The sequence below is a fragment of the Sciurus carolinensis genome, chromosome 3 (assembly GCF_902686445.1).
Source record: "Sciurus carolinensis chromosome 3, mSciCar1.2, whole genome shotgun sequence".
NCBI lineage: Eukaryota > Metazoa > Chordata > Mammalia > Rodentia > Sciuridae > Sciurus > Sciurus carolinensis.
This window is the reverse complement of record NC_062215.1, coordinates 18,063,560-18,185,455: the sequence shown is the minus strand read 5'-3', so window position 1 is coordinate 18,185,455 and position 121,896 is coordinate 18,063,560. Positions and strand designations below refer to the sequence as shown.

Below are 121,896 nucleotides of genomic sequence, written 5' to 3'. Positions count from 1 at the left end.
ATTCTCCTTCCTCAGGCTAGTGTTTGAGCAAAATTTTACTCCAGGGGGTCTGAGAAGGGAGATTGGCAGAAAAGTAGTTTTCTAAGTGGTTGAGGGCCACTTTGGGCAGAAAACAAGGACATTAGAATCCTGTCCCCTTCCAAACCCCTTCCAATTCACTTACTTGAAAAGTCCCCCGACATACATACTAATGTCCTCTTTCCTGCTGAAGTTCACCCTGGATCCAGGGTTGGAGAGGCAGTTTGGAGGGAAGGGGCCTGGGAAGCAGTGCTATCCACTGCCCTTCGAGGCTCTTGGGCTGGCGGGCTCCTGCCTGAAATTCCCAAGCCACTCCCGTCCTCGCGTGGACCCTCTGCTGCACAAATCGCCTTTTCCCAGATCCAATTAAAGCAGTGTTTGGAGCAAGGTTGAAATAATCACATAATCATTTTCTCCAGTAAAGTTACTGGCTGGAGCCCGATTTGAAAGCTGAGCTGGTAATTGAATCTGAGGGGCAGCGACAGCAGAGGGGCAGGGAGGGGAGGGGGTCTTCATGGGGATCAGAGGCTCCAGGCTGTGATCACCCCTCCCATGGCTTACAGTGTGTGTGTGTCCATTACTGTATCACATCCTATGGTCTCAGATGCCTCTAGGGGTTGTAGAACTCCCAGACCATGCAAGGACCACAGGCACAGAGCCCATGCCATCAGACTTATTCCACTGGGAAGGCCACATGCTCATAGTCATCCACCCAGAGGGGTCACACAGAGATACGACTCCAACCCAGGTTCCTTACTCTCTAGCCAGTGCCCCTGTCCCCACTCCAGTTTCTTTGGTCTCATCTAAAATAATCCTTATGACCTAGAGCCCCACTCTCCCAACCCTGTCCTGCCCTACCCATCTCCCCCTCCATTACCCATGATTCCCTGGGCTAGTCCCCCACCCCTCCACCTGCAACCTCTCTCCGGAGGGAAGGGGAGGGGATTAACTGCCTCCCCTCTGGACCACTGGGCCATGCATACAGCGAATCCCTGTCCATCAACAACCAACATGCCCACACTGGATAACCCTGCCTGATCTAGTCCTTCACAGTGTCCTTCCTCCCAATACTACACTGGGCTCAAAATATCTGCCATGGGCTGGGGAGATAGCTCAGTTGGTAGGGTGCTCACCTCACAAGCACTAAAGTCCTGGGTTCAATCCCCAGCACCACAAAAAAAAAAAAAAAAAAAAAAATCTGCCACTTGTGGTGACTCATTCATTTCTTCCCTTCTTCCTTTGTTTCCTGTATTCCATAAGTATTCATCATGTCCTTTTAGCATGTGAAGCCCTGAGCAGGGTGCTGGGGAAGAACAGGGATAGACAGAATGACAGTTGCCCTCAGGGTGACAGATACTATAACACAATAGGGGACTCTTACCGGCAACTGGGGAGACTAGGGCTTTCTGATTGAAGTGAGCTGGGGCCTCAAAGCTGCGGAGTGTTCTGGAGACAAACATGAAGGCTTGGAAGCAAGAAAGAATAAGAATCAGGGGTGATCTTGAGCAAGTTGTGACCTCAGTTTCCTCATCTCTAGAGTGGGCGCCATGTTCTGTTTGCCTCGCAGGATTCTTGGGAAGAATGAGGATAGATGTACTTTGTGAGGTGGAAAATTCCACTTGACTACTTATTGTTGTAAATGAAGGGCATTTGCCCCCACATCCAGATAAGTGTAGAGAGTCTGAGGGAAGGGTGAGTTCATGCCAGAGTCGGCTGGGGAGGCTGGAGGCAGGACTCCAATTTGAAACTTGCTTGACAGAAACTTGCTTCCCAGTCTTTGGGGTTGGGAGCATCAGCCAGGAAGGGAATTGGCTGGGAGTCCTGGGGGTAGAATAAACCATAGAATTGGAGGCTGCTGCGAGGCTAAGTCTGACCCCTATGGCCAGTGTGGCTAGTACTCTCAGGTCTCGGGTGCTCTGGGTCCCAGGAGTCAAGGTGGGGATGTACTGCCCAGGCAATCAGTCTCTCCCATGCCCTCCCTGTCTTTGGCAGGGTTGTGTACTGGGACTGATCAGCTGGCTGAGGGGGCAACCCTTTTGCCAACTCCCCAAAGCCCTCTCCCCTCTGGAAGCTCTGGAGGAGACCTCGCCTTGGGCAAGTTCTGTGCCTCCTTTACCAGCTAGTGGCACCAGTCACCGAGCTTCCTGCCCCTGGGCTGTCCTAAGACCACGCCTGTGGCCCTCAGTGCCCTTTCTGGCAGAGCCGGCCTCCTGGTCAGAAGCTGCAGTGGTGAGTCACGGCTCTCATTAGAGCTTAATTAATCAATTGAGTTAATCAGACAGCTGGGATGTGCTGTGGTTGCAGATGGGGGTGGGAGAGAGAAAGCCAGAGCAGGAGGGGCTGGGTTGGGGGGGCCCAGGGTTGGCAGGGCCCGGGTTGGAGTGAGCCTGGCAGGTTGGTGAGGGAGGAGGGTGCTGGCCAAGTCTGCACCTGAGGTTGCTGGAAAGAGGATGAATGGGCTCAGCAAGGGCTCATGGTGGTGGCTCAGAGAGGTGCCCTTTGCAGGGTGCCAGAGACAGAGCCTGGGGGGTAGGGTGGGGGTGGAAGCAGGACTTCTCCCCTCTCTGGCTTCCTCTCTCTCATTTTTTATTCTTTGTCACGTGGGTCTCCGAAAGCTGTCTGAAATCCTTATTTTAATGGAATGGAAAAGAAAAAAAGACAATATAAGGTAGGTCCTCACATTCCCAGTTATCCCAGAGGTCTAGGGGCAGCATAGACAGGGACCCAGGCTCAGAAAGGAGAGTCGTGGCATCTGACTGCTGCTTGGGCTCTGGACATCTGGACTGGATGGGCGGGGAGGGGCTGGAGGGAGCAGAGTCAAGGGCAGGCGGGCATCCAGTAGGAACCCTGGGAGGAGGGCAGCACCTGAGTGGAGTTTGCATTGTGCTTTGCGAAATGTCGATTCATCTATTTTTCCTCACATCTGACCTTGGTGTTACCTTGGGGTGGGGTTGAGCAGGACAGGAAGTGCTGGGGGGGGTGATTGGATTCTGAGGAGACTAGTGGACACCACTGATAATGCTGCCCTCCAGGGGCTTACCCTTTCCATAGCGACCCAGGGTGACAGATAGGGGTTGAAGGCTGGGGACACGGGAGGGGTGATGGGAAATGGATCAGAGAGAAAGACAGGTATTTCTCTCTCTCTCTCTCTCTCTCTCTCTCTCTCTCTCTCTCTCTCTCTCTCTGTCTCTCTCTCTCTCTTTCTCGATACTGGGAGTCAAACACTCAGGGCCTCACATAAACTAGGCAAGCATTCAACCACTGAGCTATATTCCCAGCCCAAAATTTTATTTTGGGATAGGGTCCAAGTTGCCCCAAGCAGGTCTTGAACTTTCAGTCCTCTTGCCTCAGGCTCCCAAGTAGCTGAGGTCCATCATCCCCAGCTGAGGGTAGGCATATCTGATTAGGTTCCCAGAAAAGAGTTCATGGAACCCTTTTTTTTTTTTTTTTTAAAGAAAGGGTGTAAATAGAAGTGGGTACAGAGAGGAAGAAGGGTGTTGCTGGAGGAGCAAACCACCCAGGCAAAGGCAGGGAGGCTGGGCACACCAGGCAGGGCTAGTTAGTGCGGCTAGTTAGTCATGTCAGGGAAAGGGGGTTTTATGGGACAGGGCTCCTTGGATGCCAAACAAAGGAGTTTGAAACTGAACTTGGGCCAGGTGCAATGGCACGGGACCGCAGTCCCAGCTACTTGAGAGATGGAGGCAGGAGAATCTCTAGTTCCAGGCCATCCTGGGCAACTCAGAGAACCCTGTCTCAATATGTAAAAATAAATAAATAAATAAAGGACTAGAGATGTGGCTCAGTGGTAGAGTGCCCCTGAATTCGATCCCCAGTACTGCAAAACCAAACAACAACAAAAAAACCAATTAGGTAGACACTGGGAATGACCCCGTCTCTAGCTGGGAAGATTAGGCATAAAGCAGTCGGGGAGGGAGAATGTCAGTGGGAGCAACTCTGTCTAGGATGGTTCCACAGACAGAAAGTACAACCAGGGAGTGTGTTTGTGTACGTGCGTGGATGGGTACATGAACTTGGGCGTTCATGTTGTGTATACGTGAGCGGCTTGGTCTATGTGTTTGTGCATGTGTATTTGTGAGTGCGTGCCTAGAGCAGTTGTTCTCCTTGTAGGGGTCACTGATCCCTCCAAGCCTTGACAAGAGCTTAGATCCTTGGCTTGGAAAAATGCACACACTCACCAGGCAGATTTTGCCTTTGGTGACGGGGCTAAGTGGGACGTTCCCAAGATCTCCTGAAGCCCATTCGCTCAACTCCCGGGGGTGTAGATCTAAAATCTCAGATCTCAGTTTCAGACTCTGCAAAAGAGAAAACTGAAGGCTCAGCAGGTGTGCTGGGGTCACTTGGTCTTAGGGGTAGCCCAGTGCCTGTCTCCTTTCCCTTTCCCTGGCAGGACAATTTTGCAGCCAGGACTGAGAGGCCTGTTGGGACACTTGGACACAGGATCAGCTGTCCGGGTCATGAGAACTCCAGGCCTGGCTCCCAGCATCAGCGGAAAATGTCAGGCTGACCCCGCAAGGGCTGCCTCCCTGTCAGCACCAAGCGCCCTTCACATGGCCCTGAAATAGCCCTGTACACTCTTTCCCACAAACCCTAGTGTTGACAGCAGCTAAGAAGGGGTACCCCCCATATCCTGGATCCCAACCAAGTCCTCCAACTCATCTGCTTCAGGGTTTGCCAGGTCACGTCCTTTCTGAGCCCCCTTCCCCATCTTTTTCCTGCTGGCGTCTGCCCCCTGGGAGTTGTCCCTGAAGACCCTGGGTTATGCCAACGGTAGGAAGGGCAGCCTCGGAAGAGGCTCCCTCGCTGTCCCTCTGTCCCCCCTCACTTTCTCTTTTCCTCACACATGTTCATAGCTTCCAAACACACACATGTTGTGTAAGAAACCTTTCTTCCACTGTAGAAGTAGGGTCAGTGGTGACCACTCCTGTTTCAGAGATGCTGTGCTTAGCCCTCAGCCAGAAGCAGTGGCACCAAGATGGAAAATGTTTCAAGTTCAGCTGCCAGGCTCTTCCCTCCACACCAGGCTGCTCTAAGTGCCAGGGTACGGCAGAAGGGGGAGCTAGGGGTCTGAGGTGGGTCTACCTACCAGTGGAAGACCACTGCTGTCAGTGTGCGCCTCCCCCAGAGAGCCCCTGCTGGGCTACTGCGACTGCTTAAATTGTCCCCTCTCCAGTAAAAGGGATGCTCTGCCTTGCATTTCTTGGGGGCAGAGTTTGCCCTACTTGTCTTCCAGAAGTCCCTCCCCACTAGCCTGGGGCAGGAACCCCTATTCTGTGGGCTTCTTTTAGAAAAATATGTTTAGTTGTAGACGGACACAATACCTTTATTTTATTTATTCATTTTATGTGGAGCTGAGGATGGAACCCACTGCCTCACACATGCAAGGCAAGTGCTTTTCCGCTGAGCTACATCCCCAGACCCTCTGTGAGCTTCTTATTCTTGATCTGCACTGGATATGGTAGCTACTCAGCCCATGAGGCTCTTGAGAACTTGGAATGTAGTTAGTGCTGTGAGCTGAATGCTGGATACTAGCTATACTGGTTAAATTGAAAAGTACTACTTGAATTAATTTCTTCTTTCTTTCATTCATTTTTGGCAGATATTGGGGGCTGAACCCAGGGCCTCGCACATACTAAGGCAAATGCTCCAGTACTGAGCTACAATCCCAGTCCTTAGTATTTTTTATTTTGAGACAAAGTCTCACTAAATTGTCCAGGTTGACCTTGAACTTGCAGTCCTCCCGCCTCAGCCTCCTGAGTTGCTGGAATTGCAGGTGTGCTTCTTTTTACTCTTTAAATGTGACTACAAGAATATCATTTAAGAGTATGTATCTTTTGAAAGAATTTAACCTTTATTTTATTTATTTGTTTTTATGTGGTGCTGAGAATCAAACCCAGGGCCTCACCCATGCTAGGCAAGTGCTTTACCACTGAGCTACAACCTCAGTCCGTATCATGTGTGTGTGTGTGTGTGTGTGTGTGTGTGTGTGTGTGTGTTTTACTGGGGATCAAACCCAGGGCCTCACACATGCCAGGCAAATGCTCCACTACAGAGCCATGTCCCCAGCCCTCTCATTACATTTCTGTGGGACAGAGCTACTCTATGTAGCAGTTTTGCATTTCTGGGGATTGAACCCAGGGCCTTCTACATGTTACACAAGTGCTCTGCCACGGAGTACAATATTGTACAATTTTCTCTAAAACTGTGAGATGAGGGAGTGGGGGTTGCTTGTCATCATCCTACAGAAAAGGAAGGTGAAACTCTGTAAGTTCAAATGACTGGGTCAAGGTCATGCAGCCACAAAGAAGAGAAAGCCTAGGCTTCTCTGACTGTAGATCTGAGACAGCCCCGAGAGCTGCCCCTCCCTCCACATGGGCATTGGCCCACCCTGGACCCCTCCCTGCCCCTGTAGAAGCTGCTCTCCTGTCCCAATGCTCTGGGAACCTCCTACTAAAACAGTCTGTTTTGAGACCAGTGCCTCTTGAACCTCCATAGAAGCCAGAGTCTGATCTCCCATTAGAAGCTGCAGCCTGTGATTTCCCCATCAAAGCTGGTGCCTTTGCCCTGCCATTAAAGGCCTGGCTCCTTTGTACCTGCTGCCACTCACACCAGTGCCCCAGGGCAAAACAAGCCAAGGTACTGCTCCCTGGCACATACCCACTTCCTCTACTGCCCTTGGTCCTGCCCGGCCCCGTCTGCCTGGGCTCCGCCTCATCTGCCTCCTCCTTGGAGATGAGCATATTCAATGAAGCCATAGGACTGTTTCTTTAATTTCTCCCCCTGTCCGTCCCTGGAACGTGATAAAAATACCCAGCATTGATCTTTTTTTCTTCCCCTTCTGCCGGGATAATGTTTACCCAGGTGTCAATCAGGAGAAGAATTTGGCTTCCTAATTTCTCTTCTCCTCCCTGGGGGCCACACGTCTCCCCGCCTCACATGGACACTGAGCTGGAATCAAGGTTACTAATAATCCCCCAGCACACACAGCCACCGAGAGCACATATATTAAAGTCACATATTGATTTATATTTTCGGGTCCCTCTGCCTTTCTGCCCAGCCTCAGCCTTTCTCTCTGCCAAGGAGAAAAAAGAATTACACAGCTATATTTATCGCCAAGATGTTTAGTGTAAAGAGCATTGTGTCCAGAGGTAATTCCCAGCCCCCCCCCACCTCCGGCCGTCTTTGGGGGTATTTTTTAAAAATATTATGGCATCACCAACCCATAAGCATTTATCTTTTTGCTGTTTGTTCTTTAAATTTTCCCTGAAGGAAGCAGTAAGAGATTTAAGGAAGACTGTCAGAAGGACTTCCTGAGTTGATTAATGGTGAGTTGCCATGCCCAAAGTCATTTTGCCAGCAGAGATAATCCAGTTGTAGATGTGCATAAGGGTGGGTTAAAAGTGTGTGTGGAAGGCAGGACAACGGATTCAATAACCTCTAGAAGTCACCCACCTGTCCAAATAGCACTTCATGCTTAGTGGCTCATGCCCTGTGTTCCCATTTCACAGTTAGGAAAATTGAGGCTGGGAAGTGAGTTTGCTTCTCAGGAGGGCTCTGGATTCTATCTTGGCCTTGCCTATCCACCCAAACTCCAGATTTGATGGGAAAAGAACTTTCCTCCAGGTGTGGCTGACTTGGTCATTTGGCTGGCTTCTGACTGAGGGGCGGGTGCAGGGAGGCAAGGATCCTGACTAGGGTAATGCTGGTGGGAGCTTGGGAGGAGGAGGCTGGAGAGCCCCATCCCAAAAAGAAGGGCTCTCCAAGCACTAAGCTTGAGGCTCCCAGCCTTCCCCCACACCTCTCCTCCCACCCAGAGCCCCTGTCACTCTGTCTGCCTAGATGGCTTTTAAAAATGCCAAACTATTTGACTCCAGTTCAGGCAGCGGGTGGCTCTTGGAGCGGCCCTACGAACGTACAAACCTGGTACCATCTCCCTCCCGCCTACTGGTGAGTTCCTTTGCTTCTTGCACATGCTCTCCTTTCCTTCTCATATATGATCTAAGAGACTAAGGATGTTGGCCCCATTTCACACACAGGGAAACTGAGGTTAAAGGACTTGACCAGGTTCTTGTAGCAGGAAAAAAGGCAAAGCCTTCCTACAGTCCAGCTGTCCTGACTCCTGGGCGGTTGGTAGGTGTGGCCTTGGGGTGCTCTGCACAGGGTGGGTCAGGAGCCTCTGTCCACTGTCCTCAGATGACTTGGGCTCCCTTCCTGAATGCAGTCTTGGGCTCACCTTCAAGCCCAGCTTCTTCCAGGAACAGAAGTAGCTTCTCTTTGGGTTGTACCCAGAATGCAACTGGGCCGGGTTAGAACTATCCCAGAAGAAACCCAATTGGCCTCTGCCAGAGACTCCAGGGGACTGCCTGCCTCCTGCTTCCTCTCATATTTCAGTAGCTTGACTGGATTGCCTCCCACTCAGTGTCCCTCACTTCATCCTAGAATCCAGCTTGCCCCTCTCCATTCCCCTGCCATGGTTGAGAACTAATAGCCATGGAAAGCCACTCTATGCCAGTCCCCGTGCTGTCCCTCCAGGTCGTTGACCCTACAAGGTTGGGCCCCAAATTACAGATGAGGAAACCCAGGCTGACGGAGCATGAATGACTTTCCCAAGGTCGCCCAGTGGGTAAGAGGAGTTACTAAGATTGGGGCCTGGTCCGTATGACCCAAAGTCCTTTCTTTGGAACTCACTGCTACTCTCGGGTTGTCCCCATCAGTCAGGCCCGGTGGAGGAGGGGGCCAGGCAGCGCAGGGCGCGGTGGGAATTAGAAACAAGGACCCTCCCGGGGAACTTTTCCCATTGAAAATCTGTTCCCTCGCGGCCACGGGTGATGTATGGCTGGAGCTGATGAGAAACGTGCGCTGGAATGGAGGCGGGCGGCGCGGGCTGCCCGGGCGCGGGCAGCGCGGCATTGAGATTCTGCAGGGCGCGGGGGGCGGCGCAGGCCCTGACACGGGCCGGGTAATTGATCTGGAGGTGCCAATTTGCAGCAACTAAATATTTGGTTTCTGCTTCTGCCTGCTCCACGCTCTGCTCAAACAAACTTCAATTAAAAGCGAAAAGCGAGGGGTGGGTAGGCGGCGTGCCCGGGTCCCTGCGGCCCGATCGATGGCACCGAGCCTGCGGGCTGCAGAGCGCCGCGAGCCGGGCGGGGGACACCGCGGACGAGGGCAGGGCGGGCGCCCTCTTCCGGATCGCCGAGCACCGGGCTCCCAGCCCACGAGAGGCAGCGGCCGAGGGAGGGACAGCGGAGGCGGCATTAGAGCCCAAGAGCAGCGGCTTGATCTCAGCTCTGCGGTGCCAAGCGGTGGACACAAACAGGGCCAGTTCGGACACTTCCTCCCCGGCTGTCTGAACCCGTGAACTGGGGCAGAGACCCCGGTGAGAGCTCTCCCGATTCACCACAACAAAGGAACTTTGAACAATCCTTCAGCTTCTCTGAGTGTGCTGACAGGGAGGTCCATCTCCTCTTCCACGTCTGTCCATGTGTCCACCACTGGCTTGACCGAGGAGCTAGAGTGAATTCCACCCAGCCCCGCGACCCCCCACCCCACCCCTGCCTACCCCGGGATCCGAAGGAGAGGGTTTGGAATTGGAAGGAGCAGTGAGACCCTGGGCAACTGGGGCAGGGACCTGGGTTGGTGGCTGTACAGACTGGAGCAGAGGAAATCACTGGGTCGCAGGCGTCTCCTTTTGGGGTTGTAAACAGCAACAATAATCAACCACTGGGTGGAATTAATTCTAGGGAAGTTTCCGTTCTTCAAAGATCTTCCAGTACTTTGGGGGAAAGACTCAGGGGCAGGGAAGATAGCTCCTCACTGGGGAGCTGGTCTGCTGGGTGGGCAGTCTGGAGGAGGGCCCAAGACAGCTGCAGGAGACATGAGGGGTGGGGGTGGGGTGGGCAAACGATTATCCAGGTGGGCATAGAAGGCAGGGGCAGATAGAGAGTGGAGGGGACCTGGTGTTCTTTCACCTGAGTCAACATTTCTTGAGAGCCACAGGTAGACATTAAGGAAGGGCTGGGAAGATAAGTGAGGAGCACTGCTCCCCCCTTCTATAGCCCACCTTCTGTAGTGAAAGGGAAGTTGGGGTGGAAAACTCACCCCTTCCTCAAGCCAGGCTGCTTCTAGTCCCCTTAGCTGCAGGCTGGGCCCCTTTTCTCCCCAATCCCCTTTCCCCTGGGCTCTCCTTGGGCAGGGCTGGCTGTGGAAGCACAGGTCTTGCCTGTGTGGCTCCAGCTTACAGGCTCCAGGATGGCCCTACAGGGCTCCCCTGGGTGAGAGGCCTGGGTACCATCTCCATTTCCACACCCACTCCTTGGGGCTCTGGAGAAGGTTGGTCTCACCATCCCCCTTCCTATCTTCTTCAGCCCCAAGCAAATGCCTTCCCCCCAGGACCCTCCTCATCCACCCTCAGCCCCAGCTCTCTCTTTGTGGCTTGGGGCACCAATCTCCCCATCACCGGGAAGCTGGATCCAGAGCTCTGGTGAGGCTGAGGAAGAGCCCCAGGCTGGACTGTCCCTAGAAGCCTCCCCCTCCATCCCCTCCTGCCTCGGGGCTGCAGCACTCCCTGCCTTCTGCCTGGAGCCCCTTCCCAGCCTGCAAGCTAGGCGACTGCTCCTTCAGTCCCTCCCTCCCTCTCCCGGAGCGCTGAGCTGTGGAGCAGAATGATTTCCTGTAATTGGCCAGCAATCCGGCCGCCCGACTTGTTCTATCGACATGCTGGTTAGCTGGAAATTGTATTGGAATCTGAGCGATGGGGAGGGGAGGGAAGAGGGGGGAGAGAAGCAGCTTTGGGACCCAACTGGGTGCAGCCTCAGCTCTACAGGGAGGATGGAGTCACCAGCCACGTCTCCTCTTTCCTGGAACAAGCAGGAAAGCAACCTATGGCACCTCATCACCTGTCATTTCTCACCTTCTCTCCAGCCATCTCCAGGGCCCTCCCCTGCCTGCTCCCATGTGCTCCCATGGCCTGGGGTCATCACTGCCACCCTCTCCTGCCCGAGACTGTTTTTCGCTGACCTCAAGTGCCTTTGTGAAGACAAGGGGGTGCTCAGCAGAGACGACTCCTCTCCCATCCAATTTCTAGCCAAGAAAGCTTGTCATGGAGAGTCCCAGATCTTTTCTTGCCCCTCCTCCTGTCCCCCGAAGGAGAGACAGAACATTCGAAGAACAACTGTCAATAACCATTAAAGATCAAGGAGTCCAGCACAGAGGCTCAGGTCTAATCCCACCAACTTTGGGAGGCTGGGCAGGAGGATAGCAAGTGGAAAGCCAACTTGCACAATTTAGCAAGCCCCTGTCTCAAAATAATACATAAATAAAGGGCTGGGAGGAACAGCTCAGTAGTGGAGCTCTCCTAGTACCACGCAAAATAGAAATAAATAATAAATGATAATAATTTTAAAAGGGTAAACAAAAATTGCCACCACCAAGGTATAATTGACCAGGACAGTGCATGTAGCCTGGGGGGTGGGATGAGGGGACACCATGCCGGTAGTTCAGAAGCTTGGAGGTTACTCCTGTGGGTTACATCCACCGGGTGGCCCAAGTTCTGGACCTCTGTAAAATTCTGGCCCTGCCTTCCTCACTCCCTTGCAGAATTCAGACTTGAGATAACCGCGTGAAGATGCTTTGAAAACTCTAAAACTGCAAATTATCCTCGGGCCAGCCGGGGCCTGGGGACGCGAGTGGTTTTTAGGGCCTGCCCTTCATCCCTCCAAGAGGCGGGTGAGCCTGCAGCCCTCGCAGGCGTCCTTGTTGCTTCGCCCCGGGTAGTAAATGAAGCAGGGGAATGGGGAAAAGGCCTTGGGCACACGCTGCGGGTAGGGGTTGGGCAACGTTCCTTCATCCCCGACGCGTCAGGAGAGCACGCAGGGCACTGGGGTCCGTAGTCCCGGGGCTCAGGGGCAGGCAGTTCTCCAGCGTCTCGATGTCCACGCGCAGCGTGGTGCCCGCCACGGTCCCAAGGGAGAAAGTTAGGAAGCGCTCCGTGAGCGCGCCGCCTGGGCCGGGTTCCAACCCGGGAGGGTGCTGCCACCTGCCGGTCGCAGGGAAGGTCGCTCGCTCTGGCGCGGGGCTGGGTTTCTGCTGTTGGCACAAGAAGCCTTAGCTGAATTCTGGCTCCCCGAAGGCAAGACCTCTAAGGCTGACTTGAACCACAAAGGCTGGGAGATGGAGCCCAGGCCGAGGGAGAGGTGAGCAGCAGCAGGGGAGCAATGGTACGACCAGGGCCAGAACAGGAGCAGCTTCTCCACTCTTCCAGCTTGACCCACCTCTGATGTTCTGCATCGAACTCAGCAGGCGACCAAGGAAGTGAATTATTTGGAACTTTACAGTGAGTAAAGGGTTTTTCATTGTCATTCTTTTTTTAGGCCATATAAAAGCCTTTTATAAATCTAAGGCAGGAGGTCACATAGCAAGGAGAGCTAGGCCTCAATCCCAGGTCTCCTGATCCTTCTGAGAAAGGGACAGAGCAAGGAGCCTTTCCACCTGTGGGTCTGGAATAAGTACAAATGAATGTTGTCATCTACAGGCTGGACACATGCAGTAGTGTCCACAGACATTCACGAAGTAATTTCCTTTTTTTGGTACCAGAGATTGAACCTGGGGGTATTTAACCACTGGGCCACATCCCCTGCCCTTTTTGTTTTGAGACAGGGTCTTGCTAAGTTGCTGAGGCTGGCTTTGAACTCCAGATCCTCCTGCCTCAGCCTCCTGAGTTGCTGGGATTACAAGCACTTGTGCCACCACATCCAGCCATGAAGTCGTTTTCTTAATTACTGGGATAACAGCATTATTGGGAGTCCATGCCCCTGTCCCCCCACGTCCTGCCAGGTCCCATCAAACTGGGGAAGCAGCAGGCTTTGCCTAGCCCAGTCCTTCTTTACTCCTTGAGACTTTGCAGTGAGTTAATGAGCTGGTCTCTGAGGTTTGAGCAGGTCTAGGAAAGAGGCATTAACTATGGTCACGACTGTACCATATTAGTCACATATTTCTGGCCTTAATAGGCTGCTGGGTGCTGGATTCATTTATCAGCAGGTCTGTGGGTGCTGGTAAGGAAGGCTAGTGTCTTTTTTTCTTTTGGCAACACTGGGGATTGAACCCAGGACCTCACATATGCTAGGCAAGTGCTCTACCAATTTTTATTTTGAGAAAGGGTCTCGCTGCGCTGGGGAGATAGCTTGGTTGGTAGAGTGCTTGCCTCGCAAGCACAAGGCCTGGGTTCAATCCCCAGCACCGCCAAAAAAAGAAAAAAAAAAAGGGTCTCGCTAAGTTGTCCAGGCTGGTCTTAAACTTGTAATTCTCTTGCCTTAGCCTCCTAAATCACTGGGATTACAGATGGATCAAAGAGGTGGCTATGGGTCAGTGGGTGTGAGGCTGCCCAGGCGCCTCCACCCACCTTTCACAAAGGTACAGTGGGTTTGGCATAAGTCCTCCTGGTGCCCAGGCTTCCATGTGGGAAGAAGCTGAGTGGAACCTCAAATTGTATCCATCAGGTTTGGAAACCTTAGTTTGGTCCAAGGCATTTCAGATCAACACACTTTATTGAGCACCAATGGCGAGCCAGCTCTGCACTAGGAATAGAGATACGAATGAGACGGACCCTGCCCTCAAGAGGCGTACAGTCTAGTAGAAGAAACCAGCTTTTGGCTGATTACTATGCCAATGATTAAGGGAAAAACACAGGAGGGTGGTATCCCAGAACACCTAGCCCAGCCTGGGGCTTGGTGCCTGAGCTGTTAGCCAGTTGCAGTGGGGAGAAAAAATATTCCAAGAGACAGAGCACCTGGAGAAAGGCACAGAGGTGAGAAACGGCATAGTGGCCGTGGGGTACCAAGAGTTCAGGGCTAGGAGGTTGAATGGTAGGAGGTGCTGGGCAGTGGGTGGTGAGTACTGGAGACCCCATTAAGTGGAGGTCTCCCACAAGAACCCCTGCCTCTGCCTGGCTACAGCCTTACCCATGAGTGAATCCTTACTTTCACCTAGGGGAGAACCCTATTTGAAGGCGGAAGGCATTCCCATGGTCTACTAATGAGGTGTTGGCTTTGATGGGGCAGATGTTCAGAGAAGGTCCAAGCCCAGGGAATCCTTGGCCTCTCAGTTGTAAACACTAGTGAGGGCCACAAGAGACTACTCCCACCCCTGCCCACAGGAGTCTATGTAACTGCTGCTTTTGCCATCACGGACAGCGTTCTGTAGTGTTCTATAGGTGGTGCCAGAAGAGGGAGGGGATCGGGGAGGGTGGGAAGGCGTACCTATTGATAATAGATTGCTTCTCAGCCTCAGAGAGAACACACTATAAAGGTTGGCCCAGAGCAATGGTTCAGCCAAGATTCATAGTGTGTGTGTGTGTGTGTATGTGTGTGTGTGATGTGAGTGTATTTTGAAGAAGTTGGAGGAAGACAGGAGGTGGTACCTAGCTTTGGCCTCCAAGGAGACAAAGGCCTGAGGCTTCCTGCTTTGCTGTGCCCACCTAAGGAGAAGGCAGAAGGTAGCGGGTAAACAGGTAGAGGAGGCTGGCAATGCCGGCCAGACCTGTGAGGACCCCAAGCCTTAGCGGCAGGTATTCCAGGGAGCGCTCCAGTTGAGCATGCAAGAGGATGACCTGGCGTTTGGTGATGCTCCACTCGCCCGAGTTGTCTAGAACATGGTCAGCCATGCGGGCCTTGTCCTTCAGGGGCAGCTGGGCCTTGATGCGAGCCTCTGCATCCTCCCGGTTCAGGCTGTTTCGCTTCATCAGTCGCGCCAGCTGTGTGTCTCGATCACTAAGGACAGGGCAAAAGGGCACTATAGGCCCCAGCCTCCCTCTTGCCAGCAAGGTAGAGGGGTGGGCGGGGGCTGGGGCTGGGATCTTTCCTTGAATCCTATACTGCTCTGGGCTATTAAGGGTCCCATAACCAGAGAGAGAGGCCTGGAAGCTCACTGGCTCCTTCCCACCTCACCCCACTCTTGGTAAGGGCCATATAGCTCTGCAGGCCACCTAAGCCCCTTAATATCAACAAGGAGGGGCAGCTGTTTTCTGCCATCTGGAGTCTCTCTGTTTTGTCACTAGGCCTAAGAGTCCCCAGATGTAAGATAGGAGAATTTAATCACCTGGGATCAGCTATCTCCTGGATCTCTGGATGGATGACCTTTGCTGAAAGGCCTATGTTCACAAGCCAAACACTTCCTGCAAGTCCTTGGGGACCCTGGCCCGCATTATTAAAACTTGCTCCTGAGGCCACTGAAAAAGCCCTCTCCTTGCCTCTACACTCCCATCCCTGTGCATTTAAAAGAAAAAGACTGTGCTGAGATGGTGGCTGCTATGCTTGATGCCACTGATGAAGTAGGACAGACGAGTCCCTAGTGCTTCAAAGAGTACACAGGACTCAAAACTTGGAGCCCCTCAGTCTTACACAGGCTAAGCACTGTGGATCATCAAGCTAAACAATACCCAACCTCTCAATCCCAAGAAAATTCTAAGAATACTTTTTTTTTTTTTTTTTTTTAAATAGGGACTGAACCCAGGATTGCTCTAACAATGAGCTACACTCCCAGTCATTTTTATTTTGAAGTGGGGTTTTGCCAAGTTGCCCATACTGGCCTCCTGCCTCAGCCTCCCATGTCACTGGGATCACAGGCATGTGCGACTGGGCCTGGTTGAAGAATTCCTCTTACCTACCCTGATATGGCCATCAGGTCCTTCCTCAGTATACTTTCTCTCCTTTCTTCTGCTACACAGGATCCATGCCACTTGGCTGGTTGTGGTTGGTCCTCTAGAACAGGGTTCCCTGTAATACCTCTTAGATCTATGAGCTACCCCAGCCCCTCGATGAGAACAAGACGGGAAAAGGCTGCAGCACCTGTTTGCTACCATCTTCTCTCTGACTCTAACAGGCATGAATTTCCCAGCTGTGAAATGAGATCTCACCACTCCAATTCAGTCCCTTCTCTGGGACCCTAGGAAGAAGACTAAACAAGGCCACCCACCATGAAAATGAACTTCCTTCCTCATGGAATATAGTGTACTGCTGAGGTCTCGGGGCTGCTTCCTGTCTGGCTGAGAACAGGACTATATGCACCCTTAGTCAGGAGTACACATGTCTGTGACTAGAGACCCAAGTGAAGGTGGCTTGAGGCTACCTAAGTGGACATCCTTCAGAAGGTGTGGCACAGACCAAAGGACCTCCCAGGATGTGAAGGCAACACCCTCTCACTGTACTTCCTGGGACTGAGAAATAGGACCATTATAGTTAGTTTAAGGCTCAATGGTATTTGTGACTGTTATTCTTACCCAAACACTTATTCCACAATTGTCAAATTCCTCAAATACATGAATAATCATGTTTGGGAAATGTGCCACATTATTTCAAATTTACCAGGCATAGTTCGCCAAGTAAAGTGTAGATCATTTTGGTGAAAAACAATCACTAATCTCTCTGGCTTCTCTTGAGAGTTGTATACCCTCATGTGCTGCAGTTGTGGCATAAAGAGTACCAGAATTCTACCTGCAAGTAGGGCTGAAGGTTCCCCTGGAGAGCAGGCAGAATCAACATAATCCCACTCATCCACCAGAAGCTGCAGCTACCATTGCTCTTAGCAAATGGGCCAACCTCATAGGTGCTTGTCTTTGAGAGAAGGTGGCAAGGGCAGTATGGAGTCATCTGGAGGCTGCAGAAACAACTGACTGCTGTTCTATTTTCTCACCTATACTCTACGATCTAAGTTTTATTTATTTATTTTTTATTTTTTTATCCCTAGGTACAAAGTTCCAACTGCATTAAGGCAAAGAAAATCCCAGGACTTCAAGGGGCCCATCTTGCCTCAGTTGAGTCTTTCACAAACAGGAAACAAAGAACAGAGAAGGTTCCAGGGTCACATGGGGAGGCCTAACCCACTGGGAGAGTTCAGAGGATGCCTTAGTCCCCACAAGAGGCTCAAGGAATTCAGATTGAGCTTTAAATGACAGCTCACAAGGGAGGTGCCAGAGAGGGCAGGTGGGGCCCAGGGCACTGAGCATTCCAGGCCCCACCTCCAGTGTGCTAGGAGCCTCCCACACATTTGTCTCCTGAGAGTCACCCTGTGCCCCAGATACTTGCAGAGCCTAGTACCCACCTATATGTCTGCTGTATTTGTGAGTGGCACCCAAAAAGTTTCTGGGAAGCAAATACCCCACAGCCTCATCTACTCTCTCACCCCTCAGGGACTGTGACTCATTCTCCCTGACAGTTTGATTTTTCTGTTTGCTAAACCTGGATTCTGGTTTGCTTCATGTCCTGGAGGATTCTGAGAACAAAGCTCCTTCCTCGGCTGGGCTCTGACAGCTCTCTCCAGTTTTCTGTTCATAGTGTTACCAATGAGCAACCCCTGGAAAAGTTCTGTAACTGCTCCCTTCAGTTTCTTTTCTAATAATTCAGAAGTATCCACTCCTGTCCTAACCATCTCATGCTGAAAGATAATCTGAATGAAAGGGTAAATGTGGGAGTTGTTTGGAAAGTTGAGAAGTGCTCCAGGAAGAAGGGAGTCAATGAGTTAACAACATGGCAGCCTAGGACAAGGCCAGGCACCTGGACTGAAGTGCCTCCAGTGGCCAGCAGGGGGAGTCCTTCCCAAGCACTAGTGATAGGGGCCTATCACTTAACCTGCTCCAGGTATATCTGGGTCAGGCACAGAAGTTGGTTTCTGTAGGCTCAGAGCACTGCTGCCCAAAAACCCTGTGTGTCCTGGCTACCCCACAGGGAGAAGACAAGTGATGTGGGCTATCTTCCAGATACACACCTTAATCCATGGGCCTTCCTTTCCCACCTCAGTCAGGCCGGGCCAGGTAACACCATGTCACATACTCACCAGTACACTACCACTGTGTGCTTCATATACTTGAGAAGCTTCTTGGTCTCAAACAGCAGGGGGATATCCAGAATCACATAGCGGTACCCTGGGGAGAGGTGGGAAGACCTACAAGTTCAATTCTGCAAGTACACACAGAGGGCTGCTTACATGACTGGCCCCATAATCTACAGCGCCCCAGCAGAGAGGAGGCCTTCCAAGGACAGACATACCCTGAACACCAGCCAGTTCAATGCCATGCAGAGCGGAGTGCTACAAAAAATCATTTCGAGCCGGTTGATAAGGAAAGACCTTGTGGAAGGGCTGGCATTTGTACTGGCCTTGCAAAGCAGGGATGACTTCTGATACTTGAAATAAGAAGGCAGAGGTGGGGAGTCCAGGAATGAGAACCAGCAAAGCACACAGAGCTGGGAGGTTCTCCTGTGTGGCCAAAGTGGAAGCTTCGAGCAGAGCAGAGAGAGGCTGACCAGGTAGTCAGCACAGGCACAGAGGGTTTAGTTCACCTTGATCTTGAACCCCAAGAGTTGTTATTTTTGAATAGGGACAGGACACAGCCAGAGTTGCAGGAGGCTGGGGAGAGTTTCCAGGAGCATCTGGACTCTTTCTGCCTTACTTCATCTTATCTTTGCTCAAATAAAAAAAACAAAAACAAAAAATAAACAAACAAAAAACTCCCAAAGGTTAGGTTCTCCCCAAGGAGCCAGGTCCAGGCCTGGCCCTCTGCTGCTGAGGGTCCTGAGTCTAGCTCTATGAAAGATCCACTGAGGGGTGGCAGCACAGCCCAAAAGGAAAAGGCACTGCTGGCTTTCCCATCACAAGTCAATGCCAGGCAGGGTGCTCCTCAACCACTGTGAGTGGTATCTGCCCAGAGAAGGTGGTGACATGTTTTTTTTTTTTTTTTTTTTTTAATATTTTTTAGTTGTCAATGGATCTTTTATTTTATTTATTTATTTATTTATATGCAGTGCTGAGGCTCAAACCCAGGGCCTCACACATGCCAGGCAAGTGCTCTACCACTAAGACACACCCCAGCCCCACACTTACTTCTTTATACCAGTCATCCCTGTGTGGGTGTACAGAGCTGAGAGGGGTGGGGTGCAGTCAGGGTAAGGGACAGGAAGCTGTTCTGCCCAGAGACTCCTGGTCAAGATGGTGTTTCACAGAACCAGACACCATCACACCAATGTCAGGGCTGTCATGGGAAATGAGCCCTCAATATGATGCAGGGGGTGGGGTGACAGCCCCAGCTGTTGGGATCCCCACTCCCCAGGAAACTTAAGAGAAACCTGAAGGTGAGATGAGGTGGTTGGAGCAAGGGCTCTGCTGACACACTCTGGTTTGAAGTCCCCCACGTCCCCATCACGTGACCCTGGCCCTTAACAAACCTCATCTGTGTAATGACTATAAGGAATACCTGCTTTTCAGGTGATGGTAAAGATTGAAAAAGAGTTTTGAATGCATGTAAACCACCCAGCCCCTCCCCAGCCCCCTCACTAAGTACCCCATAAAATGGTTATTATTGCTATTGTTCCCCAGAGGAGGGAGGCCAGTAGTGCAGTTTCCCCACCCTGCCCCCCAACTCACTTTCCCCAACTTAGAGCAAGCGAAAAGACCAGATCCTCTCTGGGCTGCTTATCTCCTTTTCCTGCTCTGCTCCCACTGCTTCCTCTCTCCACACTATCCTTTCTCCTGAGTCCCTCTCGGGAGCTGGTGGCCAGCTCTTTGGTTCACCGGCAAAGGGCTATTCAGCTGTCACATCCCTCCTGCTTGATAAGCCCTGCAAACTATCCTGACTCTATTAAGACATCCGTCTGCCTACACAGAGACCTCCCAACAGCTGGTGATCTTATCTGACGTTTGATTATACCAACTCTGACAGTTGTATTTGTTCTACTCATCAGGGAAAAACTGGGACTGTGGAAGCCACAGCTGTCGTCCCCATTTTTCACCTTATCGAGCTGAAAAGAGCTTTCTGGCTTTTATTAAAGCGGTGGTGGTTGGGGAGGTGGGGAGGCTGGGTGGATGACACAGTGGGAGAGCTTTGAAGCGGGTGACATTATCCGTTGCTTAATTTCAGAAGGGGAGAGCCACTGGCGCCTCACAGCCCTGCAGATGTACTTGTAACTGGCCTGGGAGCAAATGCAAAGGGCAGGAATGAAAGGCAGAAGGCTTGCTCCTGGGTGGGGTTGGGAGGGGACCAGCAGACACAGAGACAGAATTCAGAGACTTCTTGAGTCAGGAGGAAGGGAGGAGGCCTGTAGCAAGGGGCTAGTTGGATGGACAGCATGAGGTAGGCAGAAGCTCAGAGCCAGCTCAATCCCTGGTGGAAGCTGCAGGGAGTGGCAGGGTGGGTCGGCAGCATGTGTGTATGTCTCCCCTCTCTCTCTGGAGGAAGGTATGGTTGGCAGAGGATGGGGCAGGGGGAAGTTTCCTACTCTGTACGTAAGAACTTGAGGCATGACAGTATAAAAGCCTTCCCTGTACTCCCTAGGAAGTAAAGTCTTCTCATCATCACTTCAGTGGGAGGCCAGTCTCTCTGTCCTTGTACCTGTCCTGGGCTCCACCCTGGACAATAAGAGCCAGGTTGCCCAACATTGTCCTGAAAAACAGGTCTTAAGCTAGGGAACAGGCCTTGGGATGTTCTTATCAACTGACCATAGACCCCTGCTTTTCAAATCCTCACTTCCTTCCAGTCATGACATATTCCTGGTTGTCCCTGCTCCTGCCAGCCTAACTCACTGAGAGGCCCTATCCCTGGAGGATGATCCTCTACTTGGAACCCTCCTGCCCTCACCCTGGTCATCTTAGGCTCTCCTGTTTCCAGTCCATAAATTTATTTTCCAAGGAGCTCAACCAGCACCAAAATCAACTCTTACTGCAGTTTATGTTGTGTAATGATCATGTCACTAACATGGATACTCAGTCTTCCTATGTTTTCAAGGCTGGCATGATCTGTACCGTGCAGATGAGAAAACAGGGTGAGGAACTACACCACTTAACAAAGGCACACAGCTAGAAACTGTCAGGGTCAGAACTTTGACTTCAGGACTATGACTCCATTATTCATTAACTATCATTACTTCTGTCCCTACTAGAAAAATCAACTTACTTCCTGGAAATCATGGCTCAAAAGCCTCATGAGTCTCTTCTCATTAAACTGTCAACTTCCTTAAGAGTTGAGGGACATGTGCTTCTTTCCTCTGGGGCTGGTACAGGTCTCTGCACGGAGGGGGAGTGCCAATAAGCAATGTGAACTCATCAGCCTGGCTAAACAGCTCCCCCTTCCCACCTCAGACCCAGGGTCTCACCACGAAGGAAGTACTTGAAGGTCTCCTTCATCATTTCCTTGCGGATCTCAGGGTGGGTGATGGTGTTGAGTAAATGTCGCCGGTCAGGCTGGTTGAAAATAAGGTCCCCCAGGACCTTGCGATTGATATCCCCATTCTCCAGCAAGACCTCAGTGCCAAACGCCTCCACAATGCGCCGGTGCGCAGGATATCCTGGCTGGACGACTGTGGTATAAAGAGGAGACTGGGTCAACTCTCTGGAACCTCCAGTCAGCCAGAGGACTCAAGTGACTAGAGGAAAAATGATGGAGGAGTCCAAGGGTACTTCTTTTAGTTGAAGCAAAAACAAAATAAGGGAAGGGAAAGCAGTTAAAGAGAAGAGAACACAGGATCACTCGTGCTGGTGAAGGAACCAGGTGAAGAGCAGGGAGGGAAACTCCTAAGGGAAAGGAGAGTAAACAGAAGAACTAGGAGCACTAGTAGGGGCTGAGACAGAAACCAGGCCACAGCAACTGGAAAGCCTCCCTCACCTCTGAGGCCTCTAAGAGACTCACACAAGAGAAGGTTGACAGAAGAGGAAGCGCAGTGGAATTGCTATGCATGATCCCCCCAACCCACACACTCCAACTCACCGTGCCGGGCAATGACATCCACGTCAATCACTGCACAGCCCAGCTGCTGGAACACCTGGATCACAGAACTCTTGCCTGAGGCAATACCCCCCGTCAGGCCCACCAGGAACATCTTCTCCGGAAAGAGGGAGGTCAGCCAGACTAGAAGCCAGGAGCCAGGGAGTCAACGGAGTGTAGGGCAAGCTGGGACGATCAGCGGTTCACCAAACCAATGCCAGAAGGACCTGTTGTCAGAAGTGGGCAGCCTGGTCAGTGTTGGTTCACAAGAGCTGGGGTGGGGGGAAGGCAGGGAAGGGAAGGGAGACTCAGCTGGCCCAGCAGAGTTCAGCCCTGGGCTTGGGGAGCAGGGGCCACTTTTAGGAGGAAACCCTACAGGAAAGTCTCTGGTGTTCTTCAAAAAGCACCAATAAAGCAGGTAGACTAAGGAAGACAGTGGAAGCAATCAGGATGACCTCAAGGTCCTTTTCAGATGCCCTATGATCCCCCTGGATCCTTTCTGATCTAAGACACTGTGGCTCAAGGGCAAGAAAAGGCCTGCTTGCAGCCACCCAAGTGAAGGGGCAAATGGAATCCAGGTGCGTAGGCCCTACTTTTGCCCAAATGTCCCTTCTCCACAGAAGCTCCTACTGTTCACCCCACCTTGAGCACCAGCACTAGGACCACCTGAGTGGGATAAACAGTCTCCTCCTCCTCCTCAGCTAAGAAGTGGCCCAGATGGGAGCTCAGAGGCCATAAGCCTGTTGTGTGGAGAAGTACAGATCTTGCTGAGGAACATGAGGGAGAGGAGGAGAGGCTGGGATGGGTGAAGGGAATGTAACCTGGAGCTCAGCATTATGGTCTCTGGCCTCCTTAGATTAAGCAGCAGCAACACAGCACAAAAGTTAGGAGAACGGATGGCTTCTGATCCAGCTCCTCTGCTTACATAGTGCACAACCCTGGGAAATCACTTGCCTCTTTGAACCTCAGTTTTATCAACCATAAAATGGGATTAACAGAACCTGCCTCATAGGGCTGTTACGTGCTGAAGAGAAAATGCATATGAAAGCTGTGGTTCTCCACCTGATTAAGTGGTAAATGTCCAATAAGTGGAAATGAGGATGATGATGTAGGGTGGAAGGTAGGAGTTATACTGCCAGGCACAGAAAGAAGAAGAAGAAGAAAAAAAGACTTTCATGATGTCTCCATTCCTGCCACCTCAAACTGTCTCACAGTAGGCATGCTGCATTTTCTGCAGCAAACAGGTTATCTCGTCTCAACTTTGTTCCCAGGCTAGAAGCAATTACATCAAAGGCCCAGTCTCTCCCACCCTTCCTTCAGCATCAAATCACTTCTCTGGGACTTTGAAATCTGTTGTAGGACCTCTTTTTGTTAAACAGCAGATTTACTGTCCTAATTAGATTTTGCTATGGCTTATACTGAAATGAATTTGCTTCTGCTGAGGACGCCAAAGGACAGGGGAGGCAGCCACCCAGATGGGGGCTGTGTGGGTGCATGACTTGAGGTGGCACAGAACCAACTTGAATGTTTAAATCTGCCTATGCCTGTTCTTAGTCAGGATAGCCATGGCAGAGAGAATATCCATCAGACTCCTCATCCAGAGACCTAAATAAAGTATTCAACCATTTGAAAATCACATCTCCTCGATGTCTCTGAGGCAGGACCTCCCAGTGGTCTCCCTCTGGGTTACAAAAAGAGGGGTAAAGACTGGGTTCAGTAAAAAATAAACTTGGGTCACTAGCTGAAGTTCTGCAATACAGAATCCAGTGGCATCTGCTGCTGTTCCTTAAGCAATGAGAGTCTATTTCTCTTCTACTTAAGACCAGACTAGAGGGGTGGGAGTGGGACTTGAGGACAGGACAGGCCTAGCGACGGGGCAAGGGTATTTCTCATAGCTCACTGTGAAAGGAAAGCTGCTGTCACCCAGTCACTCAATTTTGCCAGGCTTAGTTGAAGGGACCTGGAAGACCTTCTGCCTTAGCGAACTTCAACCTGCCAGTATACAGTTGGCTAGACCCCCTCTGAGACCTAGGGAATCAGAACCTTCAGGGATGGAGCTACCCAAGCAGATCTGATATGTAGTAGGGCTTGGGATAGATCCCAACTCTTCATTTACAGCAGTGGAGACTGAGGATCAGAGAGGGCAAGGGATTTGATTAGGTCACAGCTATTAGCAGATGCTAGATGGAATTCAGAGTTGCTAACCCTTAGTCCTGAAAAATTAATTTACTTTTAAAGTAATAAGAAAGGTAAATCTATCTGTAGATAAACGAATTCAGAACCAAAGAGAAATGCTTTCTTATTACCATATGGCTTTCTTCTGCAGAAAAGGGAAAGGGGCCCTGAGGAGAGTGACCAGGGCACAGATGTAGACTGTAGGCTCCCAGGGTACTCCAATGAATAGCTTCTCTTCTTGGTGCCTTGGATGGCCATCTGCAGAAACAGACCAGCAGCTGCCTGAGCTCTGTAAGGAAGACCAAGGCAGGCAGAGAAGCACAGGCCCAGGGAGGCTCTGGGTTCTTGGCTTGAAGAGGCTGGACAAATAACAACTGTTCCTGTCCAGCCAGCCCTCTGTGACTCGTTCCTTCACTAACTGCTGACTGTCTTGAAGCAGTGGTGATGGGGACCTTTCACACAACCCAAGGAAAACACAGGTCCTCCCCCAACCCCCAAGGGGAAAATTGGAGAGACAGACAGTAACAAATGAAAACAGCTGGGAGGAACAGAGAGCTGACAAAGGAGCAGAGGCACTAAGATGGTCCTTGGCCTGGTGTGCAAATGCCTTCCCACTTGCAGCTGCTCCCATATCTGCCAGGTGGATCTTCTGGGGTAGGAAGCCACAGCAAGTGAGAATCCAACACCTTCTCAAGGCTTGGCCAGGAGGAAAGGAGGCTTAGATTCAAAGTTGCTTCCAAGTCCCACCCAAACCTGTTGGTAACTCCCCAGGCACAGGTGGACAAGGGGTCACCTTTGATAATCTCTGTTCATGACGTTTTCCTGCTCTGGTTCAAGTCATCATTCTTCAGACTCTTTAATTTTCCTCAGTCCACTTTCACAAAGGCAGTGGGACACTACAGCCACTCCTAAGCCTAGCTGACCTGAATCCTCTACAAAACTTTAAAAAGGTACAGAAACCAGGCTCCATCCCAGTCCACTGGATCTGAATCAACTATGCTTGGAAGCACTGGCTAAAAGGGAAGGTGGTGGACTGAAGCTGATAGGCATGATCCCAGTCTCCCAACACTGCCATAGAACCACCCATGTGACTATAAGGAGGTGTCTCACCAATCTGGCCCATGGTGGTAAGTGTTCCATAAATGAGAAATGGCTGAGCTTCAAAGGTCTTCCCTTCTCTGAACTCAGTCTCCACACCCATAAACAAGAGTCAATGACAGTGTCAATGACAGCGCCCAATTCCCAGGGGAGGCTGTCTCAGGTGTGCTTCCTTCCTCTCCTTTCAGGAGCTGTCAATAAATGTTCACCAGCAAACCAAGGAATGACATCACCAGTGGTAGTCTGGAATCTTCCTCAACATTGAAAGCCATTTGCAGAGCTGGCTTGGCTAGAAAGCCAATGCCCAGTGCTGAAGACAAGGGAGCTGGAACCTGGACCTAAGCCCAAGCATGGGATTCATCAGCTAAGGTGGGACTGAGAGAAAAAACAAGACATTGATGCCAGGAGAGCCACATCCAAAGCTGGCTTTCTCCTCATTCTCCACATCAGTGGAAAGGAACAGGGTGCAAAGAAAAGGGCAAGGACTTTGGAGAGGTGGAATCTGGTGTGAGTTCAGAAGCCTGTGAGAGGAAGATCAGATTCTATTGTGCTCCATAAATGGTGGTCTATTCTCACTGAAGTTCTCCAAACTGCCTTTCAGTTTTTCCCTCTTGGGCCCCAGTAGCCCAGAGAAGATAAAGAAAGGACATTTGGGATGAGTCATCTCCCTTTGAGCCTCCTCTGGCAGTGTTTCTTTTAGAGAAAAAAGCATGTGGGCTCTCCTACACCGAAGCTCCCCTGCTCAACTAAGGCCCCAGAATCTTGTGCCCAGACCACTGCAGTAGTCTTGTGGCTGATGATCCCTCAGTCCCTCATGCATATTCCCAATGTAAGCCAGGGTCATGGCTTAAAGGGTCATCTAATCATGTCACTCCCTTGCTTGAAACCTTCACTACATTCTTCCTTCCCTCCTGGCCTCTCACAGAGCTCTCCAGGCCCTATGAACCCCGGTCACTATCCATGCCCAGTGCTTGCTACACTGGCGTTCCTTCTATCCCTGTACATGGAGGCTCTTTCCTAGCTCAAGGACTTCCAAGTATTCTGTTTCCTCTACCAAAACACTCACTTTCTGGCTGACTCCTTCCTTCCCACCGCCATATTTTTTTGTGATACTAGGGATGAAACCCAGGGCCTTGCACAAGCTAGGCAAACATTCTACTACTGAGCTATATGCCTAGTCATTTTTAAATGAGACAGGATTTAAGTTGCTGAGGTTGGTCTGAAACTTGTGATCTTCCTACCTCAGCCTCCTGAGTAGATGGGAATATAGGTGTGTACCACAGTGCCCACTATTCTTCTTTCTTTATCCTGTACCCTTTTTGTCAACCAAACAGACCCACAGAACTGGACAGAACAACAGTTCCTGCCCTCATGAAGTTCACAACATGTGATGGTGGTAAGTGGGAAGGGTATCAATAGTGATGGAGGGTCAGGTGTGGTTATGTACACCTATAATCCCAGTGACCTGAGAGGCTGAGGCAAGAGGATTCCAAGTTCAAGGCCAGCCTCGGCAACTTTGTGAAGCCCTAAGCAACTTAGCAAGACCCTGTCTCAAAATAAAAAATAAAGAGAGATGTCCCTGGATTCAATCCCCAGTACCAAAAAAAAAAAAGGAGAAAGTCACAGTAGCAGCCTTGTCTGACTCCCCCAACCAAAATCAGACCTCTGACAATGCTCTCTACTCCTTTGTACTCATCATGTTTTGTACCTTTGTTTGTATGACTCCCCCCACACCATGCTGGGCAAATGCTCTACCTCTGAACCACACCCCTAGCCCCTATATAACTATTTTTAAGTGTTCAATAAAACATGTTTCATGAGACCAGAATATCTAATTTATACCTGTCTCCAGAATCTTGCATGGTGTCCAATGTCTGTCACTTACTAGATGAGTGACATGGATCAAGTCAGTTCGACTCATCTTCATCTATAAAATAGAGTTAATGGCACCTACTTCTCTGAGTCACTGTGAAGAGTAAATGAATTGATACATGTGAAGTGTTTAGAATTATACTTGGCACACATTAAGCATTGAATCCATGTTCCCTACCAGTTACCAGAGAGAATGTTTGATAATCACAGAGTAAATGACAAATGACTCCCTAACCCAGCCTGGAACAGTCCAGAAAGGGGAAACATATTTCCTGTTAGTGGTAAAGCAGAAGCTGGAATCAGCCTTCCAGCCTTCCCTTTTTGCCATTAAAACATGCTGTCTGCTGTTAATAAAACTCTCCTGGAAAAAAACTGGAAACAAACAAAACATCCGATGGGTTAAACAGAACAAGGAACTGGTATTTGAATGGTCACTTTCTTTCTTCCCTTGGGAGAGCTCAGGACCTAAGTGGGACGCAAGTTCTATTGCTTCATATCTCCCAATCAACAGCCCCAAACCTACTTGCACAGGGCCAGGACCTGGCTGCTCATTAGGCTGCAACTGGCTTCTTCCTCCTCCGCAGCCTCTCAGGATTGCACACTGGGCATGCCTGGCTAGCCAGCCACTTCTTTGAATTGCTTTCCAAAGGGGACATATCTATTTTCCTCCAATGATCAATATAATCATTCATGAAAACGAGTCATTCCTGCCTTGGGACCCAATTATTTTCTTGTGGAACCAACGGTTGCAAAAATATATTGTTTTCCAGTTAACTAGTAAGTGCTATTTTTATATCATTTCCCCACCCTTAATCTTTCATTATTGGTGAAAAGTCCTCTTGTCTGCTAGGCCTATTAAGTCACCACCTCTTCCAAGCTGCCAATTATCTGGAGGGAACCGCAAGAGAGGGTGCTGGGGTCAGTTCCTTCTTCCCCCACCCCTGCTCAACACCAAGAGAAGGGAAGAGGAGGAGGACAAGTCTCAGCTTACTGGAGCACCATCCAAGCCTAAACCACCGCTCCAGGGAGTGTCTTCTGGTAGGGAAGGGAGGTGTTGGGCTAGATTACTATGTTGCCATTTATGCAGATAAGGGGTTACAGAGAAGGCCTCTCTCAGAGTTTTGCTGGCAGAAGGATGTTGACTAGGATTTCAACTCTGTCTCTTTTAACTAGCTATGTGGCCTTGGGCAATTTCCTTCTGCATTCTGAGCTTCTCTTTCCTTAAGTAAAAAATGGGAATAAAGATGACTGTTTGAGCTGGGGAGATAGCTCAGTTGGTAGAGTGCTTGCCTCGCAAGCACAAGGCCCTGGGTTCAGTCCCCAGCACTGAAAAAAAAAAAAAAAAAAAAAAAAAAAAAAAGATGCTAATAGGAGTCTTGTCAGGATTAAATGAGGTGACAGAGGTCACTATCACCTCATCTTCCCAATTCAGTGTGTGACATGTCAGTCACTGCAGTCTACTTCATTTTCCTAAATGGTACCTCCATCCTTCCACTTGCTTAGGCCACAAGCCTTGTGCAGTGGCATGCACCTATAGCTGAAGCTACTCTGGAGGCTGAGGCAGAAGACTGAGTCCAAGAGTTTGAGGTCAGTCTGAGCAACATAATAAGACCCTGTCTCATAACGAAATAAAATAAAATAAAGAAAAAAATCACTTGCTTTACCAAAAACGTTGGCATTCTCCTGTTTTCTGACATCCTTCATCCAATTCACTACTGCCCCTGTCAGCTCTACCTCCCATATTCATGTTCTAGCCAGACACTCCCTGTTGCAGACACTACCGTCTTCTGGCTCCTGGATCAGTACAGTAGGTTCTCTGTGGTTTCCTTACTGCCACCATTGCTGCCCAACAAAGCAGCTAATGTGGCCTTTCAGAATAGTCAGTCAGTTCAGGTCAGCCCTCTGCTCAAAACCCTCCAAGAGTTCCCACCTCACTCTAAATACATGCCAAGTCCCCACCAAGCATTTTCAACCACTTCCCCTCCTAGATCATTCTCCTCCCTGCTCCTTGACCAAGCTGAGCACAGGCCCACGTATGCTGTTCCCCCAGCATAGAAATACTTCCCCCAGAGGACTGAGAAGCTCAACACCTTTCTCTGCCCAACTGTCCTCCATCAAAGACACTGACTCCAAATATATAAAATACCACCTGTTTGCCCAAGTCCTACTGCTTCACTTTTCTTCGCAGTTCTTATCGACTTATCACTATGCAGCATATGATACAGCTATGTGTTTATTCTCTGTAATTTGCCTCTCCCCAACAAAAGTTGGGGACTGATATATCTTAGATGCCTAAAAAGGGCCTCAAAAAACATTTATTAGAGGCCTTCAAAAAATATTTGTTAGAGCTGTGGTGGCACCTGCCTGTAACCCCAGCAACTCAGGAAATAGAGGCAGGAGGATGGCAAGTTCAAAGTCAGTCTCAGCAACTTAGCAAGACTCTGTCTCAAAATATAAATAAATAAATAAATAGGCTGGGGATGTGGATCAAAAATATTTGTTGGATGAATATATAAAAGCATGCAGTAAAATGTCCAGCTCATGTATAAGGAGATAGTCAACATTAACTATTTTATTGAACCCAGGGGTGCTCTACCACTGAACCACATCCCCAGCCCTTTTAAAAATTTTTTTATTTTGAGACAGGGTCTCACTAAATTGCCTAGACTGTCCTCTTGTCTCAGCCTTCCAGTTTCTGGGATTATAGGCATGCACCATCATGCCCAGCTAACATTAACTATTTTATTGTGTGTGTGTGTGTGTGCGTTTAGTTGTAGGTGGACAAAATATCTTTATTTTTAAGTGGTGCTGAGGATTGAACCCAGGGCCTCACACATGCTAGGCAGGTGATCTACCACTGAGCTACAACTCCAGTCCTAACATTAACTATTTTATTTATTTTTAATATTTATTTTTTAGATATTGATGAACCTTTATTTTACTCATTCATTTATATGTGATGCTAAGAATTGAATCCAGTGCCTCACACATGCTAGGTATATGCTTGACCACTGAGCCATAACTCCAGCTCCATTAACTATTTTAAAATAAGGAAACATCTTTTCCAGGGCTAGGGTTGTGGCTCAGTGGTAAAGCACCCTCCTAGCACACGAATGAGGCCCTGGGTTGGAACCTAAGCACCACATAAAAATAAAATAAAGGTACTGTGTCCACCTACACCTAAAAAAAAATTTTTTTAAATCTGTTCCAGAAAACCTATGGAAATCCCCAAACCTTTCAACATCACATCCCATGTCCACATTTCTGGGCTTACAATATCTTGGGCTCACAGACCAAAAAAAAAAAAAAAAAAAAAAACTAAGGCAAAGAGTGTAGGAAGGTGAGTTCTCCAGAAGGCAGGAACTAGCATGTTAAGGGCAGTCACCCATCCACTATTTGAGTACTTTGTGACAGAAATACCCCTGATCCCTTTTGATCAGCACAACAACCCAATGAAACCAGCTCTTTTATTTATTCTCATTCTAAAGATGAGGAAATGGCAGTTATTTGCCCACAGAAGTTCCAAGTAGCCTTCACACTGAGGAATGAAGTACTTGGGACTGAACCCAGGAATGCTCTACCACTGAACTACATCCTCAGCCCTTTTCTGTTTTGAGACAGGGTCTTGCTAAATTGCCCAGACTGGTTTTGAACTTGTAATTCTCCTGCCTCAGCCTCCATTACAGGTGTGTGCCACCATGCCTGGATCAAATAAAATGTTTTAACAATTATCAAAACTAGTATTTTGGGCTAGATATGGCTTAGTGAAAGAGTGCTTGCCTAGCACTCACAAGACCCTGGGTTTGATCCCCAGAACTGACAAAACAAAACAAAATCCCTAATTTTTTAAAAAATTTTGATCAGTTGTGTATTTTATAATTGTAAAAACTCAAATAAGCTGGGCCTGGTGGCACAAGCCTAAAATTCTAGCTACTTGGGAAGCTGAAGGAGGAGGATAGCAAGTTCAAGGCCAGCTGAGGCAATTTAGCAAGACGCTGTATCAAAAACTGAAAAGAGAAATGGCTGGGGATACTGCTCACTGTAAGGCACCCTGAGTTCAGTCCCCAACACTGGGGAAGGGGGAGAAATCTCAAGCCAAAAGAAAATGGTTAATACCATGACCAAAACAAAATTTAAAAAGTGCTTTAATTTTTTTTCTTTTTGGTGTCAGGGATTAAACCCAGGGGTGCTTAACCACTGAGTCACATCCCCAGTCCTTTTTTATATTTTATTTAGAAACAGGGTCTCGCTGAGTTGCTAAGTGCCTTGCTAGTCTGTTGAAGCTGGCTTTGAATTCAAGATTCTCCTGCCTCAGCCTCCTGAGTTGCTGGGATTACAGGAATGTGCCACTGGGCTCAGCACAAGTGCCTCAATTTTAAGTAGATTTTTTGTTGCAGATAAGTTGAATAATAAAACAAAGACTTTTAAGTATAAAATCTATTCGTATTAGAAAAACCTTCTGTAAGGAAACAAAATGTACATACATGTTCAAGAAGGAAAAAAGGGAGAATATGGAATTTAAACTGTTAAATAAAAAATTGTTCTTTTATTCAAAGCATTAGGGAAATTCGATCAAATCATTATAGTACTTAAATCCCATTGTGAATTTAAATGAGTGTTAATAGCCTTATTTTAAAATGTCAATATTTACAATTAACCTGAAATCACATTCTCTGCAGCTAGAAACTTTCAAAGAAAAATTTTAGCTATAAATCTAAAAAAATGTGCCAGCTAGTTGGTTACAAAACAAAGCTAAGCTTAATGCTGCCTGTCTTCAGTTATCAACACTAATCTTTTCTCCTTAAGGTTAGGCACCAAGAGAGGCTCCAAGGCCTTTTAAATGTCTCATCCAGGAGGAGAGATTGAAACTGCTCAATACAGACAAGAGAGGATCTGGTGGGAATCTAAGGGATTTGCTAGGACAAAACTATCCCAAGGGGCTCTGTCCATTTTCTATTCATCATTCAGATCTAACCTTTCACCTATTTCCCCCAAGCCTATGCTGGTACTCTGCCATACTAAGTCAATCTGATTTATTCAGGTGAGATCAGCGGTCCCTCCCACAAGAAAACAAAAGTCCACATGAAACATATTCAAAGGCTTCCATTTCCTCACCTTTAGAATTGGGATTTAATGTGAAAATCCATTCAAGTGACAATTTCCCAGTAACTAAGGAAGGGTGAACTAGCTTTCAAAACTCATAAGCAAACTCATTACTAGTGATGATAAAGCTGCCTCTGGGAAGCTAGAGAAGAAAAAGGCAGGTGGTCTGAGGCCCTCTTCACCAGTGGGTGAAGGCCTGGGGAACTTCACTACAACTATGGATAACCAACCACTCCAGTCTCCCTGGAGAGAAGGAAGCAGGACTGAACGTCTAAAAATCGGATGATTACTCAACAAAATAGCAGCTACCCAGCAAAGCACTTTACATCCACTCTGAGACAGTTATTACCCCATTTTTCAAGATGAACAAAATGAGGGCCAGAAAGGTACAGAAAGTCACACAACTTTAAGTGGCAGAAGCTGAATTAAAAAAAAAATAAAACAGGTGTGACCGCATAGTTCTAAAGCGCACCGGCTCTTTGACCTGAACCTGGGTTTGAAACCACAATTTCCATCCCTTTCTAGTTGTGAACCTTTCTCCATTTCTACCGCTGTAAAACAGAAGAAATAACACCTTGCTTCTCGAGACTGCTGTCAAGACGATGAGTTCTGGATATAAGAGCACTTGTTTATCCCAGTGTCAGCTACACAGTACGTGCACAATAAATTGTCGCCCAACCTTTGAAAGAAGGCGCGCACACTACACCCCCCACACCGCGCCATCCCGTTCCTCTGGCGGCAGTCTTGCGCGCCCCCGGCCTGACCAAGGGCCCAGCCCGGTGAGGGATCGCTGGAGGAACAAAGGATCTTCATGCAGCCGTCGCCAGGCACGTCCCACCCGCCCGCGCGGCGCTACGTACCGGCGCTCTGACCCGGCCTGGCTACCGCCGCCGCCGCTCACCAATCTCCACGGCGCTTACTGGCTGGCTCCCAGTGGGCAGGAGGGGCTCGGGACCGTGCACGCGAACCGGACGTCCGGCCAGCGGAAGGGGCGGGGCCGAAGACAGCAAGGCTAGGCGGGGAGAGGTGGGCGTGGCCCAGCTGGAGTTTTTCCAAGCTCCAGAAAGGGAGGGAACTGCAAAATCCTAACTTAAAAGTGCAGGCTTAGCAATAGTAACTACGGTAGCTAAGGTAGTTAACGAGGCAGGCCTTAAAAAGCACTCCCTAGGCATTAACTCAATCCTCACAGTCTTACACAAGAGGAAACTGGTATTGAGAGATTAATTCGTTTGTCCTCTCACACTGTCATTTGATTGTAGAGCCCACGTTTTGTCCATACAAGCCTAGCAAGTCAGCCTCTCATCCTGTTTCCTCTTAAAGCGGGGATAATCACTACTGTGCAGTGTTGAAAGAATTGGAAAGACATAAAAGTGTCTAAGTAAGTATTACATATAGTAGGTGGTCCCTAACTCCTACCCTACCTCCCATTCCCTCTCCCTAAAGTTTATCTCTGCCTTCTATCTTCTTTAAGGTAGTACTACCCAGTGTCTGGCATAGTAGGGTTTAAATATATTGAGAAATGAAGTAATAAAACATCCTTCTCTGATCACTGTAGTCCCTGAAACTTTCTTTTTGTATTTCAACAGTCAAGAAGATTTACTGCCATTGCCAAATGAATAGGATTTTATCTTAACGAGCAAAAGATTCATTTTGCTCACTGACACCCTGCCAGTATTTGAATCTCCTCCACAGTGGTCTCTGTCATTTATTTCTGCATGTGTCCAGTGTCAGAGAGCTCCCTGTCTCTCAATATAGTTTCATGCTATCTTTGAATTCCAGTCCTGGAAGTTAGAAAGATCTTCACTAGATAACAGCTCTCCTAGTTCTAAGTCATGGGGCTTGGCAGAACAAATTCCTATTCTATATGGCCAGATCTAATGTCTAAGTTCCCTTCCTTGACCAAACAGCTTACAGATAACCTAGTTTATTGTTTCTCAACTTTTTCCCTACTTCTGACAAATCACAGGGATACCCATACTCCCATCAGTAATCATGGCAGGTCATGACAGTGATATGGACAACATACCTTACCTGCCTTTTCAAATTATCTGAACCTTCTTGGGGCATATTGTTTGAAAACTCCTCCAGATGATCCTACTTTTCCAGATAGTGCTTTAGTGTTGGGAACTACACATTGATTTACAAATGAGGACTTTGTCTTCTAAGTAGGAATCCCTGTGGTTCAGTATGCCATCAGAAGCTGCAACTCTGTTTGAGGATGATCCCTGAAGAAAGGCTGAAGAGCTGCTGTGAGGTTTCAACCCAGGCACCTCCTCAATACAGAAACTCAGTCATTGCAGGTTAAAAAAAAAAAAAAAAAAAAAAAAAAAAAAAATATATATATATATATATATATATATATAGTATGTGGACGCAATACCTTTTATTTTTATGTGGTGCCGAGGATCAAACCCAGGGCCTCGCACATGCTAGGTGAGCACTCTACCACTGAACCACAACCCCAGCCCCATCGCAGTTTTGAGGTGATGACACCAAGAGCTTTTTCAGCTTAAATACATATCCTCCATTATTCAGGACAGGAATGATGAACTTTGAGCTGGCTCCAGATGCTTCACAAGGATCTCATTTCACCCTGCCAATAACAGGCATCTTAGTAACCCCCAACCCATGTCCCATGTCCTTAATATTCAGCACAAGCTTCAAGTTTTATTTGATGAACAACATTAGAAATGACTCCTGGTTCTTAAAACTAAATTTATTTTCCACATGTTTATTTTAAATAAATATTAATATGCAATTAAATTTATACCATAATTCACAAATACCATTAATATTTATTCTTTATTCAATAGCTTTTAAGCCAGGTGCATTGGCACATGCTTGTAATCCCAGTTACTTGGGAGGTGAGGCAGGAAGATCACATTTCAAGCGAGACTGGGCAACTTAGTGAGACCCTGTCTAAAATAAAAATAAATAAATAAAAAGGGCTGGGGATGTGGCACAGTGGTAGAACACTTGTCTAGCATGCTTAAGGCCCTGGATTCAATCTCCAGTAATGCAAAGAAATAAATACATAAAATGTTCCAAAAACAAAATGAAACAAATACCCTCCTATAGTCTGGACATTAAAAGTCCAAACTCCTTAAAATGAAATTTAAGATTTTCCATGACCTGGCCAGATCACCACTCCAGACCCATGTCTCACCATATGTTCCCCCCGGGGAAGGGGAAGGAAGAAGGAAATCAAGTTACTACACCAGCTTTGTGTTAAAACATCCAGGTTCAAGTCTGATCTCCATACTAAGTTAGCAGTGAAACTTTGGACAAATCACTGAACTTCTTTTGTTTTCTCTTTGTAAAATAGGAATAACATGTCTTAATCATTGCACAGGCTCAAACAAGATAATTGATGAAAGAGCTCAAATAAGATGGTGTGCTAGCTCATTTTTTGAGCAATAAAGCACTGTACAAATATAAGAGGTCAATATACTGTGTGTTCCTGTCCCTGCCCTTTATTACATTTTCCTGCCCTAAAGACCTTATCCTCTCATTTGCTCACTCATACATTCATTAATCCAACAATTTTTTTCTATTTTATACAGTACTGGGGATCCAACCCAGGGCCTCACACATACTAGGGGAGGGTTCTACCACTGAGTTACATTCCCACATTCCCAATCTTATCCAGCAAATTTTTTTTTTTTTTTTTTTTTTTTTTTTTGCGGTGCTGGGGATCAAACCCAGGGCCTGTGCTTGTAAGGCAAGCACTTTACCAACTGAGCTATCTCCCTAGCCCTCCAGCAAATATGAATTGAAGGTATACTGTGTGCTGGCCCAATAGATACAGAGGTGAGAAAAATCCAACCTCATAAAATGTAAGAGTTTGTGGAGGGAAATGATCACAAACTGAATAACCACACAAATGAAAGTAAAACTGCAGTTGTGACTTTAATTCAGGAGGGAGTTCATAGGGCCTGCAGAAACTGTAATGGAAAATCCAGAGCTTAAACAGCTTCTAAAGTCAACTTCAAAGTCTGCTGTCTTTAGGAATCTTCCTACACACACACACACCTGCCCCAAAGATATGCACTCCCACCCTTAACTTCGCTTACCTTCTACCTCAACTTTTTGCTTGTTTGTTTTTCTAATGGTTACCAGGGATTAAACCCAGGGTCTCTTGCATGCAACAAGAGCTCTACCACTGAGCTATATCCCCAGTCCTATTTATTTATTTATTTATTTATTTATTTTCCTTTTGTTTTCTTTTTTTCTGTGGTGCTGGGGATTGAACCCAGGGCCTTGTGCTTGTGAGACAAGCACTCTACCAACTGAGCTATATCGCCAGCCACCCCCCCCCCCCACTTTTTTTAAGTGCATCTGGTCTTTCTGATTTTACCTTAAGTGCCTTTTGGGCAGGAAATGCCTGTCACACTCTGAAAACCACAGCACCAAGAAGGCTAGGCCCACTGTGTTACAGGCTGTATCTCAGGGAGCAAGGGGTGCCTTCTGGATGATGAGATCCAGGGGAGATAAAATTGCAAAAGGCCATCTTCCTATCCTTTATTGTGCACTGAACCCACTGGCCCTCATTCTTTACCAGGAAAAAATGCTATTGCCTTGAACTGGCAGGCTGCTGCCCAGGATGGTGTTTAGCCAACAAAAATTTGATCCTATTTCTCCCAGGCTAAAAATCCATTAGCAGCTTCCAAGTTTTTAAGATGAAGCCCAAATTCCTGTCCCATGTCCCAACTCCTGCTTGCCTCTCAAATTCAACTTCCAAAATGCCCCTCACACTCCAACATCCAGCCTCCTCATTCTCATTGTGGTACCTTTATCTCAGGCAATTGGACTTTCACATCTTCTGCCTAGAACATCTACTGTGGGAAGCCACCCTTACCTAGCAGAATCAGATGTGCTTGAGCCATGGGACAGAGAGGCCTGACTCCCAGGAACTGGCAGCCATGGGGGACTGTTCCAGATGGCTGGGGAGTAGGTGGTCCCTGTGTGGGAGTGGTTCACCCTCTGGTTATATGCTAGTTTCCCTGAGCAAATGGCTCCCCTAATTCCACACCATCCTGTCCATCACAGAAGGACAGGCCCGATCTTGGCCCCCTTTATTGGTGTGACTATAAATAAAGGAGTGGTGGGCTACTCCATCTTGTTTTAGAGGCCAGATCTGGTATGGCCTGATCTGTCATGCCCCTTCCCTTTTGAAAAGAATATTAGCTCTTGTGTGTTTATTGATTAGATAAGTTTATGGGTAATTAATTGATTTATAGCCAGCATCATCCTCTGGCAGTTAACCCTTTTCTCATTCACACTGGACGTGGCTGAAACCCCAACAATCTGTTTGCTTTCCCTAGAATACTCAGCCCAGCTGTCATTTACTCCGGGACCCCTTTTCTCAGGTTAGGGAACCCTCCTCTGGGCTCCTGTTGCACTCCATGCTTTATGTATTGCATTATAACTATCAGTCTGGGTACCTACCAATTTGTAGAGTGAACCCACAGCAGGAACTATTATGCTATGCTTGATTCTCCAGTTCTGGCCATGGAATCCAACATGTCACGAGTGCTCCAAGATATGGAATATATGAATCACAACCTGGCTCATCCTTTCTATGCTCACAAGAAGGGGTAATCTCCGATATGCTGGGAATATATCAAGAACTGCAATCTATAATGGACATTATGAGCAAGTATTCCCTCCTTCCTTCATTTGTAGTCCTAGGAATCAAATCCAGAGGTACTATACCACTGAGCTACATTCCCAACACCCCCTTTTTTAAAATGGTACTGGGGATTTAACCCAGCGGTGCTTTACCACTGAGTTGTACCACAGCCCTTTTTATTTTTGAGACAGGGTCTCACTAAATTGCTTAGGGTCTTGCTAAGTTGCTGAGGCTGGCCTTGAATTTGCGACCCTCCTGCCTCAGTTTCCTGAGTCTCTGGGATTACAAGGGCGGACCATCATGCCCAGGCCCTTTTGCTTTTTTTTAAATTAAAAAAATTGTTTTTGCAGTATGGGGATTAAACTTAGGGGTGCTCTAACAATGAGTTATACTCCCAGCTCATTTGTTTGTTTGTTTGTTTGTTTATTTATTGTCCTTTTTATTTTGAGACAGGCTGTTGCTACGTTTCCCAGGCTGGTCTCAAATTTGCAATCCTCCTTCCTCAGCCTCCTGAGTCACTGCGATTATAGGCATGTGTTACCACACCCTGCTAAATTTTTCTTTGGTTATCATAGTAGTATGCTGACTTTCCAGGGAAGGAAAATAATAATTGGGTATTGACTCTGTTCCCTAAATGGTCTGCATGCATATCTATATAGATTAGGACATCTTATATATGAGGACACTGAAGCCATTCATTAATCAGAGGTACAGTCAGGACTTAGAACCCAGGGAGTCACTTTCTGGAGCCTGCACTCCTAACCACTATATTCTATTGCCTCCAATAACAGTCATGAAGGGACAATGGAGGATTTACGCTAGAAGAAAATTTCAGAATCTGCAAGTTCAAGCTTCATGGGCATGTCCCCCAGCCACCCTCCAAGTCCTGTTGTACCCCACTATCTACTGTCTTCTTATGATGCTCCTACCAGAATGAGTGGGAGAAAGAATCAGTAGAGCTACAGGGAAAAGTTCCACTATTCTCATGTGATAAGTTCAGAAAGCTGGGATTGTTTTACCTCAAAAAAAAGAAAGAATTTTAGGGAACTAGATAATAAATTTAGAAAATGTAACAACTTTCTACAAGGACACGGGATTATGTATTTCTATATAAGGCACAATGGTCAACTTTTCAGCAATTATAGCTATCTGAAAGTGGAAAGATCTTTTATGGGAAGGTGAGGAAGAAATAACAGAACTCTTGGAACCCCATGAAAACACCCTTAAACCCAATTTAATAAACTCTCCCTTTGGGTGATTATTCTGTACTAATTTGACATAAAACCAAATGTGAACTTAGGCATCAAAATGATAAGTGGCAGGGTCAGGGATGTAGTTCAGTAGTAGAGTGCTTGCCTAGCATGTTAGAGACCCTGGGTTCTATCCAAGCTCCACCAAAACAAAACAGAAAAATTACTAAATTATTATTATTATTATTATTAATTTATTTATTTTGCAGTACTGGGGATGGAACCTAGGTATGCTCTAATGCTGAGCTACAGCCCTAGTTCTTTTTATTTTGAGACAGGGTCTCATTAAGTTACAGAAGCAGGTTTTGAAGTTGCAGTCCTCCTGCCTCAGTCTCCTGAGTTGCTGGGATTACAGCCAAAAAAAATTTCTTAAAAAATATTCAATTAGGGCTGGGGAGGTGGCTCAGTGGTAGAACACTTGCCTGGCACGTGTGAGGCACTGGGTTCAATTCTCAGCACCACATAAAAATAAATAAATAAAATAAAGGTTGTGTCCATCTACAACTAAAAATATTTTTTAAAATATTCAATTAAGAAATGATCACATATACTTTTTTTTTTTTTTTTTCTTCTATAGGGGTTTGAATCCAAGGGCATTTACCACTGAGCTACACCCGTAGCCCTTTTTTACTTTTTATTTTGAATCAGGGTGTCAGTAAGTTGCTGAGGCTGGCTTTGAACTTGAGGTCCTCCTGCCTCAACCTCCTGAGTCACTGGGATTACAAGTGTGCACCACAGTGCCTAGCTATACTTACTATCTACAAATTCAATTCTATGATAAATCATGGATCCTACAAAATCTAAGTGAGGATTATAACTTAAACAGTCCTAGAGAGAGTGCCTCCAGGTACCTTTTAACTCTAAAGTTCTCAGAGGTGCTCTACTCTGTAAGTTCCGGCTTGCACTTATGCACAGCTTGGTTACAAGAGCAACACTGTTGCCTACCTCCCAGAAAGGATCTCCAATGAGCAAAAATCATCTACATTATAATGTAAGGCAAAGTATCTTGCTTAGGCTTTGAACTACAAGAATGGTAGGGTTCACAGAAACCAGCACCTTCATTCCCTATAATCCCTCTTCCTTGGTCATGCTTCATTAGTATTCATTCAATCTCTGTATGTCTCTGGGGAAAGAAAACACAGGGCTTAGAATTAGAACACCAGATGAGAGTTCTGGTCCAAGCTCTGCAACTGGGTATCAGTGCTTTTTGTTTTATGGCATGTACCATTTTCTTCAAGACCCTTCCCTATTTACTTCACAGGGTCATAAGTGCTAAAGTAGATGAAACATTTAGACAAGTTAAATCCATCTAACCCATGTGAGACTTTATTATTATTATCTCAGACCTTCCCTTTCCCTGCAGTTGCATACATGACACCATGTTGACAGCAGTCTTGACCCTGGAGACACTGGAGAGTCTGAGTGTGGTGACAGCTCTCAGCCCAAGGAGGCAGCCTTGACTGCCTTCCAAAGTCAAGTATAAATGATTGGGATTTATATGCAGCTTTGGATCATATTTACTTTTCTGCTCCTGGCACTTAATATAAAAAGAGATGACTATATTTAGCTTTATGTTTATTTGGTTTTCTTTCCCTGAGTCAGATGGGAACTGTTTCTCCTCACCCTACCATTCTTCCTATGTTGATAGTTTCACAAAGGCAAAGATCATTTCCCTTTTTGGCCACCCAGCTCTGATGGTAAGAACTAGTCCTTCCCTCAACACCCAACTACACCCAATCGGAACAGGAAATCTCTGAGAATGGGAACCATGTCTTTGGGCTCTCTTTACAAGACTCGGGTGAGATTACTCCAAGAAGTGAGACCCAAGGGACTGAAACATCTGAGACTAAAAATTAAAAAATTGTTCCCTAGGTGGATAACTGAAACAGACAGTAGCATTTTTGTGGTGGTAAAAAAATTGAGGGCTTACAGGCAGACAGATCCAAATCTGTATACTTAGGTTGCTACTTACTTTACAACTAAACGATTTACCAATCTCTGGGCCACAGTCCCACCTTGCCACTGTCTGCGAAAAAGGGGAATAACGGCAACTACATTCTAGGTTTGTTGATAAGATCAAAAGCCCATTAAATAGTCATTGTGGAGGGCTCTTGTAGGGAATGAAAGGGACAATGTGTGCAGAAGGGCTCTGTAGAGACCAGTACCTCGGTAGCTGGAGGCCAAGATGCAGCAAACCCTGCCTGCCGAGCAGTCGGGTCGCCTGGCTCAGGGTCAGTGTTTTGCACACCACAATCCTGTCGCCTCTCATGAGGCCTTGAACTGCCAACGACTGCCGGGGCTGTCCAGAATCCCGAGTGAGGAAAGCTGCCAGAAGCCGACCTGAGAAGGGCCAGGACATTCGGGTCCCGGCGAGTCGCACCCGCGGGCCTGTCTCACTTACCCGAGAATGGTAACGGTCCTTAACGGCAGTCAATAACGGCTCTCACTTGCGGCCCAGGGACTATTAGGGGCAGACTGAAGTCAAACCTTAGACTTTGGAGCCTCCACGCCCAAAAACCCTAAACCAGCACCGAACTACAACTCCCAATATGCCCCGCGGCCGCCCGGGTATGAGAGGGTCGGCCCCACCATGCTTGCGGCCCTGCTTCCCTCCAAGCGCGGCCGAACGTCGGGGTTTCCGGGATTGCTTCCCACACCTCAGGCACCAGGACCGCCTCCCTTCGTGACTTCTGGATACTGTAGTTCACCTTGCTCCGGTTTCTCGGGAAAGAGTCCCTCCCAAAGGCAGATTCCTTCCTCATAAAAACTACAAAACCCAGAATACAGCGCAAGTACCCCTCGTCCAATAGGAGCCGCCCATGTAGCGGGGCTCAGAGCCCGGCTCTCGCAACCCAAGATGGCGGACGAGAGTGAGACAGCAGTGAAGCCGCCGGCACCTCAGCTGCCGCAGATGATGGAAGGGAACGGAAACGGCCATGAGCACTGCAGCGATTGCGAGAATGAGGAGGACAACAGCTACAACCGGGGGTAACGAGATCCTCGGAGTTCAATTCTCATCCAGTCTTCCTCAACCTGGGTCTTTGGGGTGCGGGGAAGTCACCGGGAGCTTAATCTAACCCCACCCCCATATTCTTATTGGCTAAGACATTAGGATCTCGCCTGGTGATTGGTTGCTGCCTTTGTCATTTACCAGGGGTGGGTACTCAGTATATTAAAGCCAGAGACCTTCAATACTTTTATTATATAAAAGTTCTGTATAATGTTCCACTCGTGTGCTTCAGGCGCGCCCTTGGAAAAGAGCATGTTGAACGATAGTTTTCGGTGGCACAACACGGGGCAATGTAGTAACTACAGTCAGAGGGAACGTTAATTATAGAGGTGTTTATGAACAACGTGACTAGCAATGAAGGAATAATAAAACATTTCGTTGCAATTCACCTTCAGTGATAAAATTCATCAGGGTATACAAACCATATATATATATAATTATGTTGTGAAATATCATTAGCAGAGAATTCCAAACTCACCCTGTAAACCCTACGTAATTAACCGTATGGTGTTTTGATTTATACGGTGTCTGTTGCTCCAAATATTCCGTAAGTTTCCTGAACGATATATAATTTTCCAGCATCTTTGCTATGTTAACTTTGCGAAGTAGCCTAAAACTTCAAAAAATTGGTCAGTATTTGATATATTTGATATCCGTGGGTTTAATACTACGATCCTGTACTTTAGAGTCTTGTCATTAGTAACTGTATTTTTCCCTCGGGAACAAAAATATGCACCAGATATTTGAGTGTTGAGTTCTTTTTTTCCAAGTCAGTTTTCACTTTCATAAGCCACAGCTTGCTTAATCTTTCTTTCACATTGTTGGCACTCACTCTCCCTCTCCCTATTTACGTGTACTTTTTTCTTCGACTGAAAGCCATGAGAGAATGTTCTGGGTACATAGCTTTTGCTGAATCTGTGGTGGTCTGATTTTTATAGCCAGCTTGTCATTTGCAGTAACTGCCAACTCTTTGCTTTCCCTTCCCCCAGGGAATGTGAAGGTAAAGATAGGTTGAGGTCTTTGGATAAACTTTTATATATTTGTTCTGCTGCATTGTAGATGTGGAAAAGCAAAGGATTATTTAAGTGCTTAATAATCTGTTTGTAGTGAACTTTAGGTCGAAAGATCTAGCTTTCTGGTTCTTCCACCAGCATGAATAATCACAATAAAGCCACTTGCAGTGGTGCAGGCCTTTAATCCCAGCAATACAGGAGGCTGAGACAGAAGGATGGTAAAATCAAGGCCAACCTCAGCACCTTAGTGAGACCTTCAGCAATTTTAGCAAGATCCTAATAAAAATAAAAAAGGTTGGGAATATCATTCAGTGGTCAAACCCCTGGGTTCAATCCCTAGTACCAAAGAAAATAAAAAATCACAAGAAGAATATAGAGGAAAAGGAAGCTCGCCAAGTTTGGTTTTTTTTGACTGCTTTCTGTTGGTATAACTCATCACAGATCTAACATAACAAAAGCCTTGTTTTGATGTTCGATATTCCTAAGAATAGAAGAGCTGAGAAAGAGGAAGCAGGAACCAGAAGGCAGCCCTCTAGAGTAGAGATCAGAATCATGAGAGTTGTTGAATGTAAGAGTCATTTCAGAAGTGAAAGTATAACTTTTCCTTTGCTCTTTGTGAAATTGCTTTTATTTTGCTCTACTAAACTGTTGATCTGATCAATGCCTACAGTTTTTTAATAGATTTCGTTCTTCATAAACTGGATCGCTTTGCAAACTGGTAGTATAGCTCAGTGGTAGAGCATGTGCTCAGCATGTTGATGTTGGAGGCCCTGGGTTCAATCCCCATCAACAAAACAAAAAAGAAAAAAACATCTGTTTGACAAAATTTTTATTTTTTTTTGGTACCAGGAATTGAACCCAGAGGCACTTTACATCAAGTTACATTCCCAGCCCTTTTATTTCTTATTTTGAGACACGTTCTTGTTAAATTTTTGAGGCTGGCCTTGAATGTGTGATGTTCCTGTTTCAGCTTCCCGAATCACTGGGATTACATGTGTATGCCACCATGCCCAGCACTTTTTCTGTTTTGTAGTATAACAAAGTGATAACCCAACCAAACAAAATTTTTTTGTGTGTATTTTTGTTTGGTTTTTTTTGGTGGTTGTTACTGTATGTGGTTATGGTTTGGATGAACAAATTGCTTTCATTATAGAGGTCTATAAAAATGAATTGGAGGTGACAGTTGAAAAAGAGAGCCTAGTCTGAAGGAGAGAGTCTAATTCTGGCACTTAGAATCTGGGATAGAGTAAAATTTTCCACTAACTTTCAGAGCAAAGTGTTTTGGGAAGAAGCAGCATGGCACAATGGGAAAAGCATGAACTTTGAGTTATTCAAACCTGATTCTGACACTGGACCTCTGACCTTGGGAAAGTTACTTAACCTAGAGTTGTAGAGATTAAATGAGAAACATAGAATGCAGCTCTCCCCCTCTCACGTTTGTTCTTCCTATCTTCCCTAACCTACCCCAGCTTTTCCTCTGCTCTTATCACGATATACTGTATTTTTGTAGCCTTTATCATAACAATAGTTAAGTAACAATTGATAATTTTGTTTAATGTGTCCAGTCCCTGCCTCCCTGATTATAAAGTGCATAAGAACAGAGATTGTGTCTTCGAGATGCCGGGCACTTAGTGGGTATTAATGGGTTTTGGATAAATGAATGGCAAATGCCTGACTCACTGTTAGTGGAGTTTCACTTCCCGTCATTGAGTGGAAAGATGTATTTTTTTCTTCTGTACATACTTTCTTTTCACAAGAAGTCTCATTGTAAGCTTTACTAAAATTTTTGTCTGTTGCCTACAGAAATCAAGCAACCTCCAGTTTGTGGAAGTACAACCACCAGTTATTTTTTTGTTGTTGTTTTGTTTTTTGCAGTAACTGGGGATTGAACCCAAGGCCACTATACTACTGAGCGACATCACAGCCCTTTTTTATTTTTAATTTTGAAATAGGGTCTCACCGTGTGGTGGAAATTGCTTCTTTTGAAGCTAGTGATTCTAAAGTACACACAATAAGGTTAATAACAGTTCAAGCTAACTGTCTCAGGCCTGTCTTCCAGCACGGGCTCATAGTGCTTTCTACCAATAAAATCTTGCACTGGATTAATAGGAAATGCAGCTGTGCTAGTTTGTTATGTTTCTTTATATATGAGTTTTGTTCTTGATGTTTGTCATGAGTATTTCTTTTTTAATATTTATTTTAGTTGTAGATGGACACAATGCCTTTATTTTATTTATTTTATTTTTATGTGGTGCTGAGGATTGAACCCAGTGCCTCACAGGTGCTAGGCAAGCATTTTACCACTGAGCAATAATCCCAGCCCTGTCATTAGTGTTTCTTCCATAATTAAATAAATATAAATATATGGTCAGTATAAAAATTCATACATATGTATAAATACATACATATGTGCACATATATGCTTATACATATGTATTTATTTATCTTTTAGGGTTTTTTTCTTTTCAAGACAGGGTCTCAGTATATTCGGGCTGGTCTTTGATGAGCTTAAGTGATCCTCCTATCTCAAACTTCTCAGTATCTGGGACTACAAACATGTGCCACCACACTCAGCTCTGTCTACAGTTTTTCTATGACCATTTAAAGAAAAAAAAAAAAAAAAACCCCACTCAGCTGGGTGCGGTGGCACACACCTGTATACCTGTAATCCTGGCAGTTTGGGAGGATGAGGCAGTAGGATTTCAAATTTGAGGTCAGCCTCAGCAATTTAGGAAGACCCTGTCTCAAAATAAGAAACCGACTGGTGAAATAATTCAGTGGTAAAGTCCCCTAGGTTCAATACCCAGTACCACAAACAAATAAACAAACAAACCCACCCATACTCAATAGAGGAAAGAGGTTAGCATTTTTCCCACAAGTTCTTGTCCGATGTAAATTGCTCTGAAAAGTTTAAGAGTTAGACTAAAATAATCTTTATACATCCTTTCATCCCTCTGCAATTCCTGATTCATCCATATAGTTTAATTTGCCCTTTTTTGGGGGGTGGGGTAGTTCTGGGGGTTGAACCCAGGGCTTCTCTTATGCTAATACATCCCCAGCCACTCCTCTCCCTTTTTTAAATTAAAGACTTTCTAAGAAGTATTAAAGAATCATCAGCTGGCAGTGGATTTTTTTTTTTTTTCTTTTCCTATGCTAGGAATTGAACCCAGGGATACTCAACCACTGAGTTTCATCCCTAGCCCCTTTTATTTTTGATTTTGAGACAGGGTCTCTTGCTGAAGCTGGCCTTGAACTTGCAGTCCCCCAGCCTCAGCCTCCCGAGTTGCTGAGATTACAGGTGGGTGCCGCTATGCCTGGCTAGGTCTCAAATTTGTAATTCTCCTGCCTCAGCCTCCCAAATCACTGGGATTACAGCCATGTATCACCATGCCCAGGTTGGCAGTGGATTTTAACAAATATAAAGTTTTGCGGGCTGGGGTTGTGGCTTAGTGGTAGAGCGCTTGCCTAGCTCGCATGAGGTACTGGGTTCCATCCTCAGCACCACATAAAAATAAATAAATAAAGGTATTGTGACCATCTACAACTAAAAATATTTTTTTTAAAAAAGTTTTGCAACAAGAAAGAATCAAGACTACTATGTTTTTAGAATCTTCTTGGAATTTATTTTGAGATGTCATCAGTAACAATTAAGATGCTAGTAAGGAGAGGGTCAAGAGCTCTCTGATGAGGGATGCCTCTTCTCCATCCTACTCTTTTTCCATGGGGTAGGGTAACATGGATTCTTAGTAGTTTTCCTAATTTCCTGATCATGAGATATTGTTGCCCATGAAGAAACTTAAGAAGAAAGAATGGACTTTTTCAAAGTTAATTCCATAAAGCTATCTTTACTTGCTTTTGTTTTTTTCTTCAGATTCTCCAAAAGTAGTTCTCTCCATGTTTACTTGATGACTAACAACTGCTTCCAGCTCTTGGAAAGAAATCTTTTTAGTCCCTTTTTCTTCATTTCTCCCTTCAGCCTTTGGTTTTCAAAACTAGATCAAAGCAGAAGTGAAAAGAGAAACCTCATCACTGATATCAAATAAGTGTTCTAATTTTGCTTCCCAATTAAGTGGCAATTAAAAAAGAAACTAATCAAGAGCTGCTTCAAAGAGAAGAGACTGGAAAGCAGAAGAAATGAAAAGTAAATGAGAGCCTATTTCAGGGAGACTGCTGCTCGTGGCAAACTAGTTTTGCTGATTTTTCACATTGCTTAACTAATGTGCTCACTCCAAAGTTTTCCAGCTTTACTAAGTTGGCAGTTAACCCTTTCCCTATGGAGTCTAGAGATTTAGTAACTTTAGGAGAATGCTTCTTTAGCTCTTTCTCTTTAATTTTTATCTGAAATCTCTGCTCTTTAAGCCTCTTTTCTAATTCCTCAAAGGTGTCCTTGGGATTGTTGCATTTAATACATGCAAAATGCATCCTGTGTTAAGAGAACCTGAAATAAAACCAAATTAAAATTCTATGACAAGGTCAGTACTTGATTCAAATTATTTCTCTAGTGCTGCTGCTGACTGGGAGTAGCTGAGGATTCACTAAGGTGTTTGTGTGTGTGTTACTGGGGATTAAACCCAGGGATGCTCTGCCACTGAGCTGCACGCCCAGCCCTTTTTATTTTATTTTACTTTGAGACAGAGTTTTGCTGTGTTGCTAAGGTTGACCTCTAACTTGAGATCCTCCTGCCTTAGCCTCTTGAGTCCGTGGGATTATAGGGATGCACCCTCGTACCCAGTTTACTCTGGTTAAATGTCCAATAAATGTTACCTATTGCTGTTACCGCTGTTTTGGACATTGTGCTGAGCCTTTTACGTGGATCATATCATCCACAAGTTCACTTATGAAGACTGATTTAGTTTTTATTGGAATTTACATCTCTACCTTTCTCTCTCTCTCTCCCCCCGCCCCCCTTTTTTCTTTCTTTTTTTTTTTTTGGTGGTGCTGAGGATTGGATCTTTGAATATGCAAGGCAAATGTTCTGTGACACTGAACTACACCTGCAGCCCTCTACTTCTCCCTTTGACATCTCAAGTGATTCTGCACTTGCCAGATTCCTTTTCCCTACTAAGTTGACTTCTGAATCCTGAATCTGCAGCAGTGTGATCCTACCTTTGGATCTGTTCAACAACCTGTGGACTTTTCTGAACTAGGGAGCCAGGTGATAAGGGAGATGGCTGGCCCTTTGAAACTCCCCTTGATAGACCAGTGTGTTCTTCAGAGGTTATGCTAGTATGTGAAGTTGTTGGCATTGAGTCATTGCTCAGAAAATTTACTGATAATGGTCTTTGAACAGCATTTGATTTGGCTTTGGAGTTGCAGGGTCACAGTCTAGCACACCAAACAAACTCAGAGGATGTAGAATTTTCAGTTTGTCTCATTGCCATTTTAAACAGTTCCATCAGAGCTTGTATCACCTCTAAAGAACAGCTATTCTTGACAAGAATTGGCTATATCACCCTCAAAACTCTCAGGGAGGACAGAGGATGGCAATAAAAGAAAGTCTTTTTTAATTCCTGACCATAAGCTGCTCTTCTTTTCACAGGCGCCCTAGGGTACTTCTGTGACAGTTCTAAAGTGTCTTTATTTTTCCCATGATTTAGGGTTCACAAGTGTATTTTTTAAAAATCTAAATAACTAATTGGTAAGAATATGTAGAGTTCGGGGTATCGCATTGTGATCCTGCAGCCATAGCAATAGAGAATAGGCAGCTGATATTGATTCATACCATTTGGTTTCCTCCAGGGCATCCCTTTATCCACCTCTCTTTGGGTTTTCTGAATACTAATAGGATTGCTGGTTAATGTATCATACTGCAGAAGTAAATTGATTTGCAATAGGATCTTCTGATGTTCAAAAGAATTAGAGGTTAAAATTTATTTTAACAAGTGTCTCTGGAAATTTTGACTTTCAACCCAGAAAACTAACTTCAACTTTTATATTATGTTATTTATTTATTATTTATTTTGGTGCTAGGGATTAAATCCAGGGGTACTTTACCATTTTACTACATAGAGTGTCCCACTCTATTTTATTCTTGATTTTGAGACAGGGTCTTGCTAAGTTGCTGAGGGCAGCCATACTTGTGATCCTCCTTCCTCAGCCTCCCAAGTCACTGGGATTACAGGTATGCATCATCCTGCCTGGTTAACTTCCATCCTTTAGCGGTAGAAAACATGTAAGCAGCTGGGTATTGTGGTGCATGCCTGTAATCCCAGCTACTCTGGAGATTGAGGAAGGAAAATTGCAAATTGAAGGCCCCCCTGGGCAACATAACTAGACCCTGTCTCAACAAATAGAAAGGGCTAGGGTTGTGGCTCAGTGGTAGAACACTTCCCTCACATGTGTGAGTTTTGGGTTCGATTCTCAGCACCGCATATAAATAAATGAATAAAATAAAGGTATGCCAACAACTAAAAAAAATATTAAACAAAACATAGAAAGGACTGGAGATGTGACTCAGTGATAGAGGACCCCTGGAGTCAATCCCCTATACCACACGAAAAAGAAAACAAGTAACCAAAAGTTGTGAATTTTATTTCTTGGACTTTTCTTCTTTTGGTCTCATAACCTGTGGTCTCTGTAAGATATCAACACCATTTGAGATAGAGTGAAGCTTTTTTTTTTTTTTTTTTTTGTAGGAACAGGATAGATCCTAAGAAATCTGACAATTTAAAATCCCAACCAGCAGCTCACAAGAGCACAGCATTTCCACTGCTTTTTTACAGTGTTAACACACAGCTGTCCTATAGAACCAGTACTAAAGATGTTTTGCTGACCTCTTTTGTACTAAAGCTTTTCAGAGTTTTATTTTAGCCCTGAGTTTTATATTATGCCCAGAAAGCATCTGTCAGACATGTAATTGTTGAACCCTTAACCGTGTGCTTATTAAAGTATTAAATTGTTTAGGAGATCATAATTTTAAAATATACTTATCAGTGAGAGCTGGAGAAGTAAGAAACAGCTTTCTAGATAAAACATGACCTGCTCTCCTAGTGTTATCTCTAATACTTGCTCCTCTCGTACATCGAAGCTTTGTTCTAGGGCCTAGAGTGATAAAGCAGTTAATATTCTTTTGTCTTTGGAGGCTTCTAGGATAAAATCTTACAATGAATGAGACCCTTGCATTTGAGGAGTGATGGCTCCAAACTTTTAGAAATTGCTGGCTTGGTCCTGGGTACTTACTGGTTGGTTAGTTATGACCAATTTGCCTCACCTTGGTTTCCTTATCTTTAAACAGCAGGTTAAGTCAGATGACTCTGAGATTCCTCTGGCCCTGTAGGCTTAGCTCACACTCATGATAAAAGCTTTCAGTTCCCTGGTATGCACATTTGAGTAGATTTTGTGATCTTGTAATATTGAGAGAAGGCCCACATTATGAACCCTTGGTGTTGTCTGGAAGTTCTCTGCTCCTCCTGTTCATCTGTCCGCTTGCTCCTCCCTCCCACCCACCCACACACCCCACATTTTATTCTATTTCTAGAAGTAAGTACTGAGGTTCATTTTCCACCTCCTCCTCTAGCCCTGATTTTATACAAGAGTGTCCAAAGGATTTCTTATATGTTTGAATTTAATTTTTTTAGCAATTGATAATCAATTTATTAAAATAGTTGACTTAGGCATCTGCAATGGTGACTTCAGCTTCCACTCCTGGTTTGATACCTATGATTTTAATCTGCTTAACATTCTCGGAAGGACTATACAAGTCAGTGAATCGCGTGTGAATCCCATGTCTTAGACTCTGCACCACAAGGTGTTTCTCTTGTAGTGATTCTCAGAGTCTTGGTATACATGCCCATGGATCCTTTCACCTTGAAACTTCTTTTTGTCCTCTGAGAAGTCAGTGTACATTATCTCACTTGCAGCTGGTCAGGGTAATTTGGCAAATCACCACCTCTTTGGTAAATCTACCAGTGTAGATTTTGAATTATCTTTCAAAGTTGTGTAGGGGCTGGCACTCAGCGGTGGAGCACTTGCCTCACATGTGTGAGGTGTCAAGTTCAATCCTCAGCATCACATAAAAATAAATAAAATAAATGTATTCTGTCCATCTACAACTAAATTTTTTTAAAAATGTGAATAAATGATGGTTTAAAAAAAAAGTTGTGGCTAGCTGGGCATGGTGGTGCTAAGGCAGGAGGATTGCAAGTTCAAAGTCAGTCTCAGCACCTTATGGAGATCTTAAGCAACTTAGGGAGACCCAAAATAAAAAATAAAATTGCCTGGGGATGTGGCTCAATGGTTAAGAGACCCTGGGTTCAATCACTAGTACCAAAAAATTAAAAAATTTAACAAATAAAAGCTGTGGCTGTGGTGTGGTTTCCTGTCTTATCCCTCAGCTGGAGAGAACAGCAGTGAGTCAGGAGCAGGAGCAAGCGGAACAGCTCTGCTCCACCCACAACTGCACAGTCCTCAGAAAGCTTAGACTTAGAATTCCAAGCCATTGTTAAAAGATGACATTTCTCTTCTTTTCTGCAGTTCTCTAGCTTCACCCTTCTGAGTACCTAGGACTGCTGGGGTGTACCACTGAACCTGGTTTCCAGTTCCATTAAAAATGATTCAAAGCTGTGTATGCTGATGACCCTATAGTTCCAGCACTCTGGAAGCTGAGGTGGGAGGATGAGTTGAACCCAGGAGTTGTAGACTCCATTTGGTGACATTCCATGTCAAAAAAAAAAAAAAAAAGGAGTCAAATTCTTGGAGAAGGACTAGCTGGCTTCTCTGGGGTCCTGTGGTTTGATTTTCCCCAAATCCAAACTGAGGTCATTCTTCTGTGAACTTGGTTTCCTAAGGATTCTTTTTTTTTTTTTGTATTTTTTTAGAGGTCAATGGACCTTCATTTTATTTATTTATATGTGGTGCTGAGAATCGAACCCAGTGCCCCACACATGCAGGGCAAGTGTTCTACCACTGAGCCACAACCCCAGCCTTTTTTTTTATATAGTGTTACAAAATTTCAGAACATTTTTATTAAAATAAACAGAATGCCAAGGCTGCTTCATGATGCTTCACAATAAATTTTCAAGTCCATCTTGATTTTATAATAGAAGCTGGGAAAAAATGACAATAATTCAACATTCACTTACGGGTGGTACCATGTACCTGTTCTATAATGCAAGAGTTAGGGATAGTACACATTCAGTCATTCAGTAAGCAGAAGGGTACCATGCTAGATGCTCAGGCTGCATATATACCCCACGTTCACCAACCAATAAACAAGGCATTTGAACATAATGTGCAGAGTGCAGGGATGAGAGAAATGGAGGGTTTTTGGAGGCTGCTTAGAATGGAGCATCTCACCTAAACCTGGGTGGTAAGGTGGCATCTTAGAGGAAATAACCTCTAAAGTGGGTCCTAAATATTCTGTTAGTATTAGCCAGGTAACAGAGATGCAACCCCAGCTTTTTAAAAAAATTTATGGTACTAGGAATTGAACCCAGGAGCATTCAGCCACTGAGTTACATCCCCAGCCCTTTTGAATTATTATTTGAGACAGGGCGTCATTAAGTTATTGAAGCTGACCTTGAACTTGTGGTTCTCCTGCCTCAGCCTCCCAAGTAGCTGGGATTACAGGCAAGCACAACCTTGTACAGCCCTAGGATGCTTCTTAAAGTCCTAGTCTCAAAACCTTTGAGCTTGGTTTCTGATGAATAATTAAAATCATTATAATTTGATAGCTAACCATAGTGAGCTCCTTGGAAGTATTCTCCCTAAGTCAGTTTTCTTCCTGATTGGGGATGTTGACTTGTAAGACTCTGATGAGTTCTTTATGTGACCTTGTGATTGTGGCTCAGTACCTGGTCGCTCAATGAAAATGACTCATTTAAAAAAAAGCAAACTTCCCTTTGTTCAACTGTTGGTGTACTTGATATACAAGTTGAAACAGGATTGTTGCTCAGTAATTGTATATGCACATTTAAGCCAGTGCAAGGAAAATGGAATTAACTTGGGTTTTAGTTTGGGTCTTAGAGTTTGCCAGGCAGTAGTACTGGTAATGCATAAAACAAAACAAGAGTGCAGCCCAAGATCCTTGCACAAAAACGAGGTCCATGATGTGACCACTGCATAAAAGTATTTCCAGTGAATAACCAAGAACAAAGGCATAAAGGTAGTTTTAAAGGTGATTTTCTACACTTGTAAAGACTTTTGAAGTTGGGAGAAGTCATTTATTTTCCTCATGTAAAATCGTGTTTAATAAATATCCAGTTGGCTAATATGCAGCAGTTCTTCCCCTTGACCTTTTTGTTTTTTTCCATAGAATTTTAAAATGTTTTTTAGGGCGATTCATATGCAAAGACCGATAATTCATTCCACAAACTGATGTAAAGTCTGGTAAATTGTATTTAACAGTGGTAGAGTACTTCATTGTCTCCTAACATCAGTGGTGTGTGTTTGTGTATGTGTGCGTGGTTCTTGGATGGAACACAGGGCTGAGGGCATGCTAGGCCAGCAATCTGCACTGAGTTGTATCTCCCCCTCCCCCACCTTTTTTTTTTTTTTTTTTTTGGTAGTACTAGGAATTGAACCTAGGGGGGCACTCTTCAACTTAATTTTTTTTTTTTTTTTTTTTTTTTTTTTTGCGATAGGGGCTTATGGTTCAATCCCTAGCACCACAGGAAGCAAAAAGAGAGTTTCACTAAGTTACTTAGGCTGGCTTCAAACTTGACAATCCTCCTGCCTCAGCTTCCCAAATTTCTGTAATTACATGTGTGTGCTACTACACCCAGTTGCTAGCCCTGGCTTGTTTCAAACTTGCAAACCTCCTGCCTCATCCTCCTGAATAGCTGGGATTATAGGTGTGAACCATCACGCCTGACCATCAACTGGTTTTTAAACCTTATAATATTCCACTTAGTCCTGGGACCGAAGTGAGAATATCTGGAATAAGAAAGCCACATAGTTGTGATAGGCCACAATTGGGCCTATGTGTGATTAAAAAAAAAAAAATGAGTTATTAAGAAGAAAACATAATCTCAGACTGTGAATAATGGTGGTTCCCATTCTTTGCCTGGGTTTAGGGGTTTTTCTGAGCATCTGGTTTTAAGGAGTTCACCTTATTCCCTCTCTGAATGTTCTCAGTATTTCCTCTCTGTTATACTTCTGTGTCTCATTAATAGAATACCTAGCAGGTGCACTTATGTCCATACTTTAAGACCTTACACTTGGACTAAGTGAACCTCCAGTCTTTACTATTCCTGACTTCACATTCTTTTCTTATCACTCTAAATTCTATATGTCAGGAATAGGAAGAGATAATTTTGAAGACATTCAACAAAAGCAGATGGTAAGGGCTGGTAGAGCACTTGTCTCTCATGTGCAGGGCCCTGGGTTCAATCCCCAGCACAGCAAACAAAAAGGAAATGGCAGGACATGGTTACAGATTTCCTTCTCTATAGAACAGAACAAGAGTGCTGCTCATGATCCTCACACACATGCATGCAGTAACACTTACTGTTAGCTGATATTAATCTTCAAATAACACTAAGGCATTTTGAGACTCTAAAGTCTTCCTGAATTACAAATGGTATTTCCCATAATGTTATTGGAAAATGTATTTTATAATGTTTAAATTATTTGACAATTGGTTATCTAGAATGTATAGATCTACACTGAACTATATCCCCTGCCTAATTTTGACTTTTTAATGTGTCTAAGAAACTGCTCTTGCTGCATCGTGCTGAGGGAAAGTATCATAAGGACATCCCCTTTACTACACATTCATACAAATACACATTGCATGTGATCTCTCCATGGCAGGAGTAGCTGGGTGCTGCTGCTTTTACTTAATTTTCTCAAGATTTCTAATGCCAGGGTTTGTCACTTGTGGTCCCTCAGTCTGAGTCATTTGATGCCATCCTCAAACCTGCAGGCCTGATTTGGGCGTTTCTCCTGACTATTTTGAACACAGATTACTACAGTGTTAAACTGCCTTTTTCCCCATCCCTTTCTCTCTTTTCCATACTGCCTTGTGCTTTAAGTCCAGTTGGGGAAGCTTGCTGCATCTGGGGAAGAAAGGCAAAGCATTCCAAAAACACTTTTCCTTCCTTTTGGCAATTCTCCTTTTTAAATTCAGGGCCCTAAGGAAGCTGTAGCAATATGAATACCCCTTTGACAATTTTCATGTGCCTTTGGTACCATCAGCCTGGCAATCTAAAGAAGATAAACACATAAAGCAAAATGAAAAATGGCCTTTGAAACAAATAGTATATGCTTCTCACAGTGCCCCCTCCCTGGGAGGCTGAGGGGTGGGAGTGGGAAGGAGAGCTGTGCTTGCCAGTGTCCTCCAAATGCCCCTTCTGGGAGCTGGATTCTCCAGTCTGCTTTTGAAGCCAACAGGCTTGATTAAGGAAGGTCTGTTCCACAGAAAGCCCTTTGTCAGTGTAGCTCAAAACAGATGATAATTTTTTAAAAACCCTGCATCAGTGTTTACTTTGTCTTGCAGTGGTTTGAGTCCAGCCAATGACACTGGAGCCAAAAAGAAGAAAAAGAAACAAAAGAAGAAGAAAGAAAAAGGCAATGAAACAGATTCAACCCAGGATCAGCCTGTGAAGGTAACAAGGAGACTCTGTTTTCTTATGACAGTCTGTTTTTCAGATGAGAGTGTTTTGAGGTAAATGTAGAAGAACAATTCAGATTGACTGTCTCTACCCATATTATTTCAAGAAGCAAGAATTGGATCCCAGTGCTGTCCTCTGCTGCCCTACACCTAGGTGATGAAATTGCTCTCAGTTCCTTAAAAGACACAGCAGGGTAGACACTGACTTCCAAAAAAGTGGTGCCCTTCAGAACTTACAGGTACATACTGCTGGTGTGCTGAGCCATGTGTTGTGGAGTAATGACTCTGTGACAGCCTAGAGCAGTGGTGTTTAGCCTTCTCTGTTTTAGGACTCCACCACTATAAGAATAAAAACCCTTTAAAAAAAAAAAAATCTTTTCGAACATTTATTTATTTTTTTATATGTGTGTTGAGAATCCAACCCAGTGCCTCACACATACCAGGCAAGTGCTCTACCTCTGAGCCACAACTCCAGCCCTAAAAGCCCTTTTATTAAAGCAGTGCTATAGTAGTCATTGTCTTGAAAACCAGGAGTCCTGCAGAGTTTTTCTGAGTTCCACTATTGAAAACACTGGCCTAAAGTATACAACCTAAGACTGACACACTGGCATGAAACCCAGTGATATGGGAAAGGATAGTTTTGTTCCTTAAATTAAAACAACATTACCAAAGAAAACCTTTTATTTCAGGTAAGTGTTCTCTTCAAAGTAGGTTTGGGGGGAACAACTCAAGACTTATCCATAAGTCCCTTTTAGAATTGCCTTAGAAACAGTATATAAGTCTCAGAAGAAATCCAGTCTCATTTCCAATATATCTGTGCTTTGCTTTATTCTTCAAATGTTATGCTCCAACTTGAATCTTCTATCTTGTTAAGACATGTCTTCTAGTAATTTTTGACTACTTCTAATGTCAGACCCACTATGGAGGGCTGAGGTTGTAGCTTAGTGGTAGAGGACTTGCCTAGGATGTGTGAGGCACTGGGTTCGATTCTTAGCACCACATATAAATAAATAAAATAAAGGTCCATTGACAACTGAAAAAAAATATTAAAAAAGAAAAAAAAAAAACCCACTATGAAAAAAAAATTATCATTGCTGACTACCATGTTCACTAGGCTCTTACCATGAACCTCATTTAAATTAGCCCCAATCTCCATCATTCCTAGAAGGAAAATAGGACTCTTTCCATTTCAAACATGAGAGAAGTGACTTATCCCAGTCTTTCACTCAGGAATTCTCTAGCCCAAGCCTATGCTGGTTTCAGGATATTTGTCTAGGAGTGGGTATTTGTCTGATTGCATGAATATTTGAACTCAAGCCTATATTAAAGTAGTTCACCTAACTGGGTTCAGTGGTACATGCTGGTAATCCCATCTATTTGGGAAGCTATGGTGGAGGATCCCAAGTTGGGCATCAGCCTCTGCAATTTAATGTCTCAAAATAAAAAGAACTGGGGATGTGGCTGTGTGATTGGACATCCCTGGCTTCAATCCCCAGTACTATAAAAAACAAAAGAAAGAAAGAAGTGGCAAGCATAGTGGCACACTCCCGTGATCCCAGTGACCCAGGAGGCTGAGGCAGGAGGATCACAAGTTCAAAGCCAGCCTCAGCAACTTATTGAAACCTTGTCTCTAAATAAAATATAAAAAGGGCTGAGGCTGGGGTTGTACTCAGTGGTAGAGTGCTTGCCTATCATGTGCAACACACTGGGTTTGATACTCAGTACCACATATAAATAAATAAAATAAAGGTCCATTGACAGCTAAATATATATTAAAGGTGGAGGGCACTGGGAATGTGGCTCAGTGGTTAAGTACCCCTGAGTTCAATCCCCAGTACCAAAAAAGAAGAAGAAATAAATAATATTGGCTAATCTATGTCTTCACCTAAAAGTCTCCAAAAATACTTTTGGGGGGAAGAGGGTATTGGAGATTGAATCAAGGGTCTCATCCCTGCCAAGCACACGTCCTACCATTAAGCTGTACCCCTACCCTGCTGTAAGACATAGTTTTGAGAGAACATTTTGTAGAATAATATATAGTTCAATATTGGTTTTCAAAAGGTATGCGTGTGTTTGGAACTTGCATGCAAAAAGTCCGGAATTATATTAATATCTTCTCACCTCTGCTTGACTGTTGATGACAGGATTATATTTGAAGGATAGTGACTGGGGTTGTGACTCAGTGGTAGAGTGCTTGCCTAGCATGTGTGAGACACTGGGTTCAATCCTTAGCACCACATAAAAAAGTAAATAAATAAAATAAAGGTTTTGTGTCCATCTACAACTACAAAAAAAAAAAAAAAAAAAAAAAACTTTAAAAAAAATTATATTTGAAGGATGGGATCATTGAGTTTTTACCTTTCACGTGACTTACACTCCTTTGTATTGTTTGAAAATTTTCACTGAGCATATAGTACATTTGCCATCAAACCACCCTAGAGTTAGAAGGGGAGACACTGTTGGCAGCACCTCTTAGTTCATCATCAGCCAGTCCTTCTCGAATTGAACAACATTTCGACCTTGGATTTAGGACAGTGGAACCACCCCTTTCTTTGAGTTGTACCCCTTAACTCTTGAACTCCTAATAAATCAGAAGTCTTACTAACACAATGGGCCTTTTCTCTCCCAAACTTTGTCTTTCCCAGATGAACTCTTTGCCAGCAGAGAGGATCCAGGAATACAGAAGGCCATTGAGCTGTTCTCAGTGGGTCAGGGACCTGCCAAAACCATGGAGGAGGCCAGCAAGCGAAGCTACCAGTTTTGGGATACACAGCCTGTCCCTAAATTAGGTATGTGTGTGCTTTCTTTCCCAGGTGAGGGTGAGGAATGTGTCCTAGCTGTGTTCCATGCTGAATTTGAGAGGGAGAGCAGTAGAGTCCTGGAGTTCCTTGGTGGTTATTTTTAGAGAGTTGTTTTTTAAAAGGAATATAGAAGACCGTTGTTCAAAGAACTTATCATTTCACAGCAGCAAACACTGGAAAATGAGGATTCTTTTAGTCCCTCATCATCCATTATAAATCTACAAAGAAAAGTAATGTATTGGCACATGATGAGTGGGGATGTCTGTCCATGGGTCTATCTTCCTACTTAGTTTTGTGAGATATTGTCCTGTTAGTCTGGGCAAATGTGTAGACCTGGAATGGAGAGTCTCCCCTCCTCCTCCCCTTTTTCTTAGCTGATGCATACTTACTTAATGTGACATTTTACTTAACAGTGGTAACTTGGCTCCTGTAGTACTATATTTAGGTTTTATCAGCACCTCAGCAGTCATTTAAAAAACTGTAATAAAGGCAGGCACAGTGTTACACACCTGTAATACCAGTAGTTTGGGAGGCTGAGGCAAGAGGATCACAAGTTTGAGGCCAGCCTGGGCAGCTTAGCAAGATCCAGTCTCAAAATAAAAAATTTTTGAAAGAATTAGGGATATAGCTTAGTGGTAGAGCACACCCACAAAAAAAAAAAAAAAAAAAAAAAGAGGTCACATTCTAACACTAAATGAAAGTGACCATCAATTTGTATATGTTACTGCTGCTTTCCAGAAATACTGTGGGACTTGACAGTATGTTCTTTGGAGAAGAGTGGGTGGGCAGGGCCAGGCCAAAAATTAAGAGGGAAGAAATGCAGCTGGACCCAAGAAGATTCTAGCCGCAGAGTTGGGGAGTATACATACAAGTGCTCCTCAACTTAACGATGGAGTATATCCAGATAAATCTATCATAAGATAAAGATATCATAAGTTAAAAATGTACTGAATACACTTAACCTACCAAACATCACAGCTTGCACAGCTGATTTATCAAAAAATAAATGGAGGCTTACCATTCAAACACTGTATAAAAATTTGGGCTGGGTGTGGTGGCACATGCCTGTAATCCCAGAGGCTTGGGAGCCTGAGGCAGGAGGATCACCAGTTCAAAGCCAGCCTCAACAACTTAGCGAGGAGCTTAGCAACTCAGCAAGACCCTGTCTCTAAATATAAAAAAGGGCTGGAGATGTGACTCAGTGATTAAGCACCCCTGGGTTCAATCTTCAGTACAAAAAAAAAAAAGTTTGTTTGGTATTGTCAGTTGGCAAGCACTTACTGAGTGCTGTGTGTAAAATGCAAATCTGAAAATGTCACCCTAACCTCACCCCTCCCCTGCTACCCCCTTACAAACCCATTAAGAATATCTCAGGGTCCTAAGGATAAAGTCCAGCTCCTGGAGTATGGGTCCTCCATGACTGGCCCTGCTTTCCTGTCCAGCCTCATCTAGTCCCTCTCCTTGATCTCCAGGGCCCCCCACCCCAACTCCCACAGAGGAGGGACAACTGGCCAGAGTGGAGATGTGTCAGAGGCTGACTTCCTGGCAACACTGCATGCTCAGTGATTCAGCCTAAAGGCACTTGCATGATCTGACCACTGAGGGCCTGAGTTGGCAACAGCAGTTAACTGGCCCACACTGCTGAAAGCTATGGGTGGCAGGGCCAGAATTGAGCTTGGCGCCTAAAAGCCATCATCTGGCTTCAGGAATGACCTAGTACTTTGCTGTTGATACAAAGGCAGCCTTGTTGCAATGCCTTACAAATCCACTCAGATTGGGGGGCCTGGACCAGGGCATGACAGCATTCTTTGCACCAACCAGGAGGCAGGAAGCCAGATTAGTAAAAGATAAATGTTTGTCATCCAGGAACCCAAGGGAGATTTAAAAGGATTTCCAAAAATGAGCCACCTTAGATCCCAGTAATTGTTCTGAGGTTTTGCCCCGCATTGGCCTTCAATTAAAGACCAAGGGTAGCTAGAGGGGTGTTTTCAATTGCCAAGCACAGAATGTTCTTCAGAATCAGAGCTCCTAGGGAGAAGAGGAATTTGCTGCGATCATTTTTTGATCTGAGTGCCCTCCCCCAACCCTCCCTGAAGCCCATCCCATAGGAGCAGAGGGCAAGGCTCACGGCTACGTTCTTTCAGGTGAAGTGGTGAACACCCATGGTCCTGTGGAACCTGACAAGGACAACATCCGCCAGGAGCCCTATACCTTGCCGCAGGGCTTCACCTGGGATGCCTTGGACCTGGGAGACCGTGGTGTGGTGAGTAGGCCTGGGACCTGTGGGTAAGACAGTGATTATACAGACTGCTCAGGAACTCTTGAGAACTAAGCCAAGAAAGGCTGAATAGAACCCTATCTCTTGCTTCTTGGGGCCTACCTAAGACTCCATATAAATAACACTTGGCATTTCTGGCAGGTTGAAAGTTGCCCTCTGTGGCTTCCAAATATGAATGAATAACTTTCTTTCTATATATATTTTTATTCATTCGGTCTCTTGTCTTATTTCTTGGGTGTCTCCTGACTGATGACCTGGGACTGCTGCATAGGGATCTCTTCTTCCCTCTCTATCAGAGCTTCTTTTTCTTTTTTTTTTTTTTTTTTGACATGAGGAACTTTGTTTCCCCAGTAAGGAATGATGAAAATGTGAACAGATTTTTCCCTTTTTTTTTTTTTTTTTTTTAAAGACAGGGTCTTATCTGTGTGTGGTGGTGCACACCTATTATCCCAGCTACTCAGGAGGCTGAGGCAGGAAGATCCCAAGTTCAAGGTCATCCTGGGCAACATAGCTAAACCCTATCTCAAAAAGGGCTGGGGATAGCTCAGTGGTAGGGCACCTGTAAGTTTAATCCTCAGTGCCACACAAAAAAAAGAGAGAGAAAGACAGGGCCTTGCTATGTTGCCTGGGCTGAGGATGCAGTGACTTTTCACAAGCATCGTCTCACTACTGACACTTGGGGACACCCAGTCAGCATGGCACACTATAGCCCCTAGCTCCTGGGCCCAGGCTGTCCTCCTGCATTAGCTTCCCAAGTAACTGGAACTGTAGGCAACTTCATTGTGACCAACTCATGAGCAGAATTTTTAAATAGCAAACTTGGGTCAACAGATGGAGACAGCAGCTGCCCAAGGCAGAAAAAAAAGGTCAAAAGGTGTTTGGTTGGGCCACTAGACACGGTAAAAAAACATTGGCAGTAACTCTCCTAGGAGTTATCCAGCCCCAAGAATCATCTGTCCAAAGCATTTTCACAGAAGTAAAGATCAATGATGGGGAGCTGGGCATGGTGGCACATGCCTGTGCTCCCAGTGCTCAGGAGGCAAAGGCAGGAGGATCACAAGTTCAAAGCCAGCCTCAGCAAAAGCAAAGTGCTAAGCAACTCAATAAGACCCTGTCTCTAAATAAAATACAAAATAGGGCTGGGGATGTGGCTTAGTAGTTGAGTGCCCCTGAGTCCAATCCCCAGTACCAAAAAAAATATCAGTGGCGGCTCCCCATTGTTGATAGTGGAGAATAATGGAGCAGTCACTTAATTAGATGACATTCTTGGTCTGCTACTCTATGTACTTAACATAATGGCTCTACCCTTTAGTGATTCAGTTTCCCATTACATCTTGTTCTAAAAGACTCTGTCATGCCTGGGGTAAAGAGGATTTGTGAGGCTAGAGGTTTTTGGTAGTTTTATGCATTCTTCTGTGAAGCCACACACCATTGGAGTTTCCCCCCATCTGGCATCATACCTTGCAGTGAGCTCCTTATTTCTCTACAGCTGAAGGAACTCTACACCCTCCTGAATGAGAACTACGTGGAAGATGATGACAACATGTTCCGATTTGATTATTCCCCAGAGTTTCTTTTGTGGTGAGTTATAATGACTTTCTTAGAATTTTTTTTCTTTTTTAATTTGTAAGCAAGAGAAATTTACTTCTCATGGTTCTAGAGGCTTAGAAGTCCAAGATCAAGGCATTAATAAGCATGTTTGGTGTCCAGTGAAAGTCTGGTCTCTGTTCTAGAATCTCTTACAGTTCCAAAGGCACAGCATAGAGCAGAATAATCACAGGGCACCAGAGTTTTCATCCCTGCCAAGAATTCACTTTTGAGTGGCAAATTAGTGTGTTCTTCTTAAGTTCCTGCTTTCAAAGGAGACTTGCTTTCATTGGAGCTTAGAATTGAAACCTAATTTAAGACAGATTGAGGGCCAGGGTCGTAGCTCAGTGGTGGAGCACTTGCCTTGCACGTGTGAGGCACTGGGTTCAATCCTCAGCACCACATAAAAATAAATAAATAAAATAAAGGTATTCTGTCCATTTGCAACTTAAAAAAAAAAAGAGAGAGAGAGATTGACTTGGGTGAGGTAGATTTTTGTAGAAAAGATAATCTGCTGTATGTTGACTTTATGCAAAAGAGAAGTTAGGGGGGCTGGGGAGATAGCTCAGTCGGTAGAGTGCTTGCCTTGTAAACACAAGGCCCTGGGTTCGATCCCCAGCACCCAAAAAAAAAAAAAAGAAGAGAAGTTAGATGAGACCTACTAAGATTTTTTTTTTTTTTAAAGGAGAATCATTTTCTGTCCAGTTTCTAAGCATGCTCAACTATATAAAAATGGCCTTGCCTGGCTGAGTTATCCACCTGGCTGGCCATGTTTAATATCCAGGAAGAAAGACGCCTGAGGCTGAACTAGAGAGGGATTGCCTTCAAGGGTAGACAAAAATGAACAAGTAGAAAGAGGGGCAGGTAGGGAGAGCTCTAGGGGTACCAGAGTCAGCTCCCAAGCATGACACTCACTGGCCAGTTTAGAAACTGAAGAGGGAGGCCAGTTCTCTGGTTCAAGCCATCTAATGATCACAAACAAATCAGGCATGAAATCCTCAGTATGAAGCCTTGGATGGGTGAGTAAAGCCAAGTGGCCTGAGAGTGAGAAGTGGCTATGGTTTGATTCCATTTGTGTCTGGGAAAGCTTGGCCCTAAAAAGAATTCAGCTCCTCATCTCTAGGGAGATGGTAGCACCAGGGTAGAACCAAACATGGCTGTGGAGCCCAAACACCCACCCAGCATGCCGAAAGCAGCACCATAGCCCCAGCCCTTCTGTCTTTTCCAGGGCTCTCCGGCCACCTGGCTGGCTTCCCCAGTGGCACTGCGGGGTTCGAGTGGTCTCAAGTCGGAAACTGGTTGGGTTCATTAGCGCCATCCCAGCAAACATCCACATCTACGACACGTAAGCACCAGCACCCACCCCCACCCCCACCATCTTGGTCTGACTGGATGAAGGAGAAAACTACAGTTCTCCCATGAAGGGGAGCACAGGTACCAGGCATGGAAACTCATCATAGCAACCATGTGTTTTGCTCTGAGTTGTGGCTTGTTCCTCTGCCTGTGATTTGGGCAGAGAGGGGCCCACCTGCTCCTGCACTCCAGCAGGCATGTGATGATTTACCCGAGCCACTTCAGAAGTGGACTAGAGCCAGTATGACCCAGATTGAGATGGTCATTGGAACCTTCCATCTCTGCTCTTCCTTTTTCCTGGCAACATCATAACCATATGCCAGTCTTTGTGGAGGATTCTGTGCGAATCAGAACCCTCGAGATTCTTGACTTCCTTTGTAGGGTTCCCTGTGTGCTACAGGTGGAATTTCCCAGCCTGCTTTTGAGGATACCCAGGGAGATGCTAGTGATGTCTTCAGATAGGGTATTTGCTTGGCTCCCACTTAGTTTGGAAGTGGAGTAGTATAGAGACTGATGGAGTGTGGGAGGGAGCCCCAGTACTACTGATCAAGGGAGGGTGGCAGCAAAATATACACCTTGTGCTGAAGCCCCCTTCAGGTGTGACTCCGTGTGCTTGAAGGAATTGCCATGACTTTCCCTGTTAAAAGCTTTGCTATCTACACCTTCCCTCTTCCTTCAGAGAGAAGAAGATGGTGGAGATCAACTTCCTGTGTGTCCACAAGAAGCTGCGCTCCAAGAGGGTGGCTCCAGTCCTGATCCGAGAGATAACCCGGCGGGTTCACCTGGAAGGCATTTTCCAAGCTGTTTACACTGCCGGGGTAGTGTTGCCAAAGCCTGTTGGCACCTGCAGGTAAAATTCTCTTCCTGCAAGATCCTAGAAATGTGAGTGCCCCAGCTCTAGTCAAGCTTTGTGAGATACATTTCTGCTTCTTATGTGTGCCCAGGAGTGGCTTGAGGCCCTAGTATCTGATGTGGGGAGAATGGGGTACAGAGGAATGAGAGGAGGTATAGAGATATTGGTCTGGAATGAAGGGTTAGCTACTCAACTCCTGCTGGTTACTGCCATTTAGAGACAAGGAGAGTCAGTCTGGTGGGAGGTTTTGTTTTTGTTTTTGTTTTGCAGTACTAGGATTGAGCCCAGGTGTGCTCTACCACTGAGCTATGTACCTCAACCCTTTTTACCTTTTATTTTGAGATAGGGTCTTGCTGAGTTGTTGAAGGTATTGCTAAGTTGCTGAGGCTGGCCTAGGACTTGTGATTCCTGCCTCATCCTTCCAGGTCTCTAGAATTATAGGTGTGCCCCACCACACCTGACCTTATTTTTGTTTTTGTTTTGTTTTTTTTGTACCAGGAATTGAACCCAAGGGCACTTAACCACGAACCAAATCCCCAGCCCTTTTTATTTCTTTATTTTGAGATAGGGCCTTACTACATTGCTGAGGCTAACCTTGAATTCATGATCTTCTCGCCTCAGCCTCCTGAGTCACTGGGATTACGGGCATGTGCCCCCATGCCCAGCTTTCTTTTTGTTTTTAAGGAAGAGGCCAAACCTGGATTTTTAAGGAAAATGTCCTAAAATTTTATTGGTTGACTCAGTTTTGTTTTGAGAGTTGCGTTGGGCAAAGAGAGCTTGTTTGATCCCTGTGTGATTCAAGGAGAAACTCTGACGTAGATATAAAGTTGTTTGAAATTATTGAATAATTTCTGTCTATAGAGAACTGGAAAGTGAGATACCAGGTAAAGATAGACAAGGAGGAAGGAAAAGGGCAAGCATGTACCACAGTCTTCTGGGCATGACTGTAAATCTTTTCCATTGACTTGATTCCAGGAATGAGGATTGCTGTCCCCAGACAACTGCTGTTACAAAGGAATAACTTTTGACATTGAGAAAGAAAAATAGGGAGAAAGAAAAGCTAGGAGGAGCTATGGCAGGTCCGAGTCCTCTTGGAAAAGCTGGAACCTGTGCTGGCTCAGCCCAAGTGGGGCCTGACTTGTCTCTCACGCCACCTGCTGGCCATCTGGAGGTCTCCCTGCCACAGTTCTAATGGCACTGGCCAGAATCCCCTGAGGACAGGACATTTGTGTCCCCACAGGTACTGGCATCGGTCCCTAAACCCACGGAAGCTGATTGAAGTGAAGTTCTCCCACCTGAGCAGAAATATGACCATGCAGCGCACCATGAAGCTCTACCGACTGCCAGAGGCCAGTGGCACCCTGGGGTGGGCAGGGACAGGAGATCCTGGCCTTGGCAGGAAAGGAGCTGAGCTGGGGGGCAGAGGGAGAAAAGTGATCCGGCCCATAGTTTCCTTAGTCTCCAGGTTTCCATTGCTTCTGGTTTTTTTGCGGGGGATGGTGGGGGTACTGGGGATTGAACCCAGGGGTGCTTAACCACTGAACCACATCTCCAGCCCAGCCCTTTTTATATTTTATTTATAGACAGGGGCTTGCTAAGTTGCTTAGGGCCTCACTAAGTTGCTGAGGCTGGCTTCAAACTCATGATCCTCCTGCCTGCCTCCTGAGCTGCCGGGATTACAGGCATGCGCCACCACACCTGGCCCATTTCTGTTACTTTTTTGTTTTGTTTTGGTGCTGGGGATTGAACCTAGGGGTACTTTACCACGGAGCCATATCCACAGCTCTTTTTAATTTTTATTTTTTGAGACAGGGTCTCACTAAATTGCTTAGGGCCTCACTGAGTTGCCCAGGCTGGCCTAGAACTTGTGATCTTCCTGTTTCAGCCTTCCAAGTAGCTGGACTTACAGGCATGTGCCACTATGCCCAGGCTTGTTATCTATAGCATAGTTTTATTTTAGTTTTTTCTGTCCCTCCTGAGTCTGTGCCTGGGCTGGCTTCCAGGCCATGTATTGATAGACTCAGAGAACACCTATCCTGTATAATTTTAGCCTAAATGAACATAAATAGATCAATCTACTTACTTCTTCATATTCATTGCACACATTCCAGAGCCCAGCACAAATAAACTCTTGAGTGTCCTTCCTTCTGCCAAATCAGGTAAAGGAGGGTTGACCTAAGCTTGTGAGGGAAACCTAGGTTTTTAATCCCAACATCCCAACAGTGGATTTGCCACTGAAAGACCAGGCAGCCTAGCACAAGCAAGTTTTCTGCCCTGGGTCTGAGTTGACCTGGTTTCCCAAAGAAACCAATGTTCCTGCCCTCTAGTTGTGCCTGGCTTCAGGATCCTGAGGTAGGAACTCTTGAAACCCCTTCTCTTTCTTCATAATGCTTCCAGTCAGCTAAATTATTGTGTGCCTGTTTCTTGGAGGACTGCCCACCTGTATTCATCAGCCACCAAATAGTATTAATCACCCTGTCATGGGACTAATCCACTACTGGATTGTGGTCATAGGTGTTTCATCTTGAGAGACCACTGGTATAGTTAGACACTGCCAAAAACAGATTTGAGGGCCATAGTGGGTGACCTTTTCCGCCATCATAGCAGGTGTGCCCTGTGTCCCTGGTAGTCAGAGAGTAATGCTAACTGCTGCAGCAGCCAGGAAGATGTCTGGATCTCCCCCATGTCACTGTAAGAACCCATTGTGGCTGTGATTTTAAGCCCAGTGTGTGAGGTGTCACTGTGAGAGCTGTCATGTAGAATGAGGTCACTAGGTATTCCCTAAAGAGATCAGGGCTAGCAAGCAGTTTTGGAGAGCAGAGTCCCAGAACTGAACTTTTAAAAGCAACTCCTTTCCTGGGAAGCAGTTGTACCACACAGCAACAGGCATATCAACCGTAACTCCACCCAATTTTTCATTTGTGTATCAAAACTCTGGGGATGGCCTATCAGCTCCAGTATTTGCTCCATAGGATCACATGTTTTCCTTCCACTGAAGCATTTTTCTAAGAAAAAGCATCTGTACAGCTGGGTGTGGTATTGCATGCCTGTAATCCCAGTGACTCGGGAGGCTAAGGCAGGAGTTTTGCAAGTTTGAGGTCAGCAACTTAGCAAGGCCTTAAGCAACTTAGTGAGACCCTCTTTGAAAATAAGAATAGGGCTGGGGAGATAGCTCAGTTGGTAGAGTGCTCACCTCACAAGCACAAGGCCTTGGGTTCAATCCCCAGCACCGCAAAAAAAAAAAAAAGAATAAAAGGGGCTAGGGATGTAGCTCAGTGGTAAAGCACCTCTGGGTTCATTCCCTGGTACCAGAAAGAAAGAAATTTTTTTTTTTTTTTTTTTAAAGCAAAAGCATCTATAGGGTAGGGTAATAGTTTTGAGTTGAAATCCCTGGAGTTGGGTGTTTTTCGTCTGAGTTCATCTTGCAGGAGTGTCCTTTTGGGGTACTGCTGAAGCTGTGACCAGACCAGGCTGGGTCCTGGGGTCTGTATGTGTTATGCTCTGTGTCTGTAGGAGAGGGTCAGTGAGTGTGGGGAGACAGCAGCTGTGGTTCAGTGTGAGGAAGAATGGGTGCTCAGAGGTAGGCTTCACTGAGGCCCAGGAGCAGCCCTGTGCTGGACCGAGGGAGATAATGGAAGAGCCCCCAGCACATCCAGGGAGCCAGCAGAGTTTCTCTCAATCATGTCATTGTGGACATTTTGGGCTGGGTAGTTCCTTGTCATGGGAACTGTTTTGTGTGTGCAGTATAGGATATTTAGCATCTCTGACTTTTAGATCCCAGATGCCAGTAGCACTCAGTTGTGACAACCAGAAATGTCTCCAGATATTGTCTGGTGTCCCCAGGGGGCCAGATTGTCTCCTTTGAGAACTGCTGGGCTAGATGGACATAAGGTCTAGCCAGAGTGACCATCTGACCTGGAGGGTGGAAAGCTCCATGGGAAGTTTGAAACAAGGGAGCATAGGAAGCACTGTGTCGTCTTAGGAGAACAGCCTGGGACCATGTGGGTGACAAATGATGCAACAGCCTCAGCCTGTATGGCAGCCAGGACAAGATGGGAAAGGGCCAGAAGATCCTAAAAGGGCAGGATTTGGACCTGAGTAGGAAGGCCCAGGGTGTAAGGGGAGTGGGTGAGAATGACCAAGGAGTCTCTCTTAAGGGGCTGGGTAGATAGATTTGGTGTGACAGACACATCTGATACCATCTCTTCATCCTCCTTCTAGACTCCCAAAACAGCTGGGCTGCGACCAATGGAAAAAAAGGACATTCCAGTAGTGCACCAGCTCCTCACAAGGTACTTGAAGCAGTTTCACCTCACACCAGTCATGAGTCAGGAGGAGGTGGAGCACTGGTTCTACCCCCAGGAGAATATCATTGACACTTTCGTGGTGGAGGTGAGTTGGAGGCAGCTCCTTGAATCAGCCAGGTTCCCAGGGCCCAAGTTTTGGCACACTAGGCTTCTTGGACCTTCTGTGTTTGGTCCTCTTGAAAGACAGGGAGCTGTAGGTTGTTGTTCCTACAGCCACACCCACCTTGATGACACAGAATGGCATACCAAGCCCCTCTTGGTCAGTTAGGCAAGCCTTTGATTCCTTGCTTGTTCTTGTAGTGCTGTTTCGATACCAGAGACACAGTCTGGGGGATGTGGGCCACAAGGAGAGGTCCCTAATGATGCCCAGCCTGGTTCTGTCCTTAAGTGTCCTTAGCCAGTGTTTCCTCTCCTGCATGTCCTGTTCCATTTTCCACTCATTCAGCTAGAGGGGTAAAGCTGCCTGGAGGTAGTGTACGCCTATGGAGAATGTATTGTTTCTGGGCCATGGTGTCACTGTGCGTGTGTGACACTGCCTCTTTTTATTATCTTTCCTTCAGAATGCAAATGGCGAGGTGACAGATTTCCTGAGTTTTTATACACTTCCCTCCACCATCATGAACCATCCAACCCACAAGAGTCTAAAAGCTGCATATTCCTTCTACAACGTTCACACCCAGACCCCTCTTCTAGACCTCATGAGCGATGCCCTTGTTCTAGCCAAAATGGTGAGGAGCAGACCAGAGGGTCTTGGGAGATCCTGGGGATAGGGCAGTGGAGCAGCTCCCTGGAGCTTGGTGCACACGGGCTGGGAGGCTTTAAGCCCCTTCACCTTCCTCTTAGGTGGGGTGCTAGCAGTTTTCAAGCTCAAGATTCAAAATTAGGAGGGAATCAGGCGTGTCTGAAATGGCAGCACTGAATTCTGTGAGTTTCATTTTTGCAGCTGGTGCCAAGAAGGACCCTGACTAGCCGGTCTGCTTTGGGATAGTGGGGTCCTTCCCACTTTCCCTGTATGGGAAGGGCAGAGTGGGCTCCGCCTGGGCAAATGATTGGACCAGCCAACTGGAGAGCATGGGTGGTAGGTAGTTGGTTGGTCCTCAGTCATGTGGTGCCAGTGCCCTCCTGCACTGAGCCCAACCCTACACCATGAAAGCTTCCAATCTATATGGTGAAATTGGGGAAGTGACTTCATCACAGGCTCAAAGAAACACATGAGGTGTCACACCATCACCTGTGTATACCCGAGCCTGAGAGTCAGGTGGCCATAGAGTAAGGAAGCTGATAGAAGGTAGCTTCCCAGAGGAAGGGGCTCTGAGCTTGGTCTCCAGAGGGAACTACAGAAATTACTGAAGTGTTTTAGGGAGGCATAGCAGTAGTGACCTGAACGCTGGGTATACTGTGTACACTCAGAGGACTGAGGAGAGGCCAGATTGAGGGTGGCATGCAGACTGTCTTAAGAAGCACACCTGGAGAGCCAGGCGCTAGCTGCAGTTTGGATCTAACCCAAAAGCAGCCAGAGAGTCTGACAGAATCCTACTCTGTGGCCATCTCTAAACAGGGTATTGTCGTTGTTGTGTTGTCGTTCTTTTTGGTGAGGGAGCTACTGAGGATGAACCCAAGGGTGCTTGACCACTTAGCTGTATCACCAGGCCTTTTTATTTTATTTTGAGACAGAGTCTCACTAAATTGCTTAGGGCCTAACTAAGTTAATGAGGCTGAACTTGAACTTGTGATCCTCCTGCCTCAGCCTCCTGAGTTGCTGGGATTACAGGCATGTGCCACTGCACCAGGCTCTAGAACAGTTTTGAGATGACAGCAGAGTGGGCAGGAAGGTAAGGCAGCTTTCCTCTGTCCTCACCTGTTGTCATTTCTCCTGTCACCCTGCAGAAAGGGTTTGACGTGTTCAATGCACTGGATCTCATGGAGAACAAAACGTTCCTGGAGAAGCTCAAGTTTGGCATAGGGGATGGCAACCTGCAGTATTACCTGTACAATTGGAAGTGCCCCAGCATGGGGGCTGAGAAGGTACGTGTGGCGTAGACAGAGGTGGGCTGCCACTCAGGGAACTAGTGCCTCCAGCAGGAACAGGGCCATAGGTCTGAGATGTGGCATCAGTCAGGGCCCTTGTCAACTGGTGTTTGGGCCCTTGAAACATCTGTTCCTTCTGAAAAGCCATTCCAGTAGGTCAGTGTTCCCCTCTCAAGGATTGGTGAGGATGGCAGAGGGCTAGGCCCTAGAGACTCGCTGGAGCAGGAAGGTCACTGTCTGGCTGGGGCATGGCATTCTGCACCGTCCAAGAAAACCATGGAAGATGGAAATCAAGTTGCCCATGGAGGTTAGGTTCTGTCCATCAGACGGTCCTGTGCTTGCCCCTCCTTAGCCCTTTGTCCTCCAGCTGCTCAGGGAAGCTGAGGGGCACGGGTATGGTCAGCATTTACAAAACACTGTCCTGTGAGCTAGAGGGAGCCTTTGCCCAGTGTTCCTCAGGAAACCACATCACTGGAAGCTCCGATAGAAATGGGAGCGTGGTGCTGAGGCTGGGCGAGAGGCCTGGGCTTGGTGTGTGTGCTCATGGCACAGCCGGTGGGTCGGAACTTGAGGACAGTGGGGAGGCAGGAGAGTCTTGGGTGCTGTCAACTCAATTCTGCCTCTCCCTGTTGACTCCTAGGTCGGGCTGGTGTTACAGTAACCAGTCGCCAGTGAGATTCTGGATAAAGCCACTGAGAATTCAAACCAGGAAATGGAACCCTACCACTTGTTGGTCTAATTTTCACAAACGTGAGAATCCCTGGCAAAGGGAACAGAACTGAACCGGCTTTACCAAACCGCCAGTGAACTTGACAATTGTATTGTAATGGCGTGGGCTGCGTGAAGTCACTTCTGGCCGTGTCTCTGGTCTCCCTGTTTTCCACTTAATCACATCCTCATGCAGCCGTGATCAAGGGAATGTAACTGCTGAAAACTAGCTCGCGATTGGCATATTATGGAGTTAACGGGTGAATAATAAAAGTATATATATATATATATTATATATATATAAATATTTTAAATATCTTTCATGTTCCAAATGTGCAAGGATGTTTGGTCTCTAATGAAAAGCTGAATCCAGTCATTCCTTAAAATTAGAACCCAAGGACAGCGGCAGACAGACATGTTGGCACAGTTGCTTCCTTCAGAGACTTTTTTCAGGGGAGCAGGAAAAAAGAATCTGGGGAACTTCATTCTGTTTCCCTTTGGAGTTGTCTGCAGTGACTGGCTTTGAGCTGGGAGGGAGTTGGAGGGACTCTGCCAGCTCTGGAGGGCTCAGATCTCACAGGATAGCAGGTGCAGCTGGGTGAGCCTGTCTTATACTGAGCAATGGGGACAATCATGGAAGCAGATTTCATTAATTGAGTCCCCTCTTCCTTCCCCTTGGCCTGCTTCCTGTAGGAGATCATCCTGTCCAGTGATTTAAAGAGCTCTTGAGCCAACTGCTGCCACCCTTACAGGGATGCATCCCCTGTGAGATTTTGCCTTTCTGTAACTGGGGTGACTGGCAGTTTGAAGGGGACCTTGGACCTCCTTGTAGTGTGTGGGACTTTGTGGAGACCACATCAGTGCAAAACCTGCTTAGCCCATCTCAGAGAGCCAAGAGTCAGCACCCTGCTATCCCTAGGGTGGCTGGGCAGGGATGGCATAGAGCCAGTCCCCAGACCCCTTCAGCCACCAGCCCCTGGCCTGTGCCTTCAGCCCATTAGCCATTTCTTGCTGTGCTCCTTTCCAGGGCACATGACCCACAGTAGCAGCAAGAGGTGGTGATTAGAGGAGGATCTTGACTGGGCAACAGAAATGGTTTCATGTAGCCATTGTCTGAGTCTAATTTTCACTGATGCTGTTTTGTGGATTTTTGTGGTGGTAGTGATGGTTATTGATGCTGCCAGTTTCTCCAGAAGTAATCAAGCCTCTGGTCACATGGCTGTCCACGTAGGCATTCTTTAGTGGTGTTGATCCAAGTGGCCTGGGGAGGATTGGGCTGTGGAATTGTCAGTAGCCCACATCCAGCTTCCACATAACTTGCTCTAGGAAAATGTCCTGGTTAGGTAACGTGATGTGTGGCAGGGGGATCTCTTGCTGTTTTCACCTCTTGGCCTCTTGTAGGGAGCTTTAGCCAGGAGCCAGACTTCGCCTCGTTGCACAAACTGAAGCCACTCTGTAGGCCAGCAGAGGTTTGCTTTAAGCTGTAGGTTTTTGTGTGTATTGCCAGAGCCTAATTCTGCAGAGTCTCCAAAACTAGAGGAAATTGTTTGCTTGGGATGGGAGCTGTGCCACTGTGGGAACACTGTCTGTTCTCTGCAGACTACTGCTGCAGCTCCAGTGTGCTGGATTTTTATCAAAGTCTTCGAGGGGGCTCCCTTCTTCCCACTATCCTGTGCTGCAAACTGCAGGCACCAGCGAAAGTGGCTGACCTTTGACTCCTTGACTCCAAGATACCCAGACCAAAGAAGCTGCCATTCTTGGCAAGAAGCATACTGAATCCCACAGACTGGAGGAGTCGGACAGGTGGGGGCTTGCCTTCCATTTTTGCAGACAGTAGACACAGTGCCCCAAGTGCCAGAGCAGTTCACCCTGACCAGACCTCTCAGATGTCAGAGAACAAAGTGCTCAGGACTTTCCTACCTGGATGAAACTTAGAATGTTGGAAAGGCTCCCTCCCTGTCTTAATCTTGATCAGTTTTGGGCCAGGTCCAGTTGCCCCTGAGATTTGGGGTACACAAATCTCGAGTGAGCTTTGCTTTGGTTGACCTGGCAATGGAATGGGAACAGCGAGCCCTCAGTGGCTGCTGTGAAAGAAGCAGATCCCTTGGCAAAGACCCCAGCATCTCCCTCCCCAAAACCAGGTCACTGCTCCTCAGACTCCGTGTGTTCTCCTTTTGAGGACCTGTCCAGGAAGACTGCTCAGGGCTACTGTTGAGTTTCATTTTTGTCTAAACTGTCCCTGGGTTCTTCACTCAACCCCTCCTGGAATTTGAGGCCAGAGAGCACCATCAGAGGCTCAGGACCTCCCACAGGAGCCTGGTAGTATGGTGGCACCATGACTGGCTTGAACCAAACAAGGGAAGGACAGTGCCTCCGAGCTGACCTGCTCAGGCAGCCGTGTTGGAAGCCTCTCTGGGCCTGGCCCCCACCCTGTCACCTAGTCCTCCTGGCTGCCATCTTCTGAAGACGACCTTTACCTCCTGCCTCTGGATTAACTCCATTTGACCGTGGACTCCGTCTCTGTAGGGAGAAAGCCGGATAGAAAGGAGGCCTTAGCTCTGGATTGAGGCCTACATAAGGCTTGCTTTCCCCACATGTGCCTGTTTCTGAAGATGCTGATGTTTGAAGGCTGGCCCACACCAAGCTACTCCAACACCCTTTTTTTATGGAAAATTTCAGGCCTCGCCTGCAACTCTATTCTAACTGCCATTGCCCACAACTTGCTGGGTCTCTGAAGTCCAAAGGCAGATGTCCCCTGGTCTTGAATTCTTTCCCCAAAGAGGACCAGCATTTAACCAACCTGAGGCCTTGGACAGGACTGTCAGGTCAGGGGAGGAGGCAGGAGTGTCTGCGGGGCAGCCTTCTTCAGGCCTGGCCTCCTTGCCCCAGAACCAGAGGAGACCCAAGACCTCACTTTTGCCTGGTGGTAAAGTGAAGGCAGGCCTACAAACAGACTGTACCAGGGGAGGCTATTTAGGAGTTTTCATTTCATTTAGCCTAAAAACACTAACTGGCTGGCAGGCAGGGCCGCATCTGGGAACAGAGAGGGCAAGCTTCTCCTTTTTGTCTTGGCTTTCCTTTGGGCTGTAGTGGGGCATCCATTTCCAGGGTGGGGAGAAAATACCAAATGCATTGTTGTTCTGCTCAGTACATCTCACTTGTTTCTAATAAAGGAAGCAGCTGAACAAATCCATCTGCCCTCCTGGTATTCCTCTGGTCAGCAGGTGGCAGTAGAACAGATGAATCATGGGGCCGGGCTAGAGCAAGGGTGACAATAAAGGCCCCCGGGACCATGATACTGGGCCAGCTTTGGAAGACCTTCTTTTGGCAAGGCTGCCCTTCTTCCAGGGCATACTTGGCTCTTTCCCACCCACTAGGGAGGAGCCAGGATGGACCCAGGTTCTCCAGAGGAGTAAGGGTGCAGGAGCATCAAGCAGCTTGGTGGAGTCAGTCACCTGTGGCTTCTCACAGGGGGATACAGGCACCACGCCCTGCCAGAATGTCAGGATACCACATGCCCTCCTGGGCCACAGGCTAGGTGGTTCTGTTGAGCCATGAGGGGTACTGCCCTCCCCAACTCTAGTGGTGCCAGGGATGGAACCCAAGTCTTACTCATGCTGAACAGGAGCCGTACCACTGAGCTACACCCCCAGGCCCCACCAAGGACACTTCTTAAATGTGACATTGCTGGGCCCCAAGAACTGCATTTAGAATTCCCATCCCCCCTGTTCTTGTCCTTTGGAACTTTTCCATCCCCTCACCCCATGATCCTCTCCAGCCCCCCATGGCTATTTCCAAGTCCCTTCCATGGAACTGAGAAGATATAAGAGCTGCCTGACCCTTATTCCTATGCCCCTACTTTGTGTCCCAGCCTTTGGCCATGACCAAGTCACTGTTTCTCCAAGGCTCACACCTTCATTCCTGCCCTGAGCTTTGGCTGAGAGAATACAGCCCTATGGGTGGTCTCTAGGGATCCAGGGACTTCCCAGAATAAAACTGATTTCTTCTGTGCCTCCACCACCCACGTTCAGTTCCTGTCACCTTTCTAGCCTTAAGGACTGGCCCTTTCAATGTGGGAAGCTCTGGCCTCTCATCCTAGCTGTCAACCCTTCCTTTTGCAACACCAAACCAGAGACAAGAAGCAGGATTGGGGCTCAGCCCTGGGCTTCTGCATGCCTGCCAGGACCCCCAGCCAGGCCCTGACCAGTGCTGGCCTTGTGGGGACCAGACAACTGGACATAGTCTTGGACTTGGCATCCTGCGGTTGTGGGTTGGCCATCCAACCTTTCTGACAGCCATGAGCACCAGTGCCTGGGCTGCCTAGCCCATCCCTCTGGACCTGGACCCCTTTGGACTCTGGTCATCCTCCTTCAGACATTCCAATTTATCAGAACCAAATTCCTCTCTTATCAAAAACCAAAAGCAGGCTGGGCACGGTGGCGTACACCTATAAACCCAGTGACTTGGAGGCTGAGGCAGGAGGATCACAAGTTTGAGGCCAGCCTCAGCAGTTTAGGGAGAGCCTAAGCAACTTGGTGAGATCCTGTCTCAAAATGAAAAATAAAAAAAAGGGCTAAGGATGTGGCTCAATGGTAAAGTAGCCTTGGGTTCAATGTTCTGTGCTGCCAAACCAAAAAAAAAAAAAAAAAAGCAGGCACTCTTGCCTCAGGTCATGGGGTTGAAGGAAGGTAGAGACTGGCCCAGCGCTGGGTTTGGTTTTTAAGGGCCTTGGGACCAATTCAAGGCCTAGCCCAGCCCACCCTGTGGAAACCTTCCTAATTGCTCTTGTCCAGTGCTGGTGATGTTGCCTGGTGGAAACTAAAATACCATAGCTCCACAGTCCCATAAGCTCCCCTGACAGGCACAGGCCCAAGGTTTTTTCTGGATCCAGTCCTCTGGTCATTGCTTATTCTCCCGGCATTGCTACAGAGGTGGCCCAGAGCACTACCACTTTCCACACCTTCATTTGAAAGGCTGTTTGCCTGTCCTTGGGGTGTGCTCAACTGAGCAGCCAGGGCTCCTGAGCCCAGCTGAGCCTATAGTGGGGCTCCCTCACAGTACTGCCCCAGACCCCATGTAAGGCCAGGGGAATGGTGTGACCTTATGAGTCTTCAGACAGCTTTACAATACTCACAGCAGCTTTTAAGTCAAGAGCAGGAGTCAGAACTATTTTGAGCCATGGCATCTCCCACAGCCACTCCTGGCTGTCTTAGACAAATCCAAGCCTGCTGGGTTCTCGCTGCAGCCGTCCCTCAGGGAGGGTGTGGTGGCACAGAGGTGCTGTGGCGTGGGGGTACTAAAGGAAACTTGCTTCTTTATTTTATTTTTTAGTGGTTGATGGACCTTTATTTTATTCATTTCTTTATATGCGGCAAGTGCTCCACCACTGAGCCACAACCCCAGCCCTGCTTCTTTACTTTTTTTTTTTTTTTTGCGACACTGGGGATTGAACCCGGGGCCTTGTGCTTGCAAGGCACGCACTCTACCAACTGAGCTACATCCCCAGCCCTTCTTTACTTTTTAAAATAGATACTCTCCCTGCCCTCTCCAAGGCTCGTCTAAGACCCAAGTTACAAACCTACTGCCAGGTTTCTCCAGGGCTGCGCCTCAGCACGCCCTTCTTGCTGGAAGAAGTGAAGCCAAGGGAAGAGGAACTCGGGTTCAAGAGCAGGAGGTGGTGGCTGGGAATGCCTGAGGGCTTTGGGGTGGGCTGATGCCTGGGACGGGGGCAAGGGCAGCTGTGTAGGGCTGGATGGCCCCGCTAGAGGTCAGAAGAGCGGCGGCCTCGCGGGTGTCCTGCTCCCCAAGTCTCTAGGCAGCAACAGGCCTGGCTTCTTGTAAGCCATGATGAGGACCAGAGCAGCTGGAGCCATCTCAAGGCCCCGGGCTGGACCCCACTGAGTGTCTTGAGGGCACAGATCCCCTGCTAGTTCCTCAGGAGGGGCCTCGTAGTCCTCAGCACCCAGTGAGGCCAGCACCTGCTGAGCCAGCCAGGTAGGGGCGCTGGAGGGACTCTTGCTCCCACTAGCCCTCACTCCTTGGGAAGAGGGCTGTGCCGGGGTGCAGACTGGTACCTGCAGAACCCCGAGTGGTCCTTTTGTCCTTCAGGAGTGCTGGATGCGGATGTGGACAAAGAGCGTGGCTGGGGACAGTGAGGCCCCATCCTTGGAAAGCAGGTGGATGTGGCGGTACCCTGTAGGGACAGCAGCCAGGCATCAGATCCTTGGCCCCAGCTCCTTCCTGGTTCAGGGAGGGCCACAGGGGAAAGTGGAGGGTCAGAGGTGACCAGGGCCTGTGAGGCTGGGACCACATCCCGTTCCATCCCCACCCACTTCCACCAACCTTGCTTCAGGCTGTTGAGAGGCAGTGTAAACTGGCCCACAAAGTCATTGGGGGAGGTGGTATCATAATCTTCTACCACAAACCGCACCAGCACCAGCTCCGGGGCCCGCAGCTGGAACTGCAGGGTCTGACCCCAGTGGGGGTTGAAACCTAGGGCACAGGTGTGGCAGTCAGGACCCAGTTGGGCCCAGGGCCTGTCCTGTGCCTCCCTCCTCTGCTGTTTGCATCTGTGCACCACTCCCACCCACGGGCCCACCTACCCACCATTATTGAGCACATAGCTGGTCTCCTTCCGAGCACAGTCTGCGGGCACCCCATGGATCTCTACGCGCACCAGGGGGTCCACAATGGAGCTAGGCTTCTCAGCGTTCAGCTTGGGCAGCTGCTGGGCAGTTAGTACCTGGGAAAGGGAGGCAGGGAGCTTCCACCAGGCCCCCACTGGGGTCCATACCCACTCCTACCCCTCAGACAGGACAGCAAGCCCCTGGCCTGACTGCGTGCAAGCTGACCCCTCCGTGTGGACACAGACACTCAGGCCACTCACACCAGGCCTGCCCTAGCTGCCTGTGTCTTCCTCTACTGCAGACCGACACCTCTCCAGAACTAGCCCTGTCCTGAGGTTGGGTCTTGGTCCGTGCTGCTGACCTGGACTGTGAGAGTAGTTCTGGGAGGTCCAGGGCACTCGGGGTCAAAGGTTGTGTCAGGTTGCCGCAGGCAGGCAGGTTTCAGGACGTAGCCACACCGCCCATTGATGAGGAAGCGCCCTTCATTAAGGTCCATCTCGTAGCCCGGTGTCTGGAAGTTCAGGGCCACTGTGGACAACAGGATTAAGCAGGGGCTTTTAGTGGCCCTTTCCTCACTGCCCAGTTTCCAACCACTTGGCTGGGGAGGACATGGCTCCTCCCACAGAGGCTCAGCATCTTACCGTCTGGTTAGAGACACCTGCCTGCACCATGACTTGCAGGAAGGTCACAGCAGCCAGGGGATCCAACCCCTACTGTCACCTGTACCTTCTCCCTGGTATCCCTCAAGTCTGCATGGTGGGGCTGGGATGGGAGGTGCTAGAAAAGTCCCCACTCTCAGGGTCAGGCCTAGGCCTGGGCCAGAGCCAGGGCCTGAGGAGTCCTTGAGTTTCCCTATCTACCCCAAGGGGACCATGCTACCTTCCTCTGGTAGGACTCAGTGTCTCCCAGAGCCCACCCTTGTCAGTATTGATTTTATTGACTTAGTGGGGCTGCCAGCTGTGTGTGTGCAGATAGTTTTAAATTTCTAAAATTAAAGAAACAGCTTTTAAAATAATTATTGTCAACAAGATGCGTATTTCTATCTTCCGGAAGGCTACATGGCCCCCTCCCATGACCGCCCAGAGGCCACCCCCACCTAATGGCCTCTTGCCTGCCCCGGCTCCTGGCCCCCATGGCTCCTACTCACCCAGCTGACAACCTGAGTTCCACATCTCCTGGGGGTTGTAGTTGGCCGAGTTCATCCGCAGACCCAGGGGGTACACACGGGTCAGTTGGTGAGCATTGTGCCTAACAAAGCTGTTCCCTGCGGCAGAGTTTGGGACAAGACTGTGACAGGTACCCAGAGGTGTCCTTGCCCAGTGCCTGTAGCCTCCTGGGAACAGAGGCTGAGCTCCCCCAACCCCAGCTCCCCACTCTGACCCAGGGTGAGAGGGGACTCAGGAGGCTGCTGAAGGCCAGACAGAGGCAGGGACATGACCTGGCACTACACCCTCAACCCTACTTCCCACATTCCTGACTCCCTCATCAAACACCTGGCCCCAGGCTGACATTCCCTGTCATTCATCCTGCCCAGACCCTCCAGCCATGATCCGGGTTCCTGGAACCTTCCACAGGTCCTGCGTCTGTGCCTATGTAACCTGTTCCTCCTGTCTGAAATCCCTTCCCTCCCTCCTCAGACTGCTTCCTCCTCGGCCTTCGGGTGATGTCTTCTCAGGCTTCACTGCTCCCGAAGACTTCCCTGATCTCACCCACTCAGGCTAGGCTCCCCGAGTCCCGGCGATGGCCTGACTGATCACCCATCTGTTTAGCCCACTACTGGGCTGAGCTCTGTGAAGGCAGACGCAGGCTCTCTCCTGTCTGTGCTCTCCCCTCCATCCACACCTGGCCCCGTGCTGGACCCTCCTTCCCTGAGCAGAGCCCCTCTCTGGGGTCCTGACTTCTTATGGCCCCCACAGTCTTCTCAGTCTCCTCTTCAGACCAATTTCATGGTCCCCCCCCCTGCCCCCCCGCGGCCTTCCAGAAGCCTGCAGGGTCCTATCGCCCTCCTTCCACCAGATGCCCAATCTCCAGCTCCTACCTGCTTCCCGGATGAGCTTCTTGGCCTTGCGTTCACTGAGGGAGCTGACCTGGTAGGGCTGGGGGGCGCCGGGGCCAGGGTGTAGGGTTCGCAGGCGGGTGGCCCAGCAGTACACAGCCAGGGCTGACAGCTCCGGGGAGATCTGCTTGGCCTAGGAGACCAGCTGTAGTGGGGGTCCCTGGCTGGAGCCCCCTAGTCTCACCTCCCTTCCCATCCCAACCTCATCCACCCTAGCCCACAGTAGGACCCAGCCCCTGCTAGTCCACTGGTCCACCCAGGATGGCTTACCTGCCGCCTCTGCTCTGCAGCCTCCTCAGCTTCTTCCTCCTCCTCTTCCTCCTCCTCGTCCTCCCTGTCTGATAAAATTCGGCCATCGTCGTTGCGAGCAGCTGGTAGCTTCTTCCCCTTCACCAGGACCCGGCCCTTCAGCTGCTGTAGAGGCCAATATGGATGGGTGAAGCCCTCCCAACCCATGCAGCAGCTGGTGGTCAGTCATTCAACCCCCACTGAGAGAGGGACTGGCAGGGTTGGGTGCAGGAAGGAGACAGATGAGCCATGTGTCTAATAGGAAAAGGTGGGGAATAACCTAAGAGGCCATCAACAGGTACGGCCAATAGGGTGCCCCATCCATCAGAATACCACGCAGCAGCAGATACAATAAACAGGACAGCCCAGGCCTGAAACAGATCTTTCATGAAAGAAGTAAGCGCAACATGTAAAGACATGAGCCTTCCTGTGTAACATTTAAAAGAGAAGTACATAGGTGCATATGCATGCGAATATTCTGGAAGGATTGTGGAATAGGATGGGATGAGCCTGAGTAGAAGAAGACCCATTTTTTTCACTGTATACCCTTTGTATAGTTTGGGTTTTTATGTATGTTATTTTCATATGAGTAACAAAAATGAAATCTCACCCACACACAAAGGTGAGTCAACATTCCTACATAGTTGGCACTGGGAGGAGGAAGAGAGTCTTCTCCAGAAGCTGTGAAGGTTACATGTCCCGAGAGAGCAGATTAGATGCTCTGGGGCTTGGGGGAAGGGAGGAAGGCCTCTGGCCAGACGGCCGAGGAGGTTCCTAAGAGCCAGGGAGAGGTGAGTGATGCTGGGCTGGAATTCTGCGCAGATGGTGCTTGGTGGGTGCAGGTGGCTGGGAAGGGAGTTCCAGGTGGAGACAAGAGAGCCACTGTAGGCCCAGGGACCCTGTGAGCAGAGACACGCGAAGCCTGCAGGGAGGGCCTGGTCATGGCTAGGTACAGGGGTGGGGTGAGTCTAATCAGACTTGGAGAGCTAGTGGGCAGCAGAGGGACAGAGGAGTGGCAGATGTCAGATGACCCGAGAAGCAGAGAAAGGTTCAAACAGAGGTGAGCAGTCCTGAACCAGAGAGGTGACATGAGCGTGACATGGGGTGGGAGACCCCAGACAGACCCTCCTCCCTCCCAGGCTGGGGAGGTCTGGGAGCCTCACCTCTGGCGATGGCAGCTCCTCAGGATTCTGGGAGTCCAGCGCCTGTGTCACCAGCATGTCTCCCAGGATGGTTCGAAGATGGCGAGCCATGGCAGCCTGCTGCTCCAGCCCGCAGTGGTTCTCAAGGGACAGGATGACAGGGTATGGGGACAACTGGGGGGCGGGAAGGGCAGCTGCTTGGAGCCACTCACTCTCCCTCGGTCACTACCTTCCCTCCGCACCTGGGCCCCAACCCCTCAGGACAGGAAGGCAAAGGCAGAGCTCTGGAGAACCCATTTGGAGAGACGAGTCCACGGGAGGTGGGACACACTGGGCCACCATGTGCTAGAGGGCCAGTGGTTAGATCCAGGGCCCCTAAGAAGGGGTGGACTGTCTGGGAGGCAGAGGGTGGCTGCAGGAATGGAGCTCTTTTGTAAATGCTCTGTGTGTCCACGACATTGTGTCCGTTGCAATACCCCACCATTATTTTTGTTTGTTTGGTGTCGGGGATTGAACTCAGGGGCACTCAGCCACAGAGCCACATCCCCAGCTCTACTTGTATTCTATTTAGAGATAGGGTCTCACTGAGTTGCTTAGTGTCTCACTTTTTCTGAGGCTGGCTTTGAACTCCTGATCCTCCTGCCTCAGCCTCCCAAGCCACTGGGATTACAGGCGTTTGCCACCATGCCTGACCCCACAATGATTTGCTGATAGTAAGGGCTGTATAACTTGATTTTTTTTTTTTTTTCTTCTGGTGCTGAGGATTGATCCCAGGGATGCCCCAACCCTAAGCATATCCCCAGCACTGAGGCTTGCATATCTTGGAGTTGCAATACTATGTTGATGCTACTCTGAGCTTCTCCTATGGCCTACTCTTTGGAAGTCATGATTAAAAATGCTCTTTCCTCTTTTCCTCAAGGTTTTCTTTTTTTCTTTTTCTTTTTTGGTACCGGGGATTGAACCCAGGGGGCGCTTAACCCCTAAGCCACATCCCCAGTCCTTTTTATTTTTTTATTTTGAGACAGGGTCTCACTAAGTTGCTGAAGCTGGCCTCAAACTTGCAATCCTCCTGCCTCAGCTTCCCAAGTTGCTGGCCCCAAGGTTTTTTCTGGACGTTTCGTGACGTTAATACATGTGTTAACCATGAAGGTAGGAGGAGGGAGCACTGAGTCCAACTTTATTCTTCCCCCTTGGCCAGTTGTCTCAGCAGCACTTGGTGAGTGAATGACTCTCTGGACAGGGCTAAGAAGAGCTGGTGTATGAATGGGGTGCAGGGTCACTGGGAAGGCTCTGGGGCTGGGTGTGGGGGTCCTGGGGGCTCACCACAAAGGCATGGTCACGCACGGCTTGGATCACGTCCCGGAAGAGGATCTTGGAGGTGAGCGTGTGGCCATGGTAAATGACAGGCTCCCCTCCTGGTCCTTCCCAGCAGTCCAGCTCCACACAGCGGCATCCCTGGGCAAAGGCCCTGTAGTCGGACAGACACGTGGACGGGCAAGGTTTGGTGTGGGTGCCACAGAGCCAGACAATGGTCCGGCTGAGCCAGGTGGGCTGGGAGCCCAGCACAGGGGTTGAGCCCCACCTCCCTCCCTAAGCTGGGCTCCCAGTACCTAACATAGGCCTCCGTGCTGCTGGGCCCCCCGATCTGGGAGTCGGTCAGATACGTATTGTGAGAGGAGGAGATGAAGTAGTGGGCAAGAGGCTGGCCCATATCCTGGAACACACACGCGTGGGCCATGTCCAGGGCAGCCCCCTCGGGTGACAGCAGGTACATCATAAAGCCATCCAGTGTCATCAGCTCGTGCTGCTTGGCTACAGAAAAGGGCAGGAGCGAGCATTAGGCCACAGGGGGCTCCGTGTCCAGCCCCAAATGCCCCTAAGGCTCACTCTGTAATAACGACTAGAGTATCGACTGACTAGACTGCATCAACATGCCATTTACTCTCCTGCCACATCCTGTGAGGCGACGTATTGTAATGCCAGCCCACAGAGGTGCAGTCTGAGTCTGGGAAGTTCAAGGTAACTTGCCCGAGATGGCAGAGCCCACATGGCTGGGAACCCAGAGCTGTCAGGAGCCAAGACTGGGCTGTGCTCCCCAAACCCACCTGTCTCGTTGAGCTCATAGGTCTGGATGAGCTGCTGGGCCCGGGCCAGGGTGGTGCCATCCTCGCCCTGGTCCTCCAGGAACTCCAGCAGCTCAGGGGCACTCAGCACACGGTCCTCGCCAGAGTATCGACTAAAGATCTCCTCCAACTCGGGGCGCTTCAGCAGCCGCCGCAGGAACTCCTCGATCTCAGCCCCCTCCAGCCGCTCGTTGTTGGAATGGTCACACTCCTGGAGAGCCGGGGGTGGGAGGATACTCAAAGGAAGGGATACCCGGGGAACCTGACCCACTGTCCCACCCATGATCCATCACAGCTGGGAGACACTGACCCCCATTCCACAGGTGGAAAAACTAAGAACAAGGCTCTGGTCACAGCTGGGGAACTGCAGGGCCAGAGGGTGTCTCGGGTCCAGTGTCTATCCCCAAGAGACAAGATGTGGGAGGAAAATTATGACCCTGGGGCAGGACTGAGCCCCTGTGCCACAGTGCCCCTCCAGGAGCACGCATAACCATAACTGTCACACTCACACATTCACACTTGGTAAATGAGCAGTGAATGAGAATTCAGAAAAGTTCAGGTGGGGTGTTGGCCTGTAGTTAGGTGCCACAGGCTCTCTTGTCTTTTAGGGACACAAGTTGGTGACAGCACCCACACAGGTGTCTGCAGCGTGCCCCATTCACTCCACACATACACTCCACTATCCCGGGGTGCCCTGAGACAGTGTTCCCATGCAGGTATGGGTGGAGGGGTCACACATGCCTCAGTGGAGGGTCCTGGGAGGAGGAGAGTGTGCGTGCACCCAGGTGTCTGCAAGCCAACTCCTGCCTGTGCTCCCACGTGTGAGCCACGCGTGGTCACAGGTACAAAGGCGCCCTGCAGGCTGAGACATGAAAGCAGCTTTGCTGCTCACTTCGGAGGGCTGGTGCAGTGCCACCCTACGCTTGGGCTCTGCCTTGGGATGAGGAAAATTCTGGGCCCCACTCCTAGTCCCACCCTGGCCCAGTGGCCAGGGGGAGGGGAAAAGGATAACTAGGCCCAGATGTTGCTTTTCTGCAGGGAAAGGAGACTCCCTATAAAAAAAGGTCACAGCGGGGAGGGGTGCTGGGGCCAGCGGAGTGGTGGCAGAGCCCGAGGGGCCAGGGTTCACCTTGAAGAGGCGGTAGGCATACATGTCATTCATGTCCACGTTGACCATCCTGAGGAGGCTCTTGATCTCCTTGAAGCTCATCTTACTGTCCTGATTTGAGTCCGCCCGGTGCAGGTAGGAGTGGATCCAGGTGTGGGTGCTCAGGAAATACCAGCAAGATACTGGGTTGTCCCCCCCTAGTGGCAGGTAACTGACCCATAACTTACTACCACCTGGGTCTGGGGGCTCTGGGTTAGAGACTTCACTTTCTGGACAGCCTGTAGGCTCCCTGATCCCTGTAGCAATGTCTTCTGCGTGGGACTTGGTTCCCCAAACCAGAAACCTGTCTCTACCTACAGCAAGTCCTCCATTCTCCCTGAGGGAGGGGCACTGCCTTCCTCTTTGGTGGCAGCTCAGGCCAAGCCAGGCCAGGTCGAGTGCCCCACTCAGTTCCAAAGACCCTGTCTCAGACCCAAGGGCAGGGCCATGGCTTCCCTGGGACTGGGGTTCCCTGAGGACCAGTCCTCCCTCCTGGCACCAGCAGGATATTGGTCAAGCCGCTCGCGCTGGCTCATCGCATCGAGGCGCGCGCGCAGCTTGGCCAGGCCACGCACCCAGCGCTGGGCTTCCTCAGCGGTGGGCGCCGCCAGGTCCAGGTTCTTGCGGCGGCCCTTGAAGGCGATGGTGAGGCAGCGCGCAGGCGCGAAAGCGCCCCCATAGCGCCGCAGGCCCTCGGACTGGTGCCCCTCGCGGACAGCCTCGATGTGCTGCACGAAGACTGCGGGCAGGGCTGGGTCAGGCGGTGGCGACCGTGCCGGTCCCTACCGCCCCACCAAGTGCCACCCCGGGCCCAGCCTGCTCACAGATGTGTTGCGATGGCGCCCGCGGGATGCGCCTCTGGAACCACACGCTCAGGCCATCCTCCTGCAGCCGGTATAGCCGCTCCTTGTGCCACGTGCGTGAGCGGATCTTGCAGAGCCGGGAGCCCCGCAGCATGGCGCGCACGTCCTCGTCCTCCGTCAGGCCTGCCGGGAGGGACCAGGAACATTGAGCCTAGCTCTGCCAGGCAGCGTCCCTGTCAGAAGCTCCCACCTGCCTCTCCCGGCTGGGGCGCACCGCCTTCCCTCCCTGAGTCTCTCCAGACCCCGTCAGTGAGTTTCCCTGCCCTGTCCCTCTTCTTATTGTAACAAGTCGCCATCTCCGCACTTGGCTTTAGGCTTCGGAGGCCCCAAACACTGCTTGTCATCCTCCCTCCCAGCTGGGGCCTCTGTAGCCAGTCCCTGAGAGCATAACAACCTTCACGCTGGGCCGGGAACTCAGGCGTCACTGAAGGTCACCCTTTTTGCTACCATTTTCTATCAAAGCCTTCGAGCCAGAATCCGCCACCAATAGCATTTCCTTGATGTGAAACGTGGCCATCAGGAAAGCAGTCTCACTGTCTAATCTAAATCTCTTTCTACAGCCCTAGCTTCTGACTTTTGCCTTCCCAAAGACAAGGGAAGACTGCAGAGGCCACCGGAGACACAGACCAACAACTCCAGAACCATCCCTGCCTGGCGGATCTCCAGGTACCAGGGGATCACTGCACTACACAGCCCTTCTGCTCCCTGCTGCCGCTGCAGCCACCCTGGGCAGTGGGAATAGTGGAAGAGCAGAATTAAAATTCAGGGCTCTGGGGCATGAGGTCCCAACTCTGTCACCTCCCAGTTACCTGGCCCTGATAGCCTTAACCTGTGACTGCTATAAGCCTCACGTTCTCCACCTATAAAGCGGAAACCACAATAATACCTATTGCAAAATCCAAACCTCAGTAAAAATCCAAAATTCAGGGGATTCTACAGAATGACCACCTCTGCCCTGGAGAGTTCCCCACCCCACCTGGTTCTAAGCCCCTGGACACACTGCCTGGCCCTGTGGAGCCGGCTCTGAAACATCTCAGCAAAGGGTTATGAGCCAGAGGACAATAGGAGAGGAGGGAACCAAGCCACCAGAGAGTCCATACCCTGCACAGGGAGGGGGACAGCCAGGAGGGGATGAGGGCCCAGAGTTTCCAGAGAATGGGAATCTGGACCTGGATGTGAAGCCTCCACATTTTTTAATGTTGGCAACCAAATCAGATTGAAAAAACAAAAAACCAAAACCACTGTGAGCCAAACAAAACTCCACAGCATGCCTCTCTTCCTCATTTTTTTTTTTTTTTTTTTTTTTTTGCAAGAAAAAATAACCCAGGATTGAACCCAGGGCCTCACACAAGCTAGGCAAGCACTCTGCCACTTAGCCACGTCCCCAGCTCTTCTTTTAAATTTTATTTTGAGACAGGGTTTCACTAAGTCGTTCAGTCTAGCCTCAGATTTGCAATTCTCCTGCTTCAGCCTCCTAAGCAGGTATTGGCTGCCTCGCCTGGCTCCTTCTTTTAATAAGCCCCAGTTGCAAACTCTGACCTAAGGAATCAATCTGGGCACAGTGGCACATGTCCATAATCCCAGACACTGGGGAGGCTGAGACAGGAGGATTGCAAGGTCAAGGCCAGCCTCAGCAATTTAGTGAGAGCCAGTCTCAAAATGAAAAGGACTAGGGATGTAGCTCAATGGTAAAGCACCCCTGGATTCAATCTCCAGTACCAAACAAACAAAAAAGTCTAAATCCCTGGACCTTCTTTGCATTGTCTCTTGAATCATTTCTGGGATCTTTTCCCTTTCTCCTACTAGTAGCTGAGTGCTTCAAGAAAAAGCTCAGTCCTTCATCTCCTCCAGGAAGCCTTCCTTGATTTGTCCTCAAATAGCAGTTCTCCTTTTCCTGACCACCAAGAGCAACTTTTCATTTAATTAACAATAACAAAATCCTACATGGTCATTTCAGAGAACTTTATCAGACCTGAGGGCAGAATGAGGTCTTATCTCCTCCCCAAAGCACTCCTCCCAGAGTCTGGCTCCAGCTTGTTTATAGAAAGGCCCTCAGATGGGAGCTAACTGCGTCTACCCCAGGCCTGCCCTGTTTTTCCTAAGCTCAAGGCAGAGGCCTTGGGGCTCAGGGTTTCTGAGCCCTAGCTGTGCATGGAGTCACCTGGAGGTCCAGGGATGCTGCCCCACCAGGTGTGGGGTGGAGCTTGGGCATCTGTATTGAAATTTTTTACTTCATGGCTTTGAGGCTGGCCATGAATCAGGGGCAGGAGGAAACCTGCCCTTCTTAGGCAACTGTGGTCCTCCTGGGGCCAGCCTGGGGCCCTAAGAGCTCCAAGAGTTTTTTTTGGGGGGGGGTTGGGGATATAGCTCAGTTGGTAGAGTGCTTGCCTCACAGGCAAGAGGCCCTGGGTTCAATCCCCAGCACCGGAAAAAAAAAAAGAGAGAGAGAATTTTGGGGACTTGACTGTGGCCCTCTGGGTCAGCACCCACTTGGTGCCCCTGGTCAGGAAGGGGAGGTGGAACCCTCCTCCTCTTTCCATTCAAAGAGCCTGACCACCTTCTTCCCCGCCTGCTTCCCACCACACCCAGGCAACCTCTGAATTCTCCCTGAGAAACAACAGGGGAGCAGGTCAGGGGAACCTGCAGTGCCACTATGGCTGGCCCACTTCTCCTCCACCCCTCAGCCCTAGGAAAGGCTCCGCAGCAGAGGCCACCTCCCCTAACCCGGCCAGTCCTCTGATGCCAAGTCTGTGGGGGTGGGGAGGGGGCTGGTGAATGACTAAGGCCGGAAATGGAGGTGAGTCACCCAGCTTCTGTTTTGTCCAGAGTATTCTGCAAACAGGCCACCAAGACAGGCAGCCCGAATACCAGATGTCCCCCTGGCAGGTTTTCACACTGAGGGGGCCGCTACTCCTGGCCTTTGCCCCTAGCTCCCCTGGAGCCTGCTGAGGAGAGAAGAGGGGTAACATTCCAGGCTGCCCACCCAGGTGGCACTGGCCTCTGGGTCACACGGCCCCCAACACTCCCTAACTACACATTAGGTGTGTACCCAAAGGAAAAGCCGAACAGAATGAGGTTGGACACCAGGCTGGGCCCAGGGCTGAGTCCTGGGGTTGGGGGGCTTCTAAGCTATGGACTTAGCCACCCAGGGAACATCTGTAGGTATGTCCAGGCCCAAACGCACAGATGTTGCCCCAACCTCACTCCTGTGGCCCTGAACAGGTGCATCAACTTCCCACCTCCTTCTGTCTGGGTTTTCTTTCTGACTTTGGACCAGACCCAAGGCCACTCCTGACTGAGTGGGTGGGGGAATAATAACAGGAAAAATGAGGGTGAATAGCCAGAGGTGGGGACAACCCAGCTGCCCATCACAGATGAATGGAGAAGCAAAACATGGCGTGTGTACACAATGGGATGTCGCTGAGCCTTGGGAAGGAATGAAATCTGACACATGCTACAATTCAGATGAACCCCCAAAACATAAAGCCAAGAAGTCAGGTGCAGAACGATAAACTGTGGATGGTTCCACTTATTTGAGGCGCTCAGAAGAGGCAGATTCATAATGGAAAGTAGATCAGAGGTTGCCAGGGGATGGGGGAGAAGGGGGAGTTACTGCTTAATAATTACAGAGCTTCTGTTGGGGGCTGTTAAAGTTTTGGAAATAAGTGATGGTGGTGGTCGTACCTATTATAATTAATGCCAGTGAATTGGTCACTTAAAAATGGTTAGAATGAGCCGGCTGCGGTGGCACATGCCTGTAATCTCAGCGGCTCAGGAGTCTGAGGCAAGAGGATCCCAAGTTCAAAGCCAGCCTCGGCAACAGTGAGGCGCTAAGCAACTCAGTGAGACCCTGTCTCTAAATAAAATACGAAAAAGGGCTGGGGATGTGGCTCAGTGGCTGAGTGCCCATGAGTTCAATCCCCCGTACCCCCCAAAACAAAACAAAACAAAACAAAAAAGGTTAGAATGGTCAATTTTATGTTATATATGCTTGATCACATTTTTTCTTTTGACTGGGATTGGACCCAGGGGTGCTTTACTACTAAGCTACATCTGCAGTCCTTTTTATTTTGGGCACCAGGGACTGAATCCAGGAGCATTTAACCACTGAATCACATCCCCAGTCCTTTTAAATTTTTATTTTGAGACAGTCTTGCTAAGTTGCTGAACCTAACTTTGAACTTGCGATCCTCCTGTCTCAGCCTCCCCAACCCCTGGGGATTACTGGTGTGTGCCACAGTGCCCAGCACTTTACCTTTACTTTAAATATTTAATAATACACCAGAAACCACTGTAAGCTTTAAGTGGATGCATTATATGGTATATGAATTAATCTTGTGTGTGTGTATAGGGGGATACTGGGGACTGAACCTCGGCGCGCTCTATCACGAGCTACATCCACAGCCCTTTTAATTTTTTTTTATTTTTTTATTTTTTTTTATTTTGAGACAGGGTCTTGCAAAGCTGCTGTGGCTGGTCTCAAACTTTCCATCCTCCTACCATAGTTTCTGGGGTCACTAGGATTGCAGGTGTGTGTGAGTGTTGCCCAGGTCACTGTGGTTACCTATTATTGCTACTGCTATGTGTTGGGCCTCGTGCTGAGCCCTTGACAGGGATCATCTCATCCATGATTTCAATGATGAAGACTGATTCCGTTTTTGCTGGAAGGTTTGGGATTTGTATCTCCCTCTCTCTCTGCCTCTCTCACTTTGTGGCGTGGGGACTGAACTCTAGCACATGCTAGGCAAGCACTTGACCACTGAGCTACATCTCAGTCCATTTTATATTTTATTTTGAGAAAGGGTCTCACCAAGTTGCTGAAGCTGACCTTGAACTTGTGATCCTCCTGCCTCAGTCTTCCAAGCCACTGGGATTATAGGTTTGTCCACTGCATCCAGCATGGATTAATATCTTAATAATAAAAGCTGCTAATCTGATGCAGTGGCACATGTTTATAATCCCAGCAACTGAGGAGGGCAAGGCAGGAGGATTGAAAGTTGGAGGCCAGCCTCACAATTTATTGAGAACCTGTCTCAAAATAAAATGGAAACAGGGCTGGGGATGTAGCTCAGAGGTAGAGTGCCCCTGGGTTAAATCCCTAGTACCACAAAAGTAAATAAATGAATAAATAAGATAATAACAATAAAAGCTGCTAAAGAGGCAAAAAAAAAGAGCTAACCAACTCCTCCATGGTCACTGGGTGGATAAATGGTAGACTGGGATTGAGTTGGGAGTTGGAAGAGCCTGATCCCATGTGAGAAAAGGCATGGGACACTCAGTTTAGGGCCTGGCCCATAGTGGGTGCTCAGAAATGACCAAGGACAGACCTGGGGTGGGGCTTTGGGAGGTGAAGAGGAGGGAAGAGGCACCTGCCTTCCTCAGACCCAAGGCCTCCAACTTGGCCCTTCTCTGGGCAGGAGTGAGGCTTCTCCCACCACTATAGGATCACCCCAGGGGCTCGGACACCTTCCCGAGTCTACTGCTCATCTCAGCCCCCAGAGCAGCCTAGAGGGGGCAGGCCCAGCATTTCTGAGTTGCAAGGCAGTATGATCTGGGGTCTGTGTAGTTCTGCCTCGGTGGCCAAAGCCGGAGACCGCCTCATACCACCGCAGTCTTAGATGGGTTGCTGAAGCTCAGAGAGGGCAAGCTGTGCATGCGCAAACACTGCACGTTACCCAAGGCTAGAGTGGCCACGTAGGGTGCTGGCAGAGGCCAGCACAGGCCTGTGGGGAGAAGCAGGGGTGCTGTGTGGTTCTGGGGGTGGAACAAAGGGGTGGTATGCAGAGGGCAGGGTGTGTGCAAACAGGGGCGTGTGGGGGAGGGAAGCAGGCAGGGTGTGTGTGAGAGCCAGTGCACACTCAGGAAGGGTGCCCAGGCTCCGGCAGGAATGTGAGACACGCAGGGAACAGTGACAGGCAGCCGGCAATCCGAGATTGTGCCAAGGCCGAGGGCAGGGAAGGAGGAGTGCTCCCTGTAGTCTGGCCCCGGGAGATGCTGGGAGAGGATACTCAAAAGGACAGGCTCCCAAACACCTTCCCACTGTGACCCCTAGCCAGCGGGCAGCCCCTGAGCGGCAGGCCCCCTCCTTCCAGCTGGCAGCCACGCCCAGGCTGGAGGCAGGGAGCACCGGAGTCCTCAGCATTCCTGGAATAAACAAAGGCAGGAAGGGCAGGTAGTGCTCCCCTGGACGGTGGACCCAGCGGGATGAAGGTGGCAGCACCTTCCCAGTGGGGCCAGAAGAGGCATGAAGCCTGTTGGTGGCAGAGGTAAGGGCAGCGCCAGGGGAAAAGGTGAGGGGCCACAGGACATGACAAAGCCAGCCCCTTGTCCAGCCTGGCAGGCCCCTGCTTAGCCTGGAGGACAGCCCAACTCTCTCTACCACCCAGGCCAGGCACCTGCCAGGGACGGGGGTCACTCTGGAGACCCCTCCCTGCCAACCCCAACAGTGACAGTCCCACTCACCCTGCAGGAGACATCCTGGGTGGGCCATCAGGAGAGCCCAGGGGTGTGTTTGTGGTGGTGCGTGCAGGCAGGGGCAGGAGGCAACAGGATTGTGCCTACTCAGTCCTCTGCCCGACGGGCGGATTAGGGGTCGGGGCGGAGCATCAGGGCACAGGCGCAGACAGGGCTCTGGGGAGATGGGATTGCTGGATAAAACTCAGCGCACCAGTTAAATGTGAATTTCAGAAAAACAACAAATGCTTTTTTAGTATAAGCATGTCGCACAGGGCTGGGGTGTGTCTTAGTGGTAGAGTGCTTGCCTAGCACGTGTAAGGCCCTGGGTTCCATCCTCAGCACCACAAAGAAAAACAAAAAACAAACAAACAGAAAACTAGGACACCTCTGGAGGCTGGCAGGCCACCTTGGAGAGAGAAGCAGCAGGCCCTGGTCAGGTGGAAGCTTCTTTCATTCCTTGTCTTAGGAGCCTGGACTCGGGGCCACTGGCTGGGTTCAGATCTCTCACCTATATCCAGCTTTGAACCTGGGTGACTCATGGAACCTCTCTGGGCCTCAGCTTCCCTGTTTGTAAAAGGAGGTTCATGGTACCACCCACCTCATGTGATTGTGAGCAGATGTGATTAATACTCCAGGAGCACCTGGGCCGGTGTTTGGAAGGTGTCAATTAGTATTTATTCATTTGACAACAGAGAGCATCATGGGCACCCAGGCCGTGGTGCAGGCAGACGCTGCCTCTTAACCATGCAGTCCTCCCGGGGGGGGCCTCATCCCTCCACCTCAAGTTTCTCACTTGTCACTGAGGAGGGCACCTTCCCACAGGTATGTCCGAGGACTAAGTGGGATCAAGACTCTGAGCTCATCGGCAGGGGGCTCCCGGGGCTGTCTTCCCAGTCTGTGGAGCTGCCGGGTGCTCCCACTCAGGGGTGCCTCCCCCTTGGCTTGACTCTCCCTAGTGTGACCCTAAAGAATTTTTCTTTCCCTTGGGTCCCTCTGAGCCACTCCCTGCCCTAGTTCCTTGACCTGATCTGAAATAAGATCTGTTCTCTTAGTCTAAGGGGTGTGGTGAAGGGAGAGGCAGGGCCCAGTGGCAGGGTCATCCTGGGAGGGGTAGAGGTTCGGGGTAGTGGAAGCTACCTGTGCGGTGGGCCTAGGCCTTGGCCCCGATGGCCTGAGGTGCTAAAGCCGCAGGCCACCTGGGTCTTGTCTCCACCCGTCCCTGGGCTCAGTGTGGTTTGGTAGGGGCAGTCCCTACAGACTTACATTCCTCTCAGGGATCACTCAGCAGTCACTCAGCAGGACCAGCCAGTGGTGAGGGGGAGGGTGACCAAGATGACATTCCAATACTCACACAGCTCCTGACAGTGTCGCCCTGATGAGGAGCCTGGAGTACCCGAGCAGCCTTACTCAGCTGCTGCGTGCTGAGTTAGGATAGTAATCATGCATCCACTAGCCTCCAAGTTCCCTGGGGCAAGACTCTGTCAGCCATTGCTGTAGCCATGGCCCCTGGCACAGCACCTGGCCTACTGATAGGGCTGAGCGAATGGGCAGAGGCAGCCAGGCATGTGGTGGCCTCACTACATTCTCTCTTGGCATCCAAACCCCCTTCAGGGGCTGACTCCGGGGCCACCTCTCTGGCTCCAGGAGAGTTCTTGGCGGGCACGGGGGCACGTGCCTGTAATCCCAGTGGCTCAGGAGGCTGAGGCAGGAGGATAACACATTCAAAGCCAGCCTCAGCAACATAGCGAGACTCTGTGTCTAAATAAGATATAAAATAAGGGCTGAAGATGAGGTTCAGTGGTTAAGCACCCCTGGGTTCAATCCCTAGTACCACAAACCAACCAACAAACAAATAAAAACCCTTGGCATTTTGGCAGTGGATCACCTTACCATCCACCCCTTATCCCCAAATCATACTGCTTCTTAGCCCAGGGAATGGTACCAACACCTACCCAGAGACACCGTCCAGACAGCCCTGTCTACCTAACAGGAGCCTCTTGAACCCACACCCCTGCCCCAGCCCAGGTCTGAGCCCCGACCGACCCCCTTTCCCCAGTTACTCCGCCACCTCCCTCCTATGGGTCCCCTTGTTCCACTGCAGGCTTTATCCACCCACTGCCACAAAACTGCCACTTGAGAACTTTACGGGGCTCCTACTGCTCTCCAAATAAAGTCTGTAACTCTACAAAGAGGAATTCTGAAGATCTGCCCCCACCTGCTTCTCCCCTGTCCACTCCAGCCTCCCTCCAGCTCTGGGTGTAGCAGGGCCCTCTCTGGCTCCCCAGCATTTCATTTGCCCCACTCCTTTCTGGGTCTCCTCCCTCACTTGCACTGTCTGACCCGTTTGCCAGAGTGCTCAGCTCTCTAGGTACAGGACTGTGTTTTGTTTGGTACTGAAGCCCTGGGGACAGAGCACACAACAGGCACCCAATAAATGCTGGACACATGCATGATTGATCTGAGGGCAGGGCAGGTCTTGGTAAATAAAATGTAGTGTTCAGATCAGAGTCTGTGCCCAATAAATTCAGGTGCAATGCATGAGAGGAAAGTGCAGTAGTGGAGGGAAGGCAAGGCTGGCAACTGGGACATCTGAATTCTGCCTGAAGATTGGCACCGGCTTTTCTGGGCAGCCCTGATTTTCTGCCCTGTCTCTCCCTAGTTCCATGCCTGACCCCTCTGTCATTAACTGTTCTACCAATGGCAGTTCTTCCATCATAGAGTACTTTACATTTTATCTCTCATCTACCCCACTCTTTTTGTTCAAAGCCCTCACCCCAGTGAGTCCCACTTCACCCGCATCTGAGGGTGCCAGCCGTGTGATGGAGCACAGCCTGGGTGCCCTTCACTCACTGTGTGATCACAAATTTCTTGACCTCTCTGAGTCAGTTTCCTCATCTAGGAAATGAGGATTACACCACCTACCTCTCGGGAAGGTGCAGAGGATTGTATGACACTACATGTGTAAGCCACCCAGTGCCTGGCTGTTTCTGAGACATGCTTAATATGCCAGTTCACATTCCTTCCGAACTAGTGACTTCCCTTATGTCTGAGCTGGGAAGTTGGGCTTTCTGACAATGTTCTCACTAGTTACCACAGTTCTGCCAGTACTGTGTCGCTGACACTGCCCCTGTGGGGACTCCAGGGTTGAAGTTCTCTTGGGACGCCACCCTCTTCCACGGAGGCCAGCCTCTTCCACAGAGGCCGACCACAAGCAGCTCATCCCTCCCAAGGGCCTCCAAGAACCCAGGATGTCCTAGTAACCCATAGAAGGGAGCCGGGTGAGGGACACTCCAAACCTTTATCACCCCCTCCACTTTCCCTGCTCCCAGGAACTCCATCCTCGCCCCTTGCCCAAATTCACACTCTGACACGCCCCGCGGGCGCCTCCTGGTGGCGCGGAAATCCTGGGCGCCTGGCTTGGCCAGGGAACCTCGGGTGACCCCAGGCGCGACCCCCAGTTGAGACGGTGCAGGCACTTCCTTTCCAGCCCCAGGCGCCTGGGAAGCCCAGGAGCGACAGCCTGGAACATTCCGCTCCTCCCAGGGTGAGCCCCTGGGAACAGTCCGCGCCCACCCTGAACCCCCGCTGCGCGTCACTGACCCATCTTCTTCAGCGCCCGCAGCCCGGGCCTCTTGGTGCCGCCGTCCGGAGACGCGGGCGAGGGCGGGAGCGCGAGGGTCGCTGAGACCTGGGCAGGTACCGGAGGCTCCTCAGGCGGGCGGCGGCACCTCCTCCTCCAGTGGCCGCACAGCATGGCTTGGTGGGGCCGGGGCCGGGCCCGGGTCTGCGCGCGCGGGGACAGAGCAGCGGAGACACCGCTTGTGCCCGGCCCCGGCTCTCTGCGCGGTCCCGAGCGAAGAAACTTAGCGGCGCCGGGAGAGTCGGGAGGAGGAGACCTCGGGAGGAGGGAAGGAGGGAGGGACGCGGGGGCCGGGCAGGGGCGGGGCGAGCACTGCGCGGGGGCGGCGCGAGCCGGCAGCGGGACCCCAGGCCCGGAGTTGTGCGTCCCCAGAGTCTCCGCGTTCGCCCTTGGTCGTGAGTCCGCCTCCCCATTTCCCGTGAGATCTTGGGATCTCCGCCCCATCCGTGGTCAGCGCCTACACGGTCGGGGGGACTGGCACCAGAGGGGCGAGAACTGTCCTCCTGCACAAACACCCTCTCCTTTCCGGGGACCCTTGACTCCAAGAGAACGCAGGGACCCACCCCACCCTCTCTCATCGGTTTCGCCAGGAGTACTCGGGTGGGAGCCAGAGAGGGGACCGGTCTCCGCGGTCCCCTCTCTGGCTAAGGGTTGTCGTGGGCTAAGGGTCTGCGGGCCAGGAAAACCCGCAGAACTCGGGAACCGAGCGGCGCGGCGGGGCAGAGCGAACCCGAAGGGCGGGGCGGGGAGCCTTGGCAGTGACGTCACTGGATTAACCTCCCCGCACCAGGCCAGTTGCCGACCCTCAGGGGTAGAAGTTCCGAAACTGATCTGGAGAGTGAGGAAGCACCAAGTCGAGTCCTGGGAATTGGTTCTGGGTTTCGAAGCTTGAACGGTTTGACACCCCAGCCTGGGGCTCCATGGTCCCAGGACCGTGGCCTCAAGCTGTGTGGGTGTCCGTGACATCCACCCGTGGGCAAGCGTCCGCGTGCAGGTTCTGGTGGCTGTGTCAGGTGTACACTTATAAGTGGGAAGGATGGGATGTCCCGATGACTGCGTTGTCCGCAGCAGGTGTCCTGGGTCAGGGCAGGGAGCCAGACACACACCGCCACTCGGCGGCTGCCCACCGCGGGGCTCCCACACGGAAAAATGCAGTTCTCGGGACCTAGACTTGCCACCTATTGTCCTCACACCCCATTCTCATATATTTCCGATCCAGAGATTTTGCATACTGACTTGAGTCCCCACCCCTGTGGAGTCTTGAATTTTCTTTCTGAATATCGAGTCTGCTCCCCTTTGTATTTTTGATCTTGCGAGCCCTTCTTCCAGGAGTACTATCCTCGTTATTCTCTTGGGTTACTCTCAAATCTTCCAAAATTCAGCTCCAATGTCTCTTCTCCAGAACGCCTGGCTCAAAACAAGACTCTGTTTTCCATCTCCAGCGCCCAAGTATCCAGAAATCTGTGTTGGACGGCTCCTATAGGCGGGTGGGCAAAGGCCAGCAGGAGTGAATTTCCACGAGGGGGCGCAAGGACCCCACTGTTCACTGTGTCCACCGGAGGGCGCTGCAGTTCGCCTCTGGTTGTCGGGTTTGGGAGTCCAACACGTAGATTGTCCCCGCCTGATTGGTACAAGCACAGCGAAGCTATTTGCATAATCTTGAAAGGGCCGCTCTGAGTGGTTAGTGTGTAGAAACTGAATGTGAAACGGTGCCTCTCATTGGCTTAAATTTACCCTCTTGCTGTGCGTTCCCATCCCTGCCAGACTGGACCCCGAGGTCAGTCGGAAGCCAAGGGTTAGTGGCAAGAGAGGACCCAGGGGTCCCGGCAGTGGGAGCTGCGGGGCGAGTGCCGGGCCGGGCTGCGGAGGCCCATGGTCCGAGGCTCCACCCTGACTCCTCCCATTCTCCTGTCCAGGAGTTGAAGATGTGCACCTAGAAAAGCCCATCTGGGACATACCGACTCTGGGACCCTTGGCACCTGCTTCTCCACCCACCCATTGAGGTCCTCGCCACACCGACCCCACCCATACTGCCGTGAGGTAGGAAAAATGAGCCTCCTCAGCTGCAACTTCTGACATCCCAGGTATCTCTCAGACTTCTAAAGACCCTGGTTTACGCTCCTCTGGGAACGGACACGTGGCTTACGGTGCCACCATGGACCTTGGGGCTTGCTCACATTGAGGCTCGTTCTTGCAGAGTCGCCCCAAAGTAGGGCCCCAGGGCTTGGAGAAGCATGGGCACCAAGAATGAAAGCCCAGAGCCAGACTACCAGAAACAGTTCCAGGCTGCAGTCAGCGTCATTCAGAACCTTCCTAAGAATGGTGAGGTTGTGGGGACCACCATTTTGGGATTCAGGATGCCGGGGCAGGACTCCGAGGAAGTGAGGAGGATCCTTGCGGTGTTTTCACACAAGTGCCTGCCTGGGCTGTCCTGGTGCTCCCTGTTACCTCCTGCCACTGTCCTGAAGGATGGGGACCCCTCACCATCTCCCTTGCCATCTCTGCCCTCTCCAGGGTGTTCCTCCCTCCCCTCCATTCTCTTGGAGCTGGAGGTGATGCTGTGTTCTCCACTTCCCAACCCTGTACCCAGGTTCTTACCGCCCCTCCTACGAAGAGATGCTGCGATTCTATAGCTACTACAAGCAAGCTACCATGGGGCCCTGCCTGGTTCCAAGGCCTGGATTCTGGGACCCCATTGGACGATATAAGTGGTGAGCTGCTCACCTGCTGGGCAACCAGGACTCAGCTGTTAACCAGCCTTCTCACGGTCCTCCACCCCTCCCCCCTCCCCTCCAGGGATGCCTGGAACAGCCTGGGCAAGATGAGCAGGGAGGAGGCCATGTCCGCCTATATCACTGAGATGAAATTGGTGGCACAGAAGGTATGAAGGGCTGTGGTTCTCTGTCCCCAAGCTTCCAGACAGGTGGCCTGCCCCTCACCCTTCTGGTGCTGGCCTCCATTATGTTTCCTACACATTGATACCACCTTGGGAATCACCCTGTGTCTTGCTGGGTGCAGGGTGGAAGGGTATGACAGGGCGTAGCAAGGGGGACGCCCAGCTGAAAGAGGACAGAGGGAACCTGGTGGGAAGGGCCAGCTCCTCTCCATTAGAGCCCCTCCCCCACAGGTGATCGACACTGTGCCTCTGGGCGAGGTGGCAGAGGATATGTTTGGTTACTTCGAGCCCCTGTACCAGGTGATCCCTGACATGCCGAGGCCCCCAGAAAGCTTCCTGAGAAGGGTCACAGGTCAGATCCCCAGAATGGGGGCTTGGAAAGTTCAAGTGAACTATCTTAGATCTAGGCTGAGGGGGCTGCTCAGTTGGGGGCTGGGGAGGCGGGTGCTGGGCACCCAGGGCTCCAGTTGATGTCCCTGTAAGGACCCCAGCCAGTGCTCTCGATGGCCTGGGCGCGTCAGGCAGTGTTCCTAGCTAATGGGGATGAGGGATTTGATGTCACTGGGAGGTACCAGCTTTTTCTCAGCCCCGCCTCTGGATGTTGTGTTCTGACAGGTTGGAAAGTGCAGGTGCTGAATGGCAATGATGGGGCTGTCCCTGGACCTCCCTGCCTCCCCAAGCAACCAGCACCCCCAAGCCCAGGTTAGTGCTTTGGCAGGAGGCCCAGAGGACCAAACCCAGGCTGGTGGTGGCCACCTCTAGGAGGGGTGGAGGAGAGCAGGCTGGGAGGCCTGCCGTGCTCTGACCTTCATGCCTCTTGTCCATGGATGCTGAGGCCCCCTATGTTTCCAGAGGCCAAGGGGCAGGCTCTGGGATGCCTATTCCTGGGTCTCACTCCTGCGGCCCATGGTGCCTGCTGTAGCAGGACCCCTAATATCTCCTGGACAGGTGCCTCTGCCCCTCTACACCCTCTCCCCTCCCCCCAGTCTTCCTCTTGGCAATGGCCCTACCTTCCCCTACCCAGAGTCCCAGCCACCCAGAGACCTGGACTTGGAGGTTTTCTGTGATTCCCTGGAGCAGCTAGAACCTGAGCTGGTGAGACTACCCTCCATTCCCTCCCTTCCCCACCCCACTGTGCCCTGGTTCCCCACCCCCCACCTTGGACCTATGACTCATCTCAGCAGGTTTGGGCAGAACAGAGGGGAGCAGTTGGAGGACAGCCTGATGCCAGAAACAGTCTCGAGCCCCCTGGAGAGAAAGGTGAGCTCCTGCTGTCCTTCACCCCCTCTGCCTGCTCCAGGGTTCTGGAGGCCTTGGCCTTCCCTTGGCTGCACTCTCAGGGCAAAGGTAAAAGTCTAGAGTTGTTCCTGGGGACAGGAGCCTCTGCCCAGCCAGGGTCGACAAATAGCCAGACGCCTGCCTGGATAGGCAAAGCTCCTGCCCTGCCTCCTCTCCTGTGGGCCACCCAAGAGTCTATACCCTCTACAGGTGCTGCGTAAGGACAGCTCTGTCACCCCCAGCTTCATAACTTTGGGAAGTCACCAAAACTGTGTTTTTGAAATTCTCTCTTGGGAATCTCAATGGACAATGAATTCTGCCCTATCCTCTTTTAGAATTTCCTGTGTGCCAAGTCCCCAAAGGAACATGTTCATAAATATTTCCTTTTTTGCACTGAGCATGCTGCCCTGTGAGGAAGAGAACACTTTCCCTTAATTTCTTTTTTTCTTTCTTTTTTTTTTTTTTTTCTTTCATGGTGCTGGGGATTGAACCCAGGGCCTGGTGCATTCTGGGGGAGCTGAGTGCTCTACCACTAGATTTCTGATGACAAAATGAGACTCCTTGTTAATGATTTGCCCACAGTCTTCCAGCTAGTCAGTGGAAATTGTGGGATTATATCCCCGACCCCCACAGCCCCGTACTCAGCCCTGTGGATGGACCTTACAAGAGTCACACTTGGGACTAAGGATTCAGCCCTACATAGACACTTTCCTGGACTTGCCCCAGGCTGCACCCATAGCTGAGTCCCCTTCCCTGTGTCTCTGTGCTTTGCAGAGGGGTTGGGGGTCACCCTGCTGGGACCCCAGGAGTTGGATACATGGCTGGTGGGGACAGTTCGGGCGCTGCAGGAGAACATGCTGGATGTCCAGGGGAGGCTGCAGAGCCTGGAAAATAAGCCCCAGCCTGCTGAGCAGGTGAGTTTCCCTATCCCCCGTTTCAAAGTCTGGGCCAAAATTGCTATAGAACTCTTCGTCTCTGCCCTGGGCTCCTCATCCAGCCACTTCTGTCTTTGTCACCATGCCTCCACAATTCTGCAGCTCTGTGCAAAGAACGGTGTGGCTTTTGTTGCAGGCAGGGAGGTCAAGGGTTCTAAAGCACTTCCACCTGGGAGGGAGAGTGGGAAGAGGACCCTTCCCTGCTTATCCACCTCTGCTGAAAGAAACCTGCATGAGGCTAATCCCAAGAGATAGGACCATGAGGTATCTGAGCGTTGCATTGGGGCTGGGGTCCCTGTTGCCCCTCAGCCAAAACTCCTATTCTCAGATTTTGGGTTTACCTCCAAACAGTCAGTTCAGCCCTGCGTCGTGCATCCATCTCAGCCATGTAGAATAAATAACAGCTAACATTCCTAGGGCCCCAGCAGCCAAATACTTGCATTCGGTCATTCAATCCACACAGTGATCCCATGAAATAGATTTTCTTTTCATCTTTCTTTTACACATGGAGAAACAGGTTCTGAGAGGTTGAGTAACTTGCCTGAGGGGACACAGCCTCACTGAGATGCTGTGAGGACTAGATGATGCACAGAGGTTGCCTCTGCAGTGCTAGGCATCCAGCAAGGCCTCCGGTGGGGTCTGTTGCTATTACAGTTATCATCAACATGTGATGGAGCTGAGCATAGCCCAAGTCTGTCTCCCCTTCTGTGCTGCTACCCAGCATTCTGAGTGGTCTGCTTTTTTTTTTTTTTTTTTTAAGAGGAGTTGCTGGGGATTGAAAACCCAGTGAGTGGGTTTTTTTTTTTTTTTTTTTTTTTAAAACCGCTGAGCTACATCCCCAACTTACCCCCCTCCTTGAGGTGAGGTTTCCTCCCTAAATTGCTTAGGGCCATGGTAAGCTGCTAAAGCTGACCTTGAACTTGAGATCCTCCTGCCTCAGCTTCCTGAATTGCTGGGATTACAGGTGTGCACCACCAGGCCCAGCTATGCATGGTCTAGTCTTGAGAAGCCTGGAGTAGCTAGAGCAGAAGAGCGTTGGTGGTATGTGGAGATCTCTGGGGTGACCCCTAACCCACTGGCATGGTGGGTGTGAGCCACTGCAACAGGGATTTCAACATCCCCTCCTCTCGATGGCTAACTCAGAATCAACGCCCTCCCCCACAGGGCATTCTTTCTTTGATTTTTCTACCTTTTGCCAATTTTAAATGCCAAGGATTTTAGAGTAGATTATCGACATCACGTTTCACCCTGAAATACTTGGGTTTATAACTCTCAAAATAAAAACATTCCTCTACCTAGCCAGAACATTGGATCACACACAATTCCTTAAATCATCAAATACTGAATTCAAATTCAGATTTCTCCAGCTGTCCTAAAACTGCTTTTTCCAGCCGCTGTTTGCCCAGTCCAGCACCACACCCTGCACCTAGTTCCTCTGCCCCTTAAGTGATATTTATTATTATTGTTATTGTCTTTATTATTATTTGAGAGGGTACTGAGGATTGAACCCAGGGCTTTAAGCATGCTAGGCAAGCACTCTGCTTCTGAACATCTCTAGCCTAAGTGTCCTTTTATCTAGACCCGTCCATTCCCATGCTACTGGCTTGCTGATCAGGCTGGGGAAGGAAGCTGTAAAAGGAATGTTCCACTTTTTGGGTCTAATTACATCTGATTCCTCTGTACGAGGTGTTTCCTGTGAACCGGACGTTGGAAATAAGAAACTGGATTAGGGTCAGGTTAAATATTTTGGACCAGAGATGATGTTCTTCACATCAGGGGACATCTGGTATCTGGATGTTTACCACTAGAGATCCTAGTAGGGTCTGCTAGCCTAAATGAAAAGGTAAAGATCTCAACCTACTTGTGGAATGTCATGTTTTCCTCTTGAATCCAGGGAATATCCAGTTCCTCAGCATTTGCCACACAGTTTTTGACAAGATTTGACTATCTTTGCCTGAATCAATTATTTATTAAGTGGTTGCAAAAAAAAAAAAAAAAAAAAAAAAAGGGTTTTAAAATTCTATTCCTGTAACATTTATTAGCTAAAAATTTTCTGTAGAGTTTCCCTGCTTACCTTGGGAAATATAGTCCCTTGTGGAAAAGCACAATAAGTGCTTAATTCTTTCTTCTTAATTATTACTATTTGTGCGTGTGGCACCTGGGATAGAACCCAGGGCCTTGAGCTGCTAGGCAAGTGTTCTGCTACTGAGCTGTACCTCCAGCCCTTAATTATCTTTGTTTTTTTGGTTCCAGGGGTTGAACCCAGTGACACTTAACCACTGAGCCACATCCCCAGTCCCTTTTTTTTTTTTTTGTTTATGTAATATTTTGTTTTAGTTATAGGTGGACACAATACTTCTATTTTATTTTTATGTGGTGCTAAGGATCGAACCCAGGGCCTCATGCATGCTAGGTGAGCACTCCACACTGAGCCCCAGCCCCAGCCCCCCAGTTCCTTTTTTATATTCTATTTAGAGACAGGGTCTTGCTGAGTTGCTTAGGACTTCCATAAATTTCTGAGACTGACTTTGAACTCTGGATCCTCCTGCCTCAGCCTCCTGAGCCACTGGGCTGATTACAGGCATGCACTACCGTGCCCTTCTAATTATCTATTTTTAAAGTAAGGCATTGACTTAAAAGTCTCCTCAATGGTGACAAACTTATAGTTTTTCTTTTTCGCTTTTTTTTTTTTTTTTCTTCCTTTTTTACAGTACTGGAGGTTAAACCCAGGGCTCTATCACTACTACACCCCCAGTCCTTTTTGTTTTTTGGGACAGGGTCTCATTGAGTTGCTGAGACTGGACTTGAACTTGTGATCCTCCTACCTCAGCCTCCGAGGTCACTGGAATTACAAGCGTGTGATTCCCCATGCCAGCTAGTTTTCTTTTTGAGTATGATTATGAACTCGCAATTCTTTTTTTAGTATTTTATATTTTTAATTTTAGTTATAGGATGGACACAGTACCTTTAATTAATTTATTAATTTACTTTTATGTGGTGCTGAGGATTGAACCCAGCGCCTCACACGTGCCAGTAGAATGCTCTACCACTGAGCCACAACCCCAGTCCTGGACTCATGATTCTTTTTTTTTTTTTTTTTTTTTTTGGGGGGGGGTGCTGGGGATCGAACCCAGGGCCTTGTGCTTGCAAGGCAAGCACTCTACCGACTGAGCTATCTCCCCAGCCCCTAGACTCATGATTCTTAAAAACTCAGTATTCCAATCAACTGTAAAGATCACTTTTTCTGGTGCCCAGACTGCCACAGCTTTGACCAGTGGAGATCCTTGCAAGCCAGGTCTTACCTTCTTTCTCTTTTTTTCCTATGGTACTGCGGATTGAACTCAAAGGCGCTCGACCACTGAGCCACCACCCAGCCCTTTTTGTATTTTATTTAGAGACAGGGTCTCACTGAGTTGCTTAGCGCCTCACTTTTGCTGAGGCTGGCTTTGAAGTCCCAACCCTCCTGCCTCAGCCTCCTGAGGTGCTGGAATTACAGGCATGTGCCACTGCACCGGACACCAGATGTTACCTTCTTAGAACATGGCCATTTTTAGAAGCTACCTGGCTTTCTGGTACATGATGCTCCACACTCTCCCATCCCCTCCCTTCAGTGCCCCCAGTCCTGGAATCTGCCACTTCTCCAAGGAGCATTGACTCTTTCTAGAGGACATTTATTTATTTATTTTTGTACTAGGGATTGAACCCAGAGGTGCTTTACCACTGAGCTACATCCTTGACCCTTTTTATATTGAGACAGGGTCTTTTTAAGTTTCTTAGGTCTTGGCTAAGTTACTGAGGCTGGCCTCGAACTTGCCATCCTCCTGCTCTTGCCTCAGCCTCCAGGTAGCTAGGATTACAGGTACGCACCACCAGCCCCACCAGCCCCACCAGCGGGGCTGGAGGAGAATATTTACAAACTAACATCCTTTAAAATATGTGGCACATCCTTTACAATACAGGGTTTTCAGGTCCTAACAATAGGGTCATTGCTGTGTGGCCCAGAGGAGCCAGTCCCTCCCTCCAGCCTCTCCTGACAGCTGGGCCTGAAAGATATGGGAGGGAGTTGGGATTCATGGTGTCAGAGATACACCGCGGGCTAATGGTGCAGACTTGGGGGTAAGATCTTCCCAATTTGGGGGAGGCAGGGCTCTCTGTGAGTTCTGGAAGCAGGTTCCTAAGGAGGGCGTTGCTGAGCCTGGGCTGGCCCCTGACTCCTTCCCTCTTGACAGCAGAGGCCCACGCCCAGGGCTCGGCCTTGGCCCCTCAGGCTCTCAGCTCCCACGCTGCTCTTCCTCCTCCTGTGGCCCTTCGTTGTCCAGTGGCTGTTCCGGCAGTTTCGGATCCAGAAGAGGTGACTCTCCAGGAAGGGGCCTCTAGTCACCGAGGAGGCTCTGAGCGCTTGTCCTGCTGTGCCCTGTCTTCCACGTTCTAGGAGAACACCATTAGCAATCCCCTCCCACTCGCATTTGCCTTGGCACCCCCTTACCCAGTAGGGGTCCGATAAGACCCCACCCTTCCCAGCAGGTCACACTAGACGCCCCTCCCACCCACCCCACGCCGTCCTGGAAGGCTGCAGTTGCGGTGCCCGTCCCCACATTTTGGGGTGGCTGTGAGCTGGGCGGCGCTGCCAGGGCCCAGCCCCTCCGGCCCCACCCTCTGGTCACTTGACTCCCGGCTTCTCCCAGAGGAGGCTCGGCTCCTGGCAAGTTGGGACTTGGGCCGGGGCCTGGAAGGCGGAGAGGCGGGAGGGTGGAGGAGTGCGCAGGCCCGGGAGGGCGCGGACGCGGGCCTCGCTTGCTTCCCGACACACGCGGCTCAGGACGTCCGCGCTGAAGATTCTTTTACGTATGAGTGTTTCACTAAATAAAATAAAACTCAATCCTCTGCCGTCTGGGCCCCCACGACAGCGGGAAGGCAGCGGGAAGGAGGTCGGGGGCGCGGGGCCGGAGTCCGCGGCCGGCTCCTCCCCGGCGCCCCGAGGACGGCCCCCCAGGCCCGTCAGCTTCTGACGAGGAGTGCCCCCTCCTCGCCGGGCGGGCCGAGGGAAAGCGGCCCCCGGCGGCGCGGCCGCGCCCTGGCTCCCCAGCGCCCTGCCCTCCCGCCCGGTGTGGGGCTCCCGGGCCGGCGGGGCGGGTCCCGGCTGAGCAAGGAGGGCCGGGGTTGGGGCCCCGTCTGAAGGGAGGGCGGCTGCTTCCCGCTGTGCCCGCGGCCCCCTCCTCAGCAGACCTCCCGTCTTCCAAGAGAACTTTCTGGAAGACCAACGTCCGGCGGGAGCCCCGCCCCTGTTCCCTGCTGAGTGGCGACCAGACCTAGTTGATGTAGGCCTAGCTCCTGCCACAGACCTTGGGACCGCTTGGCTTAAGAACTTTCGGAACTTTTTTGCTAAGCCCCATAGGTCTTGGCCTCCCTGACTCCAGCTATCAGCCTGTATTCGACCTCGAACTGGCCACTCCAAGTGCCTCCTGGTGCCTGGGCAGGGTCCAGAATCATGGAGGAGTGTAGCAGCATTGAGTTCCGGCAGCTGCCACCACTTGGGCCCCAGGACCTTCCTGTCTCTGGATGAGGAAGAGGCAGTCCCGAAGGCCCTTGGCTAGAGACCCTTAGACTCTAAGCTCCCTCAGTCCCTGTCCACTGCCCCAGGCTTGGCCATCATTTGCCCCGCTGCAGTCACTCTTTGGCCTTCAGTGATAAGGATGAACAGCAGTGGGGCAGTGGGAGAAAGGCCAAAGTGGTGATGGGTGGCAGGGAGGAGATGCAGTCCCTCACCTTGCACGCTGGCTGTGTGGATCTGGGCAAGGTTCTTAACCACTCTGAGCCTGGGCTTCCTTGTTTGTGAAATAGGAACGAGCCCTTCATCAAAAGGCAGGCCTGAGTTTAACAATGGGGTTTAATAATGGTTGGGGTTTAATAAAATGCCTGGCAAAGGATTGGAATTCAGTCAATACTGAGATGCCTGTCCCCTTGTTTGATAGAGTTTCACACTGAGTGATCACCTCTCCTCTAGTATGACAAACGAGACCTTACAGCTGAACTATCTAGTAAACTGAGGCTGGGTTCAGCTGTAGCTTTCAAATCTCCAGACCAGGCCAGGTACTCCAGTCCTCTGAAGCCTAAAAATACAGTAAAAGTTTGGAGGGCTTTTGTCTCTCCTAGTGAAGTTCCCTTTGGACTTTTGTTTTATGAGAGCCTCCTAAGGGATGGATAAAGAAACTCAGAGGACCGGCTTTTCAGATGGACTTGATTTACTTGAAGCCCACACAAAACAAGCTGGGGTGGTCATTTCCAAAACACCTGGACGTGCCCCCCGTCACTTCTGGTTGCTTTTCCTTTGGAGGCAGTCTGCACTGCACATGCCCATTACCACTGCCCTGCCAACCACATGCAAGTTCCCAGACAACACTCTGCTTCTCAAAGGAGGCCTACTCATAAAATGCCTTTCTGGCCAGGCACTGGGGCTCAGAGCCATAGTCCCAGCTACTCAGGAGGCTGAAGAAGAATGGAGTTCCAGATCGGCCTGGGAAACAGTGTGATCCTTGCTCATAAAATAAAAATAAAAAAGTAAAAATGTCCTTTTTCATGTCACTTTGCTCGAAAATTCTTCATCTTTAGAGCCAACTAAGTCCTCCATTCTTCCATGAATTCCTAACTCACAAGCAGCTTAGCTCACAAGCCCCCTGGGGATTTTCTTCACTTGCCATTTTGATTCACTGGTTTGGTGGCAGTCTATGAACAACTTGAAGCACGGATGACATTTTATTCATCTTTGTGCCCTCTTAACTACCAATGATGAAGTAAGGGTTTGCATTAGGTGAAGGCTATTGGAAATAAAAGGAACTCAAATTAGAGTTCTTGAGAAAAAAAGGGGGGTGCGATTTTCTGTTTGTGACAGAAAGAAAAATGGCATGGGGGTCACAAAGACCTGCGCTTTAGCCAGAACTGCCACTTAGCTGTCATATGACCTTGGATAAGTCACTTGATTTCCCCGAGTTACAGATTTCTTATCTCTAAAATGGAGACAGTAATCCCTACCCTGCCCACCTCACTGGGCTATGGTGTGGTCAAATGGTTCTGTGTGTACACGAACCTCATCCAGTCCACACCGTTTGGAATGTAAGGAATTGTTATTACAGACTAAGAATGGGTCACCGGGTGGGTGACCAGTGGGAAAGTGGCGATTAAGCCGAAGTGGTTAGAGTGGAGGGCTCTCCCAGATCTCTGGGCAGAGCTCGGGTCTGAAGAATTCCTCTCAAGGGAGAATCCCCCCAACCCCCGGCCGCCACGAATCTACCCCACATCCCTGGATTCTCATTTCAGGGCAAGGCCCTCCTCCATAGGGAAGTGGAAGTCTCTGGCCCTGCTTCCCTCCCTCCTCCCTCCCTCATTCTCCTTCAGCACCCACTGATGAGGGAGGACCTCTGTGGATGACCCCCGCTTCTCTTCCGGAAATCCGATTATTTAAACTCATTCATTTCGAACCCCTTCCCAAGAAAGACGCTCATCATATGGCCCAGCTTCCCCTGACCTAGCTGAGGAAATGTTCTAGGTTTCGGAAGTGAAGAGACAAAGTCGGCCCCAGGAGGCCATTTTCTTCGACAGAAGCTGAGGCCCGAGGGCGAGTTCTTCACCCCCACCCTGCATTTTAGATCCGGCCCAGGGAGAGGCTCTGTCGCCGATCACCATTTTGCATTGGCCCCTGGGGCGGAGACGGATCTCAAGGACCAGGCTGGGGCAGAAACTCGGCCACCTTCACCCATGGGTTCCCGGGGATCGACGTCACCCGGGACTCGAACCCGCCCTCCTGTCTCCCGAGGCCTCTTCTGAGGCTGCCGCACGAAAACGCGGTCACACTGTCTCTTTAAGGCGGCACTTTTTTATTCTTCATTTGTTTACTTCTTCATGCGCTTTTACGTTTTACAAAAACATGTTCACGATATCCTTCCGCAAATGTCGGTCCCAGACACCAACAACCCACCCTGAAGCCATTGCTGTAATCTTAAGAATCAAGTGTTTGTAGCCGTAGTCAGCATCTCTCTTTATAGCATTTCTCCTCTTTTACACGTTAGGGACTACTTTTCGGGAATAAACCATTTTTTGCTTTAATTAACAAATGTTTATCATCGTCGGAACCCTTCCGCTGAGAACAGAATGCGATAATAGTCTTTAAAACGCACCTTTTCATAAAAATATTCTGTGTGGGCTCCCACAGACCATGGAATCTTCTCGTATTCCTGAAACAGAATGGTATGGTCCAGAACCCGCCCCATGTCCTCTCCGATTGGCCTTCCTTCCTTGGTTAGACAAGCGACTCTTGACCAATGGTCACTCTGGTTTCTCTAGCGAGGGCTAAGCGATGGAAGGAGGCGGTCTGGGAGACGCCCCCTACGTGGTATGGGATTGGCTACGTCGCACGGCGCGCGAGGACAGCGGACCAGAAAGATGGAAACTACGACTCCCGGCACCCAGTGATGGGGACTCCGTTACGCATGCGCATGGGCGGGGCAACCAGACTTCTATATAAAAGGGGCGCAGAGGGCTGGGAGGCAGCAGTTGGAAGTTGGCAGGTGGAAAGGCAGGTTGGGAGGGGAAGTCGGGAAGGAGGCGGAAGAGGAGCTGTCTGAAAGGGGAGGAGGGAGGGAGGCAAAGAGGAGGAGGCGGAGGAGAATTGAGCTGAGCAGAGCATCGAGCCAAAGGGGAGATGAGTTTGTCTGTCCTCGGCTAAGGCTCCGGCCGGGCCTAGGGAACTGGGAGCTCGGGCTGGAGCGACACCCGTGGAAGTGGGAGGAGGTGGCTCTGGGACTTTAACCCCTTGTGGGCTCTGCGGCAGGGGATTTAACCCTTTGTGGATTCGGCCCCTCGGAGGAAGCGTCATCGGGTAGTTTTAACCCCTTCGGGGCTGGGTTTAACCCGTTGGACTTAACCTCATCTTCTTGCCCAACTCCTTGATCGTGGGGGCACTCGGCGGGGAGGCTTGAAGCCCACCCCGTCCGCACGTTACGTACTGTTCCAGCCGCTGCACCCCTTGGACCCGCTAGCTGGCCGCGCTGTGGGCGCTTAACCCTTTACTGACTCGAGCTCCCAAGTTGCGTCTGGAGTTTGCTGACAGAAGGACTGGCTAAAGGCGTCACTGCAGAAATTACAGATCGAAGACAACTATTGGACATTTTTTTAAAAGAAAAGAAAAACCTCTTTTTCCTTAAGGACTTAGAGCCAAAATTTCTCAAACTTCAAGGACTCCTCTAGTCATGGCCGAGCCACTCTTGTCAGAATATCAACACCAGCCTCAAACTAGCAACTGTACAGGTGCTGCTGTTGTCCATGAAGAGCGGAACCCTGAGCGCCCCCCAGGCGCGGAGGAGCGGGTGCCCGAGGAGGACAGTAGGTGGCAATCGAGAGCGTCCCCCAAGTCGGGTGGCCGGCCGGGGCCGGAGGGGGAAGGGAGCCAGGAGCCCCAGCCTCCTCCCCTGCAGACCCAGGCCTGTCCAGAATCAAGCTGCCTGGAAGCAGGCGAGAAGGGCCAAAATGGGGACGACTTGTCCGCTGGTGGCATCTCCCCGTCGGCGGGAGGGGAACCGACGTCCGAGCCGCTTGCCCAACCGTGTCATGACTCGGAGGCCAACAAGTTGGGGGCTCCTGCCGCTGGTGGCGAGGAAACGTGGGGACAACAGCAGAGACAGCTAGGTAAGAAGAAACATAGGAGACGCCCCTCCAAGAAAAAGCGACATTGGAAACCGTACTACAAGCTGACCTGGGAAGAGAAGAAAAAGTTCGACGAGAAGCAGAGCCTGCGAGCTTCCAGGATTCGAGCCGAGATGTTCGCCAAGGGCCAGCCGGTCGCGCCCTATAATACCACGCAGTTCCTCATGGATGACCACGACCAGGAGGAGCCAGATCTCAAAACCGGCCTCTACCCCAAACGAACCGCCGCCAAATCCGACGATACTAGTGATGAGGACTTTATGGAAGAAGCGGGTGAAGAGGACGGGGGTAGCGACGGGATGGGAGGGGACGGCAGTGAGTTTCTGCAGCGGGACTTCTCGGAGACGTACGAGCGGTACCACGCGGAAAGCCTGCAGAACATGAGCAAGCAGGAGCTCATCAAAGAGTACCTGGAGCTGGAGAAGTGCCTCTCGCGCATGGAGGACGAGAACAACCGGCTGCGGCTGGAAAGCAAGCGGCTGGGTGGCGACGACGCGCGTGTGCGGGAGCTAGAGCTGGAGCTAGACCGACTGCGCGCGGAGAACCTCCAGCTGCTGACCGAGAACGAACTGCACAGGCAACAGGAGCGTGCGCCGCTTTCCAAGTTTGGAGACTAGACTGAAACTTGCGGGGAGGGGGCAAAGGGGACTTTTTACAGTGCTGGAATGTAACATTATATACATGTGTATATAAGACAGCGGACCTTTTTATGACACATAATCAGAAGAGAAAATCCCCCCGGCTTTGGTTGGTTTGGTAAATTTAGCTATGATGTAGCTTGCGTGCTTTCTCCTGTTCTTTAATTATGTGAAAATGAAGAGTTGCTTTTCTTGTTTTCCTTTTTAGAAGGCTTTTTAAAAAAAATGTGTAAGTAATTTGACCAAGTTATAATGCATTTTTCTGTTAAAAAAAAAATAATCCCCTCCTTAAGTGGAGCTACAAGGTGGCCAAATCTGAGAACCATTAAATTCATTCTAGTTATAATAAATTTAATATTTGTAAATGTAACATAGTTTCAGTGTGATTTCTAGACCTAACTCAAAATACTCTCGATTTATGAGACTGCATTTTTGAGGAGAGGTGATGAAATAGTCAAATTGTCAGTTTGAAAAAAAAAAATTAATGGGAGAATTTTCTATTTGCCTTTCCCCCCCTTGAATGAGTTTTAGTATGCTACAATATACAGTTCAGGCAAAATATAAAGATTTAATTATCTCCAATACTTAAGTGTGCTTGCTTTCTAGTGCCTTGGTTTTCTTTCATGTTGGAGAAATGTGTGTTGGGGAGTGCACAGTGGCTACAGTCAGAAGCTAAACTTTTAATTCTGCTTATTGATGGCCATTCAAAAGTCTACTAAATATATTAACAAAATTTGGCAGTTTGTTAGGACAGACAACTGACAGCCTTATTCCTACAAGTTGGTTTTCAGTAGTTCTTCCCTCCCTACCTTGCTCCCCACCCCCATAGGGCTAGAAGTTCCTGGATGCTTGGATGAGGCTCCTGGTAAACCTCTTGCTTTCTTTGTACAAGCAGTGATTAGGTAAACTTGTGGGACAGCTATTTCTCTCAGTACCAGGGACTGAACCCAGAGGCACTTTACCACTGAGCTACATTCCCAGCCCTTTTGATTCTTTTATTTTCTTTCTTTCTTTTTTTTTTTTTTTTGCGGTACTGGGGATCAAACTCAGGGCCTTGTGCTTGCAAGGCAAGCACTCTACCAGCTGAGCTATCTCCCCAGCCCTGATTCTTTAAGACAAGGTCTCCCTAATTTGCTGAGGCTGGCCTCAAATTTACTATTCTCCTGCCTTAACCACTGAAGTAGCTGGAATTACAGGCCTGCAACATGGTGCCTGGCAGTGGCAGGTGGCTCTTTATGTTAAGATGTTTGCTCGCAGGGAATATTAAACTTATTAAGGACTTACCCTAATTGTTCAATATCTAACTGCTCTACACACACACACACACACACACACACACACAAATTGTCCACCTTACCATAAGGGCCAAACTAAATTAGAAATGCACCTCACTAAATCCAACATAAAGCAGGTGCAGTGGTGCATGCCTGTAATTCCAGCTACTTGGGGAGGCTGAGGTAGAAGGATCACAAGTTTGAGACCAGCCTTGGCAGCCTAGCAAGACACTGTCTACAAAAAATAAAAAGAGGCCTGGGGATGTAGCTCAGTGGTAAAGTACCCCCAGGTTCAGTCTCCAATATGAAAAGAAAAGCTCGTTCAGGAGCTAGATGAGGTTTTTGGGTGAACCTCATGAGGGACCCTGCATGTTTCTTATACAGCAACTATCATGCTATTCTATCTCCTTAACTGTGCTCACAATTGCTTGGGTTGAGTAGCTCTGCTCTTAAAAATGCAGGCAGGCCCTGAGAACTAATTCTGGCCCCCAAAATAGTAAGAAATTAAATTACTTCCTTCCTGTCACCATGATTGACCCAGCCCTCATTCACCTGCCCTGTGTGTTTCCCTAAGGAAATTGTATTGCTTAAATCACTAGCACAGGGGTTCCTTGACTTGGGGCCTTATAAACCCTGACCCCACAAAATTATATGTAGTCTTCAGTCATATGAACATTTTTTCTGGGGAGAGGGTTAAGAGTCATGATTGTCAAAGTTCTTGAAGGTTAAGAACCTCTGCAGGGAAAGGGGGAAAAAACCCCTCCCATTGGGAAGCCAGCTTTTGTAGCTAAATAGCAATAATGGAGGTGGTGGGAACTTCAAGAGTAAAAAGCAGCTTCTGATGCATCAGAAATATACCCAAATCAATAAATCTAGGGAAATTATGCCAGTAGGATGAAATCAGGGCCTTCAAAACTGGACTATGCTCATCCTGTTCTGGCAGTTGGTTCACTGGAGATGCTATATGATCTGTTTTTTCCTTGGCCTAAAAATTACATTAAATGTCTATTTTGAAATAGTTTTCTTCGTGTTTTTAATTTTTCGTCTACTATGACATCATGCAGCAGCCCAAGAAAAAATGTTTGGTGGAAAGGTGGCAGCAACAGTGCCCTCTGGCTTTACTGTGCAGAGTCGTGCCTCATTTTGACTGCACTACAGGATGCAGCAGTGATAATCTCTGATCTTAGATCCTCTTCCTGAGGACTGAATTAGATAGAACCTATTTCCCCTTCCATTAGAAATGTGAAATTTCCAAAATGAACCTTAGAAAGCCTACAAATGCATTTATTATCAGGAAAAAAAAGTGTTCTACTTTTAGGAGACAAATTCAGTCCAGTCAAAAAATATACAAATGTTTAGTTCTAAGTAAGTCTCAAATTTAATCTACCTTGTTATCCAACTTTGTCTTAACCTTGCTTTCAAAGGCACCTGCATTTTTCTATAATTATTGCATCTATGTTCTTAGAATGAAGTTTATGCAAAACATGTTTTCTATTAGCACTTTCTACATTCAAACACACAGCTAGCCTACTGCTCTCCCAACAGAGAGAAGAAGCCAAGTTGCCTATAGTAACGGGGTTGTGATGACAAATGATCCCCTAGCCAACTAAAGTCTTTTGCAAAACATTTAAACTGAGCCGTTCAAAAGAACAGGCTTACAAATTAAGACTTCAGTTTGCCTTTCTCATACTGGGACCTGGGTATCCAACCAGGGAAAATGGCTTCCCAAAATGACAAACTGCTTGGACAGAGCTTTATCCTCCTTTAAATAAGGACAGCTTTTCCTGGGCTATCCTATAACAGAGAGATCATCAGGAGACATGGTCCTTCAGGTTTCAATTTTAGGGAAGAGGGCTGAGGAATTCCAGATTGGTTTAGTTTTGAAAAAAGGACCAGGTATGCCTGACGTGGTGATGCAAGCCTGTAATGGGAGACACGGTAGGCTGAAGCAGGAGGATCACAAGTTCAAGTCTCTGCACTTAGTGAGACCTCAGTGATTAGGGAGACTGTCTCAAAAAGGGCTGGAAATATGGCTCAGCAGCAGAGCACCCTTGGGTGGCGGGGGAAGTCTGGGTATCTCTAAAAAGAGAGGTGTAACTAGGAGACAGAAAACCAGGGTCCTAGTCATAACTTTGATATTTTTGATATAAGTGAAATCCTGGAAACCTCTCAAATTCTAAGCCTCCTTTATCAGAAAAAAAAAAAAAGTAATAATTACCATGCCTACTTCAAATAATTGTTTTAAGGACTTACAAGAGCATAAAAATGTACTATACAAAAGATATAGTCAATCATGGTGGCCCCAGACTATAATCCCAGCGATTCAGGAGGCTGAGGCAGGAAGGTCACAAGTTCAAAGCCAGCCTCAGCAATTTAGTGAGACCCTGCCTGAAAATAAAAAATAAATGGTCTGGGGAAAAAAAAAAAAAAAGGTCTGAGAATGTGGCTCAGTAGTTGAACACACCTGGGTTCAATCCCTGGTGCCAAAAAACAAAGCCAAAAGTAAGATACAGGGTTGGGAATATGGGGCAGTGGGAGAGTACGTGTGAAGCATGCAAGATGCCCTGAGTGAGGTGGGGGGAAAGGTACCTCTGGCATGATTATTGACTCTGCTTAAACTGCCAGAGCAGTTGCCCAACGATTTGATTAGTGTTTTAACTTTTTGGGGGGTTACTGGGGCTTGAACCCAGGGGTGCTTAACCACTGAGATACATCCCCAGATCTTTTTGAGACAAGTTCTGGCTAAGTTGCTTTGGACCTCACTAAAATGCTAAGGTTGGCCTCAAACTTGTGATCCTCCTGTCTCAGTCTCCCAAATAGCTGCAATTACAGGCAGGTGCCACTGTGCAGGTCACAGTGTTCAAACTTTCACTTCACTCCAGAATAAAATAAAAATCCTTTGCTTGGGAAATGTAAATAAATACACTTTAACCTAATGAGTTTAAAAGTTAGAACTCAGTTAAAAGGTGAGACCAGGTCTGGGGATATAGCTCAGTTGGTAGAGTGCTTGCCTCACATGCACAAGGCCCTGGGTTCAAATCCCCAGCACCAGCACCAAAAAAATAAAAATTAAAAAGTTAGACCAAAGAGGGACTCCATAGAATTAAAAACAAATTCCACTACTGAATAGTCTACCTTCAGTTACTCAAAGGCCGATTGTATTTAGTCAAACATTAGATAGTGTCATAGGTGTTCCCTGGCTATTCATATTCCTAATAGTTGGTAAAAATATTCCCAACAGTGTGGTGGAAAAGTAGGCTATAATTAAGACATTACTTTTTATCTATGTACTTTAAGTACACTTGAGTTGTGGGGTTTTTTTGGGGGAATAACTTTTTCACATTTACACAGTATAAATGGTTGAGTTAGAAATAAAAATTTATTTTAATTTGTAATTATTTTTAATTTTAGTTCTACCACTGAGCTAAATCCCCAGTCAGAAAAGCAATTTTAAAACAAGGAAAATGTCAAATTTAGATCCTGAACATCATCAGGGTTGTTGACTGGAGGATAATAACAGTCATTCTTTGCCACTGGAACAAAATATATAATCTAGCAGGCAAAGATTGGATCTTTGGCCAACTTTTGCCAATTGTCTTTGAATACTGGAAACCTTACCATTCTGGTTCTTGAAAAAACAAAGGATGGGCTTTAGACAGATCAATAACTTAGCTCTTACCATCTTCCCAAGTAAACTTCTTGGTTTTACTTAGAGGAGGTTCAATTAGACAATAAAATGACACAGGCAAGGAATAATCCTAGTAGTTCATTAATAAACCTTTGCACACTAACAAAATTCAAATGGTTGAGCTACTACAGTAACTGTCAACAAGTCATTTGAAATACCTAGTGTGACTGTGCCCTTAAAACAGAATCAAGAGCAATTACACTGGGCATACTTTTTTTTTTCAAGTAGAACAAAAATTCAGAAGGAAATTATAAACTCTCATCTGAAGTTGTATTCTTTTAGACAAAACCGCCTACTTTGTGCAAAGTGTTAAAAAGTCCTGGGTCTTGGCTGGGCACAGTGGTGCCCACCTGTAATCCCAGAAGTTCTGGAAGCTGAAGTAGGAGAATTGCAAGTTCAAGGCCGGCCTCATTGGAATTTTAACCAGTTTAAGGAAACTGTCTCAAAAATTTGCAGGGGGTGGGGGTACCAGGGATTGAACTCAGGAGCACTTGACCACTGAGCCACATCCCTGACCCTACTTTGTATTTTATTTAGGGACAGGGTCTCACTGAATTGCTTAGTGCCTCACTTTGGCTGAGACTTGCTTTGAACTCTTGATTCTCCTGCCTCAGCCTCCCAAGTTGCTGGGATTACAGATGTGTGCCACCATGCCCAGCTAAAAGAAAACATTTTAAAAAGGGATGGGGAAAAAAAAAAAGGGATGGGGATGTAGTTCAGTGGTAAATTGCCCCTGGATTCAATCCCTAGCAATGTCCAACCCACAAAAAAGTTCCAGTTTCTAGTGAGCAAAGGTACATTTCAAAAGAAAAACGTGGAAACTCTTGAGTGCTCCATTCACAAGAATTTGGGAAAATGACAGCAAAACCTCTCAGTTAAGGCTAGAACTTGTCCTAGCCTTCAAAGGGTGAAAGGAAGAAATTAATTTGGAGTTCTGAAGGTTGATATTTAAAAAAACTTCTTTTTGATAGTGGGGATTGAACCCAGGGGTAATCTATTATTGAACTATATTCTCAGCCCTTTTTATTTTTTTACCACAAGGTCTTGCCAAGTTGCTGAGTCTAGCCTCAAGCTTGCAATCCCCCTGCCTCAGCCTCTTTAGTAGCTGGGATTTCAGGTATGCATCACTGCTCCCATTTTAATGCATAATTCTAAATACCTGAATAACCCCAGCACAACTTTCCAGTAAAGACAAAACATCAAATTTGGGTATGGAAGGAACATCTAATAGGTTAGTTCCATTTTCCTCTCTAGTTGTTACTTTACACTGAACAATATTTTATACTTTATTGAGTTGTGGATGGACATAATACCTTTATTTATTTTTACGTGGTGCTGAGGATCAAACCCGGGGCCTCACACACGCTAGGCAAGCACTCTACCACTGAGCTACAACCCCAGCCCACTGCACAATATTTTAACATTTTTTTCTAGTACATGACAGGCAAGTACTCTTATCATTGTGCTTCATTCCCAGTCCTTTTTATTTTGAGCCAGGGTCTCACTAGGTGGCCAAGGCTGGTAACTCGTACATTCCAACCTACTTGGATGGTTAGTCTTTTCTGCACCATGGAAAACCATGGCCATACTTTGGTAAGACAGGCCTCCCAACTCTATCTTTTGGCAGCACTGAGGACTGAACCCAGGGTCTCAAGCACACCAGGAAACAACTCTACCACTGAGATGCATCCTAAAAACTTTAAGGAAATGTTGTGAATTTCCCAAATAACAAAGTTAGAGGGACTAGATGTTTATGTAGCTACTGAAGTTACTCTCAACATATTTATGAGGGAGGTAGCATTGATGTCATTTCCAAATTAGGAAACTGAGGCATACAGGCTTTGTAGAAACTCATCTGCAAGGGGAGAGCTGAGGAAGTTGAATGTCTGGTTGAACATTAGATGAACAGGCTCAACAAATGACCAGTCTGGCCTCATCATCAGGATTTGGCCTCTAGCCAAGCCAATCAGTGGTAGTGCATATAGAAATAGAACTTTTGAGTTCCTAACCTCTAAGCCTAGGCCTGTGCTTTTGCACAGTAGGTAAGTAGGGGGCCATTAATAAACTCTTTTGTTAGAGAAGGGAGTCTCACTATGGTGCCCAGGTTAGGCTTAAACTTGTAATCCTCCTACCTCAGCCTCCCGAGTAACAAAATACAGGTATGTACTACCATGTTTGGCTAATAAACTAGTTTTATTCCCAACTTTTCTTATCAAGGAATGGAAAAGCTTCTGGGTCAAACTTAAAAATGGTTAAGCTTTTATTTATAAATGAGTAACAAATTCCTGTGCCTCATGTGGTATCACTACTTAGCATCCAAACGTTTAACTAGAATTTTTCACAATGGAGGATGAATCACAAGAGGCTGGTCCTCCTCCAATAAATTTTTTCTTTCTTTCTTTTCTGGTACTGGGGAGTGAACCCACGGGCGCTCACCACTCACACGTCCTCAGCCCTTTTTCTGTATTTTATTTAGAGACAGGGTCTCACTGAGTTGCTGAGGCTGGCTTTGAACTTGATTCTCCTGTCTCAGCCTCCCAAGCCACTGGGATTACAGGTGTGCACCACCATGCCCAGCCTCCAATAAATTCTTGACAAAAGAAATACAAAAATAATCTCTAAAACCCCTTTCAGCTCCTATGACTATTTGATTCCAACAGTTAGTGTCAGGTTTTTTTTACTTATCTTCTCTTTATCAGTATATAGTTGAATGTGCCAAAAATCAAACTACAGAATGAATCAAGTGTACTGAAGCTTCAGTTAGGGGTTAAGTGGTTCAAATTTTGGATTAAGAACCCTAGTCAGGCATGGTGGTATACACCTGTAATCCCAGCTATTCAGGAGGCTAAGGTAGGAGGATCCCAATCCAGGCCAGCCTGGGTCATTTAAAAGACTGTCTCAAAATAAAAAGTTCAGTGGTAAGGTACCCCTGGGTTCAACCCCAAGAACTGACAGAAAAAAACAAAACAACAAAAAAAGCAAATAAAAACCTAAGAACCTTACCAAGGGTGAGTCTATTTTTGCAATCCAGTTTTAAGATTTCTTGGAGAAGCCAGGTGCAGTGGTATATGCCTGTAATCCCAGTGGCTCAGGAGGATCGCAAGTTCGAAGTCAACCTCAGCAACTTAGGAAAGTTTTTTTTTTTTTTTTTTTGTAACAGGGATTGAATCCAGGGACACTTAGTTAGGACACATCCCCAGCCCTTTTTTATATTTTATTTAGAAACAGGGTCTTGCTTAGGACCTTGTTGCTGAGGCTGGTTTTGAACTTGAGATCCTCCTGCCTCAGCCTCCTGAGAGCTGTTGGGATGCACCACCACACCGAGCAATTAAGCCAAGTCTTAAGCAAATTAGCTGGACCTTTCTCACAGCAAAAAATAAAATGATCTGGAGATGTAACTCATTGGTATAGCACTCCTGGGTTCAATCCCCAATATCAAAAAATTGGAAAAAAAATTTTTTTTTTTTTTTTTCTGAGAACATCTGAGGGGTGGAGGAAGAAGAGTTAAAACTATGGAACTATCACTCATATGACTTAAGAAAAACTACTTTATTAATAGGAACAGCAGCACGGTCAGTTCTGAAGAAATGTTCAGGGTTCTTGGTTCTTGCTATTATGGTCAGAGGCTTAGGAACAATTTGACCATCTGTAGCTAGTAATGATAATTCATCACACTACACACAGAGGTAAAGTTCCCTGCCCAGTCACCTTCCTACTTCAGTGTCTACTTAGACATAATTTCAAGTGACATTTTAGCAACAAACTATGATTTCAAGATATCCCTGAGCCACAAATCTCTCTGAAATTTAGCTCTCAAGCAGTAGGAAAAATGATGGTTTTATCTGGAGGGGCTGGTAGCACAGGTCTGTGGTCCCTGTGGCTCAGGAGAATCACAAGTTCCATGCCAGACTGGGCAACTTAATGAGACCCTGTCTCAAAATAATATAAGAATTTTTAAAAGGCTGGGGATGTAGCTTAGTAGTAGAGCAACTCTGGGTTTAATCCCCAGTACTACTCCCCGCTCAAAAAAGGTTAAATTCAATAAAACTTCACATCAAACTTCTTCAGTCTTTAAGAAGCTGGTACAGGTATAATTTAGGGTTGAGTTTATTCTTTCAGAACAGGTCTCCCCCATCTCCTAAATGCCAACTATTCAAGTCGATCAAAACTGCCATTCCTACTTTTGTGGCTTTTAGGTCTACAGGAGAGATTCCCTCTTAAGAATGCACTAGTGGCATGCAAAATATTCCCCCATTTTGTTTAGTCTGTGAAACAAAATTCTTTGAACTGGAAAGATTTTTGTAGTCTTACAAAGATTACATTGGAATTAGTTCTTTTTTCCCTTTAGGAGCATAGGCAGCCATTTCTCCAAAAGTTACAGCTCGGATTTCAAAACGCAAACAGATGTTTTTGAAGCATCTGAAATGGGCCACTCCACTTTTATTCTGGGCCGTGGTGACTCTGTATTGTGTGTTCCAACCCCATAAAGGGTAGAACCTCATCCCTTTGGTGTAAACTTTCAAGAGAAGTGGGACAGCACACTTTAGGAGTTTCCAAAAGTGGCTGGCGAAGTGCGAGGTCAGGTCGTTCAGAGAACCCGGGCTGGACGGGAGAAAGCTTGAGGGCAAGAGTGCTCAGAGATCCCCCAGCACTGAGGCTCGAGGTTTCCACGTCCCCCTGCCCCCCACCCCACCTAGTTGTCCCAAGGGAATTGGTGGTTGCTACAATAGTTAAGAGGACAGCTCCTTTCGCAGCCCGGGAGGCGGGATGGCTTTGGTGTATGGGTGCGGAGAGAGGAGGGTGCACCGGGCACAGCCCTCGAGCATTCCAGCTGACTACCACACTTGGGGCACAGGCGACCAGAGCTGCGACCTCCGCCCTTCCCCTCGGCGCCAGTGCCTGAAATCTGGCGTCGTCCCCACCTAGTCGAAGTGGGGGTCCCGCTACGCTGGGCCTCGCCACCATACCCAGGCCGAACGGGGGTGGGGAGAGGCCTTGGCTGAACGCGGCCTCGAGACCAGTGACCCAGTGGGAGGACACCAAAAGGGAGGCGTCTCCCCAGCCTCTGCCCCGTTGGGGTCTCGGGAAACACGCGGTAATTAGTCAAAAATCCCGCCCTATGTGAGCGGCGAAGATGCGGGGCTGCGGGGACAGTTTGAGGGCCGGGCTCGGCGGGAGAGACTCCAACCTTCACCCTCCCCGGCCCCTGGTCCCACTCCCCGCCGTCTCCCGGCGCCGCCACTTCAGACAGCCCACTCGGCCCGGCCTCTCCCCGCGCCCGGACCACCCCCCATGGGGTGCTCTCACTGCGCAGCGAGTCCCTCCGCTGCCTCCTCCCAGCCCAAAATGGCGGCGGCGGCCACCGAGCTTCTCGTCGCCTTCCTCAAAGGCCGGGGATCCCTCCGCGCGCATAGCCACTCCCCCCTCGGCCGGATCTATTTTCTGCCCGGTAAAGATTAACGCCATGAATGAACTCTTTAATTGAGTTCGAAATGGGTGGATCCGGTTGTGCTTCCGCACCGCTAATCGTTGACGAAAGTGAGATTATTGGCAGATGATTCGACCAATCAAGGAAGACAGCAGTGAGCGCGGGACGCCACCCGCGCAAGGGTAGATGGGCTTTAGAGTTCCGGGTGTGGTTGTTGACGTGACAGGACCTTGGGTTGCCATTCCAGGCTGGAAGAACTACAATCCCCAGCAGGCACTGCACTGCCAGGCTGTCCCCTCCCCTCAACCTTAGTGCCTGAGTAGCTT

The 121,896-nt window shown here is 48.5% G+C and overlaps 6 protein-coding genes across 22 annotated transcripts in view; 4 read left to right on the top strand and 2 right to left on the bottom strand.

The window, feature by feature from the left end:
* Positions 1–13,561: 13,561 nt before the first annotated feature.
* On the bottom strand, positions 13,562–41,533 carry Dcakd (dephospho-CoA kinase domain containing). Of its 4 annotated transcripts, none has more exons than XM_047542950.1 (5): positions 41,310–41,533; positions 21,782–22,005; positions 21,171–21,374; positions 17,863–17,950; positions 13,562–14,801 (listed from the first exon to the last, which is right to left on the bottom strand). In XM_047542950.1, exons 2-5 carry the CDS (start codon positions 21,891–21,893, stop codon positions 14,510–14,512), a joined length of 696 nt encoding a protein of 231 aa, XP_047398906.1. In that variant the 5' UTR covers positions 21,894–22,005; positions 41,310–41,533; the 3' UTR covers positions 13,562–14,509. The 4 variants fall into 4 exon arrangements, with proteins under 4 accessions (XP_047398906.1, XP_047398905.1, XP_047398909.1 ...); XM_047542949.1 differs by lacking the exon at positions 41,310–41,533 and adding an exon at positions 32,887–33,004; XM_047542953.1 differs by lacking the exon at positions 41,310–41,533 and adding an exon at positions 32,706–32,823.
* Positions 41,534–41,740: 207 nt separating this feature from the next.
* Positions 41,741–74,586, top strand: Nmt1 (N-myristoyltransferase 1). Its single transcript, XM_047542948.1, is given in 13 exon segments — positions 41,741–41,896; positions 55,368–55,476; positions 58,127–58,157; positions 58,160–58,270; positions 60,427–60,545; positions 62,050–62,141; positions 63,376–63,492; positions 64,180–64,350; positions 65,594–65,702; positions 68,575–68,745; positions 69,221–69,388; positions 70,548–70,685; positions 71,329–74,586. Coding segments are annotated over 13 exon segments (1,488 nt in total). The 5' UTR covers positions 41,741–41,765; the 3' UTR covers positions 71,350–74,586.
* A 2,243-nt stretch (positions 74,587–76,829) lies between these two features.
* On the bottom strand, positions 76,830–96,150 carry Plcd3 (phospholipase C delta 3). Of its 6 annotated transcripts, none has more exons than XM_047547594.1 (15): positions 95,698–96,150; positions 85,603–85,764; positions 85,289–85,517; positions 84,761–84,890; positions 83,734–83,842; positions 83,119–83,320; positions 82,832–82,976; positions 81,530–81,682; positions 80,349–80,492; positions 80,061–80,211; positions 79,170–79,286; positions 78,384–78,550; positions 78,003–78,138; positions 77,739–77,888; positions 76,830–77,636 (listed from the first exon to the last, which is right to left on the bottom strand). In XM_047547594.1, exons 1-15 carry the CDS (start codon positions 95,849–95,851, stop codon positions 77,428–77,430), a joined length of 2,358 nt encoding a protein of 785 aa, XP_047403550.1. In that variant the 5' UTR covers positions 95,852–96,150; the 3' UTR covers positions 76,830–77,427. The 6 variants fall into 6 exon arrangements, with proteins under 6 accessions (XP_047403550.1, XP_047403547.1, XP_047403546.1 ...); XM_047547591.1 differs by having other exon boundaries at positions 82,853–82,976; positions 83,614–83,842; positions 95,698–96,137; XM_047547590.1 differs by having other exon boundaries at positions 83,614–83,842; positions 95,698–96,130.
* Positions 91,889–105,733, top strand: Acbd4 (acyl-CoA binding domain containing 4). Of its 9 annotated transcripts, none has more exons than XM_047547602.1 (11): positions 91,889–91,907; positions 97,654–97,821; positions 97,935–98,059; positions 98,328–98,448; positions 98,534–98,618; positions 98,865–98,985; positions 99,249–99,335; positions 99,658–99,728; positions 99,815–99,893; positions 100,686–100,825; positions 100,983–101,557. In XM_047547602.1, the coding sequence occupies exons 3-11, from the start codon at positions 97,972–97,974 to the stop codon at positions 101,241–101,243; spliced, it is 1,053 nt and encodes a 350-aa protein (XP_047403558.1). In that variant the 5' UTR covers positions 91,889–91,907; positions 97,654–97,821; positions 97,935–97,971; the 3' UTR covers positions 101,244–101,557. The 9 variants fall into 9 exon arrangements, with proteins under 9 accessions (XP_047403558.1, XP_047403555.1, XP_047403557.1 ...); XM_047547599.1 differs by lacking the exon at positions 91,889–91,907 and adding an exon at positions 96,040–96,132; XM_047547601.1 differs by lacking the exon at positions 91,889–91,907 and adding an exon at positions 96,093–96,186.
* A 3,679-nt stretch (positions 105,734–109,412) lies between these two features.
* Hexim1 (HEXIM P-TEFb complex subunit 1) lies at positions 109,413–111,714 on the top strand. Its single transcript, XM_047547597.1, has one exon. It carries the CDS (start codon positions 110,089–110,091, stop codon positions 111,157–111,159), a length of 1,071 nt encoding a protein of 356 aa, XP_047403553.1. The 5' UTR covers positions 109,413–110,088; the 3' UTR covers positions 111,160–111,714.
* A 10,165-nt stretch (positions 111,715–121,879) lies between these two features.
* Positions 121,880–121,896, top strand: part of Hexim2 (HEXIM P-TEFb complex subunit 2) — a 4,510-nt gene continuing 4,493 nt past the window's right edge. Inside the window, exon 1 of the mRNA XM_047547349.1 lies at positions 121,880–121,896. This exon is cut by the window's right edge and continues 121 nt beyond it. The gene's annotated coding sequence lies outside the window, so the exon portion shown is untranslated.

Bases quoted from the DNA above. Each gene is read 5' to 3' on its own strand.
- Hexim1 (XM_047547597.1), top strand. From the start codon at position 110,089: ATGGCCGAGCCACTCTTGTCAGAATATCAACACCAGCCTCAAACTAGC.
- Plcd3 (XM_047547590.1), bottom strand. From the start codon at position 95,851: ATGCTGTGCGGCCACTGGAGGAGGAGGTGCCGCCGCCCGCCTGAGGAG. The intron at 85,518-85,602 runs GTGAGCAGGCTG...CCCTGCCCGCAG, and splicing joins GGCGCCATCGCAACACATCT to TCTTCGTGCAGCACATCGAG. The intron at 81,683-82,831 runs GTGAGCCCCCAG...CCCGCCCCCCAG, and splicing joins TGCGTGACCATGCCTTTGTG to TTGTCCCCATACCCTGTCAT.
- Dcakd (XM_047542950.1), bottom strand. From the start codon at position 21,893: ATGTTCCTGGTGGGCCTGACGGGGGGTATTGCCTCAGGCAAGAGTTCT. The intron at 21,375-21,781 runs GTGAGTTGGAGT...TTTATACCACAG, and splicing joins GGATGTCATTGCCCGGCACG to TCGTCCAGCCAGGATATCCT. The intron at 17,951-21,170 runs GTGAGACCCTGG...ACCTCTCCCCAG, and splicing joins CTTCAAGTACTTCCTTCGTG to GGTACCGCTATGTGATTCTG.
- Acbd4 (XM_047547604.1), top strand. From the start codon at position 97,972: ATGGGCACCAAGAATGAAAGCCCAGAGCCAGACTACCAGAAACAGTTC. The intron at 98,619-98,864 runs GTATGAAGGGCT...CCTCCCCCACAG, and splicing joins TGAAATTGGTGGCACAGAAG to GTGATCGACACTGTGCCTCT. The intron at 99,729-99,814 runs GTGAGACTACCC...GACTCATCTCAG, and splicing joins AGCAGCTAGAACCTGAGCTG to CAGGTTTGGGCAGAACAGAG.